Source organism: Artemia sp. Qi Xiang Cuo, chromosome 19 (assembly GCF_049724085.1).
Source record: "Artemia sp. Qi Xiang Cuo chromosome 19, ASM4972408v1, whole genome shotgun sequence".
Taxonomy (NCBI): Eukaryota; Metazoa; Arthropoda; class Branchiopoda; order Anostraca; family Artemiidae; genus Artemia; species Artemia sp. Qi Xiang Cuo.
In genome coordinates this window covers 52,842,815-52,970,839 of record NC_142812.1, presented here as the reverse complement: position 1 = coordinate 52,970,839, position 128,025 = coordinate 52,842,815, and the positions used below count along the sequence as shown (strand labels likewise).

General features: G+C 36.3%; 3 protein-coding genes across 3 annotated transcripts; all 3 read left to right on the top strand.

Annotated features, from left to right (window-relative positions):
* Positions 1-9,734: 9,734 nt before the first annotated feature.
* Positions 9,735-10,283, top strand: LOC148940991 (uncharacterized). The gene has a single exon (XM_089105130.1). The coding sequence runs from the start codon at positions 9,735-9,737 to the stop codon at positions 10,281-10,283; it is 549 nt and encodes a 182-aa protein (XP_088961256.1).
* Positions 10,284-25,596: 15,313 nt separating this feature from the next.
* On the top strand, positions 25,597-25,983 carry LOC148940990 (transcription factor Sox-21-A-like). Its single transcript, XM_089105128.1, has one exon. It carries the CDS (start codon positions 25,597-25,599, stop codon positions 25,981-25,983), a length of 387 nt encoding a protein of 128 aa, XP_088961254.1.
* A 32,074-nt stretch (positions 25,984-58,057) lies between these two features.
* Positions 58,058-111,898, top strand: LOC148940989 (protein FAM8A1). Its single transcript, XM_089105217.1, has 4 exons — positions 58,058-58,273; positions 84,410-84,530; positions 89,722-89,854; positions 107,841-111,898. Exons 1-4 carry the CDS (start codon positions 58,060-58,062, stop codon positions 108,135-108,137), a joined length of 765 nt encoding a protein of 254 aa, XP_088961343.1. The 5' UTR covers positions 58,058-58,059; the 3' UTR covers positions 108,138-111,898.
* Positions 111,899-128,025: the final 16,127 nt, after the last annotated feature.

Sequence of the window (128,025 nt, the reverse complement as noted above, 5' to 3'; positions counted from 1 at the left end):
CTACCCAATCCATGAAAGCACCTTCAAAATTTTCTAAATTCGAATAAACCAAACGCATCTCGGAATGTACATAATGATAATAAACTTCACTTTTCCCCTCATTTAAATAGAACACTTTTAAAACAATAGAAACCTTAATTGATTCCCTCCCCCACAATTTAATTTGATTCTCCAGAAGTGCACGAATTTTATCTACATAGGCAGGCACAATTTCTACAGGGTCAAAAACAAATTTCCCCCCCATTAGTGTATTAAAAGAGTCACCAAACGTTGCAGTGTAAACAACTATTGAATTTAAAATTATGTTAGATAATTGAAAGTCGGGAAATGGTGTACCCCCCTCCCCCGCTTGTATATTTCCCCCACCCCCCAGTTGTTCAACAATAACTGGCGAATGCTCCACTTCAGTTGTTCGAAGTGGACTCGTTAGGGTATCGAAGGCTGGAGGAGGAGGGTTCCCTGTGAAATCATTTAAAGGCTGCAAAGTGTTCGGGCTCAAGTCTACCAGCTCAACTGTGCTAGCTTCTACATTAAAAAAATCAGCTAAAAACTCATCAATATCGAAAGGTACTTCAATAGAGTTAATGATTTCGTTGTCCTGAATCTCCACTGTCGGTGTTAGAATTGGTTCTTCCTCTTCTTCACTGGACGAAGATGAATATTGGACCAAAGGTCGTCCAACCTATAAATGAAAAAAATAGCTTATTTTCAAAGTGTTCAAATCACCCCTACTGCTTTTAAAATTTGAACTATTATTTAAATTCAGCGCTTAGTAGTAGTAGTAGTATCAGTATGAGCATAGTCTTAATTGGTTAATTCAACTGAAATAAAATCAAACTTAATATAAGATTAATAAAAACTAAAATGCCGCTTTACATGGAATGCTGCAGTTTTATTTTGTTCAAAAAAAAATAGCTTATTTTCAAAGTGTTCAAATCATCCCTACTAATTTTATTTTTTTTTTTTTCGGCGCTTTTCGGAGCCACAGCGCATCCCTGTGGTGCTTCTTTGGCCAACAGCGCATCTTGCGGCGCTTCCCTGACTCGTGGCGTCTCCCTGTGGCGCTTCTCGGGCCCGCGGTGCTTCCCCCGGCGCTTCCCTAACCTTGCCCCACAGCGCTTCCCGGACCCATCGGCACATTCCGGGCTCCGTGGCTCCCGGTCATTTGCATAATGTCCCAAACAAACTGATTGTTAGGTGGCATAAGTCGTTTCGTCTACTTCCTGTACAGGTTGTTTAGGACTCCAAATTAGCCTAGATTATTTTTAATCTCGTATCTGTTCTGTTTCCAAGCGTATTCTCTGGGAAACAGTACAATTGAATTCGAGAACCGTTAATTCTTTTTCAGGAATGTCTCTCCATGCAAGATCTTGGCAAGTTGATCTAGACAATCGTTACGCAAATTAGAATTACGCCTATGTGTAAGAGATTGCAATGCTATAATCTCTGTCCAACACAAATTGAGTGGGGAAAAAACATCTTTTAAAATCTATGAAATTTAATTTTACAGTGTTTAAAAAAAAGCGAAAAGCGAAAAGATGGAAGAAATGGGTAGAAACTAATAAGCTTTTTAAAAAACCGTGGTCTTTACTTGATAGCCTCCTCATATAAAAATTTGTTTAAATAAAACGGCAGTTAATAACGCAAAGGCAGTTTTCTATGAGTAAATTATGTCAGGGATATAGAATCCCTTTTCGGCTTCACTACGAGCCGTTTCAGCAGACTGCTGAATGTATGCGATAACAGTGACCTGATTTAAAAGGGGGAACAATGTCCTTTAATATCTCTGACATAATTTTACTATGATGAAATAAAAGGTTTACTTCTAGGCCACTTAAAACTATAATGTTCTAGCAAAAATAACATTTTTCGATAAAAAGGTTCACTAACAGTAAACTGGAAAATTAGGTAAAAATATTACTATGTGAAAGCGAAGATGTCTACAATGGAAAATTGGAAAGATTAGAAAAAGAGCGGTTTCTTTGACATGCAAAAAATTACATTATATTTAGATATCTCCGAGGGAAGGGGGAGCAGAGAAATTTAAAACAATGGGTGTGGGATTATAGAGAAAATAACATTTTTTTAATATCTCTGAGACAAACTTTTACAGTGTTGAAAAAATAGTGAAAAAGAAAAGACTAAAAAAACATTGGAAGAAATAGATAGGTAGGAAAAAATGCTTACATTTGCATAATCCGTCTGGGCTTGGGTGCCTGAAGGACCAGGCATTGTAACTTGTCCTGAAAGCCCTGCAGTATGACTGGGGTTCAAATGGATCTTATCATGTCCATCACTATCTTTCGCAGCCGGGCTAGCGATATACTGGGCTCGTGCAGCCGAGGCTGCAACTTGACGAGGCAGCATTGAGGCTTGATTAACAGGGGCTTGCATGGATGGCTGCACTTGGTCAGGTAACAGATGTTTAGGAGGCTTCGGCCAGCGACCATATTGGAAAACTGTCGCCTTCGCAGGGGGCGCATTATTGGCCCTCGCTTTCTTAGCGGGTGGCGGCGACAAGCATTCTTCACAATTTGCCTTAAAAAGAAGAGAAAAAATTAGTATCAAAATAATTTCTCCCTTTTTAAAGAAAGAAAGTTAGTAAACATAATTTTGTTTAGAAAAGTATTTATCACTAAGAAAGCACAACTTAAAAATAATTCGTGAAATATACTAGTCGCATCCTTTTGAATCTGAGAAAGAAGAATTACGGCTAACTGAGCCGTTCAAAATTCAGTCTATATAAGTCAGCCTAATTTCTTATTTTAGGCGTTTCTGTTCTTTTCTGGTTTTAATCTTTATTTAGCATGCCTTGTTTGATGCATTTAAAGTATTAACGGTATTTTTTATCTTTCCATATCCTTTTACGATAGCTGGTATTTACCCCACCCCCAGAAAAAACACCCCGAGGAAAATAATCCCCACGGAAAATATCCCTGAGAAAAGACATGGAAAAATATCCCCTCCCCCCACCGAAAGATATCGCATCTTTTTGAATCTGAGAATTACGGCTCACTGAGCCATTCAAAAGCCGGCAGAGGGTGTTTGAAGAAAATACCCCCTAATCCTAAACATTGAAAATTTAAATATTTAGTCAAACATCGAAGCATTGATCTAAGCTATGGTTATTTTTCAGTTATCCAATAAATAAAAATATATTTTTAGTCGCATCCTTTTGAATCTGTGAAATCTTTGGAAACTAAACTGCTAACGAGCAGGAAGTGCTTTAAAAAGGGTCAGAGCTAATTATATGCCTTCGTACTGGAGTCTTGTGTTAAAACAGAGCGTTATTTTCATTAAAAATTGACAGAAGTCAGTGATCGCTTTAGCTGTAAATATAGAAGGAAGTAAGTGAATGAAAGGATAATTATTTCTTTTTGCGAGAATTTGATTGTAAAACAATGGTGGGGGGGGGGGTTAGGGTAAAAAGAACATATTTAATCTTTCATAGTGAGTATAAAGATTGCACGGTGGTAGGTTGGTGGGGGGAGGGGGTACATACCTAAATAGTCTAGAGGGTGACCAATGAAAATAAATTAATTTCAAAAATAAAAAATGAAAATGTACTTACACTGCTATTTGAGGCTGCCAAGGCTTCAAGTTCATCAATAACATTCATTGTTGTTTTCATTGTGTCACAGTACTTTCTGATAATTTAATCACATTGCATGTCCGTTATATACGAAATCTCAAGGGCGAATTGTTATGTAATGGGGAAAATCATATGTAAGCAGGTCTCTGATTGGCTGAGAAGGGATATGTATCCGACTCGCTGATTGGCTGAGAAGGAAACACGTGATCTAACTGTTTCCGGGAAACTCATAACATTGAACAATTTTATCCACAACAACAAATACTATTTCTGGATCATAACATTTGCCTCAAGCAACAACAAGAAGGAAGTGTCATTGACCTGCCCCCATTAGACTCAATAATCCATGAACGGGACAAAGTTTCTGTTTTTCAAATTCTCACTGACAAAATCCATAAAAACATCAAATAAATCGATCAACACACATAACCGTCCATGAAAACAACCATAAATGTGACAAAGTTCCTGTTTTTCCAAGTGAGAAAAATTCTGTTTTTTTATTCACAGTGAGAAAACCATAAACCACGTGGTTCGTTCCGGAGTCGGACCCCCCCTTCTACTATGGGGTTCGCCCCCTAGTCAATACCTTGCTCTTTAAGCGAAAGTTCAATTTTTTTTCCAATTCTTTAAAAATGACCGCTTAATCACAAAGGCCGTTAATTAGAATAAATAGCTCTTATGAAAGTACTAAGAAACCTCTGGCTTAAAGAGTGAGGTATTGACTAGGGGGTGAACCCAATCATATATGTAATATTTTCTGTTCGTTTAAAGTTTTGATGTTGCTGCTGTTGCAGTTGAAAAACTTTTTTTTATATTTAATTTCCGATCTTTTTTTAAATAATGCTGGGAAGTCCGGCGTCCTCTTCATAGCAATGTCCCTTCCCCCATGAAAACTTCTTTCATGGAAAGATCCTCCTACATAACCCCCGACCCCAGGCACGTACGCAGGAATTTGTTTCGGGGGGCCCAATTTGTTTCGGGGGGGGGCAAATTTTTCAAACCCATTATTCAGTGAGAAAAATCAGAAAATTATGGGGAAATGAAAAAAATCATTAGATTTCGGGGGGGGGGGCTGAGGTCCCCCCTGCGTACGTCGCTGCCCTCTCCCCTCCCCCCCACTACCAGGAAAAATCTCCCCTGAAAACGTCTGTACTGTATACTTCCCAATAACCAATACTATATGTTAACATTGGGTAAAGTTCATATCTTTCAGCCCTCCTCCCGAGAACTTCGGGGGATTAAGTCATCCTAAAAGACATACTTATAATATTTTCAAACATGCTGAACAAAATGGCTATCTCAAAATTTTGATCAGGTGACTTTGGGAAAACAATGAGCGTGGGAGGGGGCCTAGTTGCCCTCCATTTTTTTTTGGTCACTTAAAAAGGGCACTAGAACTTTTAATTTCCATTCCAATGAGCCCTCCCACGATATTCTAGGACCACTGGGTCGATACGATCACCCCTGGAAAAAAAAAATGCAAAATTCCACATTTTTGTGGATAGGAGCTTGAAACCTCTACAGTAGGGTTCTCTGATACGCGGAATATGATGGTGTGATTTTCATTTAGGTTCTATACTTTTTAGGGGGTCTTTCCCCTTTTTTTGTAAAATCAGCCAAATTTTCTCAGGCGCGTAACTTTTGATGGGTAGGATTAAACTTGATGAAACTTATATATTTGAAATCAGCATTAAAATTCAATTTTTTTTATGTATCTATTTGTATCAAAATACCTTTTTCTAATGAGCCCTCCCACGATATTCTAGGACCACGGGGTCGATACGATCACCCCTGGGGAAAAAAAAAAAAAAAAAAAAAAAACAAAATAACAAAAACACCCAACCGTGATCTTTATTTTGGCAAAAAATGTAAAATTACAAATTTTTGTAGATAGGAGCTTGAAACCTTTTCAGTAGGGTTCTCTGATACGCTGAATATGAGGGTGTGATTTTCATTAAGTTTCTATAGCTTTTAGGGGGTCTTTTCCCCTTTTTTCGAAAATCAGCCAAATTTTCTCAGGCGCGTAACGTTTGATAGGTAAAATTAAACTTGATGAAACTTATATATTTGAAATCAGAATTAAAATCTGATTCTTTTGATGTATCTATTGGTGTCAAAATTGCGTTTTTTAGAGTTTCGGTTACCATTGAGCCGGGTCGCTCCTTACTTACAGTTCGTTACCACGAACTGTTTGAAATTCATCTGAGTCACTAGTTTCTCCGTTCGTCGGTTCTACAGGGGCATATACTACTATGCCTGATACCCTGAATTTTTTTGTAACAAAATGAGCGATTACTATTCAATTATTAATACCTTCCCAGCCTAAAAAAGACTTGGCAACTTCCTTATTCATCATGAGCCGTACTCCTTGTCTATGTACCACATCCTTCCTGCCTGAGTAAACAAATTCTATGATATCGCATAATTTCATGCTTCCTACCCCTGGGATATGAGTTTCTGAAACTCCTAATAAATCCAGCTCGAATCGTCGGAACTCGTCAGTCAAAATGTCGATACGATATTTTTTTAACGTCGTAACATTCCAATTTTCATATTCTTTAAAGCATTGAAATTATTTTGGCCTCAGGAAAAGCAATGATCCCGGATACCAGTGCAGGACGGGGATCACATATCTTCCCAAGTCTACACCGAAGTGCTTAAGCCGGCTTACAGCCGGGCAGCAAGAAGTCCCTGGGACCTCCATGAATGACGGCTTTGTGCAATCCTAGGCCCATCTTGGTCACAATATGGTTTTTAGCACTTGGCGATGCTCTTCTATCAACAAGAGTCGAAATCCTGCACAGACAATCTCAAGCCTATTACCTCCGACTCATTATATATTCATGCCTACAAATATTATGCTACTACGGGGAGGCAGCCCATAATAGATAAATTAGCTAGGAAGAGGTTTTTCAGCCCGAAGACGCCCATCAAAACATACCAAGCCCAGAAGAATTATTCATTAGTCGGGATCCCGTGCGAGTGCTGTGTCGTTTACTAGGCTATAATTTCCTCAAGGGGCGCCACTCCTCGAGTAGGAATAGAGTTGACTGCAAGTTTCCCAGTATTGCAGGTACCCCGAAAAGGTTGAGGTAGCCCTTTGCAGAGGCTGTTGTCCATAGGCCTGGATCTTACAACCTCCCGCCGTTGTCCTTCCATAAAGGATTCTCCCTCGATTGTGTTTTGAGTTCCCATGCAATTTAACTCATTACTGTGAGAAGGTTTGTAACTCATGGGACTTGTGGACAAACCTGTGGGCATTTTGAGTGTACATTTGAGGTGCCTTCTTCCTCCTCCACCTGTATTTATGACCCCGGGCGAGGCTGCCCTAGTTTCTATTATGGACCCCCAGGGACAAGGTCCCCCCTTGGTCCACGCCTCCTATGGAGGTACCCTACATATCTGTAGGGCGTTTCCCTATCACCACCTGGGGACACGCTGAATGGCCTGGGGGAGGACAACTAATATCTAACCTAATTTTATGATTCACTTCAACATTAGCTTGTAAAACTAATGTAAAATTATGTCTAGCCTAATTTATTGATTCACTTTGAAGCGATATGATCTTGTGCTTGTGCCTGCGCTTGTGTTTATGCTTGCTTTCCTTTCATGTGTTTGCTGCCCTTGCTTGTGTTTATGCTTTATTATTGCTTGTGCTTATGCTTTGTTATTTTGTAGGTGCCTGGGTCTAAATAAATCTTAAATTGAGAAATACTACATGGTGTCAGAAGTGGGATCTGACCAACCACACAGAAGCCCTCTTCAAAAGAAGCCATGGATGTAGAGCAGCCAACAATAAACTAGGATGCCGCATGTCTTAGTGATGAATGGAAAAGGTTTGAAAAGCATGCCAAGCTCATTTTCAGCGGCCCACTGTCGGGGAAATCAGAGAAGGTAATGTGTGCCTACCTCTTGATATGGACAGGAGACAAGGGACGAGAAATCTTTGACACATTCACAGTACGCGATGATGACTCTGACAAGATTGAGGTCTATCTGACGAAGTTTCGTGAATATGCGGCACCAAAAAAACAGCCTTTTTGCAAGATTTTTGTTCCACAAGAGAGATCAAACGAATCAAGAGACTATTGAAAACCTCATTACAGAACTGAAAAAGCTAGTTAGACCATGTGGGTATGATAAACCTGATGAAATGGTACGAGACCGTATAGTTTGTGGAATACGAGATACCCAAATAAGAGAACGGCTACTGATAGAGGTAGACTTACTTACATTGCAAACAGCAGAACAGAAATGCAGACTGTACGAAACAACCCAGGCGCAATTGAAAACGTTTGAAGGAAAAGAGGCTACCATAAAGGAGGAGGTAGACCTACTGCATAGGAGTAAATGCCATTCTATGGAAAGAAACAAACAGGACCATAGATATTTAGGCTCTCGGAAATCCAGAGTCTGCTATTTCTGTGGTGGGGAGTTCACGCCAAACCATGTGTGCCCAGCCAAAGGGAAGACTTTTCCCAAGTGCAAAAACCCTAACCATTTTGCACGTGTTTGCAAAAGCTCAAAAGCCGTTGATGCTGTCGCAGATGATAACATCAGCAATTTAGGATGCGAGGAGACAGAAGATGAAATCTTCCTGCACGGAATTGAGACGACTGACGGTAGGGATGAAGCTTTTGTCATGCTTAGTATCAACAATCAGATTCCAGTTCGTTTTAAACTAGATACTGGCGCACAAGCTAACATTCTCCCTGCTAAGTACCTTGACTTACTTAAACCCAAACCAGACATCATTCCATCAACTCAGAAACTGACTAGCTACTGCGGTTCCAGAATTGCAGTGAGAGGAACTTTCCAAGTCAAATACACCTACCTTTCATCAGCGCCAGAAAAGTTACCTTTTTATGTAGTCGAAGCCGACTCGTTACCAATCCTTGGCTTCAGATCTAGCATTGATATGAACCTAGTGAAGTTGGTGATGAACATAAAAAATGAACCAACCACGGATAATGTCAGCAACACTGTTGGAAAATACAAGGACCTATTCAAAGGTATTGGAAGATTAGAAGGAAAATGCCATTTTTATTTGAAGGAGGACAGCATGCCAAAGGTGTATCCACGAAGAAAAGTGCCTGTATCTCTCAAAGATAAGCTGAAACAAGAGCTAGTCAGAATGGAGGAACAAGGTATAATAGAGAAGGTAACCACACCCACAGAATGGGTAAATGCCATGGTTGCCATTGAAAAAAAGGATGGGAGCTTAAGAATCTGCATCGATCCAGTGGACCTGAACAAATCCATCAAGCGCCCATTCTACCCCATACCTACTCTTGAAGACATAACCACGAAATTATATGGAGCAAAATGCTTCAACAAGCTGGACGCTAGATCTGGCTACTGGTCGCTTGTCTTAGATCACGAATCGTCTCTTATGACAACCTCCAATACTATTCATGGTAGATACCGCTTCAAACGCATGCCTTTTGGGATAGTTTCAGCACAAGACGAGTTCCAAAGGAAAATTGAAGAAGCCTTTGAAGGGTTAGACGGGTTTGCAGTCATTGTCGATGACCTCCTGGTTTACAGCTCAACTATAGAAGAGCATGATAGGCGACTCTCCGCCGTACTGAAAAGAGCAAGAGCCAAAGGGATAAAATTCAATCGAGAGAAGTGCACATTCTGTGTACAAAGTGTGTCCTACTTCGGATATATTGTGAGCTCAAGCGGATTGCAACCCGATCCACAAAAACTTTGTGAAATCAATGACATGCCGAGACCAAACAACAAGGAGGAATTGGCCACTTTGCTAGGAATGTTGAACTTCTTGGCTAAATACATCCCTAATCTTTCCTTGCAAAACAAGGACTTGCGAGACCTTCTAAAGCAGAAGGAAATTATCTGGGAAGAGAATCATAACGAAGCCTTAAATTCAGTTAAGAAGTCGATGGTATGACACCTGATTTTCTTCAACCCAACTTGCAAAACGCTAGATCTCACTGTTGACGCTTCTTCACATGGCCTTGGAGCATACATCTCATCGGAAGGAAATTCCATCGCTTATGCATCCAAGTTTAACACAACTGAACAGAAGTACTCACAACTCGAGAAGGAGCTGTATGCCGTTGATTTTGGTTGTAGATATTTTCATCATTATCAATATGGCAGGAAAATAAGTGTCACTATGGATCACCGTCCGCTGGAGGCTATACTGTCAAAGCCTCTTACGAAAGCACCGCCAAGAATTCAGAGAATGATGCAACAAATTCAACCATGTGATCTGACCTTTACTTACCGATCTGGAAAAGAGATAACCATAGCAGATGCGTTATCAAGATTACATCTTGCTGACACTGATGAGAGCCTGCATAGGGAGCTAGAAATCTATGTTCATCAAGTTGTTAGATTTCTTCCTGTCAGTGACACAAAACTCGCGGAAATCTCACGAGAAACGCAAGAAGACCCTCAGCTGGCTAAACTGTCCTGCATCATAAGCAAAGGATGGCCAAACAGCCGCAAGCTCTGCATTACGGATCTTTTGCCATACTGGACGGTCCAGAAGGAGCTTACCTTTCAAAATGGCATTATATTCAAAGGAGAGAGAATAGTAATCCCTGAGAAACTTAGGTCCGACACACTAAAACAACTGCATGCGTCTCACCTAAGGATTGGAAAAAACCAAGCAGCGAGCAAGAATGCTTGTCTATTCACCAGGTCTGAATGCAGACATTGAAAGAATAATCCAAATATGTTCTGCATGTCAGAAGTTCAGTCAGAACAATCAGAAAGAAATCCTTATCCCGACTAAGATACCGCAATTGCCATGGCTGTATGTCGCATCAGATCTATTCATCTGGAAGGGCACAACTTACCAGGTTTTGGTGGATTACCATAGTAGGTTTTTTGAGGTGGACAGACTCAAAGACATGACCTCAGGTGAAGTCATCGCAAAGCTCAAATCACACTTTACAAGGCATGGTATCCCCTATCCATTGATGAGAGACAATGGAAGCCAGTACACCTCCTCTGAGTTTCAAAAAATCACATCTGACTGGGGCATCAAACATGTCGCATCAAGCCCAAACTTTCCACAATCCAATGGACTTGCCGAAAAAACCGTCCAGACATGTAAACAGATTCTCGCGAAGTCTACTGAAAAAAACGATGACCCTTACCTTGCTCTACTCGAATATAAGAATACGCCAGTAGATGTGTTCACCTCACCATCTCAGCTGTTAATGAGCCGCCAGTTGCGGTCCACTGTCTCATGTACTCCAGATCACCTGCAAAAGAAGGTAGTTCCAACTGAAGAATTCAGACGACACCGCACAGAAGCACAGACATGTCAAAAAAACGAGCTATGATCAACATGCCAAAACCTTGAAGTCAGTAAAACCTGGCGACACCGTCCTGTATCAAAAGCAACCCAACGGGGTCTGGGACACTGCCCGTGTGATAGCGATGGCTGATAGCCCAAGATCCTACCGCCTTTTGCAAAGAGAAGGCAAAGAATTGAGAAGAAACAGAAAACACATACGTGAGTCTTCTCTCCTGGATCAGCCTCCCCAGAGTAGCGATGATACGCCGGAGACAATGTGGGACACCAGCATGTGGAATGCCACTGGGACCAGCCTTAGTTCTGAACCTCGTGCCGGACCAGATAACATAACCGATCACCACTGCAAAGAAAATGCTGATTCTGATAGTGCTGGGTCAGGTAAGACCACTACAAGGTCTGGCCGAATTGTAAGACCCCCTGCTCTATTGAACTTGTAACCCTCAGCAGTATCCCCTGCGTGTATATAGTTGAAGTGCATCATACAACCAAGAACGGAATAGCCGCAATAGTTTATTGTGTCGTCTTATCAGTTAGTGAAATAATACAAAGAAGACGCGAGCCTAGCGCCGTCTGTAATGAGTGATCATGGTTCAGGGAAATAGTATGATGAGTCTTTAGAATTATGGAAGAAGGGGGATGATGCGATATGATCTTCTGCTTTTGCCTGCGCTTGTGTTGATGCTTGCTTACCTTGCTTTTGTTTGCTGCCTTTGCTTGTGTGTATGCTTTATTATTGCTTGTGCTTATGCTTTGTTATTTTGTAGGTGCCTGGGTCTAAATAAATCTTAAATTGAGAAATACTACACACTTCAACATTAGGTTGCAAAACTAATGTAAAACTAATATCTAGCCTAATTTATTGATTCACTTCAACATCAGCTTGTAAAACTAATGTATTACAAACTAAATATCACAAAGTGAAAATAAGAAAAGAAAAATGATAAGCCATCACATCCCTTCCCCCTTAGGCACGGTTTCATGAGTTTTTCCTTCGAGGCCTCATTTATGACGAGAAAATAGGATGGGCTACTTTGAGCGCTATTTACAAGAGAGGCGCCGCTTTAGCTTAACCCTATTACACCCGTGTGACTACAGACTGACCCCGTCTCACCTGGACTGCCTGACAATTCTTTCTGTAATTTTTCATATCTGTAAATAACCCAGGCCAAAAGTATTCCGGCAAAATACGATCAGTCACCTCCTTGTCGGACATGTGAAAACCATCTTGTCTGATGTGCCACTCCATGATTAGGCACTCACAGAAAAATTCCAGGGGCACGATGATTTGGGGAAGTTGATCGTTGAAGAACCTTCCTTGCTCATCCCATTCGTATTTCGCGTCACTTGGATCCTTCATTTCAAACGCCACCAGTTGTACGTAATACTGTAGTGCGCGATCTGCTACTTGCAAACGGTTTACCTCGCCGTAGGTGAATCTATACAGGTGCTCCGGCAGGTCTATATTCTCCGCGACGACGATTCGTTCTGGATCCAGCAACAAAAAATTTACGTACAGTATTTACAAAACGAGGAGGGGTCGCCTATTCCTGGTATTTTGACAGAGCGTCAGCATTAGCGTTTGCAACCCCTGGACGGCTGCTAACGGTGAAATCATATGCTTGTAGGGCAAGAATCCACCGAGCTGATTTCTCGTTCTGATTCGACATCACATGAAGCCACTGTAAAAGATCATGGTCAGTTTCGACGAAGAAATCCTGACCCGCCAGGAAGTAGTGGAACTTGGATATTGCCCATTTTATTGCTAGCGCCTCCTTCTCAATCGAGGAGTATCGACTCTAAGCGGGTGTCAGTTTCCTGCTAATGAAGCCGATAGGATGTTCCTCCCCGTCAGTCCACTGGGTCAAGACTGCCCCAGTCCTTTGCCGCTCGCATCAGTTTGTAGTATGAAGGGCTCCTTATAGTTCGGATTTCTCAAAACCGGAACTGAACACAACGCCTCCTTCAGAGACTCAAATGCCAGTTCGGCATTGGGAGTCCACTCGACTACCTCAGGGGCCTTTTTGGTTGTCATCTGGCGGAGTGGTTTGGCCAAAACTGCAAATTCTGGATAAAGCGCCATCTAAATTACATGCAAATTATTGTAGCTGAGTTTGCATCTTTGCCCTTAATGGGATAGAGCTTCTGCATTACTTTGAAGTTATTTCCATATTGATTTGTAAATTATAATTATAGATTTTTAGTTGAGTAGTTTTTGAGCGACCTCCTATAATTCTTAGTATAGGTCTTTCTCTCTGGTTATTCTCACCATTCCCATCTTTTTTTTATATAGATTGGCACGCCATCTATTGTGCTATCTTCATATAGCACTATCTTTGTTGCCACCTGTGTATATGTTTCTTCTGAATAAGTGAAGTCCTGTTGACTGGGTGGATCACTTGGGACCAAGCAGAAGAGGGGAGAGAACCTGCCGGAAGCGCCGTATTGGTACCTGCCGGTTAATTAGCCTTAAATTGCAGGGAACAGGTGAGCAGGTCACGACGCTTCCCTTGCTCCCGGTGATCTTTTGATCCTGTTGTTTCCCTTGCTCCTGGTTTTGTTAGGGGGTTTGAACGCGTTCGACCAATAGGTCAATGCGTTTTGTGTTAGATCTTTCTATAAGGTCCACGATTGTGCACTGTTTTCAAAAATAAGGTGGCATTGGTGCGTCAAAAGACCAAGACAGCCCCCCGCTTGGCTCTGGCGTAACGCTGGTGGGTCGCCAAACCCCCCTCCCCGTACATCGCTGCCCAGAAGTCACCTGACTATTAATGACGACAGCTGCAACAGCGAAGTCTACCCTGAAGAAAACAGGAGTCAAGCCTAAGTGGCTATGTGTGTCTTGCCACAAACATGTGACCTCAAACTCCGTGGAATGTAGCGAATGTAAGGAATGGACTCACGCGTTTTGTGCTGGAATTAGACTCACAAATAGTTATATTCCAGATCGTAAATGGACTTGTGTTGCGTGTTCCCCGAAAGGTGAACCAGAATGAGTAACTCCTGCTATGAAAAAGGACGTGCGGAAAACCAGGAGTGTGAAGAAACCAGCGACGCAACTTACATGCCAATCAATTATATCTACTGCTAATGATGCAGTAATGGACAATTTGAATTCTGAAAACCCGCGTCAACCCACATCTGGCGTAAAAACTCAAACTAAGGTAACTACTTTCTCAAATTGTTCAGGATTTGAAAATGGACGAGAAAAGCAGTCCGAAAAATTCGAAACTAGCACAGCAGTAACGAGGTGCTCTCTCTCCGAGACGCTAGTACCATCTACTGAGGAAAGTTGAATCACAGCGCTTGACCTTCACGGACTTGATAGACGGCAGCACACGAAATTAACTAAAGCAAATCAGACGATAAATGTCTTTCCTGTCAGTGATTCAAATTTTGATTCGAGTTTTTCCCGTTTCTGGGAGAAAGAAATGCTACGGCCGTCGACCCCGTTCGTGGAGAGTGACAGAAGGGAAACTAAAAACGCTTACCTTGCCCACTCTAACACGTTTGAATGTCCAAGAGCCTCCCCTCTGGCAGCAAGTTCGATGTTGTGGGATGACGCAGGAACAACGCCCTAGAAGGTTCTACAGGCCCGTTCAAGGAAACCGGCTTTAGCGGACGAAAACCGTCTCTTATCGTCCGTCATTCACCACCCCCCAAATTTCGATACTCAACTTGCGGAACCGCCTTTCAAAAACGGTGTCCCGGTCATAGCAAGCTTCAACTGCTCTAGTCTTAATATTGATACCTCCAGTCGTAACCCAGAAGACTCTCTGGAATTTGCAATGATTAACGCTCTTACAGGAAGAATTGAGCAGCAATCAGACAATTCTCGATCAAAGGTCGCTGATTGCGCAGCTTTCTTCTTCCAACACGGTATACAAGTAACAAATACTTGAAATGACGGAAATGCTTCTAAAGAACAATCAATCGCAACTTGAAAACCGATCATTGGTCCAGACTGAAAAGAAGAATGCGAGTACGATGCCTGATCCTCATGAGACTATTATTGGCCGAATTGTCCTGTGATGAGTCAGTGCGACTACAGGACCCCCAGCTGCAGAAGAACCCAGCAACTCAGGCCAACTTCCACTAAGAAATCCTGACATTGAAGAGGGCACGAGGGGAGCAGAACAAGACAGATTAGTCATTGTACTCAGTCAACCTGTCAAAACATTCCAAAATACTCAAACTGAGTGCATTTATTATAAAAAAGGTCACTGCAGATGGGGCAACCAGTGTCGTTTCTCTCATCTCGTTGAGACTCCTCCAGTTTGTGAACATCACTCCGCTCAAGATGGTTGCCAAAACGCCAAGTCAGCAAAATGCAAAAAAAATGCATCCTGAAAAATGTAAGAGATTTGTGGACGGGCGTTGCACCAAAGGACAACGATGCAACTTCTTTCACCCAATAAAACCAGCACTAAACCACCAGAAAACGAGAACGGACACGGAACAAAAAATTTCAAAAAACTATATGCTCCCGAATCATCACCCACCGACAGTTAACAACTACAATCACTTCCGGACTCGCGTTTTCTACAACAGTAGATTCTGTGGCATAGCAAACACCAACCATCAACCAGAATCATCAAAACCATGGACCTTCTTAAGACCGTCAACCAGAAGAGAGGAGGACCAGGAGAGAGAAGAACGAGTGGTACGAAAAACACAAGACTCAATCACCACAATCCAAATCGTATTTACCAAGAGCAAAGGACTTTCAGAACAAATCACACCCATACTTACCGACCTACCGTATCTCCCACCGCTCTGCTAGAAACGCTGGTGTAGAAACTGAAAAACACGACCTGCTACAACGATCCATACTCGACCTTTACCGCCTGAACCCACCACCTCCAAGTCTAACTTCAACTCTACCACAAACAGCAAACGCTCCTTCATACCTACCAAGTGATAATGAACATCAGTCCTGGATGACGTATTACAAGAAAGTCCCTCCGCCGGCACAGACAAGTAACTATCACGCGATAAGGACCCAAACCTATGATCCTGTAAAAAGGAAATCAAGATTAAAACAGAATTCAGAATTTCCCTCTATATTGCTGTCGAACGTCCGGTCAATAACAAACAAAATCGAGGAACTGGACATCTTAATGCGAGGTAAACAGATCGATGTGGCCTGTCTTACCGAACCTGTCTTACTTGGCTTAGAAATAGCAGTATACTCAGCCTCGATGGCTACAATGCATACATATTACCTCGGAAGTCAGCAGACGAAAAAAAAGAAGAAATCAGCCACGGTGGAGGAGTTGGTCTTATCTGCCGAAACGATACGCCCAGCCGAATACTCGATCCTCCAGTACCCAAATCCCCAGAACTCGAAGTGCTATGGGTCTGGGTAAGACCGCGCTTCCTACCAAGAGGAGTGTCATCCCTAATCTTCCACCCAAACCCCCATTCCGGAAGACTCTACTCAACTACCTACAATACTCCGTCGACCGCTTCCGGAGTAAATATCCCTTTGCCGGTATTGTGATAAGCGGAGACTTCAATGATATTAAGCCTTCCTGGATAGAGTCCAGTCTATCACTGAAACAAGTGGTGAAGTCTCCAACCCGCGGCAGTAACCTACTTGACATGGTCTTCACTAACCTCGAACAGTACTACGACGAGCCAGAAATCACAGCAAGCATTGGCTTAAGTGATCACCTAACAGTGACCTGGAGACCAACGCAATCGTCACGGCGATAGGTAATTAAACAAACAGTAACCTATCGACCGATCAGGGATGAACAAATCCCCACCTTCAAGGGAAAGCTAACATTGCAGAACTGGACCCCTATTTACAGACTACCGTCCGCTGAAGACATGACAAATGCCTTCTGAGACCAACTTCAGAAAATGTTCGAAGAGCATTTTCCAGAAAAGAAACGGGTAGTAGGAAACGAAACGAAACCCTGGATCACGCCAAATATAAAAGAGCTTATCCTAAGGCGAGATAATTTGTGCAACACTAACAGAGCAGATTCCAACAAGTTGTAATATATAATGGTGAGAGTGATAAAGTATGTAAGGAAGCAGCACGGCTGTTTTACATTACAAAAGCGTCTATTTTATAATTCTAAAAATCAAAAGCATGGGTCAGAACAATTTTGCCCGAAAGCAGAAAAACGTTGAACTAAGAAACGAAAAAGGGAGAAACTTACTGCTAACGCGATTAACGACACCTTTGCTACAATCTATACAAAGTACCTTTGTCTTCCATCACTTCCCGACCTTCCAAGCATTACTGAAATCCCTGTCATTGAAGCAGAAACCATCCAGACCGCTTTCTTAAAACCGCGTTTCCAGACCGAGTTTCCTGATGAACCGCAAACAGAAAGTACAACTTCCCAATGGCGAAACGTCAAACATCAGGGAGTTGACCTTCGGTGCAGCACAAAGATCAAAGCTAGGTCTTTTACCCCTCTTTATTAGGATAAATTAGCTTGTGCGCGAGATTATGGAACGCTACAGATTCACTGACGATCTCCCAACCCTCTTCCTCAAACTTTTCTCACAGAGCATACAGCTAGACCCAATCCTAACAGTCATGCGAAAAATCGAGGATGAAGCAAACCATGTGAAACTTACACTTAGCCAGGAAAAAACAGTCCTATTTAGGGTTAATTTCCTTAAACGGCCAGTTCCAGACCCGCCATGCGGTTGGCCGAAGGCTGTAAAAACGGTGAAGATCCTGGGTGTCCACCTGGATGCCGATCTGAAATGGAATACCCAAGTATCGTCAATCGTCTCGAAGACCGCCTTTCTCCTATGATCTTTTGCCTGCCTTTGCCGCTTTTGGATGAAAACTGAGATCATGGTTGTATGCTACAAATGCTACATTAGACCGCTCACTGAATATACCTGCCCAGTGTGGCACAGCGCATTGACCATAGATCAAAGCGAAAAAATTGAAGGATTGCAGAAAAGGGCCTGCAAAATAATACTGGGGAGTAGTTACGTTGACTATGAGATGAGCCTCAAAGTTCTGAAGTTGGAGTCCCTCAAAGAGAGAAGGCACACACTGGTCATGGACTTTGGTCGAAAAATCCTCGACTCTGAAACACACCGCGATCTACTTCCGGATTTTGAGGCGCGCCAAACTTAACATTCTACGAGGCTCAGCGAAAAACGCAGCAAAGCTGGAACGACCGCCGATCCACTCATCCGAGCGGTACCTGAAGTCATTTGGTCCATACTTCGTAAAACACTACAATGGTGACCCAGAAAACTTGTAAATAAATCAAGTTTGAATAATTTAATTTTGTAAGTGTTTTTAAATTGTTTGACTTCCGCTGTTATTTTTGTTGTTAACAAGAATATTAAGGGAAAAATAAAGTGAATTTGAATTTGAATTTGGAATGCTCGAACATCCTTTTTTGAAATGGGCCTTGGATAATTGACAATCCCCTGGGCCTTGTTCGTCGATGTCTTAACGACTCCCCCTCCTACTGTATGTCCCAATAACTCCACTTCTGTTTCCCAAACCTGCACTTCCTTGGATTGACTGTCAGCCCTGCTGACTGCAATCTCTGTAGCACCATTTCGATATGTCGCAGGTGGTCCTCGAAAGTGTCACTGAAGATCACAATATCGTCGATGTAGCAGCGGCAGAATTTCAAATCTCTGAGAACACAATCCATGAGCTTTTGGAATCTTCCACTTGCTCCTTGAATCCCGAATGGCATTACGAGAAACTCGTATAGAACATTTGGCGTCACAAATGTTGTCTTGTGTATGCTATTAGGGTGCATTTTTATCTGCCAATATACTCGGGTTAAGTCTAGCTTGCTGATAAATTTAGCCGTTCCTATTCCCTCAAGGGTCTCATCCGTGCGAGGTAATGGGTAACAATTCTGCCTTGAAATTTTATTTAGTTCCCGATATTCGGCACAAAACCGTACCGTCCCATCTGCCTTTGGTACTAGTACTATCGGTGACGAATAATCACTCTCTGACGGTCTTATAATTCCCACTTGCAGCATCTTAGCCACTTCGGTTTCTACCAGGCGCCGTGTTGCTGCTAGATTTCAATATGGTTTTTTCCGCAACCGGGGGTTACTGCTTGTATAGATCTCATGCATCACAAGATCGGTTTTCCCAGGTCTGTTCGAAAGGGTCGTTCTGTATCTTCTCAATATTTTAGCTAAATCCTTTTGTTGTGATGTGTATTTTATGGTATTTGGGTGTTTTAGTCGTAGATGCCTTTATTCTCCCTTTATAGGGGAGATAAACTCTGGCCCTAAGGTAATTAAACTTTGGTAGCGGGCCCTAGGCTATGCCCGAACTAATGAGGCGTACCTACTGGGTTTGTTAGAGGGGCTAAAGGTAGATGGTAGAGAGGTTGTCTAAAATACAGTATTTTTATTCGATTTACATATAATAATTACAGATATAGATATTCTACTGGGACTGGCTGTCCCAAGTAGACCGAAAGTCTCAGGAACTACAATAATATATAATAAGATACAGACACTTACAATGATCCGACAAAATTCCAAGGTACTTCTAACGAGAAAATAAATGGGCAGAGGTTCACCCGGCAAGTCGAAAGGTCTGCCTTCAGTCTCAAAAATTGGGGTAAATATATAAAAAACTAACCACGTCCTTCCGGTACATTGACGCATTTAGCCAGGAAATTGGTTATTGAGCAAGTTCCCTCCAAGCCCACACATTCCAAGATTTGTATCTTTATCTTAAAAAGTGGTATTTTGAAACGTTGTTTTTGGGTCTTAATATATTTTACTCAATTAATAATTAACTAAATTAGAAAGCTTTACCACAATACTCCCCATTTAAAGAAGAATTGTCCCAATTCTCAATATTTTACTTTCAAAACAACTTAATTTCGTTTACAACTATTATGCTGCCATCTTTGGGTCATTATGTGCATATACCCTCAATGGATTTCCTTAGGGTTATATTTCTAGTCCAATATAGGCCATGTTCTTTTTTTTTTTCGAAGGATTTCAATTTGAAGTTCATCCTTGTTTCTCTTTTTCTCTGTCTTTAGGACTGACAATTACTCTTTCACCCTCTTCATATGCATCTTCTGTTTTAACTTGACCCCAAGCGGCTTAAACATATTATTACTGGTTTTGCTTAAATTAGATTTCAAGTTATATTAGACAAGTTTATGAGTTATTTGAGTTTAAATTTAATTCCCCTTAATAATTTAATTTATCTGTGTGATGTGGTTGATATACCGTTTATTTTTCGTTTTTCAATTACCTTGGATAAATTACATATAACATTACTGATTTTTTAATTTTTACAGATTTTTCCAGCACAAAGCATTTTTACATATTTCAATAACATAAGCCACTTAGGCTATGTAGCACAATATCTAGGCCTAAATTAAGTTCTGATTTTATTTCACTTTTGATGAACTTGTAGTAAAGTCTGTATTTCTGCTATAGTTTCCAATTATCAGTTGATCAAGTATGGTTTGTTTTCTGATGGTATGAGATGATAGTATCAGGATATATTTGAAGTGGCTTCAAAATTTGTTACTTTCCAAAAATGTGTCAAAATATGATTGAAAGAAAAATGGATCCGTAAGGATGCTACGAAAAATTTGATTTCCAAAAAAACAGCTAAGGCTGTATCTAAAATAAATATTCACATTAGAATACATATAAAGCATAAAATTTTACATATATAGTAGAAAGAAACACTCAATTTTGTAAGGTTTAATTACTTTTATTTACTTTTCTCTCTTTTCATTACTCCAAAAATACTATCCCGCTTCAATCGAAACATTATGTTCTTGCTGGATAATTCTTTCAAACATAATACTTAACGGATTATTTCACAATAAAAATTATTTATACGTTGACTCGATGTTAAACTTTTATAAATTTCATTAAATCACTAGTTAAAACTTAAAAAAAAATGAAAATATAGTATATATATACAGTCATTGTGTAATAACTTACACAAGTATTCAAGTCGCAAAACTAGATATGTCATTATATTATAGGTTGAAACTTACAGCATTTTCAAAAATAAAACACGGTATAGACTAGTATTAGAATTAATTCCAATCATTGTTTTGTTAATTGCTTATGAAGTATTAATGTAGGATACTTCTTGAATGATATAAACATAAAAAAACACAAATACTCAACATTTAATTCACTATATTTACATGGATAGTCTAGTATATATATATGTATATATATATATATTAACAAAAGTTATGTTGATACATAACTTAATTGTTAAAAACAAATAATAATTATGCACTTTAATAATTTATTTAATCACTGCAATATTTGTTCTTTTTACAACTTTTAATTAAGTCCGTCAAGACTTTTATATGATAAGTCCTAACTGCAATTAAAATATTTACAAAACAAAAGCAACTCCAACAAATAGATTGATGCACTATAACTGATAACTGTGATTAGCCTCTATTTAAGGGCTTGGCAATAGTTCATATAGCACAACTTTTCTATTTATATTTCTATAATATATATTTTTTTAATATAATACTCTGTTTCTAAAAGGTTTTTGAAATATATTTATAACAGTAGATATTTTCTCAATTACATTTGTTACAACCATATAACGTTTCCCATATACGACTATATACATTTTGTTTTAAAACTTTGGTTCTATTTCGTACCCACTTGTGTCATTAACTGTCATTAGCTTATAAGCCTGTTTGTTTATTCAGACTTTTAAGCTTTTCAATTCTTTTCGAATTTCTAGGTACTTGAGACAGTTTTATAACGTTTTTGTCTGTAATCTCTCTTTTTTTCAGCTTTAATGTCTTTTTGGCTCAAGGCTTTATTTACAGCTTTTATCTGATAAGCTGAAAAATTTTTGCTGTTCACATTATACCTATAATGTCATTATTAAATGACTTTGCCTGTACTCTGATGGTTCGCTTACCATGATTGCCTTCTGGTAGCTCCTTATAACGTTTCCAATTCCTCTTGTCATGGCTACTGCTAAAAGGACTATTATGAACCTGCACACACGATAATCAATAATTTATATTATTGTCACACTTTTTGATTTGTTGCCACAATTTTCTCTTGGTCTATTCTTTTATCAGAAATGTGGCCCTTGTGCAGAAAATACCGGGCCTTCATGGCACACAGTAATTTAGTTTTTAACATACAAGTGACAATGACTATTTTCACTTTAACTTCCCCACTTTTATTGTCTTGTCTTAGGTTTCAACTTCAAATTAAGTTCTTATGGATATTATGTGAATTTTTTTTTTATTTTTCATGCCATTTTAGTCATTTTTATGAAAACGACTTCCACATAAGAGAGACAAATTTCTTTTCTTGACTACTTTGAGCATTTCTCCAATATTTCTATTAATCTCGGCCCGCGTTAACCAATGTAACGGTGCTCCGTAGTATTAATGCTACTTATTTGTACTTATTTAGTACAATTTTCATACTAGTTCGTTCGGCAAGTTCAATAAGTGCGTCTAACAGAGTTTAACTGACTTAATTCAGTTTATTTTCCATTTAATTTCGTATGGCTATATTTTCAACTTGAACCCTTCTCTTTTTTTGATTCTATATTTAAATGGAGCCAAAGGGTTTTTTTCAATTCTTTTTCCGCTTTTTTAGTAAAATATGTCTTTCATAAGCCTATATTTATATCTTTCACCTATTTTTAAAAAACCTTCAACAATTTTTTATACTGATTGCCCTTCTATGGTCAAATTCATTATCTCCATATTTTTAAGAGGTTTTGTCTAATTTTTTGCAACCTGTAATTATTGAAATTGTTCAAATTTTGTTCTTCGAAAGTTTTTGTGTTAGAAAAGTACTGTAGTTTTTCAGCTAATTTTTTTTAGAACACTTTTAATTAAGTTTTGCCCCGCATTTGCTAGTTCTCATTTCTTCCTTAAAATGCAATTTTTACGATATACTGGTTGCCAATTTTATCCCAGCTTTAATTACTATTTTATTTGCCAAAGAAAGAGAGACAATGCAAGGCTAAATAGCTTTGAATTTGTTGCTCCTTATCTGTGGTTTATTGATAAGCTTGAATCTGGGAGAATTACAAGAATGAATTTCTGTTCAGTGTTCATTACTGCGAGTTTTCTTTTGTTGTGTAAAGCTGTATTTTATTTTAAAAGAAAAAGTGGATACTGTTTAGTTTGTGTTAGGGTTCAACGGATTGGGATTTGGGTGTTTGGGTTGGCACAGGTGAAAACCAATTGATTAAACTAAGATTCTCCTGTGCCAGTTCGTTTTCTCAGATCCAAAATATCGCTAGAGTTAAAATTGTTATCTTGAACTACTGTGGTTTGCTTGTGACGATGAGGTTTAATTTTTGTTTTTTTAAATGGATTTTGTCCTTGGCTTTTACCTCCTGGTAAGTTTTTAGGTTATAATTTATTTTTATATCGCTTTTCGTTTCCTTTACCTAGCACTCTTTTTGCTTTCTAAGCTTATTCTAAGTTTTGCTCAAACCTTTATAGCGCTTCTTTAACATTTGTTTTTTTTTGTTTTTTTTTCTTTTTACCATTTGTAACTAATAAAAAAATATTATTTTAGACTATAACTAATTATAATAAGACGACAGCTAGCTTATACATGTAGTGCACTTAATGTAAACTCTTGCTGTTTTTCTTATTAATATTATTTTATAATTTCTTCAAATAATTTTTTCAAATTCGACTGAAAGTGTCACCTCAAAGAGTCAAAGGTCAGTCGATGCATTGCATGTAAATAAAAACGAGAGACCAGCAGTGATTGAGCTCAACTCCAAATTTGCCATTTTCCAATGACCCTATTTCAGTAAACTAACCTTCTTCGTTTTTTTTTATTATACCCCCAAAATATATTTTTCAATATACGTTTTAAAAGAATGGTCTTTTAATCCTGATTCTAAATATATAGTGTTTATTAAGTTTACCTTAACCCGTATAAAGTTAGGAATTTGAACGTTAATTATTGTAATATAAACTGTAACGTCCTGTGTAATTGTTTCCGTAATATTATTTCTATTTAGTTCCTGGATACAATCTACTTGTAGGCTAATTTGAATATAAGGGACAATTGGCTTCGCTCTACTTGATTTCTACTATCAGACCGTGTTTTATCTGATATACACTCTACCTGATATTCCACTAAACTCTACTGATTAATAATCAGACTAGAGTTGAGGATGATTCGTCATTGAATAACCGTAAGAGCGGACCAGAGTTATCAATATTAGCTATTCCAAAAGGATGCATTGCCTTCTCTGTTTGTCCTAATGTGGGCTTATATTCTATGCAAACAAGCATAACAGTTTTCATACACTGGCTTGCTTTACATCTACATGGCTCAAAAGCAGCCATGGTTTAAAATTCAAATTAGAACTTTCTTCTGACGTATTTCGTGCGGCTAGTTCAGAATTTGAACTTTTTCTAACACAATTATTTAGAGGATGGTCCTCTGTGTAGGTAAAGGAGACCCTTTTAAGACCTATCCCCATGCCTCTATTTTCTGTGATTAACGGTTTCTTTCACCGAATTTCTCGCCTTAAGCAGAGTTCCCATCAGAGCTGGGTAAAAACTCTTTTTTTTGCTTCCTTCGGCAACTTTTGCTAAGCTTCCACATTTGTTTTCTTACTTATAAGGTTACTTTTCTCGTTTTTTCATCCCTTTGCTCAGGTACTTTGATTATATATTTATATATCTTTTTCTTCCCTTTGCTTGTGAAACTACATAACTAACCTAGTATTTGTTAGCTTTAACAAAGGTAATTCTATTGCTTATTACGTCGTAAGATGCCATATTTTCGAAGCATCTCTACTCCTAAAGCCCTCCGAAATGGCAGCTTCTAACCTATAATTGTTCGGACCACAATTTATGTGCTTCCTTTGCTAAATTGTAGCAGTGTTATCCTTGAACAATAAGTCTATAGCCTGTACCTGTAGTAAGGCTGACTTAGTTTTGCTACTATTATGCCTAAAATTCTTCTGTTTCTACCAACGTTTCATCGGTCCAGCTAGATTTTGTTTTTCTTTACGTATTATCTTTTTATTTTATTCTTTCAATTCACGGTACAAATACTTTATTATTTAGTAATATACGGCACTACTACATTGCATTTATTACTAACACTAAAAAAAACTACTAATTATACACTTGCTTCTACTTGCTAAGAACTAGATACTGATTTTTTTTATTTTTTTTTACAATTCTTGATTGAGCCTTTTTTCCATTTGTTTTATTGTCCCAAATCTTTAAGGGGACACAAATCTATTTCTAATAGCCAAAGTTTGAGCAAAGCTGCTCGAAGTTTTGCTAATTTGAGTGCCGCTAAAAAAAGTCAATTTGCTTACCCCTTTTGATAAAGTCATTTCGATTTTTTTTTTGGCAACCTTATTTAGTCTCCTCGACCCAGTTTTTCCAACTTCCACCAGTTGTCGTGAAGTTGTTGTGAAATTGATGCGAGGGGCTAATGGTAGATCGTAGAGAGGTTGTCTAAAATACAATACTTTTATTCCATGTACATATAATAATTACAGATATAGATATTCTACTGGGACTGGCTGTCCCAAGTAGACCACAAGTCTCAGAAACTACAATAATATATAATAAGATACAGATACATTCACCTTCTGAATTCAGAGTTGTGAATTATTTACATTGAAGATGTTTTTTAGTACTTCTGCATAAATTAGATTAGGATTGGAGTAGTTGCTGGCTAAGCAGAAAGGTGAACTTTAATCTATGGCTTTACAGCAAAGAAGATCACCAGAGCCTGATCATGTGAAACGACCAATGAATGCCTTTATGGTTTGGTCTCGAGGACAAAGGCGAAAGTTATCACATGATTTTCCAAAAATGCACAATTCAGAGATTTCTAAGCGATTAGGAATTGAGTGGAAAACTCTTACAGACAATGAAAAACGACCTTTCATTGACGAAGCAAAGCGTTTAAGGGCGGTGCACATGAAAGAACATCCCGACTACAAGTACAGGCTACGTAGAAAGCCAAGAACCTTAACAAAAGAAGATCAAGCCCATCAAGTCATGTCACACTATCCTCCTGTAGTTCCAGGGATAATTTCACCCTCACATTTCTTTGAAATTTTTCGAAACCAGCCCCCCATTTGATTTGCAGGCTTACCACTACCCTTTCAGCTACAAAATTTCAAAGGTATAGAAGAGGTTCAAACTAGACGAGAATACTACCCGCTGCCAACGCTAACTTACCAACAACTTGTAAATATCCCAAAAGTGAATTATTACGAAGTGGAGATTGAAAATGCAAACTGTAGGACTCAAGAAAGTCAAAACGAGAAATACAAAAGTAATTGAAACTGAAGAATCAGAATCAACTGAATGTGATATAAATATATAATATGTTGCCGCAACTGTGTTTCAACGAATTAAATTATGTAACTATGGAAAAAAAATAAGATACAGACACTTACAATGATCCGACAAGATTCCAAGGTACTTCTAACGAGAAAATAAACGGGCAGAGGTTCCCCCGGCAAGTCAAAAGGTCTGCCTTCAGTCTCAAAAATCGGGGTATATATATGAAAAACTAACCACGTCCTTCCGATACATTGACGCATTTAGCCAGGAAATTGGTTATTGAGCAAGTTCCCTCCAAGCCCACACATTCCACGATTTGTATCTTTATCTTAAAAAGTGGTATTTTGAAACGTTGTTTTTGCGTCTTAATATATTTTTACTCAATTAATAATTAACTAAATTAGAAAGCTTTACCACACTTTCTATGACCATGACTCAAAATTCCATTTATTGATGTCTGGAGGCCTTCTTTGAAGTCTCCGTTATTTCCTGTACCCTTGTAGTCCGTCATCTCTTCTAGACTTGTGTCCGCATAGTTGTCTGCTTGAATAAATAAGATTTCATTCGGATTGGCCCATTTGGTACTTTCTAAGAAGGTTTACGTCGAGAAGCTTTGACTTCTTTCTCCCCTCTGGAAATCTCACTAGGTAATTCACACATCCGTATTTCTTCAGGATCTTGTATGGGCCTTGCCACTGTGTCTCAAGTTTGCTATTTCCACATAGTAAGAGGACAAGCACTTTCTCTTCCGCTTCAAACTCTCTGGGTTTCCGGTTGTGATCATACCAGGTGTTCGGTCGTTCTTGACTTGCCAATAAGTTTTGATGTGCAGTCTCGGTCCATTTGCTAAGTCGTTCCCGCATATTAACCAGGTAACTGACTACTGATTCAGACGCAACTTTCTTTTTCTCCTCCCACTCCTCTCGTAACACATCTAGTGGTCCTCTGACGTGATGCCCATAGATCAGCTCGAATCGTGAGACGAATGTTTACCATCAATCTCCGGATGGTAAACATTGGTACGAAGGGTTTAATGCCAAGGGCCAAGTATAGTCTCTGCGTCGCTTGGGAGATGAGGTAACTTCCATTGTCGGTTAGAATGTCTGAAGTTATCCCCACTCAAGAGGAAAAATTGACCAATTTGTCAGCTATCTTCTGTGAATGGGTCGAGCGAAGCGGTATAGCCTCCGGATATCTAGTTTCATAGTTGCTTATTACTAGGATTCACTTGAAACCAGTTTTACTACGCTCTAAAGGTCCCACCAGGTCCATTTTTATTTTGTGGAAAGGAGTTTTGATGATCGGGAGGGGCTTTAATGGCACCTTCTCTGTCTGGCGTTTTCTGGCTGTTATGAAACTGTTGGCAATGTTTTGCTACGTCCAGATAAACATTTGTCCAAAAAAACTTTCAAGAATCCTGTCGGTAGTTCGTTGCATGCCCATATGCCCTCCCATGGGTGAATTATGGGCCTGTTTTAGCACGTCTGTTCTGTAGACTGAAGAAACCACTAATTGCCACTTCTGCTCGTCCCGGTCTCTATCATTGACTACTCGGTAAAGGATCTCATCCCTTGCAATGAAATTTTTGCCACTTTAGGTTCGGCCTTAGCCCACACCCCGAATTCTTGCAAGGTCTCATCCAACCTCTGCAACTCAGCAAAAATTTTCCCTTTCTTTCCAGGTTTCATCGGAGCCTCTTCTCCGTCTAACTTGCCCTGAGAACTGGCCTTCTTTTCTCTACACTTCTGCCCCAGACTCTTCCGGGCTTTTCCCCCTCCAGAAAACATTGAGTCGTCTAAGTCAAACTGTCTTGCCTCCTCGTAGAAACTTCAAAAAGGGCTCATTCGATTGGAAATTTTAATGGCTAGTGCCCTTTTTATTATTCGAAAGTGATTGGAAGGCAGCTAACACCCCTTCTACGCCCACCATTTCCCCAAACACATCCAATCAAAGTTTTGTAATAGCCATTTTGTTCAACGTAGTTGAAAGTTATGGAAATTATATCTTTGAGCATGACACTTCCCCCCCCCCCCTCCAAGGTCTTCAGGGCAAGGGTTATAAGTTATGCCCTGGGTTCATATATGGTTCTTATGGAAGGCATGATCGTATAAACTTCAGAGAGGGTTCAATTGATTGGAAATTGAAAGTTCTAGTTCACTTTTAAAGTGTCAAAAGATATTGGAGGGTAACCAGCCCCGACTCCCTTTTTTCCCAAATGCTTCCGATAAAATTTCATAGATAGCCATTTTGTTAAAAATAGTTCAAAGATCATATAACAAAGACCCCGGTTTCGACACAATCCCCCAGGACCCAGGGGCAGGCGTTGTAATGTATGCCCAAGGGGGTATATATGGTTCTTATGGAAGGGATGCTCGTATAAACTTCAAAGAGGGCTCATTTGATAGGAAATTGAAAGTTCTAGTTCACTTTTTAAGAGTCAAAAGAGATTGGAGGGCACCTAGCCCCTCCCCCCCATGCCCTTTTTTTCTCAAATCCAAACGAAAAGAAATTTGAGATAGTTATTTTTAAAAAAATTGTTTAAAGAACATATAACAGAAACTACGGGATTAATATAGCCCCCCTGAGCCCGAGAGCAGGTATTTTAAATTATGCCTTTGGAGATTATATGGTTTTTATGGATAGGGATTCTCGTAAAAACTTCAGAGAGGGCTAATTTGATTGGACATTGACAGTTCTAGTTCAGTTTTTGAGAGTAAAAAAAGATTTGTGGGCAACTAGCCCCCCCCCCCGCCCATTTTTCCTGAATGTATTCGATAAAAATTTTGGGATGGCCATCAAGTTAAAAATTGTTCAAAAATCAGATTACTAAAACTCAGGTGTCGACGCAACCTCTCAGGGCCCGGGGGCAGGCGTTGTAAGTTATGCCCTGAGGCATATATGGTTCTCGTGAAAGGGAAGCTCGTATAAACTTCAGAGAGGGCTCATTTGATTGGAAATTGAAAGTTCGAGTTCACTTTTTAATAGTCAAAAGAGATCCGAGGGCATCTAGCCCCCCTCCCTCCCCCACGCCTTCTTTTTCCAAACCCATCTGATGAAAACGTTAAGATAGACATTTTGTAAAAAAAAATAGTTCAAAAGTCAGATAAGAAAAAATCCGATGTCAATACAGCCCCCCCCCAGGGCCGGGGAGAAGGCGTTATAAGTTATGCCCGAAAGGCATGTATGGTTCTTATGAAAAGGATACTCGTACAAACTTCATAGAGGGCTCATTTTATTGGAAAATGAAAGTTCTAGTTCACTTTTTAAGAGTCAAGAGATTTAAGGGCAACTAGTCTACCCTTCCCCTATGCCGTTTTTTCCACAAACCCATCCGCAACAAATTTTGAGATAGCCAGTTTTTTAAAAATTGTTCAAAAATTAGATAGCAAAAACTCCAGTGCCAACACAACCCTCCAGGGCCCAAGGGGTAGGCGTTGTAAGTGTTGTCCTGGGGGCGTGTATGGTTCTTACGAAAGGGGTGCTCGTATAAACTTCAGAGAGGGCTGATTTGATTGGAAATTGAAAGTTCTAGTTCACTTTTTAAGAGTCAAAACGTATCCAAGGGCAACTAGCCCCAACCCCCACACACCCTTTCTCCCCCAAGCCTATCCGATAAAATTTTTAAAATAGCCATTTCATCAAAATTCATTCAAAGGTCAGATAAGAAAAGCTCCTGTGTCGATGCAACCCCCATGGCCCGGAGGCAGGCGTTGTGAGTAATGCTCTGGGGGCATATATCGTTTTTTCTGGAAGGGATGCTTGTATAAACTTCGGAGAGGGTTCATTTGATTGGAAATTGAATGTTCTCGTTCACTTTTTAAGAGTCAAAAGAGATTGGCGGGCAACTAGCCCCTCCCCCTCTCCACGCCCTAAATGCATGAGATAAAAATTTTGAGATAGATATTTTGTTTAAAATAGTTCAAAGTTCAGGTAAAAAAAAACTCCGGTGTCGACACAACCCCCCAGGGCCCGAAGGTAGGTGTTGTAAGTTATGCCCTGGGGGCACACATGGTTGTTATGGAAGGGATGCTCGCATAAACTTTATAGAGGGCTAAGTTGATTGGAAATTGAAAGTTGTAATTCACTTTTTAAGAGTAAAAAGTGATCGGAGGGCAACTAGCCTCCCCCACACTCCAATTGTTTTTTTCCCCGCACGCACTTCATATAGAAGGGGTCGTCATATAAACTTCAAAGGGGGCAAACTTTTTTCACTTTGATATTATTACTTTGATACCAGTTTTGATACCTGTGATAAAGATTTGATTTTTTTTGAAGTTCGATTTTGAAATAAGGAATTTTTAAAAACTTGAAACTTTTTGCAATCAAAAACGAACAAAGATTAATTAAAAAAACAAACTCTCCGAAAAATAAGTTTTTCAAAGAAAAGTAAAGGCCATTTTAAACTTAAGCTCAGAAGATACAAATACCTGTTAAGATTCAAACTCAAAACGACCAGAAATTACTATTAAAGAATAAATGAAACCCAAAACGAACAGAAATTAAATAAACAATCATAGCAAAAAACATACAACAAGTAATAACCTGAATGAATAAATAGATTTTAAAGCGAGTAACGCTTAGATTGAATATGAAAATCAAACTTAAAACGAAAAAAAATATTTTGCTATTGAAGTATAAATGAAACTTAAAACGAACAGAAATTAAATAAACAATCAATGCAGACAAACATACGAAAGATATTAATGTAAATGAATAAATAAATCTTAAAACAATTGAAACTTAAATTGAATATGCAAATCAAGCTTAAAACGAACAAAAATCAGTACAAACAAGAGTTCGGGTATCGCCTCCTTCTCTCACTGTAAAAGTAAAAAACCTACTGCGTCACTGGCACCTTACTGAAAACTATATGCGTCTTGAACAGTCTTGGAAAGTATAAACAACATCAAATTGAATATTTGATATATAATGATATTAGTTGTTGAAAGATCCATCAGTTCAAGAATTTATTTCGCTCTAAATTTATTTTTATTTTCAATACTATAAGAACTGAAAAAGAAAATATTTGTAATATAATTCGTTTTCAGTGAAGCGCCAATGACGCAGTAGGCTTTTGGTTTTTAGTTACAGTTAAGAAAGGGGGTAGTATCCAAACTCTTGTTTGTAGTGAAACTATATTCGTCTTTAACAACTTTAAAAAGAGCTAATAAATTAAACTGAATATTTGATGTATAATGATATTAATTGCTTAGCATTAATTGCTACCCAAACTCTTGTTTCTAGTGATTTTTGTTCGTTTCAAGCTTGATTTGCATATTCAATTTGAGTTTCACCGTTTTAAGATTTATTTATTCATTTTCACTAATATCTATTGTATGTTTGTTTGCATTGATTGTTTATGTATTTTCTGTTCGTTTTAAGTTTCATTTATACTTCAATAGCAAAATAGTTTTTTTCGGTTGAAGCTTGATTTTCATATTCAATCTAACCATTACTCGCTTTAAGATCTATTTATACATTTATATTATTACTTGTTGTATTTTTTTCCTATGATTGTTTATTTAATTTCTGTTCGTTTTGGGTTTCATTTATTCTTTAATAGTAATTTCTTGTCGTTTTGAGTTTGAATTTTAACAGGTATATGTATCTGCTGAGCTTAAGCTTAAAATGGCCTTTACTTTTCTTTGAAAAACTTATTTTTTGGAAGTTTTTTTTTAATTAATATACGGGAAGAGAGTAGGTCTTCACATACGGATTAACATGATTGACATGATTCATATTTTACTTTTTTTATTTTTTTGTTTCTTGGAGATATTTTTTATTTTATTTTTTTTATTGTTCAATAATAACAGCTAACGTTGTTTTATCAATTAATAGTCATGTTTATTTTAGATTTTAGTTGATCCTGTGTTTTAAATTTTCCAAGGGCCCTGTCAATCCTCCATCCCTTTTGCATTATGGTTAAGGGACAGCAAGCAGGAGGTAGATTTTTTTGCTGAAGTCGTTTAGAAATATTTTAGGGCAGAATATTTCCAAGGTGGGACACTTCATTTGAACCAATCTTGGGTGGGGATTCCTTCTACTCCTTCTCTCCGTTTTTGGAGATGGTGATTTGGTTAGAGTATCAGGGAGTAGGTCTACAATATACAGAAATAGAGTAGATCTTCACATACGGAATAGCATGATTGACATGGTTCATATTTAATTTTTTTTTACTTTTTTGGTTCTTGGATATATTTTTCATTTATTTTTTATATTTTGGTTGTTCAATAATAATAGCTAACTTTGTTTTGTCAATTTTAGTCATGTTTATTTTAGATTTTGCTTGATGCTGTTTTTTTACATTTTCCAGGGGCCCTGTCAGTCCTCCATCATTTCTGCATTTTAGGTGAAGGGACAGTGAGCAGGAGTTAGATTGTTTTGCTGAAGTGGTTTGAAAATGTTTTAGAGCAGAATATGTCCAAAGGGACGTTTCATTTGAACCAATCTTAGCTGCATAGTCCTTCAACTCCTTCTCTCCGTTTTCGGAGATGGTGATTTGGTTAGAGTATCAGAGAGTAGTTCTACAGTTGATTAATTGACAGACTTTAGCCGTCATCTATACAATAGTATAATTTTTATAAAGAGTGCTGATGGGACAAAGCTAGGATTTTTTCTGATTCCGATTCTAATCCCGACTGCATATCGCTGTATTGATTTCGATACGATTCTTGTTTCCAATAATATTTATCTTTTTTATGATATTGACTCTAATTATAAGTCTTTAGGTGGACACATTGCCTAATCAAGTTCATATTAGAAAAGTTTGTGAGGCAACAGTTGACTATCAATAACTTGCTATTTCTGAATTTCAGGGTAAAAAAAAAACTATTGACGAAAAAAACCCACTGAAATCTTAGTCGGGTGTTGGCAAGTTAAAGTTTTTTCATGAATAGCATCGCTAGAGAAACGATATAAATGACTATGGCCCCTCTAAGGAGTTGCACATTTATTTTTGCTGTTTATTTCTGTGAATACACTCGCTTTTTGTGCTGAAGTGAGCTATGCCTCTTGGTCATGCATATGGCTTAAATTTTTTTTTCAACGATTGCAATTGATTCTAGGCATAAATTAGTCTTATTTTAAGGATAATTTAAAATTCCAGACGGGATGGGGCCACTCGAAATTGGAACATTGTGTAGAATAGCTCATAGAATTATGGTTTCTAATCTTAGAGCTAAATATTTGGAATCACCGTTTATATTACTCTTGGCTTGCACTGACACGAATTTATTATAATTATTATTGTATATTATTATATTTTGCTTTTTAAGGAAAAGGGCTTATTAATAAAGGATGCAGAAAAAAAATGCAAAAACGTTCACATAGAAGTGCCTTATCCAGCTGCTGAAATGCGAAAACGATTATGAGACATTTAGAGATTATAACAGGCTAAATCAAAGGTCGAGGAGCCATAAAAACTTCAAAGGCTTGCCTAGGCTAGCTATGCCCAGTGAATAATATAGTTCTTACCTTTTATGTTGATTCCCCTGAAATACCCTTACACGCCTGGAGGGTTAAAAATTTCTCTGTGTGGGCTTTATATCCTTTTTTGTATAATTATTGAGGATTTCTGATAAACAGTGAGTAATTTCTCAGGTCTTTCCATTGTATGGTTCAAAAAATTGTATTTAAAAATGACAGATGCATTTTGTAATGGCTTAGTGGAAATATTTTGAAGTGGCCGTTGAACCATTATGCCGCATAAATTTGCTGCAAAAAACGGGGTAGTGTAACCCAAGGATAGTAGTAGCCAGTCCCCCAACCAAATTACCTTCCACGTGTGTAGATATGATTGCAAATGCGACCTGTGATGCAACTGTGACATTTGCACAAATCTGTTGGATTCAGGATGATTTGTTTCAACACCTCATAGTTACCTTTATGGACTTCTATTACATTAACAAGCACAGGTAGAGTAATTGGCTACCTGAAAAAAGTATATGACCACGTGCAAAAGCACCAGATAATGACGTAACGTTGATATGGAAAAATGCTTTTATCCCTCGTATATTCGGGGTAATCTCTCATAATTATTTAATTTTAAGTCGTAGCATTCCGAGTGATAACTGAATTTTTTTTATAAAAAAACGGTCATCAGAAGAAAAAACACCTAAAAATCGACTTTTTTTCCTTTTTGATCAATTATAAGCACAAACAGTGACAGTGGCTAAATGAACATGTGAATGACCACGGGCAAAGGTGCCATGTAAAGACATTCTGTAGACATGGAATAATGCTTTTATACTTCGTATATATGGTTTAAACTCTCATAATTATGGTTTTTTCATGCGAATCAAACCGAGTAAGATATGATATTTTTTTATAAAAAAACGGTCATCAGAAGAAAAAACACCTCAAATGTACCTGAAGGTTCTTTTTGAACATAACTAAGCACAAACCGTGACTGGGGCTACCTGAACCTGTTAACGAATACGGGCAGATTTGCCTTTAAAATACATTCCGAAGATATGGACTAATGCTTTTATCTCTCGTAGATGCTGTGTAATCTCTCATCAGTAGGTATAATTCATTTGTAGCCATAAGTGTAATTACTGCAATCTGTAAATAAAAAAACAGACATCAGAAGAAAAAAACACCTCAAAATTAACAGTATTGTATTTTTGAATAATATTAAGCACAAACAGTGACATTAGATACCTGACAGTGTAAACGAACACGGGCAAATTCGCCTTAAAAGGACATTCTGAAGACATGGACTAATGCATATATCCCTCGTATATTTGGTATAATCTCACATCATTATGTATTTTTCAGTCGTATTAATCCAAGTGATTTCTGAAATTTTTTAATCAAAAAACAGACTTCAGAAGAAAAAAACACCTCAAATGTGCCTGATTTTCCTTTTTGAATAATAAAAAGCATAAATAGAGACAGGGGCTACCTGAAAAAGTTAATGCTCACAGTCAAATTTTCCAGAAAAAGACGTAATGTAGTCATGGACTAATGATTTTATCCCTTGAATATTTTGATGAATCGCTCATAATTGGGTATTTATCATTCGACGTAAGCAGAGTAATTACATCAATCTGTTAATAAAAAAACGGACATCAGAAGAAAAAACACCTCAAATTCAACTTTATTGTCTTTTTGAACAAAAGACAGCTCAAACTGTGACAGAGGCGACATGAAAAAGTAAATGCACACGGGCAAATTTGCATTAAAAAGCCACAATGTAGACATGGAATAATGCTTTTTTCTCTCGTATATGTGGTTTAATCTCTCATCTTTAGTTTTTCATAATTCGAATTAATCCGAGTAATCAATTCATTTTTTCTATAAAAAAACAGACTTCAGAAGAAAAAAACACCTCAAATGTACCTGATTGGTCTTTTTGGACCTTAAAAAGCACTAATAGAGACAGGGGCTACCTGAAAATTAAACTGCCCACGGGCATAAGTGAAAGAAAAATACGATATGAAGACATAGCATAATGCAAATTACTCTCTTATATTTGGTTTAAACTAACTTAATCATGTTTTTTTTCATGCAAAGTAAGCCGCGTAATTACATATTTTTTTTCTTAAAAAAACGGTAATCAGAAGAAAAAAAACACCTCAAATGTACCTGATTATCCCTCTTGAACCTTAAAAAGCACTAATAGAGACAGGGGCTACCTGAAAAAGTAAACGAACACGGTCAAATTTGCCAGTATAATACATAATGAAGACATGGCCTAATGATTTTATACCTCGTAGTTTTGGTAGAATCTCTCACAATTATGTATAAATCAGTTAACTTCTTACGAGTAAGTCCATCATTCTTTTAATAAAAAAACGGACATCAGAAGAAAAAACACCACAAAATTAACAGTTAGTTCTTTTAGAACATTTATAAGCACAAACAGTTACAGGGGCTACATGAAAATGTTCACGAACACGGGCAAATGTGCCTGATAAATATCTACTGAAGACATGGAATTATGCTTTTATCCCACGAAGACACTGTTTAATCTCAAATAATTAGGTTTTTAACATGCATAGTAATACAAGTGATCACTTAATTCAGTTTATAAAAAAACGGACATCAGAAGAAAAAACACATCAAATGTAACTTAAGGTTCTTTTTGAACAATTATAAGCACAAACAGTTGCAGGGGCTGCATGAAAAAGTAATCGAATACGTGCAGATTTGCCAGGAAAAGACATACTGGATACATAGACTTATGCTTTTATCCTTCGTCGATTTGGTATAATCTCTAATAAATATGTTTTAAACTTTCAAATTAAACCGAGTACGTTATTAAATTTGTTAATCAAAAAATAGACTTCAGAAGAAAAAACACCTCAAATTTAACTGAATGTTCTTCCTGAACAATAATAAGCACAAATAGTGACAGGGGAAGACTGAAATAGTTGACGCCCACGGGCAACTTCGCCTGGATAATCCATAATGTAGACATGGACTAATGCTTTTATCCTTCGTATATTTGGTGTAATCTCTCATAATTAGGTATTTATCATGCAAAGCCTTCAGAGTGAGTAAAGAGATTTTTTTATAAAAAAACGGACATCAGAAGAAAAAACACAACTAATTTACCTTATTTTCCTTCTTGAACCTAAAACAGCACAGATCGTGGCTGGGACGGCCAGAAACTGTCAACGCATACGGGCAAATTTGCCTGATAAAGACATTATGATGACATGGAAAAATGATTTTATCCCACGTATATTCGGTTGAATCTCTAATAATTAGGTTTTAATAAGTTGTCTTAATACGAGTATGTACATATATCTTTTAATAAAAAAACAGTCATCAGAAGAAAAAACACCTCAAATTTACCTTAATGGTCTTTTTGAATATTTATAAGCACAAACTGTGACAGGGGCTACCTGAACATGTAAATGACTACGGGCAAATGCGCCAGTAAAAGACGTAATGAATACATAGAATAAGGCTTTTATCTCTTGTATATTTGGGTTAATCTCAAATAATTATTTATTATTCATTCGTAGAATTCCGAGTGATTACTTAAATATTTTAATAAAAAAACGGACATCAGAAGAAAAAACACCACCAATTTAACTTGATTTTCTTTTTGAACATAACTAAGCACAAACAGTGACAGGGGCTACCTGAAAATGAATACGCCCACGGGCAACTTCGCCTGGTCGAGACATTATGAAGTCATGGAAAAACGCTGTTTTCCCTTGACTATTTGGTGTAATCTATCATAAATAGGTAATAATCATTCATAGTAAGCCGAGTAAGACCATAAATCAGATAATAAAAAAACGGTCATCAGAAGAAAAAACACCACCAATTTAACTTTATTGCCTTCTTGAACAATAATAAGCTCAAACAGTTACATGGGCGAACTTAACAAGTAAACGCACACGGGCAGATTTGCCAGAAAAAGACATAATGTATACATGGCCAAATTCAGTTTTCCCTCGTCTATTTGGTTAAATCTCTCATAATTATGTTTTTTTCATTCGACTAATGAAAAGTGGGTACATAATTTAGTAAATAAAAAAACGGAAATCAGAAGAAAAAACACCTCTAATTTAACTTTATTTCCTTTTTGAACAAATTAAAGCACAAACAGTGACAGGGGCTAACTGAACAAGTAAACGCCTACGGGCAAAATCGCCAGTAAAATACATAATGTAGACATGGCCTAATTCTTTTATATCATGTAGATTCTGTTTAATCGCACATAATTATGTTTTTTTCATTCGACGAAATACGAGTACTACCTGATATTTTTTAATAAAAAAACGGTCATCAGAAGAAAAAAACACCTTAAATTTAACTGAAATTTCTTTTAGAATATTAATAAGCACAAATAGTGACTGGAGCTAACTGACAATGTAAACGCACACGGGCAAATTTGCCTGGAAAAGATATAATGACGACATGGCCTAATTCTTTTACACCGCGTCGACTTTGTTGAAACTAACATAATTATTTTAATATAATTCATCTCATTACAAGTATTACCTTAAATTTGTTAATAAAAAAACAGACTTCAGAAGAAAAAAACACCTCAAAATTAACTTTATTTCCTTCTTGCACATTAATAAGCACAAACAGTTGCATGGGATAACTGAAAAAGTGAACACCCACGGGCAAAGGTGCCATGTAAATACACAATGAAGACATGGAAAAATGCTTTTATCTCTCGTCTATTCTGTATAAACTCAAATAGTTAGGTAATTTTAATGCGTAGTATTACGAGTATGAACTGAAATTTGTATATAAAAAAACGGACATCAGAAGAAAAAACACCTCTAATGTACCTGATGGTTCTTCTAGAACAATAAAAAGCACAAACAGTGGCAGTAGCGACCTGAAAATGTTAACACACACGGGCAAAATCGCCATAAAAATCCACTATGGAGGCATGGAATTATGCTTTTATCTCACGTATATTCGGAGTAATCTCTCACAATTATGTTTTTATCAGTCGAATTAATACGAGTGAGATCTTCTATTTTTTTATAAAAAAACGGACATCAGAAGAAAAAACACATCAAATTTAACTTAATGGTCTTCTAGAACAATAATCAGCACTAATAGTTACAGGGGCGAACTGACCCTGTCAACGCACACGGGCAAATTCGCCAGTAAAAGCCATTATGTATTCATGGCCTAATGCTTTTATCTCTCGAAGATTTGTTTTAAACTCTCATCATTAGGTTTTTATAATTCGAATTAAGCCAAGTATTAACAGCAATATTTTAGTAAAAAAACGGACATCAGAAGAAAAAACACCTCAAATTTAACTGAATTTTCCTCTTGAACAATAATCAGCACAAACAGTGACAGGGGCGACCTGACACTGTAAACGCATACGGGCAACATTGCCAGTAAAATACATTATGTAGCCATAGCCTAATTCTTTTATATCGCGAATATTCGTTATAATCACTCATAAGTATTTATTAATAATACGTAGCATGCCAAGTAAGAAATGAAATTTGATAATAAAAAAACGGTCATCAGAAGAAAAAACACCTCAAATTTAACTGATGTTCCTTTTTGAATATTAAAAAGAACTAACGGTGACATGGACGAACTGAAAATGTAAACGAATACGATCAAAATTGCCAGATAAAGACATAATGTAGTCATGGAATAAGTCTTTTATCCCTCGTCGATTTGGTTTAATCTCTCATAATTGTGTATAAATCATTCATAGCATGCCGAGTGAGAACTGCATTTTTTTAATAAAAAAACGGTCATCAGAAGAAAAAAACACCTCAAATTTAACATAATGGTCTTTTAGATTCAGAAACGGCACTAACCGTGACAGGGGATAACAGAACATGTTGACGCCCACAGGCAAAAGTGACAGCCCAATACATAATGCAGACATGGAAAAATGCTTTTATATCTCGACTATTCTGTTAAATCTCTCATAATTAGGTTTTTTTAATGCGACGTAATCCAAGTAATATCTGAAATTTGTTAATCAAAAAACAGACTTCAGAAGAAAAAACACCTCAAATGCGACTGTAGGGTCTTTTAGATTAAGAATAAGCACAAACAGAGGCTGGGGATAACTGAGCATGTTCACGCACACAGGCAAATGTGCTATAAAAGGACATTCTGAAGACATGGAATAATGATTTTATATCACGAATATTCTGTTTAATCGCACATAATTATGTATATATCATGCGACTTAATCCAGGTAAGAACATCTATCGTTAAATAAAAAAACGGTCATCAGAAGAAAAAACACCACAAATGTGACTTAAGTGTCCTTTTGAACATTTAAAAGCTCTAACGGTGACAGGGGCTGACTGAAAAAGTAAACACCCACGGGCAACTTCGCCATGTTAGTACATTCTGAAGACATGGCCTAATTCATTTATCTCGTGAAGATTTGGTGGAAACTCTCATCTTTATGTTTATTTATTCGTCGCAAGCCGAGTAAGAACAGCTTTTTGTTAATAAAAAAACAGACTTCAGAAGAAAAAACACCTCAAATTTAACTTAAGTGCCGTTTTGAACAATATTAATCACTAACTGAGAATTGGACGGCTAGAAAAAGTAAACAATTTCGGTCAACTTCGCCTGAAAAAGCTGTTATGAGGACATGGCCAAATGCGTTTAAATCTCAACTCAATTCAATTCAATTTATTCGAATAAAAACATAACACAAACATTAATAACAATAAAGATCCTAGAAGATAACTTGTTAAGGACCAAGAGAAAAAAAAATTAAAGTAACACTGAAAGAAAAAAAAAAATAGAAGAATAAAACATGGCTAATTAGACCAAATTTGTTAAAAATGGAAATATTAAATTATACCATCAAGTTTTGTTACATTTTTATACAACTTGCAGAAACTTGTGGCTAGTTCAACACTGGAGGGAATTTTGTTCCATTGAATAATAGATTTGTAAATGGGAGATTGCTGGGCAGCACTAGAAACGCATTTAGGAACTTTAAAGGCTCTATTGGATGAACGGAGACAATGGGCTTCCGAATTATTAATATTATAATAGGTTAGGAGTTGAGGTGGAAGATTATTGTGGAAAGCAGAGTAAACAAGCTATAAGTTTAGTTTTTGTATGATTTGATCAAGTGGAGCTATTCCAAAATCTGAATACAAATCACGAGTTGGATATAGACGGGGAAGCCGAAAAACTGCTTTAATGGCGCGGTTTTGGGCAAATTTGAGTTTTTTAATGAAGGACCGTTTTGTATTTCCCCAAACTGATCCGCAATAAGAAAGGTAAGGAAAAATAAAGGAATAATAGAGGGTAACTAGGATGTCAGGAGGAAGAAAATAATTCACACGGTTAATCATAACTACTTGTCTCAAAATTATTGCTGTTATATAAGAAATATGATTAGAGAATGACAAGCATGAGTCAATAAATACACCAAGAAACTTGGCAACCTCCACTTGTGGGATGATGTCGGAGGAGTACCTGAGACCAAGAGCAGGTTGAATAACGTCTTTGTTGTAGGGGGTTCTGAATAACACTATTTGACTTTTTTGCTATTAATGGTCATGTTATTCGTAAGGCACCACGCCTGGACTCTGTTCAGAAGGACTTGGGCAGAGGTTACTGCCAATGGTAGATTGGTGCCAGTGATGAAAAAGTTGCTGTCATCAGCAAATAATACAGGATACACTGAAGGGCCCAGGTCTATAACAAGATCATTGATATACAGGAGAAATAAAATAGGGCCCAGAACGGAGCCTTGCGGGACACCCCTCCGAACAGGTAAGGGCTGAGAGGATACTCCACCCAGGCTCACACTCTGTACCCTTCCAGATAGATAAGAATCAAACCAAGAGAGGGGAACACCACGAATACCGTAACTATTTAATTTACTTATTAAAATACTATGATCGACCATGTCAAAGGCCTTAGAAAAATCCAAAAAATAAGCCCAATACAGTTTTTTTAAGGTCGAGTTGTGAGCGTATGAACTCTGTGGCGTCAATTAGAGCATGAGAAGTTGAGAATTTCGGCCTAAAGCCATATTGGTGAGGAGAAATCAAGGATACGGAGTGCTGACTGTCAAACAGAAAAGGAGACAGACGTCTGAAGATGATTCTCTCGAGCACTTTGGATATAACAGGAAGGATTGAGATTGGACGATAATTACCTATCTCAGTTGGATCGCCCTTTTTAAGAACTGGAATAACAATGGCTGACTTTAGTAAATCAGGGAAAACTCCGTGGGTTAAAGATAGGTTGGCAATATGCTTGATGGGCTCGTAGACAAAAGGAGATATGGTCTTCAGGAGCTAATTACTTAATCCAAGACAGTCAGGAGTAAAACTATTAGGGAGAGAACCGATGATTTTAAGTACCTCATTGCTATCAGTTGGGCAGAAAAACAAGGATCTAAAATTGAAGCAAGGGAATACAGCCTGTGAGGAGGAGCGAGAGTCAGTATGAGGAACATTCAAAAAAAAATTATTAAATGCATCAGGTGCATGTAAAGGGTCAATTAATCTACCATTTGTGTCTTTAAGGCGAATAGGTATAGACTTTGATTTTCTATTTTTTGAAAGTATATCATTAATGGTGGACCATATCTTTTTCAGATTTCCTTTGCAATTGAGAATTTTTGTATAATAATAATTTTTCTTCGCTTCACGGATGAGTTTAGTGTATAAGTTTTTATAATGTTTATAATTAGATAGGTCAATATCACTACGGGTCTTACAGGCTAACTTATATAATTTGTTTTTACGATATGAGGAGACAATGAGGCTATGTGACATCCAGGGGCAAATAGGGATATTTTTCCGGTTAGGTTTACGAATAGGAAAAGTTGAATGGATAATCTCACTTAGCCTTTGCGCAAAACCATTTGTGGCAGAATTTACCTCGTGACAATTTAAGACATCGGACCAGTCAGTGGTTCTTAGGCAATCGATGAAATGGTTTATATTTGCAGAACTGTAGTTTCGAGTAGGTGTTGGGATATTAATTCTAGACCGTAGAGGTAGTGGTTGCGAAGGTAGAGACAAGTAAATAGGAAAATGGTCTAACAGATCCGAAAATACTATATTTGAGGACAGGTCATTTCCCTGGGAAGTGGATAAAAAAATGTTGTAAATTAATTTTGAAGTTGATCTCACAGGATCGACTCTACTGGGGAAAAAAATTGTGGGTAGAAGACCACTCGCGGTTACCGATTCAAAAAAAGTGTCAGATTCAATATTTTTACCAACATTGAGTAGGTTGCAATTAAAGTCCCCAAGAACTATTGCCTTTTTATGGGGTAGGTTAATAAAATTATAAAAATCATCAAACAGATTACAAAAACATGAGGTTGGAAATGGAGGAGGTCTATAAAATAAGGAGAGTATATAGGAATTTTGGCCGATAACTATGTTTACAATTATTGAATAAATACATCTGAGATTTAGTTGTGTAGAGAAAATAGATTCGCACTCTGATAGCCTGGTAAAATTTACATTCGAACGGATGTAAAGTGAGATACCACCAGAACACTTAGTCAATCTCCTGGGCATATGGATTATTTGGTAACCAGGGAGTAAAAAATCACTAGTGTCATCATTATCGGAAAGCCATGTCTCTGTTAATCCTATTACATCGAAAGGGCAGACACCATTAATTGAAATTAAATCTTTAAACTTGAGCCACTTATCCCGGATGCTTCTGATGTTGAAACAAAGAACATTAAGGGAATTATTATTTACTAGTTTTGGCTTCACATTAGTAGCAAAATCGAAAATATCAAGGTATTTACAACTAGCATTTGTTAAGGTACCAGGGGGGCTGCTTATAGGGTTGGCATGCTGATTAACATCTATATCGGGATAATTAAAAACAATGTTATTGGAAAGGGATAAATTAGTTAAAAACGAAAAGTCACACATTAAATAGTCGTCAGGCGTTCTGATTGTGACTCAATCAGCCTATGTTGGCTTAAAACACTCTCAATTTGAATTTCTGCTTCGGAAACTATGGTCTCGCCAAAGTGAGTTTTTGCCAAATTCTTCAGAATAATGCATTTCAACTGATTGGGTAACTCTAATTGGGAGATGAGCATAGAGGTAACTGTAAAGCTGGCTAATTTAAAGTACACGTTTGATTCATCTTCCAAAGCATTTGGAGAAACTGTGTGAAATCTGTGGGGAGTAATTCCAGGTAGCTTTGTCGGTTTTGATGTCTTTCCTTGCGTAGGATTTTCCGAAAGGGGGGTCTTCAGGTTTTTTTGGGGGGCACTTGCTATCAAGGGGAACCATGAATTAGTTTTGTCTCGGATGAGATTATTCTGAAAACTTTCAAAACTAGGGGAAGCATTGGGAACTCTTGGTGTCCTGGTGGCTGCTGGTTGCCTGGGGCCTGTTGGTGGTTCAGGGGCTGTTGGTTGCCTGAGGCCTGGTGGGGGACGGGGGACTCTTGGTGTCCTTGGGACTTGCATTGCTACAAAAGGGATTGGAAGTTGTTGCTCTTTTGCTATTCTTAGTATCTCTGCCCTTTGTTTATATTTGGGACAGTTTCCTTTATCTAGGGACTGGTGTTTGCCCTTACAATTAGTACATATTGGGTCAAATTGACAGTTTGACTCATTATGGTCCTTGCCAAGGCAAATCTTACAAATGTTGGAATCCTCTCTACAGTATTTATCTGAGTGACCAAGCTTTAGACATTTAATACACTGTAATGGCTTTTCTTTGTAAGGCTTGAAAGATTTTTGTTGGCCAAAGAGGAACACTTTGTCAATATTAAATTGTCCTTGAAGCTCAAACAACACAGTTTTAAAATTTGAGGTTTCAGTGGTTTCGTGACCAAGGGTATGAACACTAGAGACCGGAATGCATTCACCTTTTCCATTCATCAATGCTTCCATCAGGTCCGAGTTTAGAAATGATATAGGGATATTGTAGAGCACTATCTTTGTTTTTATTGGGCTTGGGGACCACAGGTGGGCTTTGACAACAACATTTTCAACACTTTTTAGCTCCATTACCTTTTTCACTGATGTGGGATCGTTCAAAAGGATATCTAGGGATCCTGATCTGTTTATATTCATATTAAAGTTGCAACGAATGGTCTTGAAGAGGGAAACTCTCAACTTTGGTAGATCACGGTTGGTAAACAAGCAATTATCAGAGTGGGGAACTAGTTGAATAATTACCGGGGAATCGGCTGGATTTCTTGAAGAGTTGTTCGTGGTATCGGTTAGATGTATTATTGCTGACTCTGGTGGACTTTTTGTTCTCTGTCTTCTACGCTTAGCCGAGTTTACTATCTTAAAGCCTTCTTCATCTTTTTCAGTATCAGTTGTTGAGGGGGATGGACATTGGGTGGTATCCATGTTTAGGGTATGAATACTCTTCAGAGAGGTCGCTGGTACATTCGCAGCTTTAGGGGGGTTCTAGCAAGGGCTTTTGAAGATGGTTGAAATGGTGACTTACTCATATCCCTATCAGGAGGTTGTTTTGGAGGCTCCTTTTTTCCAAACATTTGAGCTATTCAAACTCACAAATTCGAACACTAATTAGAAATTGTTTCACAATAAATTTAAAATAGTCAACAATAACGAGAAAAGTACCAGTAATCTGGTTTAGTGTTTACTAATCAGTTGCCAAAAATTTAAATATTCACTATTTTAACAAAGTTAAATAGATTAATGGGTCACCTTAAGTCAAAGTATCCACAAGTCTTATCCAAGACAGGAATTATTCACGGTTTGTTCACAGGTTAGGTTGCAAAATTGCTGGTATCCAGATTATAAATAATTCACAAGAGAAGTCTTATCAAAAACATGAATTAATTACATTTTTGTTCACAGGTTAGGTTGCGAAATTACATGAATCACAGGAGAAGTGTCTCCTCTGAACTCTCAATCATGGAATATTGCTTTTATACCTCATATATGTTTTTTATTCGATAATCATCATGGTTTTTTTCAGTCGAGGCCAGCAGAATAAGAACAGCTTTTTGTTAATCAAAAAACAGACTTCAGAATAAAAAAGCACCTCCACTGTAACTTATTTTTCGTTTTGAAAATACAAAATAAATAATCAAAAGCTGGGATACAAGAAAAAGCACACAATTCAGCTTGACTTTGCCTTAAAAGCCCACAATCACAATAAGACCTAAGTAAGTTTGATCTCAGCTGGTTGGTTTAATCTCGAATAATTATGGTTTTTTCATGTGAAGTCAGCCTATGAATAACAGCTTTCTTTTAATCAAAAAACAGACTTCAGATGAAAAAAGCACCTCAAATGCGCCTGATTTTTATTTTTGAATCTTAAAAAGCACTAATAGAGACATGGGATGAAAGAAATATTATTATCTCATGGTAATAATCTACTTAATGTTACATATTTAATTCTTGAAATTATTCATTTACAACTCGTATGTTTTTTTTAATCGCTAAACAGTATGTTTTTTTCATTCGAAGCAAGCAGAGTAATAAAAGATTTTTGTTAATCAAAAAAAACAAATCAGAAGAAAAAAACACCTCAAATTTGCCTTAATGTCCTTCTAGAATAAAAATAAGAACTAATAGTGACAGGAGCTACCTGAAAAAGTAAACACATACGGGCAAATTTGACTGAAAAATACGTTATGAATACATAGCCTAATGCTTTTATATCTCGACTATTTTGCTTAACCTAACAAACTCCTGTTTTTTTTATGCGAATTAATAATATTAATATATTAAATTTGTATTAAATATGTCAGTCTAATTAAGAAATTAACACCTAATATTTGCATTTATTTTCTATTTGGTCCAAAAACAGAACTATTAGAAACTATATATGAATGAAAAAGAAAACTAAAACGCTCGAATTTTACTGAAACGTACACTATGAAGACATGGAAATATGCAATTTTCCCTTGACGATTTGGCTTTAACTATCATCATTATGGTTTTTTTCATGCATCGCAAGCCGAGCGATAACAGCTATTTGTTAATCTAAAAACGGTATTCAGAAGAAAAAAACACCTCAAAAGTACCGTATTGGTCTTTTTGAACCTTAAAAAGCACTAATAGAGACAGGGGCTACCTGAAAATGTAAACGAATACTGGAATCTGTGCCTTAACAAGAAATTTTTATTATATAACATAAATATTATAACTCTTAAATAGTTTTTGGATTCTATCTTAAACAGTTTTTTTTCAGTAAACGACCGACTATTAAGATCTGAAAAATGATATTAATAACAAAGACATCAGAACAAAAAACACCAAACATGCGACTTTTATGTATATTAGGACAAATTACAGCTCAAATAGTTGCAGGGGCGACCTGAAAAAGTAGACGACCACGGTCAAATTTGCCAGACCAATACATTATGACGACATAGCCTAATTCTTTTATCTCTCGAATATTTGGTTGAATCTCACATAATTAGGTATTTTTCAGTCGAATTATGCCAAGGAAGATCTGCTTGCTTTTAATAAAAAAACGGTCATCAGAAGAAAAAACACCTCCGAAGTAACATAATGGGTTTTTTGAATCTAAATCTGCACAAACAATGGATGTAATTACATGACAATAACGTCAAACTCGGACAGATTAGTTAGAAAAAGCCATAATGAAGACGTGACTTAATGCTTTTATCTCTCGATGATTTTTGAATTTGAAAACTTTCCAGAACATTCTCTTTGCTTCCAAAGCTTCAACTCTTTGCAGAATTTCGATGACTCTTTTTTTGTCATAGAGCTATTTACTCGGTTCAGAAACCCATCACCTGATTTGTTTGATTCGGTAAATAATATTTGTATTCCAATGAGGACCCTCAAACATTTTAAGATTTCTTAGGATCCTGATCTGATCTTGTTCCTCTATTTACTTCTCGTGTCAATTAAATAATGATGAAAGATTAAAATTTAGTTAATGGAATAGTTTCATGTGGTAGTGTGACATATCTTCAGGTCTTACAGATAACAACAGTAAAACTAAACCCAAAATGAACATTTTTAAATTGGTAAGAAAACACAAATAAAGATAAGGAACAATGGGGATTACAAAATTCTTTTGTAGCACAGCTTTTTTTTATACAATGGGCAGTGGCATTAATTCACCAAAAGTTAGACGGGGGCAAACTTGTTGTTATTTCAATTTTTAAAATGAAAATAAAAAATTATACTTTCAATGAAAACTCCCGCAAAGACATTTTCAAAATCTTAAAGGGAGGGGGCTAAATGTCCCTCACCATTTGATAATTTCCAATTTTCTTCTATAGCTGTCTTATCACTGTAAAACAACTGCAAATGGCGTATTTATTGTTAATCAGGGACATGCTAAGGGAAAGGGAATGTCAATGTGCCCAGAATTTTGAGATTTCTATAGTTTTTCTTCCAATATTTTATATTTTCAGTATAGTTTGCCTATTTCTTGAAACTGTGTCTCCTGTGAGATAAATCCTACATATTTACCCAATGGTAGCAATAGATTTTGTATCAATCACTGGATAAAAAATGTAATGAATTCTTACAAGAAAAAATTCATTTGTTATCAGGATATATCAGAAACGATTGACTCGGCATCCTAGATGAAAGTCTGAGCAAAATGAATGAAGTTTTAGAGGTTTGCGAGTTCAGGGTGCTAAAATAGGTTTGAAAATTAATGTTAAAAAGACTAAGTCACTAAGGCTAGGAATAAGTGAAGATGAAAAGGTGACGTTGGGTAATGGAAAGATTGATCAGGTGGGCAGCTTCACTTACCTTTGAAGTATTATTATTAAATATGGTGAGAGCATTGAAGATGTTAAAAGTAGAATAGCCAAGCCACAGGGTGTTTTTTCACAGTTAAAAAAAGTTTGGAAGAATAGGAAGATAAGTCTGCGAACCAAGATTAGAATATTAGAAGCTACAGTGATGACAGTGGTCAAATATGGCTCTGAAGCATGAACGCTCCGAAAAGCGGATGAAAATTTCCTAGATGTTTTCCAGAGAAATTGCTCAAGGATTGTTCTGGGTACCCGGCTGACCGACCGTATTTCAAACAATAGGCTATACGAAAAATGTGGTTCAATACCGCTCTCTAGGGCTATAATGAAAGAAAGGTTGAGGTGGCTAGGGCACTTTCTGCAGATGAAGAATGACAGATTGCCGAAGATTGTGCTTTTCGGCCAACCGTCGAGGGCTAAACGGAAAGCAGGTCGTCGTTATCTGGAGTGGGAGGATGTCATAAAGAAAGATTTAAGGAAATGGGAACTTCGTGGACGGGTGTAAAAAGGGAGGCTTTGAATATATTGGGGTGGAGGAGAATCGTGCGTAGCTGTGTTGGCCTCAGGTGGTTTGGTGCTGCAGTAAGTTGTTAGTAGTAGTAGTAGTAGATTGACTCGGCAAAAACATAATAGAGCACAATATAATAGCAGCATATAAGAAGCAGCTCTATGTCCTAGCAGTATATTATTTCAAACAGGAAGCAGATTTTATCTATTGAAATTGAAGTGGGTCAAGGCTATGGAGGTTAATCGTCCTCTATTCGACTAAAAAGAAAAGAAGTCAGGTCAAAGCCTTTATATGTTTCCCTGCACTTTTGCATCTTTAACCTTCTACTTTTAAACCGTCGAGCTTTCTGCTGATGCCAGTTTACCAACACGCCAGGGACGCATCAAAACTCAGAATTCAATGATTAGTATAGCTTTGCATGCAGGAAACAGGAACTTGTGTTTTTTTTCACAAGTTTAGGACTGTGTTTTTTTCAAACTAAAAAGTTTCAAAGATCCAATGTATATGATTTGAAAGTACTTCAAACATTAAACCTAGACCCCGGCGCTGTGCCGGTGGATCGACCGAACGCCGCCAACGAGAGACCCGGTTGACCCCCGCCAAAGTGTCACAGCAGGCAGAGGCGGTGGTGTTCGGCTGACTTTGAATTAATTTTGCGGCAATTCTTTATTTCGTCAACCGCATAATTGGAGCTTTTCTTTCTCGTGTGGTTTAGTATTTCAATTTTCCTGATTACAAATCAAGCAGGGCTAGCACTATCCCCGAATTTTTTTAGTATTTCCCCGAAAATCTATGCGTCACCCCGAAAAAAAATTTGGCTCCCCGAAAATCACCCAATTACGGTGCCACCCCTAGCGATTTATCACCATAGACTTTCCCTCCCAAATATTACTTTGCATACCATAATTCTTCACTACTCTCTTGTTCGTTAATTTTCGTTTCTTTTCTTACTTTGCCTAAAAACCAGACAGATGCAATTGCAATATACACAGTTCTTCATATCTTGACAAAACAAGTATCGTCTTTATGAAATGAGATTAAATCACTTCGAATGCAGTTTCCCAATTGCTATTTCTTACATCATTTGTAGCCAAGGATTTTATTTTTAAGTTGAATAGAACGCATTCACTACTATACAGCTTCATTTGGATTTCGAAATTGATAGTCGACAGATTGTTTCTACAGCTGAATCGTAAGTTTGCAGAATTTTGTTTTCTTTTGCTGTTTTTAGATAAGTTTTTCTTAATGTTTAATACATTATTGTTGAACGCCCGATAGATTAAAGAAAATACAATATTCTTTGTTAAATTATTTTATCCCCCCCCCCAAAAAAAAACAACCCTTCTATTGAGACAAAATTTAGCTATAGACTAAGCTATGTACAAGGTTGGGGAATTTCTCAGGTTAGGCTAACCAAACATACCTGGAGCCATGTTTGTTTCTTAGTCCCCCCCTTCGTGAATCAATAATTTCCCCTAGCGATTATTTAAATCCAAGTAAGAAAATTCTTGTTTTTTCATTCTCAGTGAAAAAACTATAAAATAGACATGACTTGATGTTGACATCCATAAATATGACAAAGTTCCTGTTTTTCAAATTCTCACTGACAAAAACCATAAAACATCCATAATTTGATGTTGACATCCGAGAAAAACATCAAATAAATCGACCTTGGAAAAAGAGGTCATTGAGCGATTACGTAATCTTTCTCCCTAGTGACTCTATGACCATATTGTTTCATAATTCCACCCAGACCTGAATCAATAATTCCACCATCGATTATGTAAATCACCCCTCATGCCATTACACGTGGCCAAACAACAACAACAGATCGATTGACCTTGACCACCATTAGACTCGATCGATAATCCTTGAATAAATTATGTCCCGGCAGCATTAAACTAAATTGTAGATGGCAGCACATGTGTTCATACCAGACCTCATGATAGGGTTCTACTATCGAATGAGCCCTTTTCGAAGTTCTTTCCAATCGAATGAGCCCTTTTCGAAGTTTCTACGACAACACTTTCTGTAAAAACCTTATATGCCTCCAGGGCATAAGTTAAAACCCTTGCCCTGAGGGTTGTGGGGGAGTGTCCTCCTCAAAAATAATTTTATATCGGGAAATCAACTACGCTGAACAAAATGGCTATCTCAAAATTTTGATTAGATGTGTTTAGGAAAATGGTGGGCGTGAGAGGGCGTTAGTCGCCATCCAATCACTTTCAACTATTAAAAAAGGCACTTGCCCTTTCAATTTCCAATTGAATGAACCCTTTTAAAGTTTCTACGACAACGTTTTCAATAAAAACTTTATATGCCCCCAGGGCATAACTTACAACCCTTGCCCTAAGGGCTGAGGGGTTGTCATCCTTAAAGACCTAATTTCCAATACTTTCGACTACGTTGAATAAAATGGCTATATAAAAATCTTGATTGGATGTGTTAGGGGAAAAGGTGGGCGTGAGAGGGGGGTTAGTTGCCCTCAATTAACTTACGATTATTAAAAAGAGTATTAGTCCTTTGAATTTTATGTTGTATGAACCGATCTTTAAGTTTCTATGACGAAGATTGAAGTAGAAACCTTATATGTCTCTAAGGTATAACTTAAAATCCTTGCCCTGCGGGCGTTGGCGGAGTGTCCTCCTCAAAAATATGTTTTCCATCTGGAAATCAACTACCCTGAACAAAATGGCTATCTCAAAATTTTATTGGATGTCTTTGGGGGAATGATGGGGGGGCTAGTTGCCCTCCAGTCACTTTCGACTATTAAAAAGGGCACTAGCCCTTTGAATTTCCAGTCGAATGAGCTTTTATTGAAGTTTCTACGACAACGCCTTCTTTAAAAACCTTATATATCCCCAAAGCATAACTTAAAACCCTTGCCCTGAGGGTTTTGGGGGAGTGTCCTCCTCAAAAACATATTTTCTATCTGGAAATCAATTACGTTGAACAAAATAGCTATCTCAAAATTTTTATTTGAGGTGTTTGGGGGAATGAAGGGCGTGGGGGGGGGGGGGCTAGTTGCCCTCCTATCACTGTCGACTATTAAAAAAGATACTAGCCCTTTGAATTTCCAATCGAATGAGCTTGTTTTGAAGTTTCTCCGACAAAACCTTCTATAATAACCTTATGTGCCCCCAGGGTATAACTTAAAACCCTTGCCCTGATGGTTGTGGGGGAGTGTCCTCTTCAAAACCATATTTTCTATCTGGAAATCAAGTACGCTGAACAAAATGGCTATCTCAAAATTTTGATTGGATGTGTGTGGTGGAATAATGGGCGTGGGGGGGGGCTAGTTGCCCTCAAATCACTTTCGACTATTAAAGAGGGTACTAGCCCTTTGAATTTCCAATCGAATCAGCCTGTTTTGAATTTTATACGACAACCCCTTCTATAAAAAACCTTATATGTCCCCAGGCCATAACTTAAAACCCTTGCCCTGAGGGTTGTGGGGGAGTGTCCTCCTCAAAAACATATTTTCTATCTGGAAATCAACTACGCTGAACAAAATGGCTATCTCACAATTTTGATTAGATGTATTTGGGGGAATGATGGGCGTGGGGGGGGTTAGTTGCCCTCCAATCACTTTCGACTATTAAAAGGGTACTAGCCCTTCGAATTTCCAATTAAATGAGCCTGTTTTGAAGTTTCTACGACAACGCTTTCAATAATAACCTCATATGCCCCCAGGGTATAACTTAAAACCCTTGTCCTGAGGGTTCTGGGGGGCGTCCTCCTCAAAAAAATATTTTCTATTTTGAAATCAACTGCTCTGAACGTAATAGTTATCTAAAAATTTTGATTGGATGTGTAGGGGGGAATGATGGGCAAGGGGAGGCTAAGTGCCCTCCAATCACTTTCGAAAATCAAAAAGGGCACTAGCGACTCCAATTTCAAATCGAATGAGCACTTTTCGAAGTTTCTACGACAACTCCTTCGATACGAAGTGCCCGGGTATAAAGATTGAAAAACAACACATTGTGCCCACATCGTTCTTTACTTAGGCAGCGCTCGCGCGCTGCCTATGATTATATGGCTGGTTTAAAAAAAATACAAAAGGGAGTGTGAAGGGAGGTGAGAGACTTTTAGAAAAATAGGACAGTTTGGTTGCTATCACTATTTACTAGGTGGAGTGTCCTATGAAAGTGTACTATCAATGAGTAGAGAAAGTAAATTTGTAAATTTAAGCTGTGATTTGAGACAGACTGATGAAACCATTAATGTTTGCGGTCAACATTGATCGTGCCGGTTGCGCGCCACCGACATCTTACCAGTGGTGCGCCGCCACTGCTGTTTTTGGCCCCACCGCCATCGGTCTTTTCTCATCGGCGCGGCACCGGGGTCTAATTAAACCTTTCCTTTTTACACCGCAGCCAGGCTGTTGGACTGAAACTCTCCGGCAATATTGGCATTATCAGAACACTGAAGCACACTTTTATGCAAAAAAAAATCTTTCGTCTACTTTACAACAGAGTTCAAATCTCCAATATTGTGCGCCAATTCGGCAGTCAATGTTCAAATCGCTCCTGAAGAGACTTGATGTAATCCATAAGCATGCACTGAAAATAATTGGAAGTATAGATGACTATCTCTCCCTTGGCTCACTATACCGTTTGTTATGCTCAGTCTATATTTTTAGTTTCTTTTTAGGTTAACTTCTGAAAACATGATCAAAATATCCGATTTTGCTTTTGCCATTCAGGCTATACAAACACTAACAGTGCGCTCGGTTTTTTTTTACCAGATGTGACTATTTAGTTTTTTTTTAAATAAACCCGATTGAAATTCTGCCTATTGCCGATTTGTTACGCCTCCTTATCACAATCAATTTGACGCTTGATCGCTCCTGTTAAATTTAAATTTTAGGCTATAAATTTGTTACATTGATACTTTTAAATTTGTAAAGAAAAACACATTTTATCCCCTTCTCTTTGATACTTAAGGTCACAACACCACATTCAAGACTACTAAGCAGAGAAATTTGCAGTCTTCTGTTGTTTACTGTTACATTTGACAATGTAAGTTTAGTTATTGAATGCAAGTTATCTCATTTCTATTCTTTTTTCCCAGCAACAGTCACTTGCTACTGTGGTAAAAAAAACTCAATATGCCAAAATAATCAACGAATCCAGCCTATGTAGTACCACCATCACGCATAGCTTCAACGCACAATAAATACACAATCTGACTCATTTTCTGTAGCATTATAGGATGGGTTACTTGGACGTTTGTATATTGTGTATATATAAATACTTTTTGTCTGTGGATTAAGACGCATCGGATTATTTTAAATCCCTGTGAATCTAAGCGTAGCATAAAACTAAAGGCAGCCAGGGTTGCCACCGGTGACACTTTAGTGTCACTTTTGACACTTTTTTTTTAAATGGCACTTTTCGGGTCACCTGACACTATTAGGACACTTTTTAGCAAAAGTGGCACATTTTTTGGTAAGTAGCACTATTTTACAAAAAAAGAATTTTTTCAGACAAAAAACTGGAAGGAAAACTTTCAATGTAGATATGCATCGATATCCCTTTTCTGTCAGTTAAGATTCTTATCTTAACTCCACGCGCGGCAATTATTGGATGCAAGACCAGGGTTGCCACCCTGGCCTGGAAGAATTTACTAAATCTGAGAGGAAAAGCTTACTAAATCGAATCTGTTTTTACTAAATGCTCAAAAAAAATTTGTGCGGCTACCGCGGCACGCGCACCATCAAGCATCGATTTTTACTATAGGAGGATAATCAATAGGATTTCCTTAATCTCTTTTCCTTTTTTCTTCTTTTTTTTGTCTTTTCCTCTTTTCTTTCGTGCTTATAGTAGGATTGAAAATTCTGGAAACCTGTAAGTTCGAAAACCCTTTTTTTTATTTGGATGTACTACTGGATAGGCTTCATATTCCAGATGCGGCGTATCCAAGACATCAAACAAAAGTCTGGAACGTTAAATTCTGTAAATCCTGCTGGTGAAGCCCAGCTGTAAATTTATCAATTGTCTTCAGGTCACAAAATACAAATATATTGAGTAACGGTAAAACATTCACTAAAAAAAAACTGATACAACTCTTATTCATAAATCAACTCAGACAATGAAAAGCTTAGAATATCATAGGTTTTTGAAACTGGCAGCTATTTAAATACGTCCCAAAGTTTCCGTTTTTAGGTTTTAAATCTAAACCCTTCAAATTTGCATTTTAAGAGGAAATTTGTCACTTTTAAAACACTAATTGGGCTGATCTTTAAATTAGGGATAAGCAGCTTACAATGATTTCTGGTAAATTTTAAAGCAATTAATTTAGGATTTTTTTTTTACTGATTTTTTCTGGCTTCTCTCGTTTACATTCAAGGGAATCAAAAACCAACAAAATCTCTGTCACTTCAAAATGGAAATCAAGTAGTCGGCTCCCGGTTTAGTTGTAAAAATATGTAAATTAAAAAGTGCACCTCAAATTGGACTAGGGCTGCCAAGAAAAAGAAAACTTATATAACATACAATAATTAGTTTTTAAAAAAAATAACATTGTGTCAATATTCTTCAGGTCAGGCAAATCATACAAATTAAAAAGTAAGAAGAAAAATATGTATTCTCATAATAAAAAAAAAGTCACACTTAAAAGGCTTTAGTCGTCCTCGGCCTCATCCGAATTTAAAGTATCCATTAGTGTCGAATTCTGACTGAAGGGGTCTACTCGTTTCCATTTCTTGATAGCCCAAGTCAAATCGCTGTGGATCATTCAGTAATGTACTCCACTTGACAACCTGAGAACAAGTTGTTTCGTTTTCATCAAAGACGAAATATTCGAGACATTTAGCCTATTCTGGTTTTTAGTTTTGATGACTGACAAAGTCAAGAACTGTCTCTCTGCTCCAGCACTTGAATGGGGCAAGCTGCACAGAGTCAGAAAGAATTTGGGCAAGTATGGAAAAAGTTGTTTCCAGCAGCGTCTTTAAAAAGGGACAAGGCTAACTAACAAACGTGACCTGTTATGAGAGTCTGGGAAAATTTTCTGAAAACAAATTAAGCCGGCATGCCAGTCCTGGTTTTAAATAGTTTGCCTTTCAAAGCGAGTATCAAGAAGAAGCCGAGAGAAAAGTAGAGATTTTTAAGCGCCAAGGTTGACGTGAAATCGCAAAAATGAGAGTAATAGTAGGCATAATATCTAACGTAATTGAAATCAGATTTTTTAATGAATGGACCCTAATTTTTTCTTCCTGAATTCATGGAAAATAACGAAAGTTTTGTTAACTACAAATCATGACTTAACTAGATTTCGGGAAATTGAATAGATCCTCTAAGTTTACCAGATTGTTTTTGCTAGATCTAGTAAAATCCTACTGACGGTGGCAACCCTGTGCAATAATCTTTCTGTGCGGTGAAAAACTTAAACGTGTTTGTATCTATCTCTGTGTGAGAAATTTTTATATTCTTATTCTTATCACTGATGAGCGAAGATCACCCAGTGATCTTCGGTACGAAATACTTAGCAATAGAGAGGACAGAGACAGACAATTAATTAAAATGTGGTGGAGAAGCCTTCAATTTTTTTCAGTTGTTTAGTTCAACTATTTTGTTTTGTTGCAATCATTTGTATGCTCATAGACGATAAGTCAGTCAAGCGGTTTGACATTTTGAATTAAATTTTTATATTTTATTAGTTAAGGGTTAACTTCAATTCAAAGAAGAAAAGAGCAAGAAAAGCTTAGAGTGTATTTTCGCGCCACTATGTTAACAGCTGTTACTATATTAACCTGTCACTGGGCCAGTGAGTGCTTAGCTTTACGCGTCTTTTCAATGATTTATGTGACTGGAGCTCTTGAAGCCCAGTGACTGAAAATCTCACTGGTGACATCACACAAAGACTCAGCAACGCAAAAACATCCACTAAGCTCACTGGTGTCCCACAAGAATGTCTAGTGACCTCTTCAGTGACTGGGCCATTGACGCAAAATTACCAGTGACTGGGCCAGTGATGCACTCTAACATTTCCGTTCATATTTTTCATATTTTTTCTTTGATCTTTTGGGAATGGACAAATGAAAAGTCATATATAACCATCATATTGAAAAAAAAAATGATACCAAAACTTCCATTATCTTAAATCCTATGCAATCATTAGCAAAATCACAATCTAATTTCACTTTTTTTTTCTTTCTTAAATTTATGTTGCATCATTACATAAATTGAATTTGGACGCACTTCCTTATTTTTGTTGTTTCATTCCCACTAATTTCTGATTGTAAATGTGCTTTCACGCTGATACTCTAAATGCTCGTGTTTTATCATAAAGGTGCTTTCATATTGATACTTAAAATTCTTGTTAACGGTTCCTATGCCTTTGTCCCTGGAGACATCTTATAGAAAAATTTACTGGGAGTGGCGAGAGTTGTCGTGAAACATATTCTATTCAGGTTGTGATAAACAGATTAGATCATATAGCTGTCTCATTGTTTTTCCACTAGTTGTTGCCAAATAAATTATTTGAAAAACTTAGTGTCTGAAGCACTATAAGTTGTGTTTATCATAGGGTCATCAATAGCTACGATCTATGTTCGTGGCATTCTCTTCAGCATTTTCGGAGAAAAGAAAAGTTTCAAGCACCTGAATGCACATTTAATAATCCAGATAATCCATTTTATGGAAAAACTGGATGAAAAACTTTCAATGTAGACGAGTATTGCTGTCCTTTTTTTCTGTTTCTCAAAAGAAAAAAAACTGAAGGTTTTTTCTCTTTTCTTTTTCCGTTCATTTTTCACACTATCAACAAAGCCTTCTCAGAAAAAAAGAGAAGAAAGTACTCTGTGGAACGAGTTCCTATTTTAAACACTAAGCACCATTTTCATTTTAGCAGGTTTTACGAGGGGGCTGAAAGGTTGACAAGAGTGGAAGTGCTGCACAAAGCCGGAAATCAGGACCGACAAAGTAAAATCAAAATTTATTTTTTATAGTTGATAGAGGGCATTAAAACCGAAATTTCATGGATGTGGGAAACCACGCGGGGGGGGGGGGTCCCAAGTGGATTGGCCAATATTTTCAATTTGAAAAGCTTGTCGATATGTGCGCGAGCGTCGCGAGCGGCAAATTTTTGGAAAATGACACTTTATACAAAATTGACGCTATTTTGCTAACCAAAGTGGCACCAAAACAATCGGCTGAGTGGCAACCCTGAAGGCAGCGTTTATAAAGTAAATTAACATGGAGCTGTCTCAAGATTCAAAGAAAGAGCCTGCAAAATCTGCAAGTGAATATGCAGAGAAAGTTCGACAGTTTATGGTAGAATCTTATATTTGGCAGAATACAGTCTATGCAGCTGCTTCAAGGAAGCTTTTTGGCAATCAGACGCCAAACCCACTATTATTTGCTCAAAGTTATCCATCAACAACCCAACCAGAGCAAGAGGGGAATGTTGGTAAATAGCTTAAATATTGACAATAAAAGTTAAAAAATGGCTTTTTGACAACTTAGACATATTCTAGGGTTAAATTCTACTTTAGGTACTTTTGGCTATCATGAAAAGGGGTTAGGTTAGGAAAATGAAACTTTCAGGGCTGGGTCTACAGACTAAAGTATTGGTAAGTTTTTTGCAGTTCATAGGGCCATTCGTTTACTCATCTATGTGCTAAGATCTAACATCTTTTGACAAAGAATGCCTAAAAGTGAAATCTTAGCACTAAGATCTTACATCTTATGGCATTCTTTTGCTAACATCTTTCATTATTTGGCTCTGATCAGTGATCTAAGAACAATGATGAGTTAGAAGAACAGAAATTTTTGCAGAACAATGTGAGATCTTAGTGCAAAAGAACAGGCCTCATATTATTGACTTTCAAATAGGCCTAAAGTAAACATACCACTCAATACCTTTTTTTAGGCTATGCTCTTTCCAAATATAATAATCATTTTTGTCACAAATGGATTTTACCCCTACCCCTGTATATACCAATTCAGGGTATATATTTGCACATTAGGGGTGGGATGGGGATAAAGTTTATTTCTGATGCAAATGAGAGGTAAGTTTAAGTTTTACCCCCACCCTAATGTGCAAATATATACACTGAATAGGTATAGGCCTATATAGGGGTGGGGAGTAAAACTCATTTGTGACAAAAATGATTACTATATTCATAAAGGGCATCTAGTGGTATGTTCATTTTATTTATAAGTCAATAATATGAACTGTAAGAAAATTACTGAAATATCTCCTAGGAAGGTATTTTAAAGTAGCCTACCTATCTCCACTCCTTCTCCCTCAAGAGGATTCTAAAATATGTCTACATGACAGGTTTATACCTATTGAAATTTTGACAAAACAACATTTTACCTTAATTTTCAATAATCAATTTCTTTTTCTCAGGCTTTAGTTCTGAAAATGCAATTCCTTTTTATTTCAAATTTAGGAAGTTTATTTGCATATCTTAAAAACCTTGTAAATTGGGATTAAGCAAATTTGTTAAGCTGAAAATAATTTTTTTGTGCTTTATTTAAGCAGAAGATCTATTTTGTAAGGTTTCACCTTTATAACACAGAGATTTTTAAAGGTCATCAAAGGTGAGGACCCTCAAAAAGGAGAAGGAGTGAAGGTAGGTACTTCAAAATACCTTCCTGGGACATACTTTAGCCTGTAGACACATCCCTGAAAGTTTCATTTTCCTAACTTAACCCCTTTTCAAGATAGCTAAAAGTTGCTAATGTAATATTTCAATTCTAGTGCCCAGTGAATAGAATTTCCAGCATTGATGAAGTTGTTGTGATGCTCCTTTGCATTCCCTCTTTTTTAAGGGATAGGCCTATCAGATGTTATAGGCTAAAAATAGATAGTAGGTAGACTAATCTTAGTGCAAGATTCCTTGTTAAAATTCTAGTTTAGGTGTTTTTTGCTATCTTAGAAAGGGGTTAGGATAGGAAAAATGAAACTTTCAGAGATTAATCCAGGCCCAAAAACATAGGCTACTCTGGGAGGGTATTGCCAAGCTTCCATGTTAACCCTCTTGTAATTTTAAGTCTTAGAAATTTGCCTGCTCGAAAGGTCTATTCCTATTGAAATTTTGACAAAACAATATATTACCTTAATTTTCAGTTATCAGTTTCTTTTTCTCTGGTTTTAGTTCTGAAATGCAATTCCTCTTGTCTGAGTAGAATTTTAAGTCATATCAATGCATTTTTTCTTAATTTTGGAAATGTGTTTATAGATCTTTGAAACCTCATAAATTGGGACTGAGCAAAATTGTGAAGCTGAAAACAGTTTTTTGTACTTCATCTAAGCTGAAGATCTAGATAATTTTAAAGGTCACCCTGCCTTTACATGACAATAAATAAAAGTTCAAATAGGGATAAATCCTTTTAATAGACAGTAATAAATTTCATTAAAAATTACTACTGATTACAGTCACTCCATATGTGATCAAAATATCTTGTATTTTTTTGACAAATTTATTACTCTCTGTTAAAAGGATTTATCTCTATTTGAACTTTTATTTGTAGCATAAGATCTGTTTTGCAAGGATTCACTTTCATAACACAAAGATTTTTAAAGGTCATCAAATGTCACTCCTCAAGAGGGAGAAGGAGTGGAGGTAGGTACTTTAAAATACCTTTCCTGGATATAGCCTACTTTAGTCTGTAGAACCATCCCTGAAGGTTTTATTTTCCTAACCTACCCCCTTACCAAGATAGTGAAAAGTGGCTAAACTAGAACTTTACCAAACTAGTATAGCCATAAGAATAACAATAGCTTAGGGTAATATCCTAGTACTTGGAGAATGCCTAATCTTGGTTGTCAAACACTTTGATTAAAATAGACTATAGCCTTGCCTGTATGCCTAGTAAATATTTTGGGGTTGGCCTATTTTGAAGGAAATATACTACACAAATAAAAGTAGTGGCATTGTATTTATTATTTAATGCTTCTTCCAAATATCATGGTTACTTTGCAAATATTTAGTGGTTCCAACCTTGATAGGCCTAAGGAATCACTGTAAAATTATGGAGCCTACCCTATTTTAAAAAAATTCTAGAATAGGCCTACTTACTTGTATCATTCTTAAACGTGCTTTGCTTCAGTCTACCCCTCCTTCCTAAATTATATATAGAGTAAAACCCCCTCCCCCAGTACATGAACAGTGCCTTATCTTAGACAAATATCTTGTGTAAGTTTTTAGAATATCATCTCTCCAAAAGGAGACATGCTAGGGCAAAAGAGAGGCATTTTTACATTGCTATTTGTAGGCTCTTTTTAATGGTTAAAGTCATGTTTATGGCAATTCATTCCCATCTTCCCTCATATATAGCCCTAGGCTATATATAAAGCTGAAATAAAAATAGTGCTATTAGAATTAGATTCCTTGTTCTGTGCTCCTTTTCTACAGAACAGAGCTCCTTTCAACACTTTTGTGCATTATGATGGACAATGCAAATTTATTATGATTTTAGGTTTTTTAAATTTATAGACGGGCCAAACATAGTAGTAGGGTTATTGAGGTTTCTCAGTCTTTAGATTTAGTTGTATCAAAAAGCTTCATTTCATTACCATATGTACCTGGTTTGGGGGAGAAACTTTCACGGGTTTTACGTAAATTTGGTATTGATACATGTTTCCAATCGCTGAGGCCAATGGGTAGTTTTTTTAGTTCTGGTAAGGATTTAAATCGGGGAAATTTAGTAAGTGGGGTGTATAAAATTACTTGTTCTTTTTGGAAGTTCTATATTGGTAGGACTCACCAACAATTTGTTGAAAGGTTTATTGAACACCGTAATTCAATAGAAAAAACCCTACAATTAAGCAAGCCTCCAGAAACTTTCGTTTCAGCTTTAGCAGAGCATATTTGGCTTCAACCAGACCATTTTGTAAAATTTGATGAAGCCTTGGCTATTTCTAATGATAAGGGGTACACCCAATGGGCCAGGGAAGCCATAGAAATTAAAAAACATATGTTTGCTAACCTTTCCATAAATAGGGACACGGGTAATTTAAATATTGACCCAATTTATGATAACCTTCTAAAGAGTGAATCAATTGTCAATAAGGGAGTAAAGATTTTAAATAATCACCAGGGGACTATTTTACCTGTTAGACCAAAACGATTTGCTTCAGTAATAGCTAACAAAAGGATTATTTCGCAACTGAATAATTAAAGTAATTTACAGTTTTTTTATTTTTCCTCAGTTACTCTGGTGTCCTCACTGAAGTAACTCTATTTTAGCATCTTTTCCCTACGTGGATTAGTGTGCGCAGATTGTACATTTTTGTTGTTTTTTTTTTTTTGGGGTTGGGTTTATTTGGGTTTTTGTTTTTCTTGTTTTTTTTTTTTTTTTCTTTAGTTCTTAATACGCCTTTTTTTTATAAAGGCGAAATATACGCGTTTTTTTGTTTCTGTTGTTTTCCTTTTCTCTCCACTGGCCACAGTCTTGTTTGTTTGTTTTTTTTAGAGATTTTTATCTTTGTTGGTTTTTTGTCATGGCTGGCCAGTTCGGCTTAAGATCTTTCATTAGTAAATTTTACGGGCAACAATTAGCCGCTTCTGTCAATTATTATTTTTCTTTAGTTAAAAAAAATGCAAATCTATTAAATCAACAAATGTTCTTAAAAAATTGCAAGAAGGAATCAGTGATTCCGAAATCTTTTAAAATATGTACCCATTTTGGAACTGAAAATGAAACAAAATTAAAAAATAAATTAATCCTAATAGCTTTAAATCACGTAATTTATGAACAAAAACAGAGACGTTTTCAACTGTCTAATGACTTAAATTATTTTTAAAAATTTTTAATAAATAAACATACATCTGACTTTTTTAAAAGAAATAAGGAAATTGCCAATATATATTTTCGCCATGATTTTCATTTTTACAAGGTTCGTTTGGTTGACAAGTTTAATAAACTTTTGATTGAGAATTTCCAAGATTCAGATGTTTTTTATCCTCGTCATTGTCTGGGTCCAGCAATTAAGAATTTGTCTTCTAAGCCTCTTAATATTCAACAGGAAGCCGTTTTGTTGAAAGGTTCAAAGTTCTGTTTTCCAACACCAGTCTCCTATTCAAAAATAATTTCAAAGGTGGAGTCAGGAATTATGGCTTCTATAGATAAAGTTGATACTCCTCAAGAACTCAGAGCTGAGATCGTAAGAAAACTAAACACCTTTAATATGAACTTAATTGGTAAAGACATTTCACAAAAAAATGACATTAAAATCCTTTATGATTTGAAAAAGGATAAATTCATTACTATCACCAGAGCCGATAAGGGAAACACGATCGTAATTATGAACACTGAAGATTATAATAATCAAATGAAATCCATTATTTTGGACACTATTACATACAAAAAACTTGATTTTGATCCTACAGATAAATATGTAAAATCAACAAGAAAGGAATTAGAGTTAATGAAAAATAATTTTCACATTACCCCACAGTTTTAGAACAAATATGATCATAGGGGTTGTTCGGCACCCAAGATCTATGGTCTACCTAAGATTCATAAGACTGGATCCCCCCTCCGCCCCATTGTGTCAACTTGTCTGTCACCTGTTTCAAAATTAGGAAAATGGTTGTCGGTAGCTTTACGTCCACTTTTGGTAACACAAAAATCATATTTAAAAAATTCGACTGATCTTACTAATAAATTGCGCAATTTCACGTGGGAGGAGAGTTCAATTCTTTGCAGTTTTGATGTTGTGTCCATGTATTCAAATTGTGATTTAAAAAGGTGCGAGGATATTTTAAAAAGTAAATTAGATAAACACTTTGATTTAATACAGGATGTGACGTTAGCCAGTTTGGATATTAATGTCATTATGAAACTAATTATGCTGGTAAATGAATTTTCTTTTTATTTTGGTTTTCGAGGGGAGTTTTATAGACAAATTTTTGGTTTACCTATGGGGGCTTCTCTTTCTCCTTTATTGGCAAATCTATTCATAGATGCCATTGAAACCTCCGCTATAAATAGTTTTAGAATCTCCCCTTGCTTCTGGGGTAGGTTCATGGATGATGTGGTCTGCGTTTGGAAACATGGGTTGGACTCCTTAGACCTTTTTTGTAAGCATTTAAATAGTTTTGATAATAATATTAAATTTACAGTTGAATTTGAGGATAATAATAAATTACCTTTTCTGGATATTTTATTAATTAAAAGGGATTTCCATTTACTTTTCTCGATTTACAGAAAACCTACGCACAATGATAGGTATTTAAATTTTCATTCTTGCCACCCTATGTCGGTGAAAAGGGGGTTGTAATTTCACTAGTGGATAGAGCCTTTAAAATCTGTTCCCAGGAATTTCTGGATTCAGAATTGTTATACTTGAGGGATATTTTATTTTGTAATAGTTATCCAATTAAGTTCATTGATAAAATAATTGAAAATAGACGGGCTAAACATAGTAGTAGGGTTATTGAGGTTTCTCAGTCTTTAGATTTAGTTTTATCAAAAAGCTTCATTTCATTACCATATGTACCTGGTTTGGGGGAGAAACTTTCACGGGTTTTACGTAAATTTGGTATTGATACATGTTTCCAATCGCTGAGGCCAATGGGTAGTTTTTTTAGTTCTGGTAAGGATTTAACTCGGGGAAATTTAGTAAGTGGGGTGTATAAAATTCCGTGTTCTTGTGGGAAGTTCTATATTGGTAGGACTCACCAACAATTTGTTGAAAGGTTTATTGAACACAGTAATTCAATAGAAAAAACCCTACAATTAAGCAAGCCTCCAGAAACTTTCGTTTCAGCTTTAGCAGAGCATATTTGGCTTCAACCAGACCATTTTGTAAAATTTGATGAAGCCTTGGCTATTTCTAATGATAAGGGGTACACCCAATGGGCCAGGGAAGCCATAGAAATTAAAAAACATATGTTTGCTAACCTTTCCATAAATAGGGACACGGGTAATTTAAATATTGACCCAATTTATGATAAACTTCTAAAGAGTGAATCAATTGTCAATAAGGGAGTAAAGATTTTAAATAATCACCAGGGGACTATTTTACCTGTTAGACCAAAACGATTTGCTTCAGTAATAGCTAACAAAAGGATTATTTCGCAACTGAATAATTAAAGTAATTTACAGTTTTTTTATTTTTCCTCAGTTACTCTGGTGTCCTCACTGAAGTAACTCTATTTTAGCATCTTTTCCCTACGTGGATTCGTTTGCGCCGATTGTACATTTTTGTTGTTTTGTTTTTTTTTGGTGGTGGGTTTTTTGGTTTTTAGTTTTATCTTGTTTTTTTTTTTTTTTTTCTTTCGTGCTGAAGACGCCTTGTTTGTATACAGGCGAAATATCCGCGTTGTTTTGTTTCTGTTGTTTTCCTTTTCTCTCCACTGGCCACAGTCTCGTTTGTTTTGTTTTTTTTAGAGATTTTTCTATTTGTTGGTTTTTTGTCATGGCTGGCCGGTTCGGCTTAAGATATTTAATTCGTCAATTTTACGGGCAACAATTAGCCTTTTCTGTCAATTATTATTTGTATTTATTTAAAAAACATGCAAATCTTTTAAATCAACAAATTTTCTTAAAAAATTACAAGAAGGAATCAGTGATTCCGAAATCTTTTAAAATATGTAACCATTTTGTAACTGAAAATGAAACAAAAATAAAAAATAAATTAAGCCTAATAGCTTTAAATTACGTAATTTATGAACAAAAACAGAGACGTTTTAAAATGTCTAAGGACTTAAATTCTGTTGGAAATTTTTTAAGAAATAAACTTACATCTGATATTTTTATAAGAATTAATGAAATGGCCATGATATATTTTAGCCATGATTTTAATTTGTCCAAGGTTCGTTTGGTTGACAAGTTTAATAAACTTTTGTTTGAAAATTTCCAAGATTTAGATGTTTTTTATCCTCGTCATTGTCTGGGTCCAGCAATTAAGAATTTGTCTTCTAAGCCTCTTAATATTCAACAGGAAGCCGTTTTGTTGAAAGGTTCAAAGTTCTGTTTTCCAACACCAGTCTCCTATTCAAAAATAATTTCAAAGGTGGAATCAGGAATTATGGCTTCTATAGATAAGGTTGATACTCCTCAAGAACTCAGAGCTGAGATCGTAAGAAAACTAAACACCTTTAATATGAACTTCATTGGTAAAGACATTTCACAAAAAAATGACATTAAAATCCTTTCTGATTTGAAAAAGGATAAATTCTTTACTATCACCAGAGCCGATAAGGGAAACACGATCGTAATTATGAACACTGAAGATTATAATAATCAAATGAAATCCATTATTTTGGACACTATTACATACAAAAAACTTGATTTTGATCCTACAGATAAATATGTAAAATCAACAAGAAAGGAATTAGAGTCAATGAAAAATAATTTTCATATCCATCCACAGTTTTATAACAAATATTATCCTAGGGGTTGTTCGGCACCCAAGATCTATGGTCTACCTAAGATTCATAAGACTGGATCCCCCTCCGCCCCATTGTGTCAACTTGTCTGTCACCTGTTTCAAAATTAGGAAAATGGTTGTCGGTAGCTTTACGTCCACTTTTGGGAACACAAAAATCATATTTAAAAAATTCGACTGATCTTAATAATAAATTGCGCAAGTTCACGTTGGAGGAGAGTTCAATTCTTTGCAGTTTTGATGTTTTGTCCATGTATTCAAATTGTGATTTAAAAAGGTGCGAGGATATTTTAAAAAGTAAATTAGAAAAACACTTTGATTTAATACAGGATGTGACGTTAGCCAGTTTGGATATTGATGTCATTATGAAACTTATTATGCTGGTAAATGAATTTTCTTTTGATTTTGGTTTTCGAGGGGAGTTTTATAGACAAATTTTTGGGTTACCTATGGGGGCTTCTCTTTCTCCTTTATTGGCAAATCTATTCATAGATGCCATTGAAACCTCCGGTATAAACAGTTTTAGAATCTCCCCATGCTTCTGGGGTAGGTTCATGGATGATGTGGTCTGCGTTTGGAAACATGGGTTGGACTCCTTAGACCTTTTTTGTAAGCATTTAAATAGTTTTGATAATAATATTAAATTTACAGTTGAATTTGAGGATAATAATAAATTACCTTTTCTGGATATTTTATTAATTAAAAGGGATTTCCATTTACTTTTCTTGATTTACAGAAAACCTACGCACAATGATAGGTATTTAAATTTTCATTCTTGCCACCCTCTGTCGGTGAAAAGGGGGGTTGTAATTTCACTAGTGGATAGAGCCTTTAAAATCTGTTCCCAGGAATTTCTGGATTCAGAATTGTTATACTTGAGGGATATTTTATTTTGTAATAGTTATCCAATTAAGTTCATTGATAAAATAATTGAAAATAGACGGACCAAACATAGTAGTAGGGTTATTGAGGTTTCTCAGTCTTTAGATTTAGTTGTATCAAAAAGCTTCATTTCACTACCATATGTACCTGGTTTGGGGGAGAAACTTTCACGGGTTTTACGTAAATTTGGTATTGATACATGTTTCCAATCGCTGAGGCCAATGAGTAGTTTTTTTAGTTCTGGTAAGGATTTAACTCGGGGAAATTTAGTAAGTGGGGTGTATAAAAGTCCGTGTTCTTGTGGGAAGTTCTATATTGGTAGGACTCACCAACAATTTGTTGAAAGGTTTATTGAACACCGAAATTCAATAGAAAAAAACCCTACAATTAAGCAAGCCTCCAGAAACTTTCGTTTCAGCTTTAGCAGAGCATATTTGGCTTCAACCAGACCATTTTGTAAAATTTGATGAAGCCTTGGCTATTTCTAATGATAAGGGGTACACCCAATGGGCCAGGGAAGCCATAGAAATTAAAAAACATATGTTTGCTAACCTTTCCATAAATAGGGACACGGGTAATTTAAATATTGACCCAATTTATGATAACCTTCTAAAGAGTGAATCAATTGTCAATAAGGGAGTAAAGATTTTAAATAATCACCAGGGGACTATTTTACCTGTTAGACCAAAACGATTTGCTTCAGTAATAGCTAACAAAAGGATTATTTCGCAACTGAATAATTAAAGTAATTTACAGTTTTTTTATTTTTCCTCAGTTACTCTGGTGTCCTCACTGAAGTAACTCTATATTAGCATCCTTTCCCTACGTGGATTAGTTTGCGCCGATTGTACATTTTTGTTTTTTTTTTTTTTGGTGGTGGTTTTATTGGTTTTTAGTTTTATCTTGTTTTTTTTTGTGTGTATTTCGTGCTGAAGACGCCTTGTTTGTATAAAGGTGAAATATCCGCGTTGTTTTGTTTCTGTTGTTTTCCTTTTTTCTCTCAACTGGCCACAGTCTCGTTTGTTTGTTTTTTTTAGAGATTTTTCTCTTTGTTGGTTTTTTGTCATGGCTGGCCAGTTCGGCTTAAGATCTTTCATTCGTCAATTTTACGGGAAACAATTAGCCGCTTCTGTCAATTATAATTTGTCTTTAGTCAAAAAAAAAACATGCAAATCTATTAAATTAACAAATTTTCTTAAAAAATTGCAAGAAGAAAACAGTGATTCCGAAATCTTTTAAAATATGCAACCATTTTGGAACTAAAAATGAAACAAAATTAAAAAATAAATTAAGCCTAATGGCTTTAAATCACTTAATTTATGAACAAAAACAGAGACGTTTTAAACTGTCTAAGGACTTAAATTCTGTTGAAAATTTTTTAAGAAGTAACCTTCCATCTGATATTTTTATACGAATTAAGGAAATGGCCATTAGATCTCTTCGCCATGATTTTAATTTGTCCAAGGTTCGTTTGGTTGACAAGTTTAATAAACTTTTGTTTGAGAATTTCCAAGATTCAGATATTTTTTATCCTCGTCATTGTCTGGGTCCAGCAATTAAGAATTTGTCTTCTAAGCCACTTAATATTCAACAGGAAGCCATTTTGTTGAAAGGTTCTATGTTCTGTTTTCCAACACCAGTCTCCTATTCAAAAATAATTTCAAAGGTGGAATCAGGAATTATGGATTCTATAGATAAGGTTGATACTCCTCAAGAACTCAGAGCTGAGATCGTAAGAAAACTAAACACCTTTAATATGAACTTCATTGGTAAAGACATTTTACAAAAAAATGACATTAAAATCCTTTCTGATTTGAAAAAGGATAAATTCCTTACTATCACCAGAGCCGATAAGGGAAACACGATCGTAATTATGAACACTGAAGATTATAATAATCAAATGAAATCCATTATTTTGGACACTATTACATACAAAAAAACTTGATTTTGATCCTACAGATAAATATGTAAAATCAACAAGAAAGGAATTAGAGTTAATTAAAAATAATTTTCACATTAACCTACAGTTTTATAACAAATATAATCCTAGGGGTTGTTCGGCACCCAAGATCCATGGTCTACCTAAGATTCATAAGACTGGATCCCCCCTCCGCCCCAGTGTGTCAACTTGTCTGTCACCTGTTTCAAAATTAGGAAAATGCTTGTCGGTAGCTTTACGTCCACTTTTGGGAACACAAAAATCATATTTAAAAAATTCGACTGATCTTACTAATAAATTGCGCAAGTTCACGTTGGAGGAGAGTTCAATTCTTTGCAGTTTTGATGTTGTGTCCATCTATTCAAATTGTGATTTAAAAAGGTGCGAGGATATTTTAAAAAGTAAATTAGAAAAACACTTTGATTTAATACAGGATGTGACGTTAGCCAGTTTGGATATTGATGTCATTATGAAACTAATTATGCTGGTAAATGAATTTTCTTTTTATTTTGGTTTTCGAGGGGAGTTTTATAGACAAATTTTTGGTTTACCTATGGGGGCTTCTCTTTCTCCTTTATTGGCAAATCTATTCATAGATGCCATTGAAACCTCCGCTATAAATAGTTTTAGAATCTCCCCTTGCTTCTGGGGTAGGTTCATGGATGATGTGGTCTGCGTTTGGAAACATGGGTTGGACTCCTTAGACCTTTTTTGTAAGCATTTAAATAGTTTTGATAATAATATTAAATTTACAGTTGAATTTGAGGATAATAATAAATTACCTTTTCTGGATATTTTATTAATTAAAAGGGATTTCCATTTACTTTTCTCGATTTACAGAAAACCTACGCACAATGATAGGTATTTAAATTTTCATTCTTGCCACCCTATGTCGGTGAAAAGGGGGTTGTAATTTCACTAGTGGATAGAGCCTTTAAAATCTGTTCCCAGGAATTTCTGGATTCAGAATTGTTATACTTGAGGGATATTTTATTTTGTAATAGTTATCCAATTAAGTTCATTGATAAAATAATTGAAAATAGACGGGCCAAACAGAGTAGTAGGGTTATTGAGGTTTTTCAGTCTTTAGATTTAGTTGTATCAAAAAGCTTCATTTCATTACCATATGTACCTGGTTTGGGGGAGAAACTTTCACGGGTTTTACGTAAATTTGGTATTGATACATGTTTCCAATCGCTGAGGCCAATGGGTAGTTTTTTTAGTTCTGGTAAGGATTTAACTCGGGGAAATTTAGTAAGTGGGGTGTATAAAATTCCGTGTTCTTGTGGGAAGTTCTATATTGGTAGGACTCACCAACAATTTGTTGAAAGGTTTATTGAACACCGTAATTCAATAGAAAAAACCCTACAATTAAGCAAGCCTCCAGAAACTTTCGTTTCAGCTTTAGCAGAGCATATTTGGCTTCAACCAGACCATTTTGTAAAATTTGATGAAGCCTTGGCTATTTCTAATGATAAGGGGTACACCCAATGGGCCAGGGAAGCCATAGAAATTAAAAAACATATGTTTGCTAACCTTTCCATAAATAGGGACACGGGTAATTTAAATATTGACCCAATTTATGATAACCTTCTAAAGAGTGAATCAATTGTCAATAAGGGAGTAAAGATTTTAAATAATCACCAGGGGACTATTTTACCTGTTAGACCAAAACGATTTGCTTCAGTAATAGCTAACAAAAGGATTATTTCGCAACTGAATAATTAAAGTAATTTACAGTTTTTTTATTTTTCCTCAGTTACTCTGGTGTCCTCACTGAATTAACTCTATTTTAGCATCTTTTCCCTACGTGGTTTTTTTTGCGCCGATTGTACATTTTTGTTGTTTTTTTTTTTTTGGTGGTGGTTTTATTGGTTTTTAGTTTTATCTTGTTTTTTTTGTGTCTTTAGTTCTGAATACGCCTTGTTTGTATAAATGTGAAATATCCGCGTCTTTTTTTTTCTTTTGTTTTCCTTTTCTCTCCACTGGCCACAGTCTCGTGTGTTTTTTTTTTTTATAGATTTTTATGTTTGTTGGTTTTTTGTCATGGCTGGCCGGTTCGGCTTAAGATCTTTCATATATATAAATATATATATATGTATATATATATATATATATATATATATATATATATATATATATATATATATATATATATATATATATATATATATATATATATATATATATATATATATATATATATGTGTGTGTGTGTGTGTGTGTTTAGACATAGACATATTTTATTAAACTTACTCTTTTTAGTGCTAAAAGTACTAATACCAAGGGTTTTTACAAACACAACAAAGTTAAATAACAAATACAACAACAAAAATTAATAAAACCATCTTACTTTTCTTAGGATTTGTTGACCATGTCTGTAAAAAAAGGGGACAAAGGAATGCTAATAGCAAGTTGTATGGTATGTCACTGGGTTGACCTTGTATTGTCTCCGGGTACGGGACGCAATGGGGGCTAGCGGGGGCAGGATTGTCCTATGTTTGCTGCTACAGAGCAGGAAATGGCAAAACTGGCAAATAAGTCTCTGATGGTGGTTAAAAAGCAAATCAAAGCCAAGAACCTTAAGCGCATTGTCATAAATAGTGAAGGCCTGACCCAGCATAATCTTACAAGCCCGAATTTGGATAGCTTCTATATCTTGACACATCCCAGCACTCAACTGTACACTAGGGCCCCACACTGGGCACCCATATTCAATGATGGGTAGGATATAAGTCTTGAAGGCAAGCTTCATGGAATTCACACTGAACCCACATTGCTTCATGGTAATCAGTGACTGCAGTGCTGCATACCCTTTTTGCACAAGGTCACCTACATGGTTGTTGAACTTGCAGTCAACAGAGAAAATTACCCCCAGAATTTTTTCACTGTCAACAGTTTTAAACAAGGTAGGGGGCTCCTGAAAGTCTGATTTAAGAGGGTTGAAACACAACACCTCGCACTTCTGCTCATTGATGGTAAGGCTAGCTTGCTCATATTCATTCTGAGAAACCGTGGGTAGACTAGGATCAAAAAGGAGGATCGCTGATTGGCCTTCTAGTAGGTATTTGAGTAAGAATGACAGATCATCAACAAATTTATATCTGTCCTTGGAAGTATGCAGGATGAAGTTAATCACAGCAGGGAAAATAATTCCAGCTAGTTTAGTGCCCTGAGGGGCACTACAAGTGAATGGGGGAAATGCATAATTTGAATCGCCTTCAGTAAGAGCGAAAACACACTGCTCCTGCTGGGAAAGAAAATCAGTGACTAGACACAGCAAGTCACTTTTGGCACCCATTTCACTTAGGTTATTGAGAGCAATAATGTGTTTGATGAGATCAAAGGCTTTTCTGTAATCAGCAAAGGCCAAGTCTACAAAGCTTTTCCCTTTCTCAAGCCACAATAGAATGTTGTCATACAGATGCACTAAGTACACTGATGTGTTGGAGCCGCTGAGGTATCTGTACTGGAAAGGGTCTATATTTGATTCTATATCACTCATAAGCAGTCTTGCAACAAAGGTCTATGTTACCTTGGCCATGCAGGGAGTCAGCGAGATAGTTGAGACTGGCTGATATTCAAGACTAGGCTAGTTGAGATTGGCTGTCTACAATCTCAGAAAACTTTGTTTTTCAAACATATAAATCTATGCAAAAAATACTCCTGGGGCCTAGTCTTTTTAAATGAAATTATCCTGTTTCACAATACTTGTCTTAGATTAAATCTGTCCAAGATTGAGCTTTTCTATGATTTAAATACATTATTTTAACTTTAAGATCCCATTTCCAAGTAAAGTGAAGCAAAGTGCATATAGGGGTTGTATAAGTAATAATTTTAGAATGTTTTAAAGTATTTTTTATTTTTATTTTTTAATGTTTCCTTATGAGGAGTACAATCACAAAATATTTAATGGTTGCTTTTCTGACAATGCACTCACCTCCCCATACTCTCCCCCCTTGATGGTCCTTATATAGCCTCAGGAACATGCAAAAAACTAAAAGATGAAGTTTCTACTTTATAATATGTAGCATGTTTATATTAATCAGGCTATCATGTTTCCTTCCAGTGTTATCTACTTTTTAAAATTATTCCAAATAATATTTACATCCTATTCTATTTGTTTTTGTTGTTTGGGGTTTGACATGTTTGATCAAAGGTCAAATGTGTTTGTATAACTTGATTATTCTGTGCCTTATTTAGACACTAACCTGCTTGGGTGTCACTTCAGTCAATATCCACTGTCAATTAACACTTGAGTTTGAATAAGTATCACTTATCTTGCTATTGGTAGGGGGGTTTTTTCACCTGCAGCAATTGCCTATGTTGAAAAACAAGAATAAAAATAATACATTTACAGTTTATCACACTGCAACTATAATACATATACAATACATAGTATGTAATAATAATATACTTTAATAAGTAATACTTAATAATACTTAATAAGTAATAATGTATTTTTACATTATAACCTGTCACATAATTCCAGATATAAATATATAAACAGATAAAATACAAGCAAATGAAATAACGCTAAAATAGAAATATATTTGGAGTGAGGAAAAAAATTTTATAGGGAGTGAACCATACTAGTAGTCTGATTCTGTTCTATTGTGCTCACTGAGGCAAAACTAAAATTTCATCCAGTTGAAGTTATAGGCTAGGACTGGAACCATCTATCCCTATTTCTACTTTAGAGGTTTTGCAAGTTCAGGGTGCTAGAATAGGTTTGAAAATTAATATTAAGAACTCTAAGCTGCTAAGGCTAGGAATAAGTGAAGATGGAAAGGTAGCATTGGGTAATGAAAAGATTAATCAAGTGGGCAGCTTCATTTATTTTTGTAGTATTACTAGGAAAGACATTAGGTGCCTTGAAGACATTAAAAGTAGAATAGCCAAGGCCGAGGGTGTTTTTTCCACAGTTGAAAAAAGTTTGGAAGAATAGGAAAATAAGTCTGTAAACCAAGATTAGAATATCGAAAGCTACACTGATGACAGTGGTCATACATTGTTATGAAGCATGGGTGCTCCAAAAAACAGAGAAAGATTTTCTAGATGTTTTCCAGAGAAATTGCCTTTGAATTGTTTTGGGTGCCCAACTGACTGACAGTATTTCAAACAGTAGACTCTAAAAAAAAGTATAGTTTAATCCTGCTTTCTGGGGCTATAATGAGAGAAAGGTTGAGATTACTAGGGCACATTCTACAGATGAAGGATTACAGATTGCCAAAGAGTGTCCTTTTTGGCTTACTATCTAGGGCTAAACAGAAAGCAGGTTGTCTGTAGTTGGGGTGGGAGGATGTTGTAAAGAAAAATTTAAGGAAAGTGAGAACTTCTTGGGATGGTGTAATGAGGGGGGCTTTGAGTAGATTGGGATGGAGGAAGAGCAGGAATAGCTGTGTTGGCCTCAGTTATAAAGTAAAAGGTACAGAATACAGCACTGGGCTTTACAGTCCTTACAAGTGATACTGATCTCTGTTTTGTGGCCCTTGTTTCATTTATTTATTGATGCTGATTTGTGGTAGTTTCATGCTTGGTGGATCATTTGATTTTATTTTTGCTCATATTTTGTTATTTGAGTTCTTTACTTTTCTTTGAAAAACTTATTTTGTGGAAAAAGGTTTTTTAATTAATTTCTGTTCGTTTTATATTGACATAGTCTTTTCAGGGAAAAAGATAATAATACTTTAAATCTTTTCGCTTTTTAAGACTTTATAGTTTGGCCTGCTATTTGTATGCCAGAGAAAAATTTTCAGCAATTTTTAACAACATGCACCCTTATAAAAAGATGGTCACAAATAGCCCCGTTTAATTTAGTTTCATACCTTTTCTAGTTGACCTGAAAGAGGAATCTTCATACTGTTCGCCAGAACATCTGTCTACTGTCTTTGTTAGCTTGAAAACACTTACGCTTTTTTATTTGTTTAAATTTTAACAGTAGAAATGGGAGGGTTGGGGTGAGTGGGTGGTATTGGAAGGGGGATTAGTTGCCCTCAAATCACTTTCGACTATTAAAAAGGGCGTCAGCCCTTTCTATTTTCAATCGAATGAGCCGTTTTCGAAGTTCCCGCGACAACTCCTTCATTACAAAGTGCCCTGGTCTAAACAACAACAACAAAAAATAATACATTATACGCTCTTCGATCTTTACTATAAAAATGTCAAGCCTTCCAATCACTTTCGACTATTAAAAAGGGCACTAGGCCTTTCAATTTCCAATCGAATGAGCCTTTTTGGAAACGACAACGCTTTCTATAAATACCTACTATGCCCCCAGGGCATAAATTACAACCCTTACCCTAAGGTCTGTTAGGGTAGTTGTCATCCTCTAAGATTGAGTTGCCAGAGCTTTCAACTACGTTAAACAACATGGCTATCTCAAAATTTTGATTTGATGTGTTTGGGGAAATGGTAGGCGTAAGAGGGGCAGTAGTCGCTGTCCAATCACTTTCAACTATTAAAAATGGCCCCAGCCCTTTCAATTTCCAAACAAATGAGCCATTTTGAAGTTTCTACGACAAAACTTTCAATAAAAATCGTGTATGCCCCCAGGTCATAACTTACAACCCTTGCCCTGAGTGCTGGGGTGGGGGGGGGGTGTCATTCTCAAATAACTAGTCTCCAGAACTTTCTACTACGTTGAACAAAATGGCTATCTGAAAATGTTGATTGGATATGATTGGAGGAATTGTGGGCGTGAAAGGGGGGTTAGTTACCCTCCCATCACTTTCGACTATTAAAAAGGGCACTAGCCCTCTCAATTTCGAATTGAATGAGCCCCTTTTGAAGTTTTACGACAATTCTATATATACAAACCTTATATGCCCCCAGGGCAGAACTTACAACCTTTGCCCTTGGGGCTCTGGGAGGGAGGGGGTTGTCATCCTTAATTACATAATTTTCAGAACTTTAAACTACGTTGAACAAAATGGTTATCTCTAAAGTTTGACTGAACGTTTTTGGGGAAATGGTGGGCGTAAGAGGAGGGTTACTTACTCTCCACTCACTTTCGACTATTAAAAAAGGCAATTCCAATTTCCAATCAAATGAGCCTTTTTTGAAATTTCTACAAAAACTTTCGATATAAACTTTATATGCCCCCAGGGCATAACTTACAACCTTTGCACTGAGGACTCTGAGGGAGTTATCATCCTAAAAGACCTAATTTCAAGAACTTTCAACTACGTTGAACAAAATGGATACATCAAAATTTTGATTGGATATGTTTGGGAAAATGGTGAGCGGGAGAAGGATATTAGTCGCTCCCCATACGCTCTAAATTATTAGAGAGGTAACTAGGCCTTTCAATTTCCAATTGAATAGGTAACTGTATTGTTCCCACGCCTTCAATAAAAATCTCATACATCCCAAAGACATAATTTACAATCCTTATCATGAGAGATGTGGGAGGGGGGGGGTCATCCTTAAAGACCTAATTTTCAAAACTTTTAACTATGTTGAAAAAATGGCTATCTAAAATATTTATTGGATGTGTTTGGAGAAAAATAGGCGTAAGAGGTAGGTTTGTTACCTTCGACTCACTTTTGACTAAAAAAAAGGGTGCTAGCCCTTTCAATTTTCAATTAAAGGAGCCACTTTTCAAGTTTATACGACAAAATTTCTTTAAAAATGTTTTATGCCCCCAGGGCATAACTTGTAACCTTTGCCCTGAAGACTGTGGGGAGAGTGTCCTGCTCAAAGGTATAATTTCCTGAAGTTTGAACTGCGTGGAACAAAATGGCTCTCTCAAAATCTTTATTGGATGTGTTTGGAGAAATGGTGCGGGTGGAAGGGGTGTTAGTTTCTTCCCAACCACTTTCAACTATTAAAAAGAGCCCTAGCCATTTTAATTTCAAATCGAATGGGCCCTTTTTGAAGTTTCTACGACAACGCGTTATACGAAAACCTTGTATGCCCCCTGGGCATAATTTACAACCCTTGCCCTGAGGGCTGTGGGGGGATTGTTAACCTCAAATACTTAATTTCCAGAGCTTAAAACTACGTTGAATAAAATGGCTATCTCAAAGTTTTGATTAGATGTGTTTGGGGAAAAGGTGGGCGTGAGAGGTGGAGTAGTGGCTCTCTAATTACTTTCGACTATTAAAAAGGGCACTAGCCCTTTGAATTTCCAATCGAAAGAGTCTATTTTAAAGCTTCTTCGAAAAAGCCTTCTATAAGAGATCTTAAATGCCCTCAGGGCATAACTTACAACCCGTGCCCTAAGGGGGACTGTCCTCAAAAACATAATTTCTATCTTGAAATCAACTATGCTGAAAAAAATGGCTATCTCAAAATTTTGATTGGATGTGTTTTGGCAAATAATGGGCGTGGAAGGGGTGTTAGTCGCTTTCCAATCACTTACGACTATCAAAAAGGCCACAAGCCGCTCCAATTTCCAACTGAATGAGCGCTTTTCGAAGTTTCTACGACAATTTATTTCATACGAAGTGCCCTTCTCTAAAGGAAAAAAATAATAAATAATACATTGTGCCAACATCGTTCTTATATGCCACAAGGGCATAACTTAAAACCCTTGCTCTGAGGACCTTGGGGGAGTATCCTCCTCTTTACTTCGTCCCTGTACCTTGTCTCGTTGTTGAGTGTCCCCTTTCCTTACTTGCGCAGTGCAATTATGCTTACTATGACTTATAAACCAATTTTCTATATAAACATTATATGCCCACTGGGCATAACTTGCAAAACCAGCTCCTAGGGGTGTGAAGGGGTGAGATTTCTAAGAAACCTATTGTCCAAACCATACAACTACGATAAACGAATTGGATATCTCAAAATATTGATTGGATGTGTTTTGGAAAATGGTGGATGTGAGAGGGGCGTTAATCATTATACAATCACTTTTAGCTATTAAAAAAGAAGTGTGCACTGTTAGACTCCGATGTATTGAACCCCTGTGAAGTTTCTATAAAGACGCTTTCAATAAAACTAGATATGCCCCAGGGTATAACTTTCCACTCTTTAGTTGTGAGCTCTGAGGTGGTCCTTACCAACAAACGCCCCCTAAACAAAACTTTCAAGTCCTATGTACACAATTTACTTCTCAAAATTTTAATTCGATGTGTTTGGGAAAATGGTGGCCGTGAGAGGGGCGTTAGTCACTATCCCGTTACTTTCAACTATTAAAAAAGGCACTAGCCCTTTCAATTTCCATTTGAATGAGGCACTTTGAAGTTCCCTCGACAAAGACTGCAATAAAAACCGTAAATGTCCCCAGGGCATTATTTAAAACGCTTGCCCTGAAGGCTCTGGGGGAGGGGTTATCATCCTTAAATACCTAATTTCCAGAACTTTCAACTACGTTGAATAAAACGGCTATCTAAAAATTGTCATTGGATGTGTTTGGGGAAAAGGTGGGTGTGAGAGAGGGGTTAGTTGCCCTCAAATCACTTTCGACTATTAAAAAGGGTACTAGCCCTTTGAATTTCCAATCGAATGAGCCTGTTTTTAAGTTTCTACGACAAAGATTTCAATAAAAACCTTATATGCCCCCAGGGCATAACTTATAATCCTTGCCCTGAGGGTTGTGGGGGAGTGTCCTCCTCAAAATATGTTTTCTATCTGGAAATCAACTACGCCGAACAAAATGGCTATCTCTAAGTTTTTATTGGATGTATTTGGGGGAATGATGGGCGTGGGGGGGGGCTAATTGCCCACAAATCACTTTTGAATATTAAAAAAGGCACTCGTCACTCCAATTTCCAATCGAATGAGCCTTTTTCGAAGTTTCTACGACAACTCCTTCGATACGAAGTGCTCGGGTATGGAGAACTAAAAAACAACACATTGTGCCCACATCGTTCTTTATTTAGGCAGCGTTAGCGCGCTGCCTATGATCATCAGGGGGCACAGGTTGTTTGCATTGTTAGAAAAGTGACCATGATATTTTGAAAGGGTATCAAATAAGGAATCTAATGGCACTATATTTATTTCATTTGTGTGTTTCCTTCAGAAGTGGCCAACCAGTAAATATTTGCCTAGTGTATATAGTGTTAGATAGTCAGGATTGACTGATGAGTGGGTATGGAATAGGCTTGTTTTGATTGAAGTCTAAGAAAACTCTTTTCTGCCATTTAAACTTAAACCAAAGGTTTTCTGACATCCTAGCCTATTCAAATATAATTATTGTGTTTCACAATACTTGCCTTAGACCAGACGTATCCATGAAAGGGTCTATTTATGAATTTAGATATTTATTAGGGTAAGACACCCAGTAGTCGGCCACCTGCCTATTCTTGGACATAATCTTTTATACTATTTTAATCACTATTTACAATGAGCCGTTTGTATGTCCGAGTTTAGGCAGAATTGTCACTTGTTAGTAAATTCAAAAATAGGAGGTGCTGTACAAGTGAAACTATTTGAATTAGTAACCTACTTGTTCAGAAATTCTTCAGAAACCTTTTGATACAAAAATTAAGTTTCTAGGTGGTATAATACAGTAATTAGAGTAGTTTAAATGTCAAAAAGTTTTCAAAGTGATTGAAGTGTCCGACTACTGGGTGTCTTACCCTACTAACTTCAAGATTCCATGTCCAAGATTAGGCAACATTTTCCAATTTTAGACTCAGGCTTAAAGTGTGTATCCTAGATTCAGCTCCACTTTTGACCATCAGATCATTTATAATTGCTAGTGTTGAACATGATTAAAATATTTAAGCTAATCAAATATGCTACTAATTAAGAAAATTTAGACAAATCCAATGGTAAAATAATTTATTTTCTTGATGCTATAATATGAATTTGACAGAGATTTAACTATTGAATTAGTGGCTAGTTATACAACTACGGCATATCTTACCTTTATACCATTTGATTTCGCCAACTCAGTATTTTTTATAAATGTAGGATTACACCCTCAGTACTTGGATACATACCTAAGTACTGCACATTATTGTATAGGATTATAATATACATCATAAAATAAAGTCAACCAATTGATCCATTTACTTGTTTCTACTTGATTAATCAAAGAATATTGAAAACAGTTGAAAATTGAAAATTGAAAACAGTTCTTTCTTTCTTTCTAAAATTCTCAATGCAATAAAATACACAGGTATTCTACATTAGTGCTTTGTATAAATATTTCATTTTCTACTTTGTCTGTTCTATTAACAGTTACAGTTTAAGCTTCAATCAAGATTTATTGAAATGTAGACAGCAGGCCTAGTGTTCAAATTTCAAGAGGAATTAAAGACAAGATACCTCTTGAATCAGGTAACCATATTTGTTGGAATTCATACCCTCCTCTTATCTGCACTAACTTTTTAATGCTTGATTCCTGATTATTAAGTTTTGTGATACAGATTTTCATAGGTCCAGTAAATCAATAAATTATATTTTATTATAGGTCTTCTTGTTTCTGATAATATACTCTAATTTTAAATTCTAGTACCCTCAAGCATATAAATGGCCAACAATATATGGTATATAAATTAGATATAATATATGAATAATTAATAAGTAAATAATAATATGTAAATTAGATTCATTTTAAAAGCAGCCTAATGGAACAGTATTGTATTTACTTTTATCCTGCATAAAAACGTTTAAAATTTGAATGATTCAGATTCATAAGAATAGAACTGAAAGGAGTAAAATGCTGCAGCAGCAATTAATGAAAAAAAAACTCCCAGAAATAAAACTATGGATTTTGAATAGAAAATCACAAAACACTCAATGTGTATTCTAACACCCATTATTTTGTTTAAATTTTATTGAATAATTTTATTTAGTGATTTACATGGAAATTTATTTCACTGATTATGTTTCTGACTAACCTAGAGAAGTAATAAATATTGCTATTAAGAATGATGGTGTGATTGATTATAATAGAAGCATGGTAATTCACCCAGTGAGAACTATAAAAGCAGCATGGAATAATATATATTTTCCAAGTCTCACATAAATGGATTCAAATTTCAGATGGTTCAGAATGATTCAAAAGATTCAGAAGAATAAAACTAAAAAAGACAAAATATCACAATATAGAATAATTAAGAAATTCATATAAATAAAACGATTAATGTTCGACGAAAAATTCAGAACACTTAAGCTATAATACCAATTCTTTTGATACTACTAGTACTAACAACCCACCGCAGCACCAAGCCGCCTGAGGCCAAAATAGCTATGGCTGCTCCTCCTTCATCCCAATCTCTTCAAAGCCTTGCTCTTTACACCCTCCCAAGAAGTTAGAATTTTATTAAATGATTAAAATCAAATAATCACTAAAAAATTAATGCTAATGTTTTATCTAACCTACAGAAGAAGTCTTCCTTCCACCTATTAGGATAACGTTAAAGAGCTCTAAATTAATTTTTTATGATTTTAAATGTAACCACTGTAATTTCCATCTTGCTATGAAATCCAATTTGAAAAATGCTTATGAAATTCCAGCCAATATTAATCAAAATTGTTTACCTTAAGTGCTTTAAGATTTTTTTTATTGTATCTGGTGACTGTCCCTTGGTTAGTTTGCATTTGTTTTTGTCAGGCAATCTCCTCATTCTTCCTCTTTTTCTCCTTTAATCATAACTTAAAGAAGATCTAAAGTCAACTCCTTTGACATAAGTGTGATACCTATGTTTTCTTTGTTTCTTTGAAATTTGCCTTCACCCAGGATCAATCAAAACTGTTGTCTTCAGTTGCTTAAGCTTTCTTTGTATTGTAATCTTGTGTCTGTCCCTTGGGCAGTTTGTATTTTATTGTGAAATATCCCCTTTTCACTCTGCATCCTCCTCTTTTCCTTTCAAAAAGAAGCTCAAAAAGCTCTAAAATTAGTCTCTTTGGCATTAAATGTGATCACTGTGCTTTCTGTCTTGCCTTAATCAAAATTGTGTCTCCAATCGTTTGAGGTGTTTTTTGTATTGCATCTGGTTTTTATTTCTTTGTAAGTTTGTATTCTTTTTGTCTTGAAATCCCCCTTCTTTTCCTCATGCTTTATCCTTTTCTCCATTTCAGAATAATCTCAAGATGCTTTATAATTAACCTCAGTGGCATTAAATGTGATCACTGTTCTTTCTATCTTGCTTTGGAATTCTACTTCAGCCAACATTTATCGAAGTTTTTAGTCTTCGATTCTTTGAGTTTTTCTTTTTGTATCTGATGACTGTTCTTAGTTAGTTTGCATTTTATTTTGTCTTACACTTTCCTCCTCTGTTCTCCTGATTCCTTGTTTCAGAATAATCTCAAGAAGCTCTGAATTTGACCTCTTTGGTGTTAGATGTGATCACTCTACTTTCTATTTTGCTGTGAACTTCCACTTGAAATTATATTTGCAAATTCCGATTGAAGTTCCAGACAGAATTAATCAAAGCTGTTCATCTTCAATCTCTTTAGATTTTCTTTTGTATTGTGATCTGATTACTGTCCCTTGGTTAGTTTGTATTTAATTTTGTCCTTCAATCTCGTCCTCTTCTCCTGGTTCCTTTTTTCTCATTTCCTTCATTTTTACTTTCATAATAACCTCAAAAACACTAAAGTCAACATATTTGACATAAGTGTACTTTCTATCTTGCTTTGAATATCTGCTTTAGGCAGTACTAACCAAAATTATTGTTCAAAATTGTTTGTCTTCAATTGTTTGTGTTTTGTTGTATCGTTTTTGATGACTGTCCTTTATTTAGTTTTTTTTTTGTCTTGCAAGCTCCTCGTTTTTTCTTGCTTCCTTTCAGAATGTTATATTCTTCTCTCCTTTCAAAATAACACCAAGAAGCTCTAAATTCAACTTCTTTGGCCTAAAATATGATCATTGAATTTCCAATCTTGCTTTGAATGCGCATTTGAAATTCCAGCCAATATTGTTTGTCTTCAATTGTTCAAGTTTTTTTTGTATCTTTTGGTGACTGTTCTTTGGTTTGTGCGCATTTTTTTTTGTCTTATAATCTCCTCTTCTTTTCCTTCTGCTTCTTCTTTTTATCATTTTCTGCTTCAGGATAACCTTAAGAAGGTTCTAAGTCATCATTTTTGTCATTATCTTTGATCACTGCTTTCTATCGTGCTTTGAAATTCCACTTTAGCCAGCATTAATCAAAAATTGTTTGATTTTTTTGTATTGTAATCTAGTGGCTATTGCTTGGTTAGTTTTTGTTTCCTTTTGTGTTGAAATCCCCTCCTCTTATTGAAGGAGAAAGCCTCGCTGGTGCCAAATATTTTAATGGAATGTCTCGCGGGTACCACTACTGTACTGTAAATATAGAGTAGGTTAATTCTCTATTACGGAATAACGTGATCGAGCGATCAAACGGGCCAATCCCTAAGCCAAAAGTGCTACAAACCTGGGTCACCACTAATATCTCTAGTTAATATAATCAAAGCCTCTCTGTAGGCTCCAGACTCAAACTAGGCTAAAAAAAAAAAAAAAAAAAAAAAAATCAAAGGTATAAAAAAAATAACTCTTACTGTATTCACTCTGAACTTCGATAAAAAACTGAAAATAATTACAAATTTTCTTGCCCCTAGAACGGCAAAGCTGCCTGTGTGCTGCGGGTGGATTCCATCCGCCAACCTAATTTTCAGCGAATCCAAACCTTCACCGGTTGCAGCATCAATTGAAATGATTCAAACATTTTACCCTTTTACCTCCCCGTCAATTTCGACTAGATTTGCTGTCCAAATTGACTCACCCTGTAATTGCACAGTTACAACTCGTGACTTTAACTGCCTACGCAATTAAAGAGGAAAGAAAATGGCGTTACCATTATTAAGAGAAAATTAAAGATTACCACAAAGAGGAAAGGGGATTTCTACAGAAGCAAAAAAGAAAAAAAAGGGGACATTTATCTTAAAAAAAAACAGGACCAAAGGTTCCAACAAATTGTTTAAAGTGTATTCTTTTCGTAGTGTAATCTATCCCCTGATAACAATCCCCTATCTATAAATATCCCCTGTAAATATCCCTTGTAATCTATAATCTGATGACTATCCCCTGGTGGGTTGCGGTTTCTTCTGGCATTCTCCCCTCCTTCTTCTAACCTCCATATCTTTCTTATCTCTCTTCGTCTATGCCATTTTTGTGCTTTCCCATTCTGTTCCTCGCTTTTTTTTCTACTTGAAGCATTGAAATTGCGCCTGTAATTGTATCTCCAGTTGCTTCTAATTTATGTATATACCTCCAAATAAAAATGTATTTATATGTTCTAATAAAAAATGTAATGTCTTCCAATCTATCTAATGTAGGAGTTTTTGGATGAATACATCTTTTTGTAGCTCTTTGTAGAGAGATCTGTGTGGTAGCGGGGATCCATTTCTTTTGTCATCCATTCTTAGTTCCTTTTCAAGCAGGTATCAGATAAATCTAGAAGATAGCAATGCTTCATGTTAGAATAACGGATATCTTATACTTTTTTTTATTGCAGTTCGTATATACACCCTTGCCCCTCTGTGGAAGCGTTTTGTGGCGGAAGTTATTGATATTGCAATCGTGTTGTTGCTGAAAGTTCTCCTTCTTATTATTGCATTCGAAAACATTGCAACTTTGTGAGTTTTTTTGTGAAGATGCCTATTCGAGGTATAGGCTAGCCTATCTTCGCCAAAGAGCTTTTTTTATTGATTTCTACATTCCTAATGCATTGAAGCCATTATTTGCCAGGATTTATTTTGTCAAGTTTCCATGTTTCCCTATCTGTTCATATTTTGTTGAGGCTTTAATTCATGTTTGCATATGTGATGTTATTTCAATTCTCTTGCTTTTTGATACCTAGATTTCTAGGTGAAATCAGTTTTTTTTATTTTGTGTGTGTATTTTGAAGTGCGCCATTCGAATGTATCAAGGACTAAGACAGGTGCAGAACCAATTAGATTAGTATAACCAACCAATCAGCCAACTCTCCTGCATGGGAGGGTGCTAAGCTTATTCTCTCCAAAAAATATCCCCTCTCCCAAAAAGTACCTCCACTCCCAGGAAAATCCACACCCGTGGAATACCCCCTCCCCCATTCTGATAATTCCTTCCGAATGCAAGATTGATTAGTCATAGAGAAAGTATGAAAAGTAAAAATAAGGAAGAAAAGAAGGAATTTATGGTATATCCTACCAATATTCCAAAATATAAGCAGAATATGTGGTGTAGAATATGTTAAAGTATTTATTTTTATTTATTTTTTTTATTTGAATTCTGCTTTCGTGTTTATGTGGGATTGAGTTATCGTAAAATGATACAATTAAGTTTAACATCGGGGCTGTATGGATCATGCCAACCCCAATGGTGAAATTGCTGACGTTTCGGAGTTTTTAAACAAAACAATTATCTCAAAGTTTGGTTCGATATCATTGGGGTTAGAGGAGGGGTGGATAGCAGAAAGGGAACCGAGAGGGAGGCTGATTGCCCTTGAGTAGCTTCAGCTTTTAAAAAGGACACAAGAACTTTCAATCTTCAATCGAATGATCCTCCTTTCAAGTTTCTAAAATAACTTTCTTGCATTTGAAGTGGGTGGGAAATTAGTTTTTGGCCTTTTTTGGGCCGCTTTTTGAGGGGAAACAATATTTCTTATTTTCCTTCTACATTGAGGTCCCCTTAGCCCAAAGTTTCGTATATGTTTCAAGGCTATTGGTAAAATTCGGTGCTTTTTTGAGCCTCCTTTGTTAGAGGAGGTACCACTTTCAAAGGGACCAATCCTTTTAATATTTTGTACATAAGTACCCTTGGTCCAAGGACTTACAGCTTTATATTTCAAATTGAGCAGTAAAAAGGTTTTGTTGCTTATTTCCGGCCTCCTAACCCTCCCTCTTCCCATAGTAAAATCTTGATGATCTTTTTCACCAAAAAAATAACCTCTGAAGTTTTACGCCGTTGGACTCCAAAGATCAAATATGCCCTCGTTTTTTTCGCTACGAAATATATCTATAAAGAATTGACAGTTAGCTATAATTTACGGCCTTTATCCCAGGATGTCAGAGGGTGATGTCATCTTTGAATGCAAATTTATTGATATTTTCAACTATTCTGAAAAAATGGGTATCTCCAAACGTTGATCAGATGTCGTAAGGGATTACCAATGGACCAGATATCAGAAAAGGCACTAGGAAAGGGGCTGGTTGCTCTTCAATCACTTTTTAACTTTTAGAATAGGAACTAGAACTCTCAATTTCTGACTTAATGAGGGTCCCCCGAAGTTTCTTTGACCATGAGGGGGGTTGAGGAGGGGGCAGCCCCCCTCCTATATGGAATAAATTCTGCTCGTTTTAAGATTTAATGTTACTTTTCACTTTCTTAAAAAAGTATAGACCAGAAATATTCCCTGAAATTAAGCATTGATATCGATTCCCCCCCCCTCATCCCCAGAGTTAATTCTATTTTTATCTAAGGGCTCAATGAAAGTTAGGATGTTTTTGACTTAAAATGCACTCTTTGAGCCACCTGTTAGTCTCCCCTGCCTACATAATGGCCCAACGTGCCTCCATAATAGCTTTGTAAAATTTGGCTGTGATAATTAAAAGTGAGACATGTGCCATTTTTGTAACTTTTCAGGAGAGCCAAAAAACCAAAGAAAATTTTTCAGATATGGTCGTTCTGAAGGATGAGGCTAATGGAGATAAAGGGAACGTATTTCAAACCAACTTTTTATGTTCTTTACAATGGTATAAATCAAATTCAAATATTCCGAGCGAATTCGAAATTATTCCATTTTATTGCGCATGTCTCGTTTTTCCTATAGATAAGAGAATCCTCTTCTGTCAAAAGTATTCTGAGTAAACTCAAAATTAATGCATTTTTGGTGTATGGCTCCTTTTTCCTTGACAAAAAAAGAGAAAAATGTCAGTTCCTCATATTATAGCCCCCTAAGATAATCCTCTTCTGTCAAAACTGGCATATGTCTCTTTTTATCTTCGTAACGGTTCAAGATAAGACAATTCTGACTCCACCATTCGATTCCTCGTTCTGAGTTTACCCACGACACATATATAACTCATTTTCGACCAAAATTGCATATTTCGCACTTCTAATTATTACGGCCGAATTATACACTTTTATTCGCTCTTTTCAAATGTCGTAATTTCCCTTTGGCTGCTCAATTTTGCGCTGTATGAGAATTTTTCCGGGGAGATATTGTTGAGAGAGAATTTTCTTGGGGGGGGGGGGGTAAGCTGGACCCCGTGAAAAATATATAATAGTGTCATTAACTGGTCATTTTATCGGTATCGTGAATTAAATTAGTGTCCAGTTTACATTCAATACACTTTGAGAGAAAAAGACTGCATAAGAATTTCTGATTGCCTAGAAACAGGATTAGACTGAGTTTATTTCTCAAGGCCAACATCTACCTTCTCTCTTTTTACACTCTAAAAGCTTTCGATCGTGCTCATCATTTTGGTCTCCTTTTCAAACTTTAACGCTACGAGTTGGTGAATTCTTCCACTGCAGGAATTCCCCCCCCCCCCCTCACTGGGATACCCAAAAGAGAGCTTTGTTCTACCTACCGTTTTCAAGGGACATAATGTACGAGTACGGTAGGGATTATCTCTGAAGAACCTCCTATTAGTTAATTTGAGAGAAGGTTTAATAAATATTTCAACTTTAAGTTGGAAATTCCTAGGATTGGTGCCAGGATTATTCTACCAGGAAACCTGAAAAAATACAAATTAAAATTATAGGATGTGCTGTGTAATTTTGAACAAGAAGTAAACATTTGAAATGTGAGAATGAATAGGAACTATGAGTTTTTTTGTTTGTTTAAATTAATTATTCAGGAAGGATAGTTAGTATTAATGATGTATATGTGCACAAAAGTAGAGTGATTTCCTGTCTGACATCAGCCTTATTCCTGCGGGAAAAGTTTAAAACGATGTATTTAGTTTTGACCCGCCCCTAGTAGTCAGTCCTGCATATATCTATGTTATTATCTCATTTAAGTTTGTTTTCCATGGTTCTTTGGATACACAATCGGATGCCCAAGAGACTCATTTTTTTCCCACGAGATGGTGGGACAGTAAAGTACCATTTTACAACAGGAGAGCAATTCTTGGCACTGGTAATCTAAACTATAAAAATAGAAAATTTGATAACAATATATAACCCTATATCAAAATAATCTGTTTTTCATAAAGATTCAAAATAAAAAAAAATATTCTAAGTTTAAAGTTACCCATCAAAAGCCATTTGCATAAGCAAGTCTGCGCAGGAAAGAAACGCTCTCAGAAGGGGTTGATCGTGATGAAAACTACTCCATCGTGTTTTTTTCATGATCTCTCAGCAGTATATCCGAGATGCTTGCTATTCGCATTTCCCGCAACCCTGGAGCAGAGGTGTCAAGCCTTGATCCGCAAAAATGCAAAATTTAGTATTTTACCTTACAGTGATTGTCATGGATATGTGTGGTTCTTAAGGTATTGGTAGAGCTGATTAGATTTAAAATTTTAGCTTTAGTACCCAATGGCGGTTCTGGCCTCTCTTGCGCCTGAACCAACATCTTGATTAGCGCCACACGCCTGTCTCCCACAAAAGTTTCAGGCCAAATTTTAACAAAATGTTCATTTATTAACAAAATTATTTTCAGTTGTCCAAATAGTAATTTATTTTTAATTATTTTAAGTTATTAAATTATTTTGACTTAATTATTATTATATATATATTTTCTTGCCTATTTTTATTTTATTAATTAATTAGTATTTGATTAATTGTTTTCATATATTAACGGAGACCTTTACTTTATTTTAATAAAAGTACAATTTAAAAAATTACAAAAGGATTATAACCGTTGGATTATTTATTTGAAATTTTACGCCCCTAAGCTTTCTGCGCCTGGGGCAAGTGCCCCCTCTGCCCCTCCTCTATAAGTGTTTTTTTAATACCCTTTATAAGTAAAGAAAGAGACCGCACCTAAGCAAAACGCTGATTTCTGCCATTTTTCTGTGAAAAGAAAATCACAACAATGTTGTACCAGAAGTGGAAATTTAAGGCTCTAGCGCCTTTTGTAAGTCACGAAGATATCACGGCACAGCAATGTCCCGACTTCTGACATTTTTTCCCGCGTAGCAATAATTTTGACCCAAAGTGTTTTGACCCAATTCTGAGATAGCCAATCAGCTTTTAACAATCAAAAGGCTACTGAAGTCGACTCCCAATTTCAGAGCCTATATTGGCCCACGTCTGTTCATTCCTCTCAAAACATAAATGCAGTCGTAAAATTTGAACCGTTACTATAGACTGTCTATCCGGTAAACGGCCACTATCGGCCATATAGAGTTGGATAGTAGCGCTCATGATGTCTGGGCGAAAGTCAGTGGTTGCTGTTTAGGAGGCTGGGGGGTATCTAAATTCTCAACAGTGTACTTTTTGGCCAGCAACTTTTAAACTTCTCATAACATGTGCTTTGGATAAATTCAGGAAGGAATAGATTTAACTTCGACCCCATATGGAAGTAAATTGATAGCTTCTAATCTTAGAAGCTTCTTAGCATTCTTGCATGTGGCCCTTCACAAATTAACCTTACTAATATTTATGCCACTACTTTGGAGGGGATATGAAATTCCCCTCTCACAAGGTCTGTCCAGAGGATACCTTGGTAATTAAAGAAAAATTAGACGTAAAATATGCTTTGTTGGGTCTTTCACACTCCATCCTGAAATTATCTGGAAATATTACACCCCCCCCCCCCTGTTACCTCCTAGACCGCAAAAAATATTTCTCTGTGCACTTATGTTAATGATTTAATTACTATATTTTTTTTAGGGAAGACCAGATACCAGATATAAAGGATTTGGATACCTTCTTGGAGTTTTTGGATTATGATTCTGGATACAAGATTTTCAGCAACCTCTTTTTCCTTGATTTTCTTCAAAGTCTTCTGGGCTGTTTCTTTGAGGCAAATATTGTGTTTTTCAACCGTTGTTACAGGTCTATTGTTTTTTTGCAGGAATCTGGGGGGGGGGGGGGCAAAAAGCCAGAATTGTCAAAAGTTGATAGATTTTTGACGAAAAACTTTTTTGGATCATCCATTTTTTGTAAGTTTTTCTGATGGAAAGCTGCTTTTTGAATATTTTGTACGAAATCTTGGTTTTTCGATAATCTTTTTAAGCGCTTTCATTTATGTTATTGTACTACAGTTAAAGAGCTTCTTATGCTGAGAGTAAAGAGTGCTTTAAGAACTTGAAGCGAGCTGAAATTATCTCATATAAGAAATGGAACTGGAATCGAACCAAAATTACCACAAGCAAGAGTAGGGCTGCTGCTCAATCGGAGCCTTTCAACACTTAAGTGTCTTTTGCAATTTATTGATAATCAGATACTGTTAAAAAATACTCTTTTTTCTTTGGTTAATTTTTAGAACTTTTAAAGAAACATAAAGCGAAAAATTAAAATCTGAAATTAACTGAAATAAAGTCATATAATAAGTTAAACTTAAAACGAACAGAAACTAGTATCGACGAGTAAGTGGAATCGGAACAAGCAAAAGTTAAAAAGAATAGTCAGGTCAAAATTAAAATGGATAAGCATTACCTAATATAAAAGTGAGACTACCGCCCTTTTAAACCCGTAAAGGCTTGAGTGTCATGTCTAAAGAGTTCTGATTAATCCAAAAAAATTGGCCAGTTTTTCTAGTTTTTCTGTACATTCAGGTTCCCTCCAGGTCTTAGTACATCCAGGGACTTACTGAAATAATTTTCAAGTTGTCCATGCGTTTTATTTTGTGTGTATTGGAGTCTCCTTGTCCCAAGGACATGCAAACATAAATTTCAAGCTGCCAAATCCTCAACAGTGTACTTTTTGGCCATCAACTTTTAAACTTCTCATAACATGTGCTTTGGATAAATTCAGGAAGGAATAGATTTAACTTCGACCCCATATGGAAGTAAATTGATAGCTTCTAATCTTAGAAGCTTCTTAGCATTCTCAAGTTGTCCATGCGTTTTATTTTGTGTGTATAGTTTTTCTAGTTTTTCTGTACATTCAGGTTCCCTCCAGGTCTTAGTACATCCAGGGACTTACTGAAATAATTTTCAAGTTGTCCATGCGTTTTATTTTGTGTGTATTGGAGTCTCCTCGTCCCAAGGACATGCAAACATAAATTTCAAGCTGCCAAAAAAATCAAGTTCTTTCTCCCGCTTTTGGGCTTCGTTAATGAATCCTCACAACCTAAACATTTGTTTACACTTTGGGGTTTCCTTGGCCCAAAAAAGAGTTTCCTTGAGTTTAGTGGGACTTATGAATGGGGATTTTAAGCCGTTTGGAAAAAAGTTCTTTTTGCCTTTTTTATCTGTCCTTATCTTAAACATTAGGATTCCCTTGGCCCATGGACTTACAGTTGTAAGTTTCAAATCATTCGGAATCAGAAAGTTTTTGGCTATCACTGAATTCCCTAACACTCCCCCCCTCGAAACAAAATTTAAGGCTCCTGGGCCCGGGCAGTGATCCTTGAAAGTTTCAAGTTTATAGAAAAATTTGTTTTTAGACCTATTTTTGGGTCCTTGTTTTTGTTGGCCAGTTCTCCAAGGTTTTATGGATTTAGTCTTCTAGTCATTTGGAAATGAAATATTTGGGGTTGTAATTTTAGGCAAATCAATGTTTTTGTCAATTTTTTTTGCCGCGTTGTTACCCTTTGGCCCAATATTTTATAGTTATAAGTTTTAAGCTAATCGGAAAAAAAACTTATCCATTAATTCGGCCTGTCTTTCGGCCCCAATTTTATTTTGTAGTTTTGATAATGAAGGGTTAGGAATATACTTCCGGAAGTCCCAAGCAGGTAAAAAAATATCCTTGACTGTCATTGGCCAAAGGAATTTGTGGGCATTATATAACGTTAGACAATCGTCGCCTTACCATAGAATGATTCGGGAAATTTTCAAGTTGATGAAATAAAGGGCTTCTTTTTGGGGTCCTGTGCCCCTAATTTATTTGTTTGCTAATTAGAATCTTCTTGGCCAAAGAGCGTATTGTAGGCTTTAATACGTTTTCATAAAGGAACAATCTTTTTGGTTCTGTTTTTGATGGAGAGATTTTTATTTTAATATTTTGTTGTTATTGGGTTCATTTTGGCCCAAGGGCTTAAGAAAGCAAGTTTCAAGTAAAAAAAAAATATTGGACCGTGTTTTTAGGTGGTGACTGCACCCAAACTAATATGTTATATGTACATTAGTATCCCTTTTGCATAGAGACCTGGGGTTATAACTTTCAAGTGATTCAGGAACAAAAATTGGTTCGTTTTTGGCCCTCTTTTTAGATAACCGAATTTTTTCCGTTTTCTTTTTCGGCATTGCGGTCTCAGGGACACATATATAAGTTTCAAGCCAATGAAGAAAAATATTTAACCCATTTTTGGGTCCCTATTTTGGAGGTAGTAATTCTAACCTATTTTTGTGTTTTAGGAACCCCTATACTAAGGAACTCAGAAATGCAAATTTCAAGTATTAAAAAAAAGAAAAAAGCCCATTTTTGATCCCTATTTTTGGGGAACCAGTATTTTTGCAACATTTTCTTCTGCGTCGGATCCTTTTTTTTATTCTATTTTAGAAGTTCATGCTCTAAACTAGCATTTTTTTTTTATTAGCGTTCCTTGACTCAGGGACAGGAAAATTTCAAGCCGTTCAGAAAAAGAAGTTTTTTGGCCCCCTTTTGGGTGGAACCGATGTCTCTTTTTACTTTTTTTGTGCATTGGTCCTCTTGGCCCAAGGACGTAAAAAGACAAGCTTAAAATCTATCGGGAAAAGTTCCTTGACCCCTGGCCCGTGATTCTTAAAATTAAGGTCACCTTTTCCCAGGGGGTGCAAGTTTTAAACTGAAAGTAAGGAGCGACATTAAAACTTAGAAGGAACAGAAATTATTCCGCATATGAAAGGGGCCGTCCCCTCCTCAACGCCTCGCTCTTTACGCCAAAGCTTTTAATTGTTTAAAAAAATAAAGTTGTGGGACAGAGTCAAACTTTAGCGTAAAGAGCGAGGCGTTGAGGAGGGGACGGCCCCTTTCATATACGAAATAATTTCTGTTTGTTTTAAGTTTTAATGTCGCTCCTTACTTTCAGTTTAAAAAACTTGTTTTTTTTATTTAATTTCTGATCATTTTTTAGTTAATGCAGCTTTTATTTTGGCTCACCGTCATTAAATAAGTAAACAAAATTTGCATAAAAATTTTGTCTTTTCTTTTGCTAAATGGATGTCTCTAAATTTGGTTCTGACGTGATTTACAAATTAACTTACGTAACGAACTTCTATATTCGTATATTTTTCTTCTGGCAAAAAATACAAAGTTGCAGATTTTTGCAGTTATGAGCTTTAAACCTATGTAATAGGGTTTTCTGATACGCTGAATCTGACGGTGTGATTTTCATTAAAATTCTTTCACTTGTAGGGGATGTTTCCCCCCTCTTTAAAAAATCAGGTAAATTTTCTCAGGCTCGTAGCCTTTGATAAGTAATACTAAACTTAATAAAATTTATATATTTAGAATCAGCATTATAAGCCCATTCTTTTGATACATTTATTGACATCAAAATTCAGTTTTTAAAAGTTTCGATTACTATTGAACCGTATCGCTTGTTTTTTTATTGTTTTTTTGTTATTACGTATATGTTATTACGTATGTGAGGGTGTTCTGCCCTTAGTCAATACCACGCTCTTTACGTTAAAAGTTAAAAAAAAATTTAATTCACAAACCCCTGAATCACAAAGGTCTTTTAATTAGAATAGATAGCTCTTTTGAAAGCACTAAAAAAAACTGTAGTGTAAATAGTGAGGTTTTGACTTGGGGGAGCACCCCATCATATACATTATAACTTCTGTTTGTTCTGAGTTCTAATGGTGCTTCTTACTTTCAGTTGAAAAAGCTTGTTTTTTTTTAATTTAATTTCTGATCGTTTTTTAAATATTGCTTGGAATTTCGGCGCCCTCTTCATAGAAATGCCCCTTACCCCAAAGAAACATCCTCAACGGAAATATTCTCCCGAGTAACCCTCTCCTCCAGCCCCCCCACCATAAAAAAATCCTTCCTGAAAATGTCGGTATACTTCCCAAAAACCAATACAATATGTAAGCAATGGGCAAAGTTTATAACTTGCAGCCCTCCCCTGGGAACTGTGGGGGATTAAGTCATCCTAAAAGACATATTTATTAGATTTTCGACTATTCTGAACAAAATGGCTATCTCAAAATTTTAATTGGGTGTCTTTGAGAAAAAAATGGAAGGGAGGGGGCCTAGTTGCCCTCTATTTTTTTGGTCACTTAAAAAGGGAACTAGAACTTTTAATTTCCGTTTCAATGAGCCCTCTCAAGATATTCTAGGACCACTGGGTCAATACGATCACCCCTGGGAAAAAAACATCAATAAACACGCATCCGTGATCTTTCTTCTGGCAAAAAATGGAAAATTCCTCATTTTTGTAGATAGGTGCTTGAAACCTCTACAATAGGGTTCTCTGATACGCTGAATATGATGGTGAGCTTTTCATTAAGTTTCTATAATTCTTAGAGGGTCTTTCCCGCTTTTTTCGAAAATCAGCCAAATTTTCTCAGGCCCGTAACTTTTGATAGGTAGGATTAAACTTGATGAAACTTATATATTTGAAATCAGAATTAAAATCTGATTCTTTTGATGTATCTATTGGTATCCAAATTCCGTTTTTTAGAGTTTCGGTTACCATTGAGCCGCTCCTTATTTACAGTTCGTTACCATGAACTGTTTGATATTTTCTGTTCGTTTTAATTTTTGATGTTGCTCCTTACTTTCATTTGGAAAACTTTTTTTTATTTAATTTCTGATCTTTTTTTAAAATAATGCTGGGAAATCCGGCGCCCCTTCATAGCAATGTCCCTTCCCACATGAAAACTTCCTCCATGTAAAGATCCTCCTACATAACCCCCGACCCACCCAATCCCCACCACCAGAAAAAATCCCCCTGAAAACGTCTGTATACTTCCCAATAACCAATTCTATATGTAACATTGGGTAAAGTTCATAACTTTCAGCCCTCCCCCCCCCGGGGACTTTGGGGCATTAAGTCATCCTAAAAGACATAGTTATCATATTTTCGACCATGCTGAACAAAATTGCTATCTCAAAATTTTGATCGGATGACCTTGGGAAAAAATGAGCGTGGGAGGGGGATGGCTAGGACACGTTCTGGGGATGAAGGATGACAGCTTGCCAAAGATAGTCCTTGCTGGCCAGCTGTCTAGGGTCAAACGAAAAGCAGGTCGTCCCTGGTTGGGGTGGGAGAGTGTCGTAAAGAAAGATTTAGGAGAAATAGGAACTTCTTGGGAAGAGGTAAAAAGCGAGGCTTTAAATAGATTGAGGCGGAGGAAGATTGTGCGTAGCTGTGTTGGCCTCAGGCAGCTTGGTGCCACATTGAGTTGTTAGTAGTAGTAGTAAGGAAAGTAGTAGTGAATATGGAAATTGATAAATACGATTCTTCAGAGTTGCCACATATCAAATTTAGTAATCTTGAATTAGTTCATAGTATCATAATAGTTCAAAAAATTGTTTTAAAATTAGTTCAAAAAATTGTTTTCAATGTTTTCATTTTATAACTTTAAGAAATCAAAAATTAATTAATATTTTAAGGAATAAATATCAGCATATGTATATCAAACAAACAATGCCCATTTTTTTCATTTAATTCATTTAAATTTTTTTCAGTAAAGTACAAATTATATTCTGGCTTTTAGAAAGCATAAGGGCTTAGAACCCTACTCTGATTAGTTTCTGCTCGTTTTAATTTTGACTTTGTTATTTCTTTTAGTTTCTGGTCGTTTTGGGTTTTATTTATTTATTGATACTGATTTTTGGAAGTTGATTACTTGGCATGTTATTTAATTCTATTTTTGTTCATTTTGGGTTTAATGGTATTCTTTACTTTTTTTGAAAAACTTATTTTGTGGAAAAAATTATTTTTTAGTTAATTGTTAAAAGAAGCAGCTAAAAGTACTTTGAAGCAAGCAATACTGTTAGGTAAATTATTTGTTTATTATTAAATAATAAAGTATAATTTTGAACCTCTTATTGCCAGATATATTTCACAGAAAATATATTGCAGTTAGCCGATAAAAAATTGTATGCGAAAAGTGGGAAAATATCAACTATTTACAATAAATTGCTTTGGGTGCAATAAATGCACCCTTTGGCTGCAATTAATGTTTGGGTGCAATAAGTTGCACCCAAATTATGCGCATATTTGCAATATAACATAAAGAAGAAAAAACAAACACTGGAATAGCATTTACTAAAGACTGACGCATAATATGGAACAAATGAATTTAAGAAGTGTTTCGCTCGAACAGTAGGCTATTTAGTCTATCAGACCCAGCAGACGCTTTACTAGTATCAGCAATTATAAAACAGTCACAAAATAACTCGTGCTATGAGTGACTATTTAAAATTTCATGCTCGTATAAAAATTGATTAAAAAATTTGCACTTTACTGAAAAAAAAATATAAATGTTTTTACTTTTATAAGTTTAATAAATCAAATAATTTTAACATTTTAATTACTAAGTATCAGTATATGTATATTAAACTGACAATGCACATTCATTTGTATTTTTTTCATTAAAGTGCAGATTATTTTCTGGCCTTGGGAAGGCATAGGGGTTTTGAGCCCAACTTGTGTTAATTTCTGCTTGTTTTGAGTTTGAATCGGTTATTTATTGTAATTTCTGTTCGTTTTGGGTTTCATTTATTTATTGATGCTGATTTGTGGTAGTTTCACGCTTGGTAGATTATTTGCTTTTATTTTGGCTCATTTTTTGTTTAATGGAGTTCTTTACTTTTCTCTGAAAAACTTATTTTGCGGAAGAAGGTTTTTTTTTATTAATTTCAGTTCGTTTTATATTACATAGTCTTTTCAGGGAATAAGAAAATAATGCCTTAAACCTTTTCTTTTTTTTAAGACTTTATAGTTTGGCCTGCTATTTGTATGCTGGAGAAAAATTTTCAGCAATTTTTAATAACATTCACCCTTTTAAAAATCAGGACACAAATAGTAATGTTTAATTCAGTTTCATACATCTTCTAGTTGACTTGAAATAGAAAACTTGATACCATTCGCAAAAAAAATCTGTTTACTTTCTTTGATAGCTTGGATACACTTACGCCATTTTGATTTGGTTAAATTTTAAGAGCAAAAGTAGCCCCGAAAGTTTGAACATAATACCCTAAGTCGTTCTTGGGATATTTCTGAGATGTCTTATTGGGAATTCGCATTAACAAAGTGTATTTTGATTTAATCTAAAGACAACACTCAGTTTTGAACATAATGGGCAAACGGGAAGGCGGGCGTGCATGACAGACTAGTTACCCTCCAATCACTTTCGACTACTTAAATGGGCATCAGCCCTTTCTATTTTAAATCGAATGAACCCTTTTCGAAGTTCCCACGACAACTTCTCGATATGAAGTGCCCTAGTCTAAACAAAAATAACAAAAAATAATGCATTATACCCACATCGATCTTTACTATAAAATGTCAAGCCTTCCAATCACTTTCGACTATTAAAATAGGCACTAGGCCTTTCGATTTCCAATCAAATGAGCCCTTTTTGAAACGAAAACGATTTCTATAAACAGCTTATATGCCCCCAGGGCATAAATTAAAACCCTTACCCTAAGGGCTGTTAGGGTGGTTGTCATCCTCTAAGACCTAATTTCCAGAACTTTCAACTACGTTAAACTAAATAACTATCTCAAAATTTTGATTGGATTTGTTTGGGAAAATGGTGGGTGTGAGAGGGGCGGTAGTCGCTCTCCAACCACTTTCAACTATTAAAAATGGCACTTGCCCTTTCAATTTCCAATCAAATGAGCCCTTTTAAAGTTTCTACGACAACATTTTCAATAAAAATCTTGTATGCCCCCAGGTTATAACTTACAGCCCTTGCCCTGAGGGCTGCGGGGGGTGTCATTCCCAACGGCCTAATTTCCAGAACTTTCTACTACGTTGAACAAAATGGATATCTGAAAATTTTGATTGAATGTGTTTAGAGGAATAGTGGGTGCGAGAAGGGGGTTAGTTACCCTCTAATCACCCTCTCAATTTCCTATTGAATGAGCCCATTTTGAAGTTTTATGACAACTCTATCTATAAAAACCTTGTATGACCCCAGGGCATAACTTACAACCTTTGCCCTTGGGGCTCTGGGGAGTGTGTCATCCTTAAATACATAATTTCCATAACTTTCAACTACGTTGAACAAAATGGCTGTCTCTAAACTTTGGTTGAATGTTTTTGGGGAAATGGTGGGCGTGAGAGGGAGGTTAATTACTCTCCACTCACTTTCGACTATTATAAAGGGCAATTTAAATTTCCAATCAAATGAGCCCTTTTTGAAATTCCTACAACAACTTTCTATATATACTTTATATGGCCCCAGGGCTTAACTTACAACCCTTGCACTGAGGGCTTTGAGGGGGTTATCATCCTAAAAGACATTATTTCAAGAACTTTCAACTACGTCGAACAAAATGGATATCTCAAAATTATTTTGATTGGATGTGTTTGGGAAAATGGTGGGCGTGAAGGAGGCGTTAGTCGCTCTCGAATCACTTTCAACTATTAAAAAAGGCACTAGCCCTTTCAATTTCCAATCTAATGAGCCCTTTTGAAATGTCTACGACAACACTTTCAATAAATGATTTGTTTGCTCCCAAGGCATAACTTACAACCCTTGCTCTAAGGACTGGGGGAAGTCCTTCGCTAGGACCTAATTCCTGAGAATTTCAACTATGTTGAACAAAATAACTATCTCAAAATTTTGATTGGATTTGTTTGGGAAAATGGTGGGTGTGAGAGGGGCGGTAGTCGCTCTCCAATCACTTTCAACTATTAAAATAGCACTAGCCCTTTCAATTTCTAATCAAATGAGCCCTTTTGAAGTTTCTACGACAGCACTTTCAATATAAACTTTATCTGCTCCCTAGGTATAACTTACAACCCTTGCCCTGAGGGCTGCGGGGGGTGTCATTCTCAATGACCTCATTTCCAGAACTTCCTACTACGTTGAACAAAATGGATATCTGAAAATTTTGATTGAATGTGTTTGGAGGAATAGTGGGTGCGAGAAGGGGTTAGTTACCCTCTAATCACCCTCTCAATTTCCTATTGAATGAGCCCATTTTGAAGTTTTATGACAACTCTATCTATAAAAACCTTGTATGACCCCAGGGCATAACTTACAACCTTTGCCCTCGGGGCTCTGGAGAGTTTGTCATCCTTAAATACATAATTTACAAAACTTTCAACTACGTTGAACAAAATGGCTGTCTCTAAACTTTGATTGAATGTTTTTGGGGAAATGGTGGGGGTGAGAGGGAGGTTAATTACTCTCCACTCACTTTCGACTATTATAAAGGGTAATTTAAATTTCCAATCAAATGAGCCCTTTTTGAAATTCCTACAACAACTTTCTATATATACTTTATATGGCCCCAGGGCTTAACTTACAACCCTTGCACTGAGGGCTTTGAGGGGGTTATCATCCTAAAAGACATTATTTCAAAAACTTTCAACTACGTCGAACAAAATGGATATCTCAAAATTATTTTGATTGGATGTTTTTGGGAAAATGGTGGGCGTGAGAGGGGCGTTAGTCGCTCTCTAGTCACTTTCAACTATTAAAAAGGCACTAGCCCTTTCAATTTCCAATTGAATGAGCCCTTTTGAAGTTTCTACAACAACGCTTTCAATAAAAACCTTATATGCCCCCTGGACATAATTTACAACCCTTGCCCTGAGGGCTGTGGGGGGGGGGTTGTCATCCTTAAAGACCTAATTTCCAGAACTTTCAACTACGTTAAACTAAATAACTATCTCAAAATTTTGATTGGATTTGTTTGGGAAAATGGTGGGTGTGAGAGGGGCGGTAGTCGCTCTTCAATCACTTTCAACAATTAAAAATGGCACTTGCCCTTTCAATTTCCAATCAAATGAGCCCTTTTAAAGTTTCTACGACAACATTTTCAATAAAAATCTTGTATGCCCCCAGGGCATAACTTACAACCCTTGCCCTGAGGGCTGCGGGGGGTGTCATTCCCAACGGCCTAATTTCCAGAACTTTCTACTACGTTGAACAAAATGGATATCTGAAAATTTTGATTGAATGTGTTTGGAGGAATAGTGGGTGCGAGAAGGGGGTTAGTTACCCTCTAATCACCCTCTCAATTTCCTATTGAATGAGCCCATTTTGAAGTTTTACGCCAACTCTATCTATAAAGACCTTATATGACCTCAGGGCATTACTTACAACCTTTGCCCTCGGGGCTCTGGAGAGTTTGTCATCCTTAAATACATAATTTACAAAACTTTCAACTACGTTGAACAAAATGGCTGTCTCTAAACTTTGATTGAATGTTTTTGGGGAAATGGTGGGGGTGAGAGGGGGGTTAATTACTCTTCACTCACTTTCGACTATTATAAAGGGTAATTTAAATTTCCAATCAAATGAGCCCTTTTTGAAATTCCTACAACAACTTTCTATATATACTTTATATGGCCCCAGGGCTTAACTTACAACCCTTGCACTGAGGGCTTTGAGGGGGTTATCATCCTAAAAGACATTATTTCAAGAACTTTCAACTACGTCGAACAAAATGGATATCTCAAAATTATTTTGATTGGATGTTTTTGGGAAAATGGTGGGCGTGAGAGGGGCGTTAGTCGCTCTCCAGTCACTTTCAACTATTAAAAAAGGCACTAGCCCTTTCAATTTCCAATTGAATGAGCCCTTTTGAAGTTTCTACAACAACGCTTTCAATAAAAACCTTATATGCCCCCTGGACATAACTTACAACCCTTGCCCTGAGGGCTGTGGGGGGAGGGGTTGTCATCCTTAAAGACCTAATTTCCAGAACTTTCAACTACGTTAAACTAAATAACTATCTCAAAATTTTGATTGGATTTGTTTGGGAAAATGGTGGGTGTGAGAGGGGCGGTAGTCGCTCTCCAATCACTTTCAACAATTAAAAATGGCACTTGCCCTTTCAATTTCCAATCAAATGAGCCCTTTTAAAGTTTCTACGACAACATTTTCAATAAAAATCTTGTATGCCCCCAGGGCATAACTTACAACCCTTGCCCTGAGGGCTGCGAGGGATGTCATTCTCAACGGCCTAATTTCCAGAACTTTCTACTACGTTGAACAAAATGGATATCTGAAAATTTTGATTGAATGTGTTTGGAGGAATAGTGGGTGCGAGAAGGGGGTTAGTTACCCTCTAATCACCCTCTCAATTTCCTATTGAATGAGCCCATTTTGAAGTTTTATGACAACTCTATCTATAAAAACCTTGTATGACCCCAGGGCATAACTTACAACCTTTGCCCTTGGGGCTCTGGGGAGTGTGTCATCCTTAAATACATAATTTCATAACTTTCAACTACGTTGAACAAAATGGCTGTCTCTAAACTTTGATTGAATGTTTTTGGGGAAATGGTGGGCGTGAGAGGGAGGTTAATTACTCTCCACTCACTTTCGACTATTATAAAGGGTAATTTAAATTTCCAATCAAATGAGCCCTTTTTGAAATTCCTACAACAACTTTCTATATATACTTTATATGGCCCCAGGGCTTAACTTACAACCCTTGCACTGAGGGCTTTGAGGGGGTTATCATCCTAAAAGACATTATTTCAAGAACTTTCAACTACGTCGAACAAAATGGATATCTCAAAATTATTTTGATTGGATGTGTTTGGGAAAATGGTGGGCGTGAAGGGGGCGTTAGTCGCTCTCCAGTCACTTTCAACTATTAAAAAAGGAACTAGCCCTTTCATTTTCCAATAGAATGAGCCCTTTTGAAGTTTCTACGACAACGCTTTCAATAAAAACCTTATATGCCCCCTGGACATAATTTACAACCCTTGCCCTGAGGGCTGTGGGGGAGGGGTTGTCATCCTTAAAGACCTAATTTCCAGAACTTTCAACTACGTTAAACAAAATAACTATCTCAAAATTTTGATTGGATGTGTTTGGGAAAATGGTGGGCGTGAGAGGGGCGGTAGTCGCTCTTCAATCACTTTCAACAATTAAAAATGGCACTTGCCCTTTCAATTTCCAATCAAATGAGCCCTTTTAAAGTTTCTACGACAACATTTTCAATAAAAATCTTGTATGCCCCCAGGGCATAACTTACAGCCCTTGCCCTGAGGGCTGCGAGGGATGTCATTCCCAATGGCCTAATTTCCAGAACTTTCTACTACGTTGAACAAAATGGATATCTGAAAATTTTGATTGAATGTGTTTGGAGGAATAGTGGGTGCGAGAAGGGGGTTAGTTACCCTCTAATCACCCTCTCAATTTCCTATTGAATGAGCCCATTTTGAAGTTTTATGACAACTCTATCTATAAAAACCTTGTATGACCCCAGGGCATAACTTACAACCTTTGCCCTTGGGGCTCTGGGGGGTTTGTCATCCTTAAATACATAATTTCCAGAACTTTCAACTACGTTGAACAAAATGGCTATCTCTAAACTTTGATTGAATGTTTTTGGGGAAATGGTGGGCGTGAGAGGGAGGTTAATTACTCTCCACTCACTTTCGACTATTATAAAGGGTAATTTAAATTTCCAATCAAATGAGCCCTTTTTGAAATTCCTACAACAACTTTCTATATATACTTTATATGGCCCCAGGGCTTAACTTACAACCCTTGCACTGAGGGCTTTGAGGGGGTTATCATCCTAAAAGACATTATTTCAAAAACTTTCAACTACGTCGAACAAAATGGATATCTCAAAATTATTTTGATTGTATGTGTTTGGGTAAATGGTGGGTGTAAGAGGGGCTTTAGTCGCTCTCCAGTACCTTTCAACTGTCGAAAAAGGAACTAGCTCTTTCATTTTCCAATCGAATGGGCCCTTTTGAAGTTTCTAAAAAAACTCTTTCAATAAAAACCTTAAATGTCCCAAGGGCATAACTTACAACCCTTGCCCTGAGCGCTGTGGGGGGAGGGGTTGTCATCCTTAAAGACCTAATTTCCAGAACTTTCAACTACGTTAAACTAAATAACTATCTCAAAATTTTGATTGGATTTGTTTGGGAAAATGGTGGGTGTGAGAGGGGCGGTATTCGCTCTCCGATCACTTTCAACTATTAAAAAGGGCACTAGCCCTTTCAATGTCCAATCAAATGAGCCCTTTTAAAGTTTCTACGACAATACTTTCTATAAAAACCTTATATGCCCCCAGGGTATAACTTGCAACCGTTGCCCTGAGGGCTGGGGGGGTGTCATCCTCAAAGACCTAATTTCCAGAACTTTCTACTACGTTGAACAAAATGGATATCTGAAAATTTTGATTGAATGTGTTTGGAGGAATAGTGGGTGCGAGAAGGGGGTTAGTTACCCTCTAATCACCCTCTCAATTTCCTATTGAATGAGCCCATTTTGAAGTTTTATGACAACTCTATCTATAAAAACCTTGTATGACCCCAGGGCATAACTTACAACCTTTGCCCTTGGGGCTCTGGGGAGTTTGTCATCCTTAAATACATAATTTCCATAACTTTCAACTACGTTGAACAAAATGGCTATCTCTAAACTTTGATTAAATGTTTTTGGGGAAATGGTGGGCGTGAGAGGGAGGTTAATTACTCTCCACTCACTTTCGACTATTAAAAAGGGTAATTTAAATTTCCAATCAAATGAGCCCTTTCTGAAATTCCTACAACAACTTTCTATATATACTTTATATGGCCCCAGGGCTTAACTTACAACCCTTGCACTGAGGGCTTTGAGGGGGTTATCATCCTAAAAGACATTATTTCAAGAACTTTCAACTACGTCGAACAAAATGGATATCTCAAAATTATTTTGATTGGATGTTTTTGGAAAAATGGTGGGCGTGAGAGGGGTGTTAGTCGCTCTCCAGTCACTTTCAACTATTAAAAAAGGCACTAGCCCTTTCCATTTTCAATTGGATGAGCCCTTTTGAAGTTTCTACGAAAACGCTTTCAGTAAAAACCTTATATGCCCCCAGGACATAACTTACAACACTTGCTCTGAGGGCTGGGGGAAGGGTGTCATCCTCAAAGACCTAATTTCCAGAACTTTCAATTACGTTAAACTAAATAACTATCTCAAAATTTTGATTGGATTTGTTTGGGTAGTCACTCTCCAATCATTTTGGACTATAAACGAAGGCAATAGCCCTATCAATATCTAATCCAATTAACCTTTTTGAAGTTTCTACGACAACATTTTCAATACAAACCTTATATAACTCCAGGGTATAACTTACTGCCCTTGCACTGAGGGCTGCGGGGGTGTCATTCTCAAAGACCTAATTTACAGAACTTTCTACTACATTGAACAAAATGGCTATCTGAAAATTTTGATTGGATGTGTTTGGAGGAATAGTGGGTGCGAGAAGGGGGTTAGTTACCCTCTAATCACCCTCTCAATTTCCTATTGAATGAGCCCATTTTGAAGTTTTATGACAACTCTATCTATAAAAACCTTGTATGACCCCAGGGCATAACTTACAACCTTTGCCCTTGGGGCTCTGGGGAGTGTGTCATCCTTAAATACATAATTTCCAAAACTTTCAACTACGTTGAACAAAATGGCTGTCTCTAAACTTTGATTGAATGTTTTTGGGGAAATGGTGGGCGTGAGAGGGAGGTTAATTACTCTCCACTCACTTTCGACTATTATAAAGGGTAATTTAAATTTCCAATCAAATGAGCCCTTTTTGAAATTCCTACAACAACTTTCTATATATACTTTATATGGCCCCAGGGCTTAACTTACAACCCTTGCACTGAGGGCTTTGAGGGGGTTATCATCCTAAAAGACATTATTTCAAGAACTTTCAACTACGTCGAACAAAATGGATATCTCAAAATTATTTTGATTGGATGTTTTTGGGAAAATGGTGGGCGTGAGAGGGGCGTTAGTCGCTCTCCAGTCACTTTCAACTATTAAAAGGCACTAGCCCTTTCAATTTCCAATTGAATGAGCCCTCTTTAAGTTTCTTCGACAACACTTTGAATAAAAATCTTATATGCCCCAAGGGCATAACTTACAACCCTTGTCCTGAGGGCTGTGGGGGGATGGGTTGTCTTCCTTAAAGACCTAATCTCCAAAACTTTAAACTACGATGAAAAAAATGGCTATCTAAAAATTTTGATTGGATGTGTTTGGGAAAAAGTGGGCGTGGGAGGGGGGTCAATTACTCTCCACTCACTTTCGACTATTATAAAGGGCAATTTAAATTTCCAATCAAATGAGCCCTTTTTGAAATTCCTACAACAACTTTCTATATAAACTTTATATGCCCCCAGGGCTTAACTTACAACCCTTGCACTGAGGGCTTTAAGGGGGTTATCATCCTAAAAGACATAAATTCAAGAACTTTCAACTACGTTGAACAAAATGGATATCTCAAAATTATTTTGATTGGATGTTTTTGGGAAAATGGTGGGTGTGAAAGGGGCTTTAGTCGCTCTCCATTCACTTTCAACTGTTAAAAAAAGCACTAGCCCTTTCAATTCCCAATTGAATGAGCCCTTTTGAAGTTTCTACAAAAACGCTTTCAATAAAAACCTTATATGTCCCCAGGATATAATTTACAACCCTTGCCATGAGGGCTGTGGGGGTGTCTTCAATAAAGACCTAATTTCCAAAACTTTCAACTACGTTGAACAAAATGGCTATCTAAAAATTTCGATTGGATGTGTTTGGGAAAAGTTGGGCTTGAGAGGGGGGTCAATTGCTCTCTACTCACTTTTGACGATTAAAAAGGGAAATTTCAATTTTTAAACAAATCAGCCCGTTTTGAAAATTTTATAACAGCTTTCTATATAAACCTTATATGCCCCCAGGGAATAACTTACATCCCTTGCACTGAGGGCTCTGTAGGGAGTTATCATCCTAAAAGACCTAGTTTCCAGAACTTTCGACTACGTTGCCCTTTTTGATGTTTTTACAACATCGCTTTATATAAAAACTTTACATGCTCCCAGTGCATAACTTACAACCCTTGCCCTGAGGGTTCTAGGGGGGTTGGGTTGTCACCCTTAAAGTCCTATTTTCCAAAACTTTCAACTACGTTGAATAAAATGGCTATCTAAAAATTTTGATTGGATGCGTTTGAGAAAAGGTAGGCGTGAGAGGGGGGTTAGTTGCCCTCAAATCACTTTCGACTATTAAAAAGGTCACTAGGCCTTTGAATTTCCAATTGAATGAGCCCTTTTTCAAGTTTCTACGATAAAGATTTCAATAAAAACCTTATATGCCCCTATGGCATAACTTATAACCCTTGCCCTGAAGATTGTAGGGGGAGTGTCCTGCTCAAAGGTATAATTTCCTGAACTTTAAACTGCGTGGAACAAAATGGCTATCTCAAAATTTTGACTGGATATGTTTGGGAAAATGGTGGGCGTGGAAGGGGTGTTAGTTGCCTTCCAATCACTTTTAAAAAGTTCACTAGCCATTTCAATTTCCAATCAAATGAGCCCTTTTTGAAGTTTCTACGACAACGATTTCTATAAAAACATTATATGCCCCCAGGGCATAACTTATAACCCTTGCCCTGAGGGCTGTGGGGGAGTGTCCTCCTCAAAAACATAATTTCTATCTGGAAATCAACATCGCTGAACAAATTGGCTACCTAAAAATTTTGATTAGATGTGTTTGGGGAAAAGGTGGGTGAGAGAGGGAGGTTAGTTGCCCTCAAATCACTTTCTACTATTAAAAAGGGCACTAGCCCTTTGAATTTACAATAGAATGAGCCCTTTTTAAAGTTTCTACGATAAAGATTTTAATAAAAACCTTATATGCCCCCAGGGCATAAATTATAACCCTTGCCCTGAAGACTGTTGGGGGAGTGTCCTGCTCATTGGTATAATTTCCTGAACTTTAAACTGCGTGGAACAAAATGGCTATTTCAAAATTTTTATTGGATGTGTTTGGAGAAATGGTGGAAGTGGAAGGGGTGTTAGTTGCCTTCCAATTACTTTCGACTATTAAAAAAGGCACTAGCCGTTTCAATTTCTAATCGAATGAGCCTTTTTTGAAGTTTCTACGACAACGCGTTCTTGAAAAACCTTATATGCCCCCAGGGCATAATTTACAACCCTTGCCCTTAGCGCTGTGAGGGGGTTGTCGTCCTCAAAGAGCTAATTTAAAGAACTTAAAACTACGTTGAACAAAATAGATAGCTCAAAAGTTTGAGTGGATATTTGGAGAATTGTTAACGGTGGAAGAGGTTTTTGTTACTCTACGATCATTTTCCGCTATTAAAAAAGGTGCTTGTGCTTACAATATTCAATCAACTCACTCCGTTTGAAGACCTCCCGCTTTCAATAAAAACCCTATATACTCCAGTTAAAGAGGTTACCACTCCTGCCCTGAGGGCTGTTAGGGAGTGTCCTCCTCAAAAACATAGTTTCTATCTGGAAATCAACTACGCTGGAAATCAACTACGCTGAACAAAATAGCTATTTCAAAATTTTGATTGGATGTGTTTGGGGGAATGATGGGTGTGGGAGGGGGGCTAATTGCCCTCCAATCACTTTCGAATATTGAAAAGGGCACTAGTCAATCCAATTTTTAATCGAATGGACCCTTTTCGAAGTTTCTACGACAACTCATTCGATACGAAGTGCCCAGGTATGAAAAAAAAAAAAAAAAAAAAAAAAAAAAAAAAAAAAAAAAAAAAAACATTATTGCGCTGCCTATGATAATCTTTGGTGATATGCACTTTACAATACAGATCGAAATATATTTAATAAAACTTCTTTGAACTGTACATTAAAAGATACATTCCTGCAATTTTACTGCCCACTAAAAAGAATTTAGGGTCCTATGCGGTTTTGGACAAGTATATACTTATTAATAAACTGATGTGAACTTTATTATTATTTTTAGGCAATGTTTTTGGCTTACAAAAATGGTCAGACTCTTGGCAAAGCTGTTATGAGACTACGTGTTGTCAGATGTGAAACAGCCACTTTGGTTCATTCGGATACAGTTTCTGTGATTTCTGGAAGAGGGCCTGATACCCTTGGTTTTAATAGATCCTTTCTCAGATGCTTTTTGAAGAATTTCCACACCATTCGCACATTAACTCTGCTTCCTTTTCCTTTAAGCACCCGTTTTTTTATGCTCAGGATGAATAGGACTATCTATGACTTCTTATGTGGAACTATTGTCGTTATGGCGTAACTGTTTTTTTTTTTTCTCATTCAGGGCTTTTACGTGGACTGAACCAGGGCCGTCTTATTGGATAGGCAGAATATATCCTTGTTGCCAAAAATTAGATACTTTATGTTTAATGACGAAGACAACACTGCCTTTCCATTGTACAAAAACAAGAGAAGATTATGAGAAAATCTGTAAAGACAGTGAATAACACGGTATTGCAATCTATTCAAATATTTCGGCTATATATTCAACAGCCGTCATCAGGGAATACAATATTCAACAAATAAAAAGAAAACAAACTTACTAAAAAAATCCCATCAATAAAACAAATTTTGAAACTAAAATCATAAAATAAATTTCTTTAAAAGAGTCTAGGCTTCCTCACTTTACATAGGTTCATCCAGGAATCTTACAATGACTAAACCTATGCAAGGTGATTCTTTTAAAGAAATTTATGATTATGATAATGGGGGTGTGGGGGGTTTGATTCCCGCCTTCCCCCTCCCCGAAAGGTTTGTCCGACTCGTAAAAATGTAGCAAAAATGAAGATGATCATATTTTAATGCGTCTTTTGAAGTTTTTTTACCCCCCCCCCCCACCTCTCTTTAATTGGTGGATGTTGAGACGTAATTTCACCTTTTTCTGACACCAAAGGGTATTAGATCAATAAAAATTAATTAAATTAAAATTAACAAATATAAAACTAAAATACTTTCTCTCACCGAAATCCTTTACGGCCAGAAGATACAAAACTGAGCCTTGCCTCTCATTTAAAAATCTAACATACATTATGGAACAAATTAGTATCATCGAAATATGGGGAATTATGATAAATGAAATATTTATATTTAAAAAAATTAATATAATCTATAGAAAAGTCAATGATTCACTGAGTTTTTTTTATTATTTTTTATATTTTTAGTTTCAACTTTAAGTATATGTTATGCCTTCATCTAAAATCGACGGCTAAAATACACAATTGTATAGTGTTGAATTAACGACGCTATTTGAACATTAAGGTACATGCGCCTGTCCAGCACTATGTTGCTACAGCTGGGTTTAAACTCTGGGTCCCCAATTGCCAAGCTGAAATTAAACCCACTACGCCACCACATGACACTAGAATAAAAATTGGAAGTATGGTCTATGAATGTTGAAAAATGTGCTGCCATCTAAACCATATTATGCACTTAGTGTTTAAGTCATTCCACATGTCTGTCATAGAAAAAGCGAGGAAGAAGCGAGAGGCGACGAAGGGGAGAACAATTAGCAGAGCAAGATAGAATACAAACTTTCCCATAATCGAGTCTCCTCTCCTGAAGCACTTTTATTAAATTTAACTAAACCAACATCATAATTAAGCTTAGAACAGCAGAGCCATCCAGTAGCATCAGCAATGAACATAGGCAACATGAGAGAGATACTTCTGACAATTTTACTAAAATAGGCTTTAATCCCAAAGAGAATCCTGCTGCAGTTGGCAATTAAGAAAGATTCGCACAAATAGGTTTAGTTTCTTTTGATAAAGTTTTAGACTCTTTTTATTTCTTTTTTTTTATTATTTTTATTGAAATCTCGATTCTTTTAAAGAAATTTAATCTCTGATTCTAGTTAGAGAATTAGTTTTATTGATGTAATTTTTGAAGTGAGCTTGTTTTGTTTTATATATATATATATATTGTATTTCCGTAATGACGGCTGTTAAATATATAGCTGAAATATTCGAATAAATTGTACTACCGTGTTACTCACTGTCTTCACAAATTTCCTCATTATCTTCATTTTTTTTGTATACTTTGTATTCTATAGAAGGGCGAAAACACGGGTTATTGGGCTTTTGGCGAGAATGTTTTCTTTATGGAAAATAATCTAAAAAATACTGTGTAGTTGGATTATCTGGCTTTAATTACAATTATTAGAAAGTAAGTTTTAGCATTGTACAAAAATACTGTATAGTTTTTCTATATACTTTTTTAGTTTTTTTTTCTTACAAAATTTATGCAGTCTTATAGTCAATATACTTAGTAGCTGAATAATTTGGCTTTAACTTGATATAGAGGATGTAAAATTACTAAACAGTAACTTTCAAAATTGGACAATAAGAAGACTTTATAGTCTTTTATAGATTTGTAATCTTTTCTTACAATATTTGCGTAGTCTTATTGGTCAATATACAGGGTAGCTTTAACCTGGCTTTAACTCAGTATGTACTGCATAAGATTATCAAAAAGTAATTGTCGAGACTGAGCATCAAAAAGACTATAGTCTTTCTATAAATTTGTAATCTTTTTTTATAGCAATGGTAATGTAGTTTTATTAGTCAATATATTTTGCATCTGCACAATCTAACTCTAATTTGGCATATATCGCATAAGATTATTCAAAAGTAATTGTCAAGATTAGACATCAAAAAGACTATATAGTCTTTTACAGTTTTTTAGTCATTTTTCTAACAGGGCTTATGTTGTCTTATTAGTTTACATACTGTGTAGCTGCATAGTTTGACTTTATTTTGGTATGTAGCACATAAGATTATTAAAAGTAATTACCAAAACTGGACATGAAAAGTTATGTATTTTTTATTTGTTTTCTTTCAGACAATCTTTGTGCAGTCTTCTATAAACTATGTAGCTGCACATGGCGATTTGAATTTGTATATAGCGCAAAATATTATAAAAAATTAATTGTAAAGACTGAACATCAAGAAGACTATATTGTCTTTTTATAGATTTGTAATCTTTACTTCTTATTGGTTTTCTTTCTTCTTTTCTCCTTTTTATAGGTTTGCAGTCTCTTCTTATTGGTTTATATACTGTGGAGCTGCATGGTTTGACTTTATTTTGCTATGTAGCGCATAAGATTATTAAAAGTAATTACCAGAACTGGACATGAAAAGTCCTGTATTTTTTATTTATTTTCTTTCAGACAATCTTTGTGCAGTCTTCTGTAAACTATGTAGCTGCACATGGCGATTTGAATTTGTATATAGCGCAAAATATTATTAAAAATTAATTGTAAAGACTGAACATCAAGAAGACTATATTGTCTTTTTATAGATTTGTAATTTTTACTTCTTATTGGGTTTTCTTTCGTCTTTTCTCCTTTTTATTGGTTTGCAGTCTCTTCTTATTGGTTTATATACTGTGCAGCTGCATGGTTTGACTTTATTTTGCTATGTAGCGCATAAGATTATTAAAAGTAATTACCAGAACTGGACATGAAAAGTCCTGTATTTTTTTTCGAACAATCTTTGTGCAGTCTTCTGTTAACTATGTAGCTGCACGTTGCGATTTCAACTGGTATATATCGCAAAATATTATTAAAAATCAATTGTAAAGACTGAACATCAAGAAGACTATATGTCTTTTTATAGATCTGTAGTCTTTTCTCTTTAATGGTTTTCTTTCTTCTTTTCTTCTTTTTATGGATTTGTAGTCTCTTCTTATTGGTTTATATACTGTGTAGCTGCATAGTTTGACTTTATTTTGGTATGTAGCACATAAGATTAATAATAGTAATTACCAAAACTGGACATAAAAAGTTCTGTATTTTTTTTTTCAAACAATCTTTGTGCAGTCTTCTGTAAACTATGTAGCTGTATGTTACGATTTGAATTGGTATATAGCGCAAAATATAATTAAAAATTAATTGTAAAGACTGAACATCAAGAAGACTATATTGTCTTTTCATAGATTTGTAGTCTTTTCTTCTTATTGGTTTTATTTCTTCTTTTCTTGTTTTAATAGATTTGTAGTCTCTTCTTACTGTTTTATACTGGTTTATATACTAATAATAATAATAATAATTTATTTTTAACCCGCTAAGGTAACAAAAGCGGAGTATAAATAAAAGAAAAGAAAAAATACATACAAATCGACTAAATACACAGTAAAGACACTAAATCAATGAAGGAGGCGTACAGACCCATGATGAGCTGGGAGAGCCTTCACTGTCTGGGGGAGTTTGTCAGCAAGCTCAACTAGCTTATCAGTTATATCTGGAAGCCCAAAAACTGAGACAAGGTTACGGTTCCGGTACCACGGAGGCAAATACAGTAGAAAACGCGAGAACCGAAAATAATAAGAACGTAATGACCGGGTATTTTTTCGCCCAAGAATGGGATAAACACCAGAAAGGAACAAAATTGAATGATCAGTAAAAACAGAATACAATTTAGCAAGGGTCTTCCTACTGTATTTCCCCCGATTGGCAACGATTTTGGAGTAAGATACTTGGATCTTTTTCTTACAATTCGCCACGGCTTGTTCTCGGAGAGATTTAAGATTTTTAGCAATGTTTATACCCAACCACCGAAAAGAAGAGACACATGGGACAGAAAAAGAAGCGCAATCTAAAGGCGAGTTACAATTACTGTTAAACGAAAGATATTCACATTTAGAAAAATTCAGTGATAGACCAATCTTACTAAGGTTTGTTGCAACTGTAGATACAGAAACAGAAAGACCTTTTCTAGTCCTACTAATTAGAAGTATATCATCAGCATACGCTATGTAAGAAAGATTAATCGCCTGAAAAATACAAGTGGTTGGGATAGAAGATAAAACAGAAGAAATGCAAAGTTTAAAGATAGAAGGGGAAAGGACAGCACCTTGTCTGACACCACGCCGAACCGGAATTTTAGAATCGGAAATAACCCCTTCAGCTTTTATTCGTAGAAAAGAATTGGCATACCAATAACGAAGGAGAGAAACCAGAGAAAGATTAATGCCGTGACTAAAAAGGAAAACAGAGCTTGTGAGTGGACGACGCTGTCAAAAGCCTTGGAAAGGTCCAAGGCGCAAAGATGGAGTTCATATCCCTTTTTAGTCGCATCGATAAGAAGATTAATTAGAACTCGATGGGCTTGCTGGCACCCTACCCCAGACGAAAAACCAAGCTGATTTTCGCCAAAATGTGCGCTCGATATGGACGGAAGAAGAACATATTCAAAAACTTTACTGAGATTGCATGACACAGTTATTGGCCGATACGACGAGCAATCGCTAGGAGGTTTCCCTCTTTTAAGAATTGATGTAACAGACCCACAGAGGAAGCTATCCGGTACCGCAGACGCACACAAGCACATTTGGAAAAGCAACTGCAGGTGTTGAAAAAGAAGTGGGCAATCAACTTTTAAATGGTTGGCAGAAATGCCATCACAATCGAGGGAATTTGATTTCAACCTTTTTACTGCCTGCTGAACCACAGAGAGCTCGACAGGCAAAATCTGAGTTTGGCTCAGCGATACGGGAAGTGCGGCAATGAGAAGTTTCGAAAAAACCGAATGGACATGATAATTCACTGAACTAAAAACTTTACTGTAATAACTATGCCATGCACCGGCACTAATCGGGCTTGTAGCAAAAGAATCATCAAGTTTTTCAGAATTAATTACCTTTTGCCAATCAGATTTACTTAACGGGAAATTCGATATTTTTGATTTAGTCGAGCGCAGGTAATTTTTATATTCTAATTTTGTCTTTTGCTTTATTTGATGAATAACCCCTTCAGACGGACGACCACAAGAAACCCAAATCCGCAACCAAAACTTTGCTTTATTTTTAATCGATTTCAATTCAGGATCCCACGACCACTCCGGTTTACGCGTGTTTCGCCTGACTCGCTCCTGTGGTACAGCGGTCAATTCAGCTGTTTTAAGGCAAGATACTAATTTTAGATAATAATCATTTAGAGTATTTTTATCATTTGAAGACTTACAACTAAGCTGTAGAAGGTGGAAAGGAACTTGAATTGTAGCAAGTAGCATAGCTAGCGTAGAAATATACAGCGATAAATTTATCTTATTCCAATTTCGACGGAAAACCCATCTTCGTCCTGCTTGTAAAGCATTACGATTAGTACAAATCGGTATTTGAAAAACAAACGAAATCGGTAGGTGATCTAAATCGCAATGATCTTCATGAACAATTACAGTAGAAACGGGTAGGCCCGGAGAACAAACAACATGATCAATATTACTTTGACTACCGGAATGATGAAGATAAGAATATATACAAGTTTTTTCAACCAGCTTAAACTGCGGCAGCGAATCAAATATCAAATCCGAGCGAATATTCGATGACAGCAGGTCAGCGTTAAAGTCTCCAGCGATCAAAAAACGATAACCTTGATTTGAGACGGATTCCAAAAGTTTCTGTAATACACTGCAAGTCTTAGCGAATCTGTTAAGAGACTGAACCGATTTTCTGTCACAAGGCAAGTAAACATTTACGATCACTAAATCGTTAATCCGCACGGCCAAAATGTTAGGATCACTGTGAAAAAGCACAGGCGAGTAGCAAGCAACACTATTTCGGTTCAGTATACAAGCAAGCCCACCCGCCGGCCGTCCGAAAGTAGTTCGTGCCGCCGATACGAAAACGACGTGATTAGCACTTCTTTTTAGCAGGTTTGTATTAGCCGACGATAATAAGTGTTCTTGCAAACAGACAATGTCATAGTTACATGCAAGTTCGTCAATAACATGCTCTTTTCTTCTGGTACCATTTATGTTGTACGAGACAGCTGAAAGGGACTGCATCATTTTCGGGCACTACTCGAAACGCGAGACTTGAGCACTGGACATTTCAAACTAAAGGATGTATGATCACCGTTGCAGTTTGCACATTTGGGGCTATTTTGGCAAGGCGTTTCCTTAGTGGCAGTATGATTACCGGCACAACGAGCACATTTATCAACAGGACTGGTGCAATCCTTCATCATGTGATCTGGGGATCGGCATTTGAAGCAGCAACGGGGTACACTGATGAAATCGTACACACGGAATATTTCGTAACCTATTTTCAGGCCGTTCTTGATGGCATTGCCTTTTGCGAATGTATCCGAAAACTCTAGCTTAATTGTTTGTGAAGAGCCGAAACGAGTGGCTTCAGTCACACCAGGGTACGAATTTAGTCCAGCAATGTCAAAATCCTCAGGGATACCTCTAGCAATCCCAAGGTGACGCTTAAGCACAGTTTTAGTGGTAGCACCCGATGCGGCTGCACTAATCGAATTGCAGAAATCCGAAATAACAGATTTCTCAATGTTGACATACAACCTGTCACCTCGTGGGCGGACACTGGAAACTGACTTGTGACCTGACAATTGGTCTAAGAATTCCTTTCGACTTTTGGGGTTGCAAACTGTTTGCGGAAGGTTTGAAACAATCACTGTAGCATGGCTACTCGATAGTGAAGAAGCAGCATCCCCAGGCTGGGGTAGCGGTGGAAAATTGGCTGAATAAGACTCAAACTGATTGGATATAGTTTTTAGATGCAAGTTCAGTTCATTGACTTTCGAGAGCAAAGCCGAGTAAGCCGAAGCCGGGATAACTGGCACTTCCGAAGGGCTTCGAATGACGAAAGTCGGAATTGTAAAACAATCTGAATCACCTTTTCTCAGCATTTCCAAGATATCACCAAGGTGACTAGATGGTGCCTTCGTTCCGGTTCGCTTCTGAAATGGCGCATCAGGATCCAGCTTCAAGCCCAGCCATTTCTTTGCGATCACAATCACTTCGCAATCAAAAAACTCCGCTCCAAATCTTTTGATAGTCTCATCATCTAGTCCCTCTTCCTTGTTTCGCTGAACGAAATTCAACACGGGCGAATAATGCAAATTCTCACTCTGTTCAAACATCATGACGTAACAAGCTCTATGCACAGCAGCATGGGATGTTGCGCGCACGACTGACGAATTCTGCTTTGTTTGCACAGACAAACGCCTCTGAGACTTCAAATGCCTCCGTCCACACAATACTAGGAACAAGGGAAGTGTCGGGACCCACTCACCAATTCCCCGCAATTTAAGGGTAACTAAATTGCGGGTAAGTTACTACTTAACTAAATTAAGGGTAACATAAGGGATACTGTGGAGCTGTGTAATTTGGTTTTAGTTTAGTATATAGCTCAAAAGATTAGTAGAAAGAAATAACCAAGATTTGACAAAAAAAAATCTCTTAAAAGAGAAGAAAATTTTTTCTTTAATCAATACCAGTACAAATATGCTATTGACCAAGGAATTGTCCTGACGCAATTTTCCAGCACCAAGAAAAAATAGCCAAAACAAATTACAATCTCCATGGAACAGCCACGGGTGGTCAGGGATGTAATTAAATATTATAAGTTTTAAACAAAAGAATTAAATATCCTCTACAGGATAGAATACTTATACTTAATCGGAATGATAACTTGATTTTCAGCAGCAAAAGCGAACTGTAGAAGTTTTCCCACAGGATGAATCTTTCTTAATCTATAACTTGTTTTCAGAGAAAAAACTGTAATGTACACTCATTTTTTCGTATGATGGTATTTCTTTTCTAGTAGCGTTTAAGTGCGTATATTGGGTAAGTAAGAAATCAGTTGTAGTCCTCAACTGCAGCTACATATTGCAAGGTACATCTGCAGGGGTGTCAATAACGGGGTGGGGAAGTTGCGCCCTCCTAAGATTTGAAAAATACTTTTTTTACATTTTCGTTAAGAGAAAAATTGTCCCTCCCCCCTAGGTTTTGAAAAAAATATATTTCCCCCACGCAGATTTTTTGGGACTGGAATCTCTTGGCATTTTTATTTTGCCTATTTTAGCACTTGCCATGAGCAGGACTTCAGGTAGCTCCAGAAAATATATTGGTAGAAAACTGTTCGAAAATGAGTAAGCTGAAGAAAAAAATCCTGCAATATAAGCATATTACAGTGGTATCTTCATTTGCCTTTTTTTCTGGCAGAAATATTTTAACTGTTTTTTGTTTCTGAGAAGATTTATAATGGTGAATTAGAGTTTTCTCTTCGAACTATTTCAAATTTATTTCTTTTTACTTTTAAACCTAAAAACGTATATATAGAGAAAAAAAAATAAAAATCAAGAAAGGGCAAGTAAGGAGCGAAAAATGATTTGTGGAAAAAACCACCAGAAGAACATCACCAGGTAGAAAAATAAATTACTAAAATAAGCATGAATCTGTACGTAAGGCAACTCTGATCGGGGAATTTGCCTAGATTAAACCTAGACTGTCAGTTTTCCCCCTTTTGGTGGACTCAGGAGAGTCTGACCGCTGGGAGTTAAAATCCATTTCAAAGACTTAATTGAGTCACAAAGAATTTTCAAATGCAGCTAATTAGGAAATAAATTTGGAATTTGGAGTTAATACATATGTTTTTGACGATTTTTCAATGGATTTTTCCTTAATTTTCAGTTTCTGGACCTCTTACAAAAATATTGAGTGATGTATTCTTCTTAATAATAGACTTTAGAAACAAAATTACAAAAAGGCTTCGAATGAAAATAAATTTAAACATGAAAGCCTAAGTTAAAAATGAAAAAAATGTAGAACTCATGGAATGTATAAGAAATCATTATGAGAATCGTAAAACTATCGACATTAAAACGGGCCAGACCTGAACTGGATTAAGTGTTTAGTGGGGAAGAGTTTCATTTGAATATCCGCTTCTGATTGCTTAAAACATTTGTCTTATATTGGTGGGGCTATTCTTGAAAGGACTGAAGCTATCGTAGAATAGGCACAGCTTCCTCCACTAGTTACGCCAATTGAAGCTTGTGTAAAAAAAAAAAAATAAACACATGCGACCATAGACGATTATTTTAATTAAGATCTAGTTTTGTTCCTGTTGTGAGTCGTAAATGGAAAAAAAAACAATATTAAAATTTTTTATCCGCTTAGACGTGGCACTGACGATGTATAAGGCCAATAACAATAAGTCATCATAGTCAAGAGCTGCAAAAGTGCCATCCTTATTCCCAAATAAATAAATAATCTATCTTTATTCCCAAATAAATAAGTTTGTGATCAGAAGATAGTACGGTATCCAAAGAAAACTGAAACCAAAAATTTGTATTTTTCATACCTACGGGGCACATAAGCAGGAATTTACTGTTTGGGGGAGGGGAGGGGACAAGTATAAAAAAAAGTAGGCTTGATATATTATAAATGTACCAGATTCTAGTGAAAATTATAATAATTTTGGTTTTAGAAAAATTATAATAAGTTTTTACGATGGAGGAGGGGTTGGGACCAGTTTCCCTCCTTTTTTCTTGTGAAAGCACCTGCATATAATTCCAACCTTAAAGCCTCGGTTCTTCTTGAGTGGATTCCTCCTAGTACGAAATCAGGGTTATCGTTGAGGTCAGGAAGAACTTCAGACTTAGTTCCAGTTTCTCTCCGGACGCAGTTTTTTCGATCCTTTTAAGTTTCCTTGAGGAATCTATCATGCGAACAGCCAAAGGTGGTGATTTTTCTACTATTCCAGTAGTTTTTATTATTTTTATCCCAGGATTATTGTATTTTTTCTGGTATCTATTATATCTGAATATTATTTTATATCTATATCTGGCATGAGTATATTACCCTTGTTTCTACCACCATAAATAGCTTAAAAGACCGGAAACACGTAATATTTTTTCGGCGCCGATTTATCAAAAAGTTACTTGTGTCCGGCCCTCAACGGTAGGCAGTGAAAACTTCGGGATATTTTGATAATTAGGATGGGTTACGGTGGATGACTTTGATTACATTCTCTCAGACTGAAAGTTTCTATGTTGATCACTTTGATTAGGTGATGAAAGAAGAATGATATTTTTGAAAGCATAATATGTTTCCATAGATCGTCTCTTGCTTGTGTTTGAACCAATGCTGTAGGATTCGTATCAGGCTGAAGGTTTGGTTATAGAATTTTATCTCTGATCTGATTTGGGTCTCGTTCTTATGTCAGGGACCTTGCGGAACCTATTTATGGTAAATTCGTGAAAATTTGTACAGCTACATTAATTAAGGAGATTGCTCTGTAGTTTTTGTGCTCTGCCTCATCTTCTTCTTTAAAAATTGGTATGCCAAAGGACCACCTCAATTCCAACAGTACCTATCCATTTTCTTTTACTCCTTTTTTGGCTGCTCTGGTCTACTTGCCTTTTTTTATATACAATCTCGTACAGCTATTCTGTATTATCTATTTTTTATATTCATGTCAGATGAAAAAGGTCTTTTAATTTTAGCTTTTCATTAAATCTGCGTCTTTGAATCCGTGCCCCTTCCTAGCAATTTCAGTATATTTACAGCTTTTAAGGATTTTACTGTGTATGTCGTAAGTATGTCTTCTACATAATTTATCTATTTTTCAAGTATTTTAAATCATAATGGTTTGAAATGCCTTTTCTTTCTTCCCCCTTCTGTTTTTAAATTTATCCTTTCATTTTTCAAAATATTTTCGAATATTTCAAAAAGTTGCATTTTAAAAAGCAATTTTCGCTCACAAGATATCTAACGTATATTGGGGTGGATCCAATATTGAAACAATCCCTATTTTCCATAGTCAGAAGTTCTCCTTAAGGGAGGTTTCTGAAATACCGTTATAGGGTATTGCGCCTTTTTTTATGGTAACCTTAAATGCTGCTAGTGATGGAAATTAAGGTAAAAACCTTCCATTTAAATTTTTATTCTCTGATCTTTTACGCTAATCTGTGTGCGCACGATATATTGCTCAGCTGTAACTTAATGCGTAAGAAGCTCAGTGTTCGTACATAATTTATCAAACTGCAAGAATTTCGGGAATCGAAAGATAATTTTTATTTCCAAATAAAGCTATTAAGTTGATTTAAAAAAAAACTATTTAATGGATTAGTAAGACTTTCAAGTTTTGGACTGCATTTTCAGGATTTAAAAGGACTGCATTTTCAGGATTTAAAAGGACTGCATTTTCAGGATTTAAGTGTGCAATGGAGTATGTTTCAAATAATCATGGTATGTCAAGGTGGAATTTAAATCACTTTTTAAGCTGATGAGGCTCAAGATTCGGTTTAGCTAATTATAGTAAAGCCTATCATGTAGAATTTGTTCATAGATAATTTTGCTCTTTTAGCCTAAACCTAACACAAGCCCAAAGTCTTGCTGAAATAATTTAATGAAAGGTCAAGGATTTCAAGTTCTTCACTGTATCTTAGTTTTAGAACTAGTGAACAAACAAGACAAAAAAGATGTATCATGTACAGTTTCACCCAAAACTAGGTCAACTTATGAAACTAGGTTGGATTGTATCTTTCTCTATTCAAATATATCAAGTCGATTTGATCTTATCTAAGTTTTAATAATATAATGAACAAAATAACAATTAGTGAAATAGAACTTTGTTATTAGATTTTAAAGTTGCTGGGTTATTTTGAGTCAGCGGGAGGTAAGCACAAAATAAATTCAGAAATCTCGAACAATATACACTTTTATAACGTTTTACCTTATTAATGTTCTGCAAATTTGGTTTCAGAAACCTCCCTTATTATTCTCTGTGTAAGGCTATTTTTCATTAAAAGTTTTATCAGCGTTATCCACATCCATGTCCTGATATTTTGTTGCACTGTTTTAAGGTTTTTTCACGCGATAATGATGAAATTCTAAGATACACGTAGCCAAACTTTTTGGGGATATGGTAGTATTACAGAGGGATCTGAAGTCTAATAAAAATTAATTTTTGTTCCAAAATTTACAGGGTGCTGTTCATCCGATTTTAGTAAATTGTGAAGACTTCTGTCTCCTTCTACATGCTTTGGTCCTTTGACTTTTTGTCTAACAAGAGGCGAGTAAATTTCCCAGGGCAATTATTACAGTATCAGTATGCAATCCAAGCAAAGAAAAATTTATGTCTAAATCGGCAGATCCTTCTTCGTTGTTTCCGCATCTTCTCTGCCTCCTTTCTGATTCCCAGGCTTTCAGACTATATTCTATAGCAAAGAAAAAAGCTCATAGACACAATAACACTGGGCACAACCTAGATGGTATATGATGATTCATAATCATAGTGGTCTGAATGATTTCCAAATTTCTTCTATATTGCAGCATCCTAAAAATCATAAAGTCTGAAATTTGTTTAGAGTTAGGCTACTTTGGGTCGAACTTTGGAATGGTCTCATTTTAGTGATCTCGTTGAACTTTCTTTAGTATTAGTTTAGTTCTCGGTTATTAAGCTAATTTTTATGGTTTATGGCTGCTTTAAAGTTCTTTGGAGTCAATCTTTAAGTCAACTTTGGTATTATTAAGGACTTGGGATGACGTTTATGTTAACGTATGTTTATCTACTGCAGGTTTCGAAATTCAACAGCTAGTCAACAATAATCTGGCTCAGCAACAAAAGTCTTCCTGTGTAAATGATGGAAAACTGTATTTCCTGCATAATATACAAGTATCAGACAAAGAGCTCTACAACAGTGATACACGTAAGAAGAATATTCTGCTTACACCCTGTTTCAATGGGTATTATGTAGTGACGCACAAAAATGAAAAATCTTATGAATGCCTTATCTGCAAAACGAAATTCTTTAGAAAAAGTAATTTGAACCAACACATAAGACATAGTGCAGAAAAACCATTTGGATGCGGAATATGCAACAAGAAATTTTCTTTCAAGACGACGTTGACTCTGCATATAAGAACCCATAATGGTGAAAAACCGTTTGAGTGCTTAATATGTAAGAATAAATTTTCTAGAAAAACTCTTTTGACTTCACATATGAGAACTCACAATGGGGAAAAGCCGTATGAATGTGAAACTTGTAAGAAGAATTTTTCTCACAAGACGAATTTAACTCAGCATATGAGGATCCACAGTGCAGAAAAACCGTACGAATGTGGAATATGCCAGAAGAATTTTTCTCATAAGATAAGATATTTATTATCAAAAAATGACTATCACAAGCCCCGAAGGGCTGAATTCGCATTTCGGGGTCATATAATAAAAAAAAACATAGAAATAGCACAAGAAATAAAAAACTGGCTAAACAGTCCCAAAAACAACCATATCAGAAAGGCAAAGCCATTCAATAGTCTAAAAAACAAAAAGTGTCAAATGTAAGAAAGTTAAAAAGGCACAAAATAAAACAAAACCAAAAAAAAAAATTGAGATAAAAATAATGTTAAAAAGGTTTAAAAGAGAGTATATAAAAAGGGGAGGGAACGGAAGAGCCAAACGGACACCCGCATGGGTATCACCAGTAAAAAAAAAAAAAAAAAAAAAGAAAAAAAAAACAAAACTGGTGGTTTATTTGATCAGTAATGAAGGGGACAAAGGTTTTTTCATATCTGGAGGTTAAACAACGGATGGGGGACAAGATAGGGATGGGTTCAGAAACAGTACGTGGCAGGCGGTGTCTGGATGGGGAGTGTCTTTTGGGGAAAATGTTTTCCGTGCGAGGGTTTATTATTGCATATTTTGCGAAACGGAGGCACAGCGATCCTCTCCTGTGCTCAAGAGCTTCCAGCTTGGCATTTTTTAGAAGGAGTGAATATGGTACCAAAGTTTCTTTAAAAATTATTCTTAGGGCTCTTTTTTGAATAGATTCAATTTTATCTGATTCATCACGGGAGATGCCAGGATGCCAAACTGGACAAGCATATTCAAGATCCGGGCGGACAAAGGAAGTATAAATCCTTCAAGAATGGGATGGGGGGATGTTAAATTTATTCAAGAGCTTAAGGAGAGACATGGACGCATTAGCTCTACGGACAATATCTTTCACGTGGATATCCCACTTTAAATTAGAGGAAATTGTAACCCCAAGACTTACTTAAGCAAACATATAAGAACACACAACGGGGAAAAACCCTACGAATGCGAAGTATGTGAAAAGAAATTTTCTCAGAAGATTACTTCAACTGTGCACAGGAGAATACACAATGGGGAGAAACCGTGTGAGTGTGAAATACGCGGAAAGAGCTTCTCTACGAGTAGTTACTTGACTTTTCATATGAAAATCCACAATGGGGAAAAGCCCCACGAATGCCAAAAGAAGTTTTCTCGTAAGGTACTTTGACAATGCATATGAGAATCCAGCATGAAGAAAAAGAGGGTCTACCTTGTGAAAAGCTTTTAATGACTTTTAAATGCTACAGAGATATTTGACCTTTGTAAATATTTAGGTTCCATGTCTTTACATATGGGATTTGTGTATAGAGTTTTGACAGAGTAATGTGATTTTTGCATACAGTATATATGTTTGTATTTCTTTTTTAATATAAGAATTATTAATAATAATGGATCCAGAAATAGGTTAATAAAAGAAGGATAGACTTCCTATTAATTCTCCATACCAGATTTGTCCAAGTGTTTTGTATAAATTTCATTCCCTTGTTGATCAAATTTATAAGTCTATAAGTTAAGGTAGAAGGATTATCACTAATCTTTACAATCTTTTACAACTGGTGTGTATTGTTGCCACTACAGGCTTGTCAAAAAAGTGAAAAAATGGGATTTTTTTAGTTCAAAGTGTCTAAACTTAGGTAATTTGACGCTTGACAAATTACATGTGCGACTAGGTAAATAAAGGTGCTTAAACAAGATTAGAGTGCAGCTTTTGAACATTGATTTCCAGTTAATACTAATGCTCAAATACTGTAAAATTGCCCTCAAAAGTCGGTGTGTTCTTTTCTATTTTGGATCTCCTTCTTTTAATTGATATTCTGGGCATCCCCTCGGGTAGTATTGACAGTTTCTTCTCTCTTCTGGTGAGCTTAACTGTGCGAATTGTGTTTTTCCACAGCAGAAACGTGCACTTTTTGCTGCTTAACTTACCAGAGTTAATGCTGTAATGTGGACGTACTAGAGAGGTTAAATCTCCTATATTGTTTCTTTTTCTGGCCTTATCATGTGGAGCAGATCCCCGTTGGAACTTGGGAGAAGGCTCACTTAGGAAAAAAAGGTATAAATGACATTTTTAGGGGGTTGAAACCAGCCACACAATTAATTGACACTCCTTCCACGCCCCATGCGTTTTGTACACACGCCCATAGTTCTACGTTGCATCAGATCAGAATTTCAGGAATGCCATTTTAATTAGAATGACTGATATATTCACTGCTTCTAGGGTGACATGCTCTCTTAATTGGAAGGGCCAAAGACTCCAACTTATTCAAATAGACCATTAAAAATAGGTTTCATTTACGCATTTCATTGCCATCACAATAGCGTTGACTAGGTAAAGAACTGCGTATTTTATATGTTTTCAGACTTATTTGGTGCAAATTTACAGTATCAGTGTACTTGTGTAGGCTGAAGCCGATCAGAGGGTAACCTGGTGCCTCAAATCGGTCATTTGGCCAATATTGTTCAATATATCTTCCCTGTTCCAGTGCCATAAAACTCATGACATTCTAGGAACCCCTTTCCAACTTTCAATAAAAATGCCAATATTTATGAATGGTGTCCTTTTTTCAGTTATTTTAGTATCAAACTAATGCTACAAAAAAGAAATATTGAAATGACAAGAAATTGTTTATAATAGCCTATATCAATGCTAATGTGAGCCCAACTTTTGGCTATTAATGGTATTTCTTTGTATTTTTTGTCAGGACCACCTTACAAGTATGCAAACTCCTTATCCATATTTTTTCTATTTCAAGAAGTTATGCCTTAAATCTTGGCTCTATTTGGTCAATCACAAAGTTTACGCTCAAAAGTTCTAAATTAATCAGCGTAGCAAATTGTGAATATGATTTATTATTGGGTCTCTATCCTGGGCTGCTGGCAACAATCGATGCTCAGTTGTAGCTCATTCTTTAAATAAGGAGCCGTATCCTCGACATAGTCGATATTGTATTGAAACAACTCTAATCCAAGAGCCCCATACTTTCAGGAGCTCATTTTCTGCTTCAAGAAGTTGTAATGCTTGTTCTGATTTGAAGAGTGTTGGTTTATGATGGTTGAAGCAAAGAAAACCTCGTGAGGCATTCAGTCCAAATTGGAAAACCTAGACTCTTGGTTGCTATAAATAGAAACCTCCTTAGTTTTATTTTGAAACTACTGTCAGTGTCACGGTATGAAATTGAACGAAGGAGATTCATGACACTTCATACTTATTGGTATGAAGTGTCATGAAGTATCACACTTATTTACCTAACCAGACATTACTACTTTATAATAGGCAGAGTAGGTTGCAGCTGATACTGTACTTTGAATCAAGTTTACCCGAATCTCCTCGATATACATTCAATAAGACTGTACATATTTTACCTACAGCTTCAGTAAATGAATTGATGTTCGAGCCAGAATTAACTTTGACAAAATCTTTTGTTTAACGCGTCAAAACAGATTGTCCATCAGAAGCTCTGAGCTACCTCGGCATGAAAAACGCGCCTTTGCCCAGTTAGCAACAAAGAAGAAAAAAAAAGAAGAAAATGAGGATGTATTAGTACTGCCCATGCAAAAATGTAATTTTCCTTGTTGGTCTAGGTAGAACCCGTAAATTTGCTGTATTTGGTTTTCTACATTGGTGATTCCAATGGTGTACTTTTGGTTTTGCTGTTGTCATTTTTGAGAGATTTTAGGTCTTTTAAAAATTCCTGCAGATTAGTTTTCAAAATGTGAAAGCATTAGTTTTATTTGCTGATGACGCTAATCTGACGGTATGTGCGACAACTGAAAAAGAGTCGGTCCATGCAGATGAGCATGATATAAATTTGATTGAGAAGTGGACTATGTTGAACAAGTCGAAAATAAACTTAAGAAATCATGTTTTCTATTGTTTGCCCTGTTCTAAAATGTATTACCCTCGAGTAGACAAGTTGAGATGTGGAAATTCAGTTATTAATAGACTGCATTCGACTAGGTACTTAGGCATTATTCTGAATGAGACGCTTAGTTTATCTGATCATATAAATTGTATAACATCTAAAATTGCCCGTAATGTTGAAATTACAAGAAACTTAGAGTATATTTGTCCAAAACTTGTCCTGAGTATTTTTCACTTGTTACCTTTTATATTGCCGTTTAGCATGGTCTTCAACTTTTCAATCGCATCTTAAAAACCTTAGAGCCTTGCAGAATTCTGCCATTAGGATTTTAGCAAATTATGGACCTAGAGATTCAGTGAGGAATGTGTATTTAAAACTGAATATTCTTCCTCTTGCAGGTATATTCTTTTTTATCGATCGATGTTAATGTTTGATATTATTAATAACCTTGGCCCAGATTATTTTAAGGGTATGTATATCTGGTGCTGATCTTCACAATTATAATACAAGAAACACAGAATGTATTTCGTCAGCCAGAGCGTGAGACAACCTGGCCAGAGCCTACTTTTCGGCATGTCTTGCCAAAATTATGGAGTGATTTACCAATAGTGGTCGTGCGTGAGCATGACCGAAGTCACCTGAAGTCCCTTCCAAGTCCCTATTTGGGAGCATAGTATATTTGAAAACTGAAGCATGATATGTTTGAAAGACCCTCTTTAGATAATATAGCTTCTCCACAAATGTGGTTATACTAGTCTCTTGGTTACGCCGTTGCAGTTCAGAAAGAAGCAACAAAACAGTGGGAACTTTGTCTGTGGCCAAAGTGTCTATTAACTTCTGTAAACACAGGAAGCTTATAATGGCACAAAATTGGCCTATATTGTGGGTGGGATAGATGGGTGATATACGGTTCAAGGATAGAGAGGAACATTCACCTATAGGTTGGGTGGGATGGATTGGTCATATTGTGATAAAGTTCAAGGATAGATAATTTCCTGTAGCTTCATAAAATGAACCATACCAGTATGAATTTGTTTGAACTGACTTTTATTCCAATGGTACAAACTATATGTTCTTACCCGGAGGTTAGTTAATAAACTTATTTTAGGATGAGTAAGAAGAGTACCATGAATGGAATATTCAGATAGCAAAAATTTTAATGTTTTTCCTGCTGGGTTTCAACCAACTTATCTTTCAGGTCTCCCAAGTGTATTTAGAAAAGACATTGGCAATTGCAAATTTCGTCGCTCCTGGTTAACTAAAGCTGACAGGAGTGGCAGAAAAATTAACAGATAATGTTGGATTGATGATGATGAGTTTTCTTTATACTGCAAAATATGCAGGGATAATCTTAGCTGCCGCAAAGGCTTTTACGCCTTGAATCAGCCTGCTTTGTTGGACAAGCACAAGAAAACAGGTTGCAATCCATGTCAATCCATTACATTTACAATTGTGCGGTTCTGCTAGGCAACAATCCTAATGAGAAGAGCCATCAGCTAGCAGTGGAATTAAAACTCTTGAGAGGTTTTGCGACAAAGATGGTGCATACAAAGCAGAAGCCATATGAGTACTCAAGTCCTTGTAAGCTTCTATGTCTGCGGCTTCAAGTGACGGAATCATTGATGTCTTTGACGCCATATTCTTGGGTAAGCTACCGCCCAGGATGTTGATGGATGCGAAGAAAGCTATGTATAGCTGATGCACTTCATCCACACTGTAAACAGAATCTTCTGAAGGACATAGGTGAGGCTTAGGCCTACTTTGTTCTTGAATACGAAAAAAATTACAAACTGTGAAGGAAAAAAAGAGCTAAGATTAGTGCGCTTTTGGTCCTCTTTAAGAGATCAAGTTTTGAGCCACCATCTGGGGACGTATTTCATGGGACATGCTGCTGGTGAAAAATGGTAAAAAAGCTGATGTCATGCATTTGTAGCGGGAATTTACATCTTGAAAGATTAATAAAGATAGGTAGCAATGGTCCTAATATCAATAAAAAGGTATGGTCGCAAATGAATGCATTGAACAGGGGGCTGCAAACCCGGATTTCCAGGTTTTTAGCCTTGTATGATCAGTTGTACTATTTTTGAATCGGACCCATTTTCGAGGGATTCTCAAAAATCCCCCAACACATCCCCTCAAACACATCAATACGACGATCCAGCCCCAGTGGGAAGATATATGGGCAGCAGCACATATGAGGGATGATTGGGGGCTCTTCCTGGATGCCCTGGGTGCCTCTGGTGGCACAGGAGAAACTAAGGTAAGGCTCTTTTTAGGAAATCCTGAAAGATTATTTTCGTAATTCTTAAATACTGTTTTCGTTGGAGGTGACTAACAGCTACAACTCTTGAATCGGATTCTTTGATGAATAATATTGGATTTTACTCAGGGAAAAGAGTTCGTTTA

Coding starts and splice junctions, on each gene's coding strand:
- LOC148940991 (XM_089105130.1), top strand. CDS start 9,735: ATGGATCACCGTCCGCTGGAGGCTATACTGTCAAAGCCTCTTACGAAA.
- LOC148940990 (XM_089105128.1), top strand. CDS start 25,597: ATGGCTTTACAGCAAAGAAGATCACCAGAGCCTGATCATGTGAAACGA.
- LOC148940989 (XM_089105217.1), top strand. CDS start 58,060: ATGGAGCTGTCTCAAGATTCAAAGAAAGAGCCTGCAAAATCTGCAAGT. Junction 84,531..89,721: donor TTCGAAAACATTGCAACTTT/GTGAGTTTTTTT, acceptor TATTTTTTTTAG/GGAAGACCAGATACCAGATA. Junction 89,855..107,840: donor TTCTGGGCTGTTTCTTTGAG/GCAAATATTGTG, acceptor TATTATTTTTAG/GCAATGTTTTTGGCTTACAA.